The sequence below is a fragment of the Scardinius erythrophthalmus genome (genome assembly GCF_964197995.2).
Source record: "Scardinius erythrophthalmus genome assembly, chromosome: 5".
NCBI lineage: Eukaryota > Metazoa > Chordata > Actinopteri > Cypriniformes > Leuciscidae > Scardinius > Scardinius erythrophthalmus.
Window position 1 is genome coordinate 49913327 of NC_138225.1, and position 133701 is coordinate 50047027.

Sequence of the window (133701 nt, forward strand, 5' to 3'; positions counted from 1 at the left end):
CAAACCACTTCAGGAGGAGATCTGTGCCGCATTCCAGACGAAACTGGACAAGTGTAAATGCATCTGGTTGTTGAAACCATATGTAAATTGTAACCAAAAAAATGCTCAAATTGTAAATTGTAACCCAAAAATGCTAAAAAAATATTTGATATGACGACGCTACTGGAACACGCATCACCGCAGCTGAACATCTATTCCATCAAGCCAACGTGCAAACTATCGCAAATCAAAGTGAAAGTAAGTCGCAGACGCTTATCACACAATCATCATCATTAAAAGTAAAGAAATGAAGTGATCTTACCAGGGCTGTTACTGCTCTCTCTTATTGCGGTCTTTGATTTTGAAATTTTAGTTGATGATCAATAAAATGCAGCTCATTTCTGTTGCTTTCGGTGACGTGCACTCCATTAAATCCGCATATAGCGCGAGAATTGAAGATCGGATTTAAATCCGTTTCACAAAAACACATTTATGTGACCAGGTGTAAATGGAATCGTTTTGATAAATCTGATAGCTATCCGATCTGAGAAAACGCATGAAGTGGCCAGTAAATAAATCTCTTATTTGTAAACTTGTTTGCGTTCTATGTTTTATGTTGTTGTGTTTGCTTGTAGTATGTCATTTTTTTTTTCGATGCCGTTCATTCATCCATTGTTGATAATTAGACCAGTCCAATAATTTCCACATATGTCTTGCTAGCTTTCGATTATCACAGCTGTTAACAGACTTGCAAACACTCGTTTCTCTTACGTGTTTTTTGCGTTATGTTTTATTGCCTAGCTTGCCTCACAAACTAGTTTGCCAGCTGAACTCAGGTGTTGTGAGGTGTATTTATCACGTAGTCCTGAGGGATATCAGACGACGCTGTTGAAGTTGATTCCTGCGATTATCATGAGAACAGTTTTCAATATCTCACATAAATATCAGGACATAAATAAGCCTAACGTAGAGGTTGTAAATAAACGAGCACAATTTGCAAACTATTATGATAAATTGCAATAAATATGTCTTCGGAGTCTATGTGTGCCTGTTACACGCAGGTACCAGTGTACAGGGTGGAGGGTAGGGGGGTGGAGGCGACATTTATTTGGCGACTCTAGGGGTCGCTGTTTGACAAAAACACAAATTCTCCACAGTGTGCCTTTAATATAAAAACTGCCTTGTGTGCAATTAAATGTTTATATATAACCTTTATTTAAACAGGAAAAGTCCCACTGAGACACAGTCTCTTTTACAAGGGAGTCCTGTATAGCACAATTTATATATATATACTGCTCAATTTGACATTCTGTTTTTAATATGTCACATATTCTGTTTTTAATATGTCATGATGACTCACGAGTTGAGTATTTGTGCTAAATCTGCGCAGATTTGGCTTACACAAACTTCCCAAACATAATAAATAACACGCCAAATTGGCTAGTGATTTGACAGGGTTAAATTTTTACCCGCATTTGGCGGGGTTGGCGGGTGTTAATTTCAAACCCTGCTTGTAACCACTAGAAAAAATGACTCTAAACACCCTATCAATGTGTCAGTGACGTTTGCACAGATAAGCACCACTCACACTTCCTTCAGTAAATGTAAAATCTATGTAGATTATGATAGATAAGTGGAACGGATCGGCAAAAAAAGAAAGAAGAAAAGAAACAGAATAACTATATAAGCTGTGACGTACTTATTCTGGTTCTTTTCTTTTTTCTTTTTTTTTTTTGGCTAGTAGAAGTTCTAAATGGCCAGTAACTTAAACTAGCCAAATTGGCCAGTGAGTGAAAAAGTTCATTTCAAACCCTGGTTGTAAGGGTGTTGCTAGGCTAATTCCCTTATAAAAATCGGTAACATCTGAAATCCTTTCTCACTGCATCTCTCTACCTCTGGTTTGAGGTCTCGATGTACGACTCCAGCCTCGTGCATGTAGCTGACCGCTGACACCAGGCTCTTCATCAGCTGACTGGCCTCCCATTCTGCAAACATCTTCTTTTTCCTTATTCGCTCCAACAGCTCGCCACCACGCAACAGCTCCATGACCAGATACGTATGGTACTGGGAGAGATGGAACGGAGAAAATGGGAACGAAAAAATAACAGTAGTAACAAAAAGGGATGGGGTTAAAAAATAAAAAGCAATACAAGAGAACTAAAAAGTATTATATACGTGACCAGGTATGTACGCAAAGGCAAAAAAAGATTAAAAAAGTGCTCATTTTAATTAAAAAAAAATCAATGTTTTTTAAGGATATGGTTATGATTAATAATAATTATTAATAATGATTAATATGATTAATTAACAACGTTTTTGCATGCTGTGGTGCAAAAACATACCTGATCGGTATAGACCTCGTGGAGTGTGACGATGTTCGGGTGAGATTCACACTGGCGCAGTGCTGCGACCTCTCTCTGAGTCATGGCCTCCATCCTACAATGACAGAAAGACTCTGAGTAGGGAATCGTCAACGATAATATCGTAATTGTTGATTTAACGATGTGCGAACTGAGTATGTCACGCCTTTCACTGCATGATGTAGCCTATTAGAATCCAGTTAAAATGCCAACAGAAAATCTTTTGCGCATCTTAGAGCAACAAACACCAATGTTTGATTACTGAATTAATCACCTTTTTTAATGAATTATTTGAGTGAATGATTCATTAACCCATTAACAAAGGCACTTTAGTTTAGTTTCTGAATGAATAAGCCGTTCTGAACGAATCATTTGAATGAATGATTCAATGGCTCACTCATTAATACAGGGACTTACTGCCACCTACCGGTGGTTTTAGTTTCATATAGGGCCGGACAGCATAACAATATATATGGCATTACTACGGTATAAATTGTCTATTTTGTTAAAGATTTTACTATTCAAGTATCTCAACAGCTATACAACTACTGATATTTATACAATTTGTTTATATGAAAGATTTCAAACCTAAAATGATGCAATAGTATTTAGTTTAAAATTTTTTATTATTAAGACACCATTTTAAATAGTTTTCTTAGTCTGTTCATTTGTTCGGAGAGTTTCACTACCAGACATTTTGGAAGTTTAAGATAACAAAACATAAAATAATATGTATTATTTAGAGGTACTAAAAATAATTCAAACATAGGTTTTATAGAATAAAGTGATATATGTCATGAATTTATCAAATTGTTTAGTCAGGAAATAATGCACTAGGACACAAAAATAAGCACGCCATGTCATTGACCCTCATACAGTTAAAACTATGCAATATTTTATGTTTCCATTTAATTATTAAAGTTCTGTACTAATTCTAACTTCATGTTAAATAAACCTACTGTACCTGAAAAACTCATATTTTTGTTATATTATATTTGCCCTATTTTTTGTAATTAGCTTTTTTCTTATTTTTAAATGAGATATTGTGATATACATTGTTATCGTGAAATAAAATGTCATATCATGAAATAAGATCATATCGCCCACCCCTAATTTCATATTTAAAAACATTTTGTTTCAATATTCAAAATTGTACTTTTACAATTTAAAACTCATAGTATAATTTACGCAATTGTAATTGCAGTGCAAATGTGTATATGCCACCTCTGAGCCATATTAGATGCATAGATGAGCAAACGTACTAAATATGCAGCTTCTGTGCCACCTCTGCAGTGCAAAAATTATATTATTGGATTGGTAGCAGCCGTATAACGTTGTATTATTCTAATTGAATTTATTGATTAAATGTAAGAATTTGACAAAAGATGATTGATACATCATATAGTTTAGAAAAAAATTTTCATGAAAGGCCTAAATCAGCTAAGATACCAGCACAAAAACACACTCAGCAAAATATTATCGAATTATTGTTATCTACAAAACCCCAGAAAATACACAAATTTTCTCAATATCAAACTCCCCTAGTGCTAAAACCTTTTAGATAGTTTTTTACATTAAAGGGGGCTTATTTTTTTCAGTAGTTTTAAACAACTTTTCTACTAAACGAACAAATTTTTACAACATTGTGTTTGTTTTCTCATCTCTTTTTCTTTGTTAGTTCATTTGTAGGAAACCTCAAGTAATGACTTTAAAACCTCAAGTGATGATATAAAGTATGTGGTTTGGCAATGAACAAATCTGGTTTAATGTCTCTACCTTCGGCTGATGATTTTCACAGCGTATTCCTGGCCACTCTGCCTGTGTCTGCACTTCCTGCAGACAGAAAAACTGCCCTCGCCCAGTGGCGCCCCCTGCAGGCACAGCTCATAATGCTGAAAGAACTGAGAGTCCTGAAAAAAGACAGAAGAAACAATGATGTTTTAAATTTTTTCCCCACCCAATAAAAAAAATAATTTATAAATAATAATAATTTTTTTTTTTTTTAAACAGGTAGCTGTGTACCTTTAGCATAGAACTGCGCTGGACTATAGCAGAACCAGGTCGGTCAACATTCACATGAGCGTCCAGAACATCCGCCATAACCACATTCTTATTGAACAAGATAGAAGGAGCCACAAAGGAGTAGCCCTGAGAGAAAAGAAGAGACTGGATCACTACAGAGATTGATTTGGCAACAGTAAAATCCCTGCTGAGAAAAAAACTGGTTGAACCAGCCAAAGTGGCTTGTTGGTTTTAGATATTCTGGCAGAATATTTTATTCTTTAAAAAAAAGTTTTGCATAAGAAGATTTGGAATGACAAGTTGAGCAAGTAAATTTTTTGGGTGAATTATTTCTTTAAACTGGTTTAGCTGGTGTTTGGCTGGTTAGACTGGTCTGGTTTGGCTGGTTAGACTGGTCTGGTTTGGCCAGCTGAGGTTGGTCGAAGCTGTATGTTTCAGTAGTTAAAGCTGAATAAAAGAACATCACGGAACAGAGTATACATGGCAGAGAAGGTGTTGAAAAGTGTGTGTTGTGACTTGATCAAGGAGACTAGGTATTAAGTTACCGAGCTGTATGTGTACAGTTACACTATCTGTTGCTATTAATAATGGAGGGCTGTGGCAGGAAAGAAGATTTCATGTATTGTATGCATGTATGTATCTCCATGAAAGGGACACAGGGACGGGTGTGTTTGAGTGCACGCGAGTACCTGAAACAGACGGTCCGTACTAGGTGGTGTGCTGGCAGGGGAATAGACCGGATCCATTCCTGTAAACTCCTCGGCAAAGTTGCCCACATCCAACTCATTGCGTAGTTCTGGTCGGAATGGGCTCTGAACCTTTTTCTCTGCCAAGTCCGACCAGTTTAAGCCCTAGAGAGACCAACCAGTTGAGGTTTGTGACAATCTACAGTGACACCAAAAATATGTGGACACTTAAGCCACTTAAATATGTATGAAGGTCACTGTAGTAGATAACGAAGTATCAAGTTTGTTTGTTTGTTAAAAAAAAAAAAGATTTTAAACATTTCTGGTTAAACATTTTTATACCACAAGGTTTGTTTTACAGCTAATGAGTGGAAAAAACGGGACTTCGTTTTATCCATTGGTTGGTGACTGGATTGTAAAAAAGTGAGAGAAGCATACCAGAATGGAGGCAGATATGAATGTATATCCTAATATCTTAATACATACATATATAGAATATCTTAATCCAGATATGAATGCAGTACATCCTTGCATACGTCGGCAGGGACAAGTCATATCACAGGAAGAGCAAGTTGTGACATTTTGATTAAAGGTTACTTTAAGTGTGGATTGTGAAACAGTAAGGCTTTACAAAAAGGATGGAGCAATGAAACAGAAGCAATATTGAACAATATTAACTACTCAAAAAAAACAATAAACAAGCATTACAATTTCATACTGTTAGAAAAAGGGTTAGCCAATCATAAGAGTAGGCATTAACAGGTCATTTGTGCATCAGAGAAAGGACAAAAAGCAATGTAAAACTAAATTATGACCATTTTTGATGCAAAAATCTTGACAATTTAAGTGGGCCTCAGGGAAAAGAATACCGGTAAATAAAAAACTACCCCATAATGTTTACCTTTCTAATCATTAATCAAATCACCGAGCCCTGTTGTTTTTCAAGCCCTCCCTAAAACCACCTAAAATAACTACTATTCACGATCTAATCAATTCCTGATGAAAAAAAAGATATATATTATAAATAGACATGAACACAGTCAAACTGCGCTATCAGATAAGCGCTAAATAAATGTCACTGTTTCGGTCAATGATCTGGGCCCTCCAAAACTCTTTCGGACGAAACCGAACACTGATTTTCTCATTTTTGGTGCATCACTAATTAAGAGATTACAATCGCATTGAACACAGAGATCAAATGTGTGGAATAAAAAGCAAAAAAAAGAACCTTGAAGAAAGGATGACATTTGATGTCCTCGGCTCCTCGGGGACCAGAGCCCAATCTCTTATGAGGGTCTTTCACAAGTAACTTTCGCAGGAGATCCTGAGCCAAGGGCCCAATGATGGAGGGGAACGGAGGCTCACAGCGCAGGATGCGTCTGCCAGAGAGAGAAAGCTACTTTAATTCCGGAAAATAACTTAAGAGATGCAATCATAACAGTCTCACTGGGAGTTCAAACACTGTGTGTATGTGGACGTGTGGAGAAAATCATTGGGATCACTGGAGGTTTGCCTGTGTGTGGGCGAGACTCACTTGGACACCTCGCTCTGGGAATTTCTCTCTCCTTCCAGAGTAAACGGAGACGCTCCCGTCAACAGCTCAAACATCAGAATCCCCAAACTCCACCAATCCACTGACTACAGAAAGGGAAAGAAGGAATTATTACCACTATTTTATATGTCGTCAATCAAAATGTGGAGAATCTCTCGAAAGCCTGTCAATAGCCCTATTAAGATGGTAAATGTTTCTCATGGGCACGTTAGGGTCAATACAACATTTACAGGGGCTGGTGGGTGATTTTATTGACGTATAAATCCAGATTGTCTGTTTTTTTTCCCTCACACCACCCACATAAAAATTCCCAAGTTGAATTACAATGTTTTTGCCAAACACTAAGGTTGTGTGGTAATTTTGTCATCCGAATCCACATCTCTGAGTTTACAAGCGAGAAACTTTATACAGTTATTGAACCAAACTGAATCAACACTGAACTGACTGAATAATGACTGTTTACTATTGTCTTTTTAGAGCTGTTTTACAGCAGAATTGAATTCTTTTTGCATCATCATTTTCCTGTTTATCACTGTAAAGCTGCTTTGAAACAATCTATGTTGTATAAAGCGCTATATAAATAAAGATGACTTGACTTAAATCACCATCCGTGCAAATTTATTTTCAGACATTCCGAGAAACAATTACCGTCCGAATAAGGATAAAAACATGCCATATTTTTGTCCAAAATATATATATATATATATATAAACGCATAAATTTGCAAGAAATTTAAGACCATTAAGATGGACATTATGTAATAAAAAAGTAACTAATTTTAACCACAAATTCTCATTACAGAAATGCAAAAGTTATCATCACCAAAATTTGTAATACTTGATTTTATGCCTATAATATGGAAAGAGAGATATATTATTTAAAAGTTAATGTGTATATTTTTATTTAACATTCTTTAACAAATTTAACATTACAAATACATTCTTCCATCACACCTTAATGTGCAGAGGCTAAATATAATTCCGACATTTGTAGGAAGATAGCTTAAATTACAGTAAGGAGAATCATTTATGTAAATAATAGCAATGTTTCCATACACCTATTTCTATGAGCATTATGGGATATCGCATTAAAAAAATGTTTGATGGAAATGCCAAGAAGCACATCAATTCTAAAAATGCACATAAAAAATGTTTGTGCTCAAATGTGGTGGATACATTTTTATCCGATATGACAACATGCACATAAACTACAAAGGAAACACATTTATCAAATAAATCCCTCGATGCAAAACAAAAAAACTCACGTGACTTTGCCTTAACAGAGGATGTGATTGGACAACTGGACTAACCAGCGGATCAGTTTCAAAGTCTGTCATCAGAATGATTTGGTATAATAACCTCCCAGAAGTGTCTCTCATGAATGTATTTTCAAACACTAGGGTTTCATCTGCAAACTCGCCAGTCATTTACGATGTAGGAAAACAGAGCCACTTCCCCGACTGCAGCAACTTCCATTTAAATTACAGATATTTTGTACCAGTTTCCCAGGAGGTGACAATTTGAACACATGGATGGATGGAAACTGTGCTTTATTTGCACATGGTTTATGCCATATTCCAATTTTACGGATAAGTTAAATTCGCAACTTTGGATGGAAACATCCAATGAATCCAGTGAATGAGAAATACATCTCAAAAAGCCAAAAACAAACTGGTTACATTTCTAATATTTTGGTAGCACTTTATTTTACAGTCATGATCCCCATTTACACATATGTACTTATTATAGTATTTACAATAACTAGGGAATAACTAGGTACTAACCCTGAACCTAACCTTAACCCATGTAGTTACCTTAGATTACCCTTTACTTTCTTGATAAGTAAACTGTAAGTACATGTAGGTGCGCATTTGCTGCGTAACAAAAAAAGTGCAACAAATATGTTTATTTAGAAAATTGTAAAGAATTATAAAGAAAATTATTTCACCCCCTTTGTGCAATTATCTCTCTCTTTTTTTCCTTTGCGATTCTACATGTTACATGCTTTTGTGAGATTAGTCAGATAATTTTCTCTCACCTTGCCATGACCAGCTTTCCCTCTGATAATCTCTGGTGCCATGTACTCTATAGTGCCACAGAATGAGTACGTCCTCTCTTTCTACACATGAACAAAGCATATCAGCATGACAACTGCACACTGGATTACAAGACAATATGGATACAATGAGATAAAAATATAAACTACAGTTATTATTTAATCATTTTTATTTCCCCACCTCCTCTTCCAGAAACTCCTTGCTCAGCCCAAAGTCTGTCAGAACCACATGACCATCACTGTCCAACAAGATGTTCTCCAGCTTAATGTCCCGGTACACAATGCCAAGCTGGAAACACAAAACCAAATAAGGTTCTTAGAAAAACCTGATAATCTGTTAACAGCCTCAATAAAAAATATCACCATAATCTTTCACAATTTCAAAGTTTGATCTAAATTTTTGAGTTCAGCTTGCTAAAAATTGATAATAAAATATTATTGATAATTATAACTAATTATATTTCTCCCAAACAATTATCACAAATGAACAGTATTATTAAAATTGAATTAGTTGCATAAGTGATTTTAACTTCACCAGCTTGTATATCTGTAAGTGTGTATCTAATATTTATCAAATGAAAAAGTGGACAGAAGACACTACAGTAGCTAGTAGTACCTTGTGCAGGTGCTCCAGGGCCAGAATAATTTCCCCCACGTAGATCCTCACCTCGTCCTCGGAGAAATGATCTCTCTGATACAGGTGCGTAAACATCTCTCCTCCACTCACATAGTCTTGCGAAACAAACACACACTCACAAAACTGTCCAAACAACATCAACTTACTAACGGACAAATAGCTAGAAGTCAGAGGTGGGTGGAATGACCAATGTCTTAAATCACCGGGGATGAGTAATTTTACATCACAGTAACAGCATAACAACACATTTATTATTGCTGAAAACTTGAAGACTACACCATATATATATATATATATATATATATATATATATATATATATATATATATATATATATATATATATATATACACACAAATATATAAACCTAAAATTAATATATCTATACTTCTATGTGATTAATTGTAATTTGTGCTATCAAATCGATTAATCGTATCTAACAAAGTTTGTATATGTGTGTGTGTGTATATATATATATATATATATATATATATATATATATATATATATATATATATAAACTTAATATTCATTCATTTATAAACTTTTAGATTATAAATAGCTAGAAGTCAGAGATGGGTGTAGAATGACCAATGTCTTAAATCATTGGGGATGATTAATTTTACATCACAGTAACAGCATATATAACAACACTACCATATTATATTAATACTATATTAATATACTTATAAACTTTTATGCTAGATGTGATTAATCGATTTGAGAGCACAAATTTAACGCCATTGTAAAAAAAAACACACACAAAAAAAAAACAATACTGTGTGTGCACTGTAAAAAATAATTTTTCAAAGTTGTACATAAAACATGCATATTTTTGGAGTACGTTTTACAAGAATATACTAATTCAGTCTTTCTACTTAAAAAAAATTGTTATGTTAAATAAATTAATTGTGACATATGCCAGTCATTTCTAGGTAAAAAGTCAGTCAAATTGCATGTTAATGTTGAGTAAGGCGTTATTTCGATAGCACACCCCTGTGCTTACCTAGTATGAGATGCAGTTTGGTTTGCGTCTGAAAGGCGTAATGGAGGGTGACCAGAAAGGGTGACTGGCGAATGTGCTCCAGCACCTGTCGCTCTGTTCGAGTGTGCTCAGCAGTCTTTGCCTTCTGAACAATGGCCGCTTTCTTCAGAACCTAAAGATCATAAAATCATTTCATAATAAGAATGTGACAAATAACAGTTATAATACGTTTTTTATACTTTATTTTATTTCATGTAATACATTTTTTATATAGTTTTAGTTAATGATAATAAGCATATGAAGAACACAACAAAAAGATAGTGGTAAACTTTTTTTTAAATAAATGTTAACTTTAGTTAATGTATTATCTAACATGAACTAACAATGAGCAATACATTTGTTACAGTATTTATTAATCTTTGTTAATGTTTGTTAATAAAAATCCAGTTGTTCATGTTAGTTCACAGTGCATTAACTAATGTTAACAAATACAAATTTTGATTTTAGTAATGTATTAGTAAATGTTGAAATTAACATTAACTAAGATTAATTAATGCTGTAGAAGAATTGTTCATACTTGGTTCATGTTAACTAAAGTAATCTTATAGTAAAGTGTTACCAAAATGTTGATTTCATTCAAATCTGCTGTAACAGTAGACAAGTGAGAGCTGTATAAAACTAACATAATGGCCCATTATGTTCCAGCAGAGTATTTATTTCTATGACATGTTTGATTTATTTAAAGACATCTGTATTTTTAAAAATAATAAACCTATTGAGCACATTATAACTCTCAGAGCATATTTTTGTTTGTTTTTACTAATTGAAGGACAAGCAAAAATTCATGTGTGATAATAGACAGTACAAACCTTCATGGCGTAGAGTTTGTCTTTATCATGGCCACTGATTTTTCTGACCAGGAATACTTTCCCGTAAGCTGATAAAGAGAAGGAAAAGCATAGATGTAGCTATTTAAAGGGACAGCTCACCCAATGTGTATTAAACAAAACCTCGGCTTCTGAGTAATTTCTGCACTCGAACAAACAATTTTTGAAATGCCCCTAAGAGTCACTGCATCTGCCAATTAGACTGTGATAGAAAAATGTATTATGAATTATACAGAAATGACTTAAATGCTTCCTGTAATTCATTTGTTGTTAATAAGCCAGCATTAAAAATGCAGAATGTGTTTGGGCGTATGCTAGGTCTGATTACATGTCTGGAGTCTCTAGCTGATTATTACACTGAATGACTGAAAAAAAGAGTTTGGCTCATTTGCAGTGAAAAATAAATGTTGGAGATATAAAAGTGAACATTAACATATATTTTGCTGCTAATTTATGTATAAAATGTGTTAGATATACTCCATAATTACAACCTCATGGCCATCATTCATGTGATCACTTTCTTTCATAATCACTTAGTCTGAGTATAAACATTCCCAATGACCTTTACGGGATGGACAAACCAGTTACGGGATGGGATGGGACAGTGCAGCGCTCTCACCTCCGGTGCCAAGCACTTTGAGAAGTTCAAAGTTCTCCATGCCAACTTTCTCAGTGTATCCTGTGAGGTTTGCTGGGAAGGAACAAACAGCGTATTTACGCAACAAATCTTGCTCTCGACCCTTTAAATCCCCCCACATACATATTTGAATAAATATGTTATATAGCCTAATGCATGCAGACATCAGACCAATTTACATATGGCCGATAACCTATACCTATACACCTATAAACCTATAAAATAAATGACCTAAACTATTTAAAATTCTGTCATTAATTTCTCACAAACTTAACCTGTAAGACTTTTGTTCCTCTTTGTAACACAAATGAAGATATTTTTGAATCTGAAGATCTTCTGAAATCTGAGAGTTTCTGTCCCTCCATTGACAGCGACGCAACTACCACTTTGACGCTTCAAAAAGTAAAACTAATCCATATGAATTTAGCGGTTTGGTACAAATTTACTGAAGAGACACGACCGCTTAATATGATGAACAGATTTAATTATTTCACATTTTATTTACATTTAAATATTGATCAGCAAACATAAACAGAAGAATAAGAATGAACCTCATTGGTTCTCGAACGTCAAGTGAACATGCTTTTACCACAACTAATGTGTGCGTTGATAAATGTATAGGCTAAGTGGATCATATAAAGCGAGTCTCTTCAGAAAATTTGGACTAAACTGCTCAATACAGGCTATGGATTAGTTTTACTATCTTTTTATGAACTTTTTGAAGCAACAAAGTGGTAGTTGCGTATCTGTCAATGGAGGAACAGAAAGCTCTCCGATTTCATCAAAAAGATCTTTATTTGTGTTCTGAAGATGAACGAAAGTCTTAAAGGTTTGGAATGAAATGAGGGTGAGTAATTAATGACAAAATTTTCCTTTATGGGAGAACTATCCCTTTAAATGCCATGTTACACATCAAAGTACCGTGGTATTAGCATCAGCATGCTACCACCACTTGTTGTAAAGAAATCAAAACACACCAGGTTAAATGAATGCAGTCACCTACCATTAGTGATCTCGAGTTTAACGGTGCAAACTTTACGGCTGGTTTCCCGGTCGGAGTCTTCACCACTGCCACTACTGTCTCCTGACATGATGGCTCTGACTTTTACAATATTTGATCAGTAAAGTGATTTTGACAGCCCGCTCTTCCAATGCACAAACATCTATATTATGTACAGCAAAAGTCGACGGGTTTCTGTTATAAAGCGAAACTTTGCAATTTATGACAGGGTGAATGACATGTTTTTGTTTTTGTTATTATCTCAGCTCACAAATCCCTTTGACATCCTGCTGTGAACACTAATCTTCATGCACGACCTAAATATTAATCTCCACTTTTGATAGGCGCGGGGGCACAGCGATATAGTTTAATATCTTTCAAAACAAGGCGACGATACACGGTATATTCAACACTTAATATGCAGTTAATTGATTATTATGTGGGCCATAAATGGCTGTTATTTCCGTATTTCCAACTTCGACACAACTGTCGTGAGGTCGTCTGCAACCGCAGTGAAGATCGCTGTGCGAGTGTTTACATTACAGCTGATCTCGTTATCGCCTTTTTAGCTTAAACCCAATCAAATAAAGCGATATTTGCTCCGCTAACGAGTTATACTCTGGTAGCGTACGTGCTAACTATCAACGATGACAGATCACGTTAAAAATGTCCTTAACAGCGGATTGACTAAAGCTGAACAAACGTATTTAAGTCCTATGCACCTTCCTTTCGGGTGTAGTTATGCCCGACTCGCGTTAACGTATGCGTTTGTTGTGGAAAGGAAATTAATTGAACGATAAATTCCTGGAAGAAAGTGTAGTAAGGACCATTTCAGCTACGGAAGCCGAAGTAGTGCGGCTGTCTCATGATTCGCGAACCAATTGTTGTTATGAACCGGTTCTTTTTGTTGATTTGGTCGAACCAATTCAGCTCTTAAATCACTCGAATTGTGAACTTGACTGTGTTCGTTTTCATAAGGATGGAAACATAAGAAGAGAGGTGCTGCATTTTTTTATATTTATTTCGTTACAAAACATGACGTAAACGCAAAGGGAACCCTTCTGTGCTATGACTTGAAAGAATCACTTTCTGAACTGGTTCATTAAAATGACCTGTTTGAATGAACCGATTCGCTAAAATGATTCGGACTTTCCGATGGCAAGTGCCGCTATTGGAGTCGGTTTCAGAGATGTGTGGTTGGGTTGGGTGGGTTGGTTCTTCTGTGTAGGTGGTGAAAGAGAAAAGCTGGTGCAATCCAACTTGCCAACTCCCGTACTAAAGGACAGCCTCTCCCACTAACGACACTTTATCTTGCACACCCTTTTTGGATCTCAAGTTGTATACATTCTATGTCACGTGGAAGGGCGATTTTGAGCTGTTATCATTTAGATTGCATTTAGTTCAGATTAAGCTTGTTATTGCTGACAGACGAGAGAGGTTAATAAAAAAAAATGCTTGTATGCATAACACTTATAGCAAGGCATTTTGGCACACTAATATGGGTTAAGTTGTCACAAAGGAAACTTGACAGTAATAGGAATAGCTTACTTCAAACCTATCTAAAACTATCTAAAAAAAACTATCTTTAAATATATTATAGGCTATTTGAAAAATAAAATATGAAATACAAAACAATGTATTTGTATTATAATAGGCTATACTTAAAAGACATTATGTTTTGAATGATTCCTCAAACTGTTCCATTATGACAACTTACCCTTAAGTGTGCCAACATGTCTTGCTATTCACCTTATTTTTCAGGTAAGTGCGGGCGCGGCTTCCTGTGTCGTTCGTTTCCAGTTATTTTTAGCTGTACAAAACAGCTCGTTATGCTACCTGATATTGCAAACTGGTATTTCTTTCTACCTTAATTATAAACACGCTGGTTTTTGGCACAAATAGTTTTACAATTTACTGCACTTTGATATATTCTTGAATATATATTCTTATATATTCTTTGAAAGTCTTGCACATAAAACACTTTACTTCCATGTTGACAAATAAGGTGGATAAGAGGTTCATGCAGGGCCTTAAGTTAACTTTTTGCCAAATCTGCCAATGGCTGGAGACTTAAGAAAATGTATCAGCCATAAATATTTTTACCAGCCATGAAACATAGATTAATCCTTATTAAAGTTACAAAAGTTATTCAGTCAAGAGCAATGAGTGATTGTTCTTTGTCTTTTGTTGTTTGATTAAGAGAGAGCAGCAGGAATATAGGCTGCTGTCACTTTAAGAGCTAATACACAGATCCAATAAACTGTTACACACACACACGTTTTATTTACATTCACTTAAGAGATAACTGACCATGTTATTTTTACAATGATAGTTGCCAAGACAGGAATTTTGAATATGTCTGTTCAAGCGCAAGAAGACGTGAAAGAGAACTCAATTTAGTATTCATGCGCTGTCTGAGATCCAGATTTCTGGGCGCACGCGTTGGATATTTGCACAGTGCGCGTCTAACGAATAGAGTTCCCTTTCACATCTTCGTGCGCTTGAATATTTAAATTGGCCAGGCTTAAACTTTCATGACATCACAGCACTGGTGTAGGCTCGCGCTTGATCGGTCCAAAGTCCGGCATCCGACCAGCGTGGAAGGTCTCTACGTGTTAGGCCTACTGTCTTTTCTCGAGGCAAAGTATCTTTTGATTAAATGCAATACATTTGAATATGTATTCTCTCGTTATTTCATCTGACTCCATAAATGAAAAGGTTTTAATGATATCTGTGCATCATTAAATGTGAGCGACTATTCCTTTTAACTCTTTAATGAAAATAATGTCAAAGTCAGTTAGAATAATCAAATGTAACAATTTATTATGTCAGGTAAATGTATCAAGCCAATTTCATAATCAATTCAAAGATAATCGATACAAAACATCAAATGCTCTGGAATAAAGAGAAGAGATGCAAACCCAACATATGAGCTGAGAGTCTTACTCTCAGCCTCACGGCTAATCTGAAATACAGAAAGGCCCCGATCTTCTCGTTGCATTTCCCTATATAGACAGAAACTTCTTTCACATGGAAACATCTGCTAACAATGGGAATTTATATTCAGAGTTGACACCTTTTGGGGTTGGGAGACCATTTGTCAGGAGACCACCTTCCTTTGTCTGCCAGTTCTCTCTAAACTCTTAAAAACCTTATTACCTTTTGTTTTACTTATTTGGAAATTAGACATTTGTACCAGTCGCACTGAGACATTTCAAATTATACTAAATATGTGTAATACTCGATGATAATCATTCACATTAAACCATATATTTTCTTGGGTGAATTCAGGTGATCTGAGTATGAGAGACGGGCTGAGGGAATGAAATGTAGATTAGGATGACTCGTAGGTGAGACTTTTGTCTCAAATGGTGAGTTCAAATGGTAATTTCCTGCAAGATCCTGTCTTCTCAGGGTCTGGCCGCTCCTTAACCAGACTGTCTGGCATTTTCTAATTTCTCAAGTCTTACACCGGCCTGTCAACTGTCACGAGCATTGCTTGCGTTTGTTCATGTTCATGTTCTCACATATTTGCATTGTTAGAATTTATAAAAATGTTACCGGCCAACTGCCTATTGACCGTTTCATATACTCGCAAACACCGATTTTTGTTAATTTTAGGCCCTGGGTTCATGCATACACACATTTTTGTTGTTGTTTTAAATCTCTCTCTACCGTTTGGGGAAATTAAATTTTTTAAATCTTTAAAATAATTATCTTATGCATTTATTTGAGGACAAATTATTAAATATTTTTAAACTGTGTTTTTGAAAAGCAGTGAGCATATAAGAGACTTATTTCAAAAACAGTAAAAAACCCTAATTATTCTAAACTTGTAGTCGAATGCAAGTTAAAAAATTCTAACCCTCCCAAATCAAAAATTTCAAGTGACCGATAACATCTAAATTTTTAAATTGGCCCAGGTGAAAATCTGTAAATTTAATTTTATAGTTTACAGAATTTCACTTGGGCCAATTGAAAAATGTAGACGTTATCGGTCACTTGAAATTTTTGACTTGGGAGGGTTAGAATTTTTTTACAGTGTATACTGTATATAGGCTAAATGGATTGACATGAATTGGAGTTTGGACATCCATCTTCCCTCCTGGTGTTAGTTATAATCGGATGCAGTGTGTGTGAGTGCTGGTGCAGCAGTATGTGTATTAACAGATTAGGGCAGGTTAAAGGATAAAGGACGCAGACACACTAGGCTATCACTGTATACTGTCATCAACCATCATCTTTCATTATCCTGCACCTGCCTCAGACATCCAGCTATGTACATGAGAAAGTGGGTGCATATCTACCCGGCTCATGTGATTATGTGATCATGTGATTGCTTATTGTAGGCATAAATGCACCTCTATGTTAATGTGTACCTGTGAAAGTTTGAAAGAAAGAATCAATAAAAAGACAGAAGTATGAGGGTATGCATCTATTTCCACAAAATATCACTACTCAACAAAGCAGTTCAAAATGTCAGATTTTATTAGACCTGACAGTAGTTTTCTGCGAGTGCAGTACAGTGTTTCATAGCAGAGCATTGAGCATCATCTACACCATCTTTTAACACTTACAATGCATTTAATTCCATGCTGTATGCAAAACCAAAAATTATTTAATGACAATTAAGTATTTATGTTTACAACATGCAATTAACACTGAATGAGAAAAAATATGAAATTGTCTTCAGATTTTTGATAATAATTTAATTCACTTTTATTGTAATTTAATTAATCATTTCCAGTATCAAATAATTTGCTTATTCACATTGCAAGCAAAAATACAACACAATCAAAACCATCAGAACATATTTATTAGGGTACGTTTACACGACAACGATGTACTAAAAACAGAAACGTTTTTCCATCGCATTTTTCACGTACAGGCGACAAAGATGTCAAAAAAATCCCGTTCACACGGATCTGCGAAAACGATTAAAAACGTGTTAAACGATTAAACTGTTCTGCTGCTAGGCCAGTAGTTGGCGATGTCACTTTGTAAATAAACACTACGTCCCTAGAGACTGAACACGTAAAACGCATGCGCCAGTGACGTCAGTGTTTTCACAAATTCGCATATTTGTAGTTTAGAAACAGAAACGAATAGTATCGTTTTCAAAACTTGCACTTTGAATCCTGTTTTCAAAGGTTTGCGTTTCCAGGCCCTAAAACGCCATTGTCGTATAAATAAACGTTCAAAACGCATAAAAGGTTTCCCATTTATAGTTGAACATGGTGTCGTGTAAAGGCCCCTTAATCAGCAATGTGGAGATTCGTAGTGGTGCTCACTGCAGTGCCAAATGTTGTTAGCTCCTCCCCTCTGGACTTAATGGGTGGAGCTTGACCTCCAGCTCCGCCTCTGTGCACCTAATGGGTGGAGTTATGTTTAGTGATAGAGTTATGGGTAGGTTTAGGGTGTGGTTGGACTGTCTAGCTCCACCCATTACGTCCAGCTGGACTTCAAGCTCCAGCCATTGGCTTTGCAGTGAGCACCTCTCCAGATTTTAGGCCAGTGAGATTTCACTGTGGTTGTTGGCTGGTTATAACAAAATTTGTTTTGGAAGAGACAGCTTTATCGTGTCATGGGTAGTACACAGTGTAACTACTATTGTTAGAAGGAGCTTACCCTTGTAAAAAAGAAGTACTTTTATGCAAATTTCTAAAAGGAGTACTTATCAATTAAATAATATGATCAAGTGCAAGTTGAATTTAATGTTTTCAGATATTTGATTTCATGTTATACACAATTAAATACAAATGTATTTAGTTTAATTTTATGTTAAATATGAGTAGTTAAGAGTGCTTTTTCACCCATATAAGTAGGACTTACATCTTTATGTAATTTCATAATTACTTCTGTTATTTTTGAAAGTGTGCCGTCGAATGGTAAACTAAAATATGCTCATTCAATATGTAATTTTTAATTGAAATGTTTATGTCATGTATTTAGATATACAAGTTGCAATTTAGTATATTTAAAAATATTTATTTAAATGTAATATCGAATAACACAATAGTTAAAATTATAATAAAGTACTTCACATGTGATCTAGTATGTTAGTTAACACATCAAAATAAGTGTACTTTAATTTAATTAGGAATTTTGACAAATATAACTTAGTGTACTTGAAAGTGTACTCTCTTTAAGAAACTTAAGTGGCCTTTTATTTCATTAGTATTATATTACTTGCAAGTACATTTTTTAAAAATGAGCTTTTAAGATTTGAAGTACACTACAAGTGCACATTCATTACAATTAAGCACATTTCATTTTTCACAAGGGCATTGTTTTACATGTTTCGGTTTTTCCAGTTTACAATAATTTACAAACATCCATATGGTAGCAGTAGTATATTACTGAATCAGCCTCTTTAAGGTGTGTGATTTTGTAAATGGGAAAAGGATGTAATATAACTTTCAGTTAAGACAACTGCTCAGTCACACTTAATTATTCAACCATTCATGGTGGAAATTTAAGCACATTGCTAGTCATTTCCCAGGCAGAGCTGCACCAGGTTTCTCCTGACAGGAATGAACAGACGTTTACTCACCCCAAGGTAATAAATCATTAGAGTGCTGCAGAATTGGCAGTATAATCATTCATCATTCAAAAGACTTCTCACCAAATTGGGCGCAATTTTGATGCTGTTCATTTATTTCAGAAGCAACCATTTTAGAGTATTAATGAAGTATACAACTCTTTGAGATGTGTGTTTAGGTCAATAAAATGCATATATATATTTGTATATAAAAATACCAAAACATTAATTAATTGATTGATTAGCTGTCAGCACTCTCAGCCTCCAGCTGGACAGATTTCAGTGGTCAGATGAATCTGACTCTTTAGCTGGTGGTCGCTCCAGCCGCCCCTGCTTCGGCTTGGGCTTCATTAGGGGTTACCTGGTTCAGCAACAGGAGATTCAGCACAGGATCCAAATACTCCATGATGGTCTCCTTCACTCCTTTCTCAAGCAAGTAGCCCTCGGTGTCGATCTCCACATTCTCCTGTCCAGCGACGGCCTCCATAGACGTCTGCAGGAGGCGCACACTGGCCAACACTGAGCTCTGTAGACGAGATGCCATTGATATGGAAAATTGGGTAGAAATGGCAGGTTAGTAGGTATAGTAGAAGTCAAGATACATGTTATAAAATATTAACTTAAAAAGACATTTATTAACAAGAATTTATGGGTGTCATATTGTGTTCAATCTGAAATTATATATACTAACCTACCAACGCTGTATGTACTGAAATTTGCCTTTTTTTGTCACACTTGGTAGCCCAGTTTTCACAAATGCATTTCAGTTACTGTAATGAATGCGCTGCAATGAATTACTGTAAGACAGAACTTATTCATATCAACTGGGGGGATGTATGAATTCATGGTAACACTTTACAAAAAGGGCCCATTAGTTAATAAAAATACTGCTGTTCATTGTTAGGTCGTCTCAGTTACATTAAATAATATTAACAGATACCATTTTAATAATGCATTAGTAATTGTTGAAATTAACATTAACTAAGATTAACAAATGCTTTAGAACTTTTTCATTGTTGGTTTGTGTTAACTAGTGTAGTTAAAAAAAATTACACACTAACTAAAGTTTGAAACATGGGATCACGTAGAACGGGACCTTTAAGACCATATTTCTTTATCTTTTTTTTTTTTATCCTAAATTACTTGCATTGCATTCCATGTATACATTTAATCAGTTCAAACAGTACAAACAGAACCTTATTGTAAAGTGTTACCAGATTTAGTTTTTGTAGCATAGGCGTAGCTTACAAAGAAATTTAAGTAAACTAAACTGGGAAATGAAATTGGATGAACCTTGTTGTCCACAAACCAACTGATATTATTTAGGGTAGACAGCATATTTGATATTTAATGCGAATGAAAACGAAATGGTGATCTGTTCAATGTCCATTCAGTGGGTTACTGTGTTGAAGGTTTGATTTTCAAAACTCATGCAATATATGAGGGTTTTTTTGTTGTTGTTGTTGTTTTGTATCATGGAAATTTTTTGTAAAGATTCAATATTTCCTATTCTACCGTACATAACACTACAATCCATTGAATTCATTGGTATGTCCATCCCTCGGTATTCATTGGTATGTCCATCCCTATGTCTCAGCCTTAGATGTCATGCCCACGCACTGTTGGCTGGGCGTCTGATGCATATGGCACACAAAACTGGAAACACATCAGTTTCTGTCAAGTCGGTTGAATTCTACAGGATTTCCGGGAGACGTGTCTCGCATTCTTTAACGTTCCACCTGGAGACAAAGCCTTCGTGATGCCAAACCCCCTCATGGAAGAAGAAAACTGATGTGTTTACAACTGTGACAATGAGCGCTTATCAAAATCAGCTAAGTTGAAGGCATACTTCCAAGAGTTTTACACGGCGGTCTGTTATTGTTGGGACATCGACTTTATATTTTCACGACCTAAACATGGCCCTGAACAAAACGAACTGTGATGTTTACATGTCAGTCAGATGGCCTCTTGGTTGGTCCTTGGCCAATGAAAGCTGCAGACCTTCTGCCATCAAACTGAAGGTCTGGCTACGTGAGACTAATCCCTCTCATTTTAATTTATGTTTAAATAAATATGGTGTCTACCCTGATTAAGGTCCATTGCGTACATGCAAAGCTGTGACAATGTACCTGAATCATAAAGACAGACAGAACTGCAGCTCCAATGGTGTTCATCAGACCCATGTAATAGTTGACCAGGGCTTCTCTGCAACCACGAATGAAGAGGTTGAGTTCTTCGGTCTCATGCTCGTAGTTGTAGTGGGCAGAGTTGTTGGTGATTTTGTATTGGATACAGGGTCTGGGAGAACTAGGGTTACAGCAACTGAAGGGCACGCCATCAACCAAGTAACGGCCATCCACATTGCTCTTAATGCGGCTAGAGGATTGAAGATGAAAAAAATGGAAGAAAAGGGCATTGAATGATTGCAAACTGTTACGCCAGGTCATATGAGATAGTTCTAAACTGCTGCTCATAAAGTTACAAATAGTTCCCAAAAATATCTTAACTTGAATTTTCCTCAGTTGTACTTTATGCTTTTTATTTAATTGTGCCTTTGTGCATTGATACAGTGCGGTTACATTTAACATTTTCATTGGCGAAATGCAGTCATTTCAATAATAGTAATACATGCAATTGGGAATCTCCCACACAGATTTTGCAGTTCAATTTGGTCACATGGACCACATTGACCAATTGAAAGCTGATTGGTTTGAAATTTACTTTTCTGTGAACTACATCGCTACACTATTGACAATAAACAATGGACCTTTTTGCTGACAAATTTCGCTAATGCTTTGTCTTGATAGCTTGGCTATAACATGTCATATAGCCTATAATAACACGCTCTCATGCGTTTATTTTTTTAGCATTGTTGGGAGGAGTAAAATTTACATATGTGGTTTCAAGAACCAGATGCATTTACACTTGTATCAATGCGTCTCAGAACAACTCCTGAAGTGGTTTGAGTGATTGGATTCAAATCCGTCTCGAATGCGTTTCAGAGGATATTTACACCTGGTCTTTTCACGATCGGATAGCCATCTGATCTGAGAAAACGCATGAAGTGACCAGGAGTAAACAGGCCCTAAGGTAACTACATGGGTTAAGGTTAGCTTTAGGGGTAGGTTCAGGGTTAGTACCTAGTTATTATCCAGTTATTGTAATTACTATAAGTACATGTACTTGGGGAACAGGACTGTAAAATAAAGTGCTACCAATTTTTCTAAACTAATTTCACATTTCTAAGCCATTTTGGTCTCAAAGTGATTTTTGTGGAAGTTCAGTATAAAGTCTGAAGTTCGCCTCAAGTTTACATAGGTGTCCTAAGCAGAGTAAGTGCAGAAATAGTTTACCCAAAAATGCCCAATACCATTTACCCAATAACTAAATAAAGGGATAGTTTACCCAAAAATTGCATGTCGTTCCAAATCTGTATGACATTCTGTCTTCTGCAGAACACAAAACTAGAACATATTTTGAAGAATGTTTCAACTCTTTTTGTCCATGCAATGATTTTGGGGTCCAAAAAAAACAAACAGTGCACCTCATTGATTTTTATTGTATGATTATAGTCTATAATAACACGCTTTCACACGTTTATTTTTTTAGCATTGTTGGGAGAAGTAAAATTTACATATGTGGTTTCAACAACCAGATGTTATATAGGCTATATGACATTTTTGGGCAAACTATCTGTGCTTAAAAAAGAAAACTTCTGTCATCATTTGCCTACCTCCATATTCTAAACCTGTATGCAATTCTTTTTTCTGTGGAACACAAAGGAAGATTATTGGATAATGCCCATACAATAAAAATCAATGGGGTGCACTGTTGGACCCCAAAATCATTGCATGGACAAAAAGAGTTGAAACATTCTTCAAAATATGTTCTAGTTTTGTGTTCTGCAGAAGACAGAATGTCATACAGATTTAGAACGACGTGAAATTGTGTAAATCATGTCAGAATTTTCATTCTTGGATGAACTGCTGTATCCCTTTAACACTTTTAAGTGACATTTCCTTTGACTCACTCCTTAACCTCCTTAGAGCTGAAATCCAGGTAGCGGTTGCTGATCCACTGCACCTCAAACCAATCCCTGTAGTCGCTGTTTCCACAGCACTGGAACTCCATCTGAAGGCGATCGATGGTCTGCTTCTGGTAGCAGCGGCCAGGGGTGTCGGTGTCCTTGTAGAAGCGAATGCCATTCTTCAAGCCGATTTTCAGAGATTTTTCTAGGCTGCCCATCATGGCGTAACTCAAGATGACTGAAAACAGCATGAGGGTGGTGAAGAATAACGAGCATCCATAGAAGGGCTTCAGGAAGGTCTTCCATTGTGGGAAACGCCCCGCATCTAGGGCGTCCTGGCAGATTCGACTGGCAAAATAATTGATGCCCATTGAAGCCAGACCCACAATCAACAAGGTGTTGGGCACACAGTGGATGTCTGTGTTGTCCATTACCTAAAGGACAGGAGGATGTTGATGTCAGTCCATTTTGAGCTCAGATTGCATTGCGCTCACTGTGTATATTGAGTTTGCTTAAAGGGTTAGTTCACTCAAAAATCAAAGTTCTGTCATTAATTACTCACCCTCATGTCGTTCCAAACCCGTAAGGCTTTCGCTCATCTTCGGAAAAACAAATGAAGAGCTTTTAAATGAAATCGGAGAGCTTTCTGTCCCTCCATTGACAGTCTATGCAACTACCACTTTGACGCTTCAAAAAGCTCATAAAGAGATCGTAAAACTAATCCATAAAAATTGAGCCGTTTAGTCCAAATTTTCTGAAGAGATTCCATTGCTTTATATAATGAACAGATTGAAACGCAACACGTTTGAGCTTTCACAAGAACCAATGAGGTTTGTTATTGCGCATCAAGCCGGTTCGGTTGAGGTTCTATGTTCGCTGATCAATGTTTAAATGTGAAAAAAAGCTTAAAATCATATAAAGCGATCGAGTCTCTTCAGAAAATTTGGACTAAACCGCTCAATTCATATGGATTAGTTTTACGATCTCTTTATGAACTTTTTGAAGCGTCAAAGTGGTAGTTGCGTAGCTGTCAATGGAGGGACAGAAAGCTCTCAGATTTCATCAAAAAGATATTTATTTGTGTTCCGAAGATGAATGAAAGACTTACGGGTTTGGAACGACATGAGGGTGAATAATTAATTACATAAATTTCATTTTTGAGTGAACTGTCCCTTTAAACAATCTTTGGAGAGTGAGCAATTTTTTATTAGAGTATATAAATCAGTGTAGAATAACCCCTAAATTAGCCAAGTATGTTAAAAAAAAAATTGAGAATAAAAGAAAGCTTTTGGTTGATACATTAAAAGCACTAAGTTGTGGCTTTGTTTTCCATTATGTTTACAGAGAGAATCGAGTGAATTTGATAATCCATTGGGACTGTTGTAAACCAATTAGTTACTCCCTAAGCTTCATCAAAGGATTTTTCCTTGCTTTCTTTAAAGAAAGAAAATCTGAATTTCCTTTCTATTACACATAGTATTATCATTCTCATTTTTGGAGTGGTTATTTACTCAATATATAATAAAAAAACGTGCAAAAAATAATAATTTGTGTGTGTGTGTGTGTGTGTGTGTGTGTGTGTGTGTGTGTGTGTGTGTGTGTGTGTGTGTGTGTGTGTGTGTGTGTGTGTGTGTGTGTGTGTGTGTGTGTGTGTGTGTGTGTGTGTGTGTGTGTGTGAATAAAAATATTGGTGTGAGTAACTAGACAATCATGTATGGCCCTCTTCAGACAGATGTCACACTTTATCAGCAAGTTGAATTTGACCCATAGACGGTTGAAGAGCTCATTTGCAAAGGACAGTTCCTTAAGCCAATTATGACCAGCTTAGATAATATTTATATTCACTTGGGTTAATCCATGCCAGATTTTTCTGAATCGTTTGAGCCCTTAACATAGTTATTAATTAATTATTAAGATCTTTGTCAATTTACAATAGAGATTCTATAAACTTCCATAAACTAAATCAAGGCCACTACTAAAAAAACAACAACAAAAAACACCTTTGCACAAAAAAGTTCATTTGCTAACACTGAATGTGTCAATGGCAATTTTAAAGCTCAAAGCGAATTATTGCATAATACATGGAATTATTATCAAAGAAACATCAAGCAAATGAAAAATATGAGGGTTAAATGGATACCTCTGCCCTCCTTCGAAGCTCAGTCTTTAGGAAGCATCCTAAAGTGAAGGTAACCGCTCCACCCAGAGTCGACATCCATGAGAGCAGCCACAAACCCTGGGCCAACTTCACCCTTTTCTGAAAAGTGAACTTCATCTTACCCACAACCATTGTGAAAGAGTATGATGTAAACTTCAGAAAAAGGGAAGACTAGAAGAGTGTGAAAAAATACAAAACTGTTCAAACGTTGTCAATATGTGAACTCTTTGAAAGTCGTCCTGAGAATCAGGTTGGAACTGCTGGAGGCTCAAATTTTACGGGAAAGAAAAAGAAGAAAAGACAACTTTGTGCAATCCGTTACACTTCGTTTGTTAGAATATGAGATCAATTCAATTTCATCCAAACAACGCAGACGCTATTCTGTATGTCGGTGTCACTTAATCCGTTAGCAAATGTCAGTCCAGATTTTTATGTGGTGATCTCCCCGTAGCGATGCTAAAATGAGCCAGATGCCCACTCAGTGGTGACAGTGGTGCCCTTCCACCTCCATGCCCATGCTTGGGTGAGACACACTGGATTTGGCCAAAGTTAGAGGTCTTGTGCGTCTTACCTGTAATCCATAAACTATCCTATTACAATGGCCCTCTCCAATGGGAAACAAGGCCACTGTCTGCTCAGCAAAGCAAGCCGTGCATCGCTGCATTGCGTCACATATGTAGAGGATAAAGATGATGAATAACGACAAGGAAGAGATTGGAAGGGCTATGATAGCCAGCCGTGAAGAAAGGTGGCAGCCATTGTGCTTAAAGCTGTCTTTAAAGTTGATAGGTGTTAGATTTTGACTGCATGGTGCTGCATTTTGTAAACTGTAGAAATTAGGACCGTTGCCCTCCTTTAAAGTTCAGACTAGTTCTAGAGTGTCTCTCGCTTTAGAGGTGAAGATTCTGACTTCCCTGAGTATATGCGGCCATGAGAGCAACCAAATTGAAGATCCTGTTCTTGTGCTTAAATATGAAAACAAAAACACCCATTTAGATTGATAGGAAAAAAAGAACTGTAATTCACACTATACGTGATATATTAACGATCTTCATCAATTTTCTGCTCTGCCCAACCCATTTGTGGGAAGGATAGCAGGACGTTACGTATCAACAAACTTCACTTCTCTTAAAAAATTAAGGATTCAAAAACTTTTATGAGAACCAAATTTGTTTACAATAAAAAGTCTTTCAATCATGACAACTCTCTAAACAGTTTTAGGGCCAGATTTACCAAATAAGGCAAATTAGCGTGAGAGCGCAAAACCATAAAAGCGCAGATGGGAATGGAAAGTGCTGCGCGTGATCTACTGACGATGTGCAAATTAAAGAACACAGACGTAGCTGGATCTTTTCCATAATGACCAATGCAATCTATCAGTTAGCATCTGGTTTAAGACATGCTTTTTTGGGCAGTAAATAATGGTACAAACCTTAGTAAATCACCTTGTATGATTCATTTAAATACTCTCCTCCCATAAATTTAGCATCTGAAAGGGAAACTCCTACAAAAGTTGTGCCAGCAGCCATATCACCCTGTCGCCCAAGACTGGTTGCCAACTCAAGCTAAGCAGGGTTAGTACCTGGATGGGAGACCTCCTGGGAAAACTAGGTTTCTGCTGGAAGAGGTGTTAGTGAGGCCAGCAGGGGGCGCTCACCCTGTGGTCTGTGTGGGTCCTAACGCCCCGGTAAAGTGACAGGGACACTATACTGTCAAAGAGTTAAACCGAGGGCCTGACTCTCTGTGGTCATTAAAAATCCCAGGATGTCCTTCGGAAAAAGAGTGGAGGTTTAACCCCGGCATCCTGGCCAAATTTGCCCATTGGCCTCTGTCCATCATGGCCTCCGAATCATCCCCATATACTGATTGGCTTCATCACTGTCTCCTCTCCACCAGTAAGCTGGTGTGTGGTGGGCGTTCTGGTACAATATGGCTGCCGTCGAATCATCCAGGTGGTGCTGCACATTGGTGGTGGTTGAGGAGATTCCCCCTTCCATAGGTAACGCACTTTGAGTACCTATAAAAGCGCTATATAAATATAATAAATTATTAGTCAGCCGCAAAAAAAATCCTTTTTTGGCACATTTTTTTATGCCAAAAGAGGGTTTGCACTGGCACAATCTGGCCCTTAGCATGTTATTTAAAATATATGGCAATGTTAATGTATTTAATCTGGCTGGATCTGCTACTCTGCTGCTGCTACCATTGCAAGTATGGACTTGCTACTGCTAATAGATACACAGACACGCTGCTGTGAGCATGTAAGATATGCTGCTGCAGGATAAATAGACATACATAAATCCCGAGCAGATCTAGACAGGTGGAGCTGGGGGAGGTGGAGGGGTTCAGAGAAAGCAGGTCTAGCCTACTACAAACAATGAACCAGACTATTTAAATGCTGAGCAAGAAATGTCATTGACTGCAGGATCAGCAGAGGCCAATTAGCTTGTGCCATGCGGTAATATCAGCCTGCGCCCTCTAGAGTGTCAGGACTGAAATATAGTTTACAAGCGGGGAAACACCTTGGATGGGGGGGCCAGTCCATTCCAGGGCTCACACACCAGACCAGACACACTTCCATTCACACCTACAGGCAGTTTTTGTCTCTCCAATTCACCTATCCTGCATGTCTTTTGGTTTGTGGGGGGAAACCAGAGGACCCGGAGGACTCGCTCGATGACACGGCGAGAACATGCAAACTGCGGGCTCAGTCGGGACCCTTTTACCGTGAGGTGTCAGTGTTACCCACTGAGCCATGAACTGACAATACACAATACTTCAAAAGCATTTATTAATATTAGCTAGTGATAATTTCAAAAGTTTCTAATTCATTTTTAAAATCAAAAGTTTTATCTGTAAACATTAGGTAATGCACTGTGAACTTTCTCACTTAACATTAACAAAGGCTAATAAATGCTGTAAAAAATATACTCAGTGTTAGTTTATGTTAGGTAAAGCATTAACTAATGATAACAAATGAGAACTTATTGTAAAGTGTTACCATGATGTGCTTACATGAAAGTAAAATAACGTTCTTGGTCATTAGAGTTTGATTTTATTTCAGTTCTTTAATCCATATCTAATTCCAGCTTAATTCTTAAAATGATTACTAACTAGTCATTTAAATGACTAGTTGTGATGAAATACTTTGGGGAATTTTAATTATGCAATGTTTGGTGGTGTGACGTTACACTCCATGTACTGTAAGTTTATTCTTATTTTAAAACAAAATTCATATTAATTGGGAGACTACATGTTATATTTGTACACATTTTTTTACACTGAAGGGCAATATAAAATGAACTATTTTAAATTAGATTTAAAAAAAATAGTAACCAAAGACTACTCATATACAGTATATAATCATTTATAATATATATTTCAACTTTCTTTTCTATTATTTATGGATGTACCACTCACAGTGTCTTTATTGTCAGGTTTTTAGTTACAGGAATTCAGGTGCAATTGTAAGTAAATTATTTAATAAAACTGCAAACAATACACACTGAAATGAATATAAAAGGCTTCCAAATATTTGTTCTACTTTCATTTATTTATATCAGCATAGTTATAGACATTAATACAAACTGCAACAGCAAGGCAATATAGGATGATGCATTATAGTGATTATAGAAGCGGGTGCACAGTTACATACCCCTATTTAAACGAAATCAAAATGACATTCTACTGCAACATCCTAGGAGGGTTTTTTTTTTCTAAAAACAAACACAATGTTCTTATTCTTTAATGTTCTATTATATTGTCATACACACAAACAGCATGCATTACATTTAGAATTTATGTTTAATTTTTCTAATGGAAAAACATATGGAATGAAAAATATTTTAAACCTATTGCTTTTAAAAAAAACTGTATGTGAAGTGTAATCTTAAAGACACGACTCCCTTTACCTTAGTTTTTCACGCCTTATTCACTCCTTTAATCAATCAATGTTTTTTTTACTTATTTATACCTCGTCAAGTTGCTTCTATGGTTATCAGACACAAATAAAGCTTAAGAAGTAAGAGTATTACAATAATTACAAATGCATAAGCACATGCACTCAAACAAAACATTAAAAATGCAAATAAATATGAATAATATCTACTGAGCAGACTTTACAGCTTAAATTATTTCAGCTTAAAGAATTTTGTCTTTATAAATACCAAACCCAAGATCTATACGTCTGACTAGAATCAAGAAAACAATGTGAGATCATCTTGTGGCATCAAGATCTTTAGAGGATCAAGCGTTTTCTACAGGTGAATACGTCAACAACAGAGAAAATCAAGATGAAAAATCAGACCAATGCGGATCTTTCAGAGGTGAAATATCTTTCACTATGATCTAAAACTACAGAAACAATCTTAAAAGTCGTCATGAAATAGCATTCGCAACCCACTTCTCGAATGAGATATTATTGCTACTGAAATTGGATGTTCAGGGGGAAAAAGGCAGGGACTTGATTTTATCCATCATGAATTAATTAAAGAACGAAAAGAATGCAAGCAGACCTGAATGTGAGTGCACAGATGATCCTCATATTAATTTCAGCCTCCATCTGCTGGGAAGCGAGGCTGAAAGTCAAGTTCACCCATCTATTTTTCGTTACTCTTATTGCTGTCATCTTTATTACATTAATTAGCAATAAACATCTACCAGCATTAAATAGCTACATTAACTATTAGCAAAATGCTATATACAGTGGCCCAAAACAAAGACTTATTAATCACTCTTTTTTATTGCCAAGTGAACAGCTTGATGAGAAGTTGTATATGAAAGCATGCAGACTGATTTTTATGTAAAGCTAATTTAAAGGATGTAGCGTTTACGCGCGCTCCTGTGAGCCTCTCTTCCACTCAATGACACATGCAATGAATGCTTATTCAATGTTCAGGAAAATGATGAAAGAGCCATTCTGTACCAAAATATCAATGTGTCATGCAAAGAAAAGGGATTAATTCAAACTACAGTCTCACATAACCAGATCTATAAAGTCCGTAGTCTCTTTATAAACTTTATAATCAATCATAACCTTAAAGGTAAAAAAATTAATCATTACCTTATCTATCTGTGAAATGCTGAGCTATTGCAAACAGATCCACATTGCAATGATCAAATGCTTTCTTAACTGCTGTTTTGTCATTTTTGTTATTGAGAGGAAAGTGCGCAGCGCATTTTTACATATTCGTCTAAACGAATCAGCAGCATAGATGGTTGTTAACAGTATATCGCTGCAAAGGTATTTACAAGTTGTTTTTACTATTAAGCGAAGAATGAAAAAGAACTTCACTGTGAGTATATCACGTTCAGTCTCTTCTCACGTTACACGTGCACAAGCAATAAGTTGCTGGCTGCAGTTCACTTAACGGCCACCAGTGTCGCTATCGCTAATAACAACGGTTTCTGAATCCTACATATAGCCCCTTTTAAGGCCCTTGCACACTGAGTCCGAAATTCGCATCCGAAATTTTCACACGTTAAGAAAAAAAAACGACCTCCCATTATGTCAATCCCGCTTGCACATGCCTCCGAAACTTTCGTCCGCCATAAAAAAATTTGTATCAGGTTCGATTTTCTGCATTTTCTGCATCCGTAGCAAGCATTTTGAATGGTGTTTTGACATTAGAGCCACCAAATCACGAATACGAAAAAACGAATGCGAAAATTTCAGACTCAGTGTGCAAGGACCTTAAGACTTCACTAAATCTCATCCTAAATTCCAACTTCTTACAATTTAATAATTAGAATTTTTTTAATTAGTGATAAAATATGTTGCCAAAGTGACTTTGTCACAAATATTTTCCACCATAAGTACTATAATACTAAATGCATAATAAATATTCACCATTTTAAAATGTCCCTTTAATCACAAGTGTGTACTCTCTCCATCATGAATATAGTGGTTGAGCATTTTTTGAGCAGACTCCAGACCAACCATCCCATTTATATGCTCTCCAGCACCATGGCTGTTCGCTCTTCTCCAATCACATTCAATCTCATCCTCGTACAACACTTGCCTGGTGCAAACTTGTGATTGGTGGAGGTCCATCATGGATTTATGATGATCCTGCTGCTGCTCTTGCTGCTTCAGAATCCCTATGGAGTGGATCTCTTCCAGACTAGCAGAGAGTACACGAATGGGAGAGCCCAGATTACGTACATCTGTGATGTGGTAGCCGTCGCAATCTGGATCATCAGGACCCTGATTGAAGCAGGCCAGACTTACATCACCGATAGGAATCGGTGAGGTTTCGGGGTGAACGGTGAACTTGAGATGTGGTATCTGTAGGCCGTGAGGAGGTTGATGACATCTGCTCTCCTCACCCCCAGATTCGCTCTCCGTATCCACATTTCCCTTTGAATATTGGTTCACCCCCTCCCAACAGCCTTGCCTCTGCTGCCATTGGTAATACGATGCGTTTCCATGATTTCCCTGCGAACCCCTCAAGACGCAGATCTGTGCCTCCTCTCCCATTTCTGACCAATCAGATTCCTCCTCCTCTGGGAGTGTTCCCAGCGATTGGTCGTCGCCATGCATTGAGACTTTGTCATAACGGTCACTATCCATGAACTGAGCTGGAGGTGGTGCGACTGGAAGTGGAGTCATGGGATCGTCAGACTTCAAATGTTTCACCAGCGCATCCTGTAGGAGTGATGTCACCTATAGTATAATGGAAAGGTATAGGAACGTCATTAAATTAAGGAAAATAATTCTGATTAGAGGCATATTTGGAATAACCATGAACTAATTATTGTACATAAGAATTAATGTAATATAACAGTAGTGCTGGGAATCGATTTAAAAAATGCACACTACAATATATTCTGGCCAATTTTGGACCGATTTCTCCCTTTCGACAATCCTAGATAAAGTCCCGATTATCTTGATGGCTCCACAGATTATTTTATCAGATTTTCCTGAGGTGTGAGGTGTGTTAAGAGTGACTTAACCTGCTTGGAAGAACGTCGAAGCCGCCCCGATCTCAAATCGTAAATATCTAACATGTTGAATATTTATGATTAGAAATCCTGTTGTGTGGGGGAATCCTGAAGACAAACGTGCGCACGCTCTGGAGATTATCACGAGAAATGAAACAATATCCAATCAGAAAGCGAGCTGACGGAAGACTCACAGCTCGCGCTGTAACATGAAAAGTCCATGTTCACACCGTCTCCACGACTTCATCTAAACATCTGTCCCCCCCCCCCCCCCCACAAATTTTCAGAAAAAATACACTTACGCACCATACACTTTAAGCGCCATTTCTTCTTGCCAGTCTTCCGACATTTTTGTTTACTTTAAAGTCACATTTAATGAGAGATTTTGCGAGATTTGACTGTTTGTGAATGGATTCTGTTAGTGTGTGGTGTTATTTCCTGATCACTCCACACACTCGAGTAACAAAACGGTTAAATCAATGATTTCTTATCATCATGTTTGTGGTCTCACACATTTTGAAAATCTTATAAGATTTAAAAAATCTTTAAGTGTGGACCCAGTTTAAGGCGTTAGGAATCAAGAATCGATTCCAAAGTTTGGAACTGATTCCATCAAAGGTAATCAACTTTTAATAGCATTTTTCAGTTCAAAAGAGCTAATCATTCATTCACATCTTGGTCCCTAATGCTGGGGCCACACCACAAGATGTTTGAGCCGATTTCTCCCCTTCCGACAATCCTAAATGAAGTTCTGATTATCTTGACGGTTCTACAGATTATCTTATCAGATTTTCCTGTGGTGTGATGTGTGTAAAGAGTGACTGAATCTGCATCGGAAGAACACCGAGCCACGAATTGTCAATATAAACATTACTTATTATAAAAATAACAAAATCAAACTCTCACATTAATGGTCTCTAGACTTTGGATGGTCGTTTTTGCCACAGACAGTTGATCCGTGAGCTCGGAGATACGCTGGTTCAGTCGATCACGCTCTCCATCCATATTCTGTGCCTAAATTGAAGTAACAAGACAGATAGATGTAACAGTAAAGTCAAATTTAATACAAATACAAGTTGTTTTGAATTTGAAAGTGCTTTTGTAATTCAATGGTTTATTGATATTATGAGATTGTGAATTCATTCAAACCAATGTACTTAACTCCTTACGGTGGAACTACTAACTAAGATTGAAGAATTAAACTGGGCTTTACCACACAATGCAGTTTTTTCTCCAGAAGGTGGTTGGTTTGTTGTGTGCTAGAGTAGTTGTCCTGGAGTCTGATGAAAGAGAAAGACATTTCCTTACCCTAATACACTTTAACATAATAACAAGACACTTAAAGGTCCATTTTCAGACACTTAAAGGGTTAATTCACACAAAAATTAAAATTCTGTCAGTAATTACTCACCCTCATGTTGTTCCAACCCCATAAGACTTTCGTTCATCTTTGGAACACAAATTAAGATATTTTTGATTAAATCTGAGAGCTGGCTCACTCCTTCATAAGCTGCTAGGTAATCGATATCTGCCATCCCAGAAAAGTTAGTAAAGACATCGTTAAAATAGTCCCAGTGGCTCAACCTTAAGTTTATCAAGCGACGAGAATACTTTTTGTGCACAAAAAAAAACAAAAATAACGACTTTATTCAACTATTAATTTTCTTCTGTGTGGGCCTCTGACGAGAGTTCACGAGAGCACAAAGACGCATGCGCGAGAACTGAGATGATGAGATGGGTCTCGATGTAGTGTTTAAAATGGTTCTAAAGTGTCTAAAATGTCCGAATCGTGAGAAACCAACAAGAAAACGTAAAACTGCTTTACCAATGCCGCAAAATGAATGGCTTACTCTTCACACTTTCTCATCAAATGATCGTGAGCGTCATCTTCTCAGTTCTCGCATATGCGTCGTGTTGCTCTCGTGAACTCACTCAGAGGCCCACACAGAGGAAAATGAAGAGTTGAATAAAGTCGTTATTTTTGCACACACAAAGTATTCTAGTCGCTTGATAAACTTAAGGTTGAGCCACTGTAGTAACTTGGACTATTTTAACAATGTCTTGACTAACTTTTCTGGGCCGGCAGATACAATTACCTAGCAGCTTATGAAGGAGTGAGCCAGCACTCAGATTTCATCTAAAATATCTTAATTTGTGTTCTGAAGATGAACGAAAGTCTTACGGGGTTGGAACAACATGAGGGTGAGTAATTACTGACAGAATTTTCATTTTTGGGTGAACTAACCCTTTAATTGCATGTTAATTAATTATTTACTTAATTAAATAAAAATATGTATTATAGTTCAAAGTTATGTTAAATGCAATTAGTGGAACTTTAAAGTGTTTTTTCTGACCCACTTAAGTGGGACTTATGTTCATCTTTATATTGAAATATGGTTGAAGTGTACTGCCGAATGTATTGACAAGCATTTATGGTAAACATAATTAAAAAAATTATTTTATGCAATTTCTTGTAGAATCTTGTAAGTCATGTATTTAAATATATTTGTAGTTACACATTTGTAATGCTGAAATTGCAGTTGAAAATATATTTACTTTAAATGTATTTTTAAGTACCACACTACAATTTAAATTGTAATCAAGTACTTTACATGTGCTTTAGTCAACACATTAAAATAAGTGTACTTCTTTTGAATGACAAAAGATTATTAAAACATAATGATTTATAATATTGAAATCATGAAAGTGTATTATTTTTAAGTAGACTCAATTGGACTTTTAATTAATATTATATGAATTTCTTTTTTTGTAAATACATTTAAAATCTGAGGAACACACATTCAGTACAATTAAGCACACTTCTTTTTCACAAGGGTAGTTTGGGTTTCCTCATATGAAAATATTAGAGAAACCTGCAGGGCTGTTTCTCTTGTTGGAGCAAATCTTATAAAACTATCAAAAGCTAAAACAACACATTAATTGTTAAATGCCATAAAAATTCTTCTTTGTCATAAAAAGCCATGTCTCATATATCCTCTTATAAAAAATCTGTTGTGTATGAAAAAAAATTAGTGAATGCAAAATGAATAAATGTAATGATGTAGTGCATGTTGGAGGATGTGCACTGCCTGCCAGACCACAAACCCTGACTGAAAGTTTGAGCTCAAATCATGCTAAAAACAGCTTTTTTTGAACTGTTCCATTTTACGTGCATGCATTATACATTAATCCAAAAGAATAGAATAGAATAGAATAGAATAGAATAGAATAGAATAGAATAGAATAGAATGTGCTATATAGCACAGTAAAATTAAGTCTTGTGTCTCACCTTGTGAACCGCTCCAATAAGCTGTTTAGCTCTATGCGAGTTCTTTGTAACTCAGATTCAATGAGCTGGTGGCCAGTTTTGAATTCAGATCCCATACATTCCATTCGCACAGTGGTCTGCAGCAAGTTGTGGTGGAGAACCTCATTCTGCTCCTGCAGCATCCTAGATTGGATCGACAGACAGACACCTCCATGAATACAATCACATATAGCCTGTAAGAGACACTGCGCTTCTATGAGTAATGGCATGCCAGGAGAGGATAATTTACATCTGAGTGTGTCTTAAAGCAAATTGTTTCACTACCATCCAAACAAAGCTGAAAAGCAATTTCCAGACCCAAAGTTTTGCAGGCTGCATGCAAAAAAAGAATGCAAAAGTAAACAATGGACTCACATTAATCTCTCCAATTCTGAGTCCTTTTCCTATGCAAAGGTAAAATTGGTTGCAAATGTGGAAAACCCAACAACAAATGATATAAATTATGTATGTTTTCATTCTACTTTAACACTAAAGAAAAAAATACTCACTTTTAGGTATGAGGATGACTCTTGGTAACTCACTGTGGATTGGTCGTCCTGGATAATGGAGTTAGCGGATGAATCTGACTTGTTAGAATGAGGAGAAGTGGACCGCTGGCCAACTGGAGAGTGGCGAAGATGACTCTGGTGATCATCATTGTGATGATCTCGATAGTGGTTCGATTCAGAATGATGTTCTGTATTGGAATGCTGATTCTGCGATTCTGGGTTGTCATGGTAATGATGGTGATCTTGAGAATGATGATGGTGGGATTCTGGTTGGGAACGATGATGAGATTCTGAATGCTCATGATGTTGAGGATGGTTAGACTCTGGATTGGAATGGTGATGGGAATTTGAATGGGAATAATAGTGGGATTCTTGAGATTTGTGGTGATGGTAATGATCAGGTTCAACAGGCGGGTTTTCATGACTTCCTGAGGGGAAATGGTTTGGGTGAGATTCCGGAGGATCATGATCACTGTGGTGGTGGAGTTCTAAACGGGAAAGGTGTCCTTTAGGATGTGATGCGCAGTGATCTTGGGATTCTGAATGTGCGTTAGGATGATTTTCATAATGATGGGCTGAATTAGAGTGAGCAGGGCCTTTTGGATAACTGTCAGATAAGTGATGGTGATGTTGATGAGGACTATGGTGAGTATGAGAAGAATGATAATGGTGTTCCGGTGTTGGGGATGCATTACGAGAACGAGAGTGTTGGCGAGGTTCAGTGTGAGAATCAGAAGTGTGATGGTGTTGGATGGTGTTGGATGAGTTATTAGGATGGGAATGATGATGGTGATGGTGATGGTGAGATTTGGGATGAGAGGAATCATGGTCAGAATGATGGTGTTGCAATTTCACATCAGACTGGTGGTGAGTTTCTGAGTCAGTAGAAAGATGAGATGTACTACCATGCTCTCCATGGTGGTGGAGAGAAGGAGGAGGCGAATTATAGTGGTGAGATTTTGAACGGGAATGATGGTGGGAAGGTTCTGAAACTGAGGTGCTGTGACTTCCATGGTTGTGATGTGGCGGTGAAGGCGAATGTTGATGGTGGCTGTGGTGGTGTGATTCTTTGTGAGAAGGATGAGCTTCTGGATGGGAAAGATGATGGTGAGTCCCTGACTTAGAAGAGTGTGTTGAGCTGCGGTGAGCTCCATGATGGTATTGTGATGGAGAGGGTGAATGGTGATGGGAATCTGGAGGAGGATGATGGGAATCTGAAGGAGAATGATGGTGTGGTGATGGGCTATGATGAGTTCCATGGTGCTGATGAGATGGCGATGGTGAATGATGGTGATGAGATTCTGGATGGGCATGATGGTGATGAAGTTCTTGATGGGAATGATGGTGATGAGATTTTTGATGGGAATGATGGTGATGAGATTCTTGATGGGAATGATGGTGATGAGATTCTTGATGGGAATGATGGTGATGAGGTTCTTGATGGGAATGACGATGGTGGTTTTCTGATTCTGGAGAACAAGGACATGAAGGTGGGATATGATAATCTTCATTGTGATGGTGGTGTGATGGAGATGATTTATGGTGTGAATTTCGATCATTCGATGAATTGAAACGTTTCTCTTTGGGGGCAATTTGGTGCTGCTTCTGACCTTTGTGACCACGTTCAGTCCCAGATGAAAGACATTTTGAGGAAGAGCTAGAATTGCTTGTATCACTTCTTGCACTGTCATGACGACGCCTGGGAACAGCCTGATGCTGTTGTTGATTGATGAGATCCCTTTCAGAATGAGGATGCTTGTTGGAGCGGGAGGTCTTGCTTGAATGTGAGTGACGTTTGGAATGGGAGTGCTTACTGGAGTGCGAGCGTTTGCTAACATGGGAATGAGCAGTCGAAGTTATGGAGCTAGCACTGCTTCCCGGCCGGCTTCTAGTCATTTTTGACTTCTTTTCACTTTTATGTTCAGGCTTTGGGGACAATGGCTTTGGAGACGTTGAAGTCTGCCCAGGGCTCGAGGGTCTATGAACATCTGTTACCCCAAGGGAAGTAAGTCTTAATGGGCTAAGCACCTGCCTTGTGATTTCATTCAAAAAGGCAGAAAACTTTATCTTCTCCTTCACAAAGACCTTATGGGCCTCTTGTTTCCTTTTCTCCAGCTCTTTCTCATCCAAGTCTCCAGCACCAGCATGATCCACTCGCCTGGACAGAACCTCCATAGACTTGGTCTTTCTTATGTTTGCAGCCGCTTTAGCGTGATTCTGTTCTTGCCCCTTCTTTCCCTTTTCATTCTGTTCTCGAGAATACGTTGCCTTCTTGGCAGTCCCTCCACTTTTTTCTTTAACTGTCAAGTTCTTTTCCATGCTTGTAGACTTCTTATGTTGGCCATTAGCTTCCAATAAAGGCATTGTATCTGCATCATCCTCATCATCCTCATCATCCCCATCATCCTCAAAGGCTCTCCGTCCTCTGCTGATATCCATACATGATTGTGAGTGCTGTGGGCGTTTAATTGCTCGCTTGGACTCAGAAGCCAATGGGGCTTTTTCCAGACTGGTTTCAGATGACCAAGAAGAACCAGAGGAAGAGGAAGACGAAAAACTAGAATTGGAAAAATATGATTTGGAGGAAGAAGATGAAGAGGAATTGGAGGAGGAAGAGGAATCAGAAGAAGAGGAATCGGAACTGGAACTGGAACTGGATGAGCTTGATGAAGACTTTGAACTAGAGGAAGACCCAGAAGAGATTGAGGAAGTCACTGAAGCTTTAGAGTGAGTTTTCTTTTCTGGTGTGTGATGTTTATCTTGAGGTTGTTGATAATGACGATGGTGATGATGATGGCTTTTAGCTTGAGAGTGATGATGGTTATAATGCTCATGAATGAGATGACCACTGCTGCCATCTGAGGCACTATAGATGAAAGTGAAGAAAAATAATTAGTAGCTCTTACAAAGCCAGGAATCACTATTACTACTGCTTATTCAAAACTCATGACTTATTTATGTATAAACTCATCCCCTCCATTTTTGCTTTACACAATGATGCCTCAAAACCATGTTTCTTGAATAGCATAAAAGACTTGAGGGTGAGTTCTTTTGACATGGGCTAGACAGCAACTGCTTAGCAATGCTCATCAACAATTTAGGAGACAGTACTTGCATTTTGGCCCTGTTCACACCTGGTATTAAGATGTGTTTTGGTCAATCGTATTACAAGTAGACGAGGGAGAGACACCCGTTTACACCTTGTATTTTAATCCATCTCTTTTGTCCACTTTGAACCACTTTTGTCCTGATTTCTTCAAGGGAAGGGCCTATGGGTGGGTACATGTGTAGGGGTTTTCATTTAGATCTTTCGATCTGATAGACAAAATAAGCTTGTGAAATTTACATATGAACACGACCGGAGAAGACGGAAAAACATACGGAGAGCATCAGCTTTCGTTCCTGCTCTGACAGCCACAAGACCACGGTGAACGCTGTAAGAGTGTGTTACAAATCAGGAATGCTGAGAGAACATTGTGCTTGGTATGTTTTTTGTCTTCAAATCAAACCTGGGTCTTCAGCCAACAAAGCTGGCTAGCACGCTTCCCATAAGGTTTACACAGTAGATCAGTAGGCGGAGAGTAGGCAGTCTTCGGCCACATGAGCGTTTACAGTATGAAAGCAGTCCGGTCAAATGTGCTTTCAATGACCTCTGGAAGTGGTCGAAAGTGGAAAAGCTCAAAACATTTTAGTTTTAAGTTAAGTGACATGAAGGCCAAGTTTGGTAACCCATATTCAAAATTTGTCCTCTGCATTTAATCCATCCTAGTTAGTGCACAGCACACACACATTAGGAGCAGTGAGTAACGAACACTAGAGGTGAACACACACACTGCAAATCATGGACACACACAACCGGAGCAGTGTGCAGCCATTCACTGTGGCACCCAGGGAGTGATTGGGGGTTAGGTGTCTTGCTCAAGGGCAACTTGGTCATTTCCAGCCGGTACTGAGAATCGATCCCGCAACCTTCGGGTTACCAGTCTGACTCTCTAACCATTAGGCCACAACTGCCCCCACATTTAGCGTCATCCATTTGTGATCCGATCGACCAAAACGCATCTTAATGCCAGGTGTAAACATGGAATAAAATATTTTTTGTATTGTTTCTAATGTTGTATTTATCTGCATTTTTCATTAAAACAATGTTGTGCTTTAAGATAAATGCAACCCCCATGTGAGGGACCCCCATTATGCACATTTATATTTAAATATAAATGACTTTTTTTATTACATAAATGTACAAAAGTGCTTTTATTTCAAATACGTGTAAATGTATCACCTCTTATCTTCATGTTCCTCTGGATGGTGTCCACCATGGTGGTGACGATGAGATGAGTGCTGACTCTCATGGTGAGGATGCTGATGGTGTTGACTATGGCGATGTATCTGATGATGAGCCATTGCCTATGTTCTTGCTTTTTCTCAGAAAGATAATGGAACTGAATTGAATAGTTCTTGAGTTGTAAAACGGTTGCAATTTCCTTGATCCCAGAGCAACAAAGCGTCCTCTGCCTCTCAGTGTAATGGGAAGTACTGTGGGAATAGATATGTTAGAGGTATGATAGTGCTTGTAATTTAAAAAGTAAAAAAATAAATAAAAATCTGTAACAAAAAGACAAATGTTGTGCACATGGTAAAGCATGGCTGACAATTAAAACTACTAGAACATCTGAATAAATTACTGATGTTTTAAGCATTGACATTTAAATCATCTAAACAAAAGTGTTAATACAAAATATACTTGATTTAAGACAAATAAACAGGAATTAAAAAAATTCTTAAATACTTAAAAGAACCAAATGAACTGTACTACATATCTCGTTAATTTTATTACTCTACATAAAAAATGATAAAAAAGTTAGCTTGTTGAAATATCTTACCGTAAAATGGTTACAGAGAAACGAAGCCAGACTTCCTCAAGGGATCTAAGAAAAATAAGTATTGTGTAATACCAATTTAAAAGCACAATTGCAATACTTAATTCCAAAGGAAAAAAAAAAACAATGAAAATGCCTATTATAAGCCACACCAAACAAATGCTGCGTGTTTGAAGGGTTCGGGAGAGACGATGAGAGCTCTGCTATTTTCACAACCTTTCTATCTATGTCTGTCCGTCCCCTTTATTTGACATGGCTGATTTTCCAGCAGCCATCAGAACAGTGTGAGCACCAGATGTCAATAATTCCTATCACTGTCTGAAGTGCCCGTGGCAAATTTGTGCAACAATGGTAACAACATCAATTTTTAAGATAAAATAACTCTTGAAGGGGAGATTATTTTCCATTATATGCAATGGCTACTTTATTATTATTATTATTTGGGCATCAGATTAAATAAGATGCATGCATGATGTTATTCAATTATAATTTTTTTAAATTATTTATAATATATAGATTATTTGTAAATGTTTAAAAAAAAGAGAAGTTCATCTTTTGATTTGACCTTGTATATGGTTGTTAGGTCATATAAATAAAACTTTGATAAATTAGTAACCTGACGTAGTACTTTTTTCTTTTTTTTTGGTCTATGGTTCATAGTTTCCTTTGCTTCAGGCCTGGGCTTGTATCTGTCATCATTATTGATGCAAATGTTAATGCAACAGAGATGAGGATGGAATCATTGAGAATCAATTTAAATTTACAACATTAAACTTAACACACGTTCACAGGCACATGTTTTCCCTCACCATCCATGCCAAGATTTAACAATGTAAAACATCAGAAATGTCAAAAACATTGATGAAGCTAAATATGATTCAGAAAAAAAGATGAATGTATAACTTCACAAAAGTTCAGTGTGTATAACAAATAAAATCACAGATGGTACTACTTCATATTACTCACAGCCATTGTCATATAAATACAAATAATCAACCTTTAAAGTATATAGACTGAATGTTTTCTCACAGAAAAAAAAGCTACATGTAAATATCATCAAGATTTACAGTAAGCGACTTGCCCTAATGCATTGTGCATGAATTTTGTTGCGTATCAGGGACATGAACAAATCAAGTGTAAAAAAAGGACAAAATTCCACTGTTGCAAATCCCATTGATTTTCTTGGTTTTGTCTTTCCTGAGCAGTGGCTAAAATTTGGATACTTTCATCTCAGAGAAGTCCTCTAGCAAAAGTTTTTCTCAATACCTGACAATGTCTATTTAGAGGACCGGAGTGCAAATGCTTTGACCTGACAGGAACTTCAGTTTATTTATCAGAGCTGCTCTGGCACTTCCTAAAGTTTCATAAAACTGCATCATCAAAATTTTTTTTTAATGTAATTTATGATTCTACTAATTATTTGTTGCAAAACAATATAGAGACCATGCTAACAATGCCATTTATTTTAAGACTGTAATCCTAAAATTGTGCAACCTCTTGTACCTTTTTGCTTAAATAAGGCACATAAGGCTGTTTTAATGCTAATAAACACTGTAAAATCAATTTTTCAAAAGTTGTAAATACATTACTGGAAGACGTTTTACAAGAAAATACTGTTTCAGTCTTTCTACTTCAAAAAGTGATGTTTAATTTAATGCATTTCTTGGTGTTTCTTTGTAATTATTTGTGGAATTTATTGAAAATTGTTTCAAAGTCAATCCTAACTTTTTTCAGTGCAGTTTTGACAATATTAAAAACAATATTCAACTGTGATGACCATATTCATAAGAGACAAAAACACCTTTTTTTGCTTAAATATAAGCCAGCATCATCGGGAATTTTAAGCTCGTATTATAAGCGTATGAGCAGATCTCCAGTGTTTGCGGGTATGATGCGTTTCCTATTCGTTTATTCTATTCCGTGCTAGAGAGACAATCAATGAGAAATTGTGTAACACTGGTCAGGCACCCAATCATGATCAATGTCAAACTGCAATGAGATTTAACCTTCAGAAAAAACAAATGGACACAGACCCAAACACAGCTGAGCCCTGAATGAAGGCCAGACAAGGACGATCATTTCCCATCAACTTCCTCTTATTATATAATGCAGAATACAGAAGGACAATGACTTCATTGCCAGCATGTCTTCAGGAAATATTCACCTCTCACTGATTATTGTTGTACAGGCAAATTAGATTTAGCAGTCCAAACGAAATTCTGTAATGTTAAGTTACATTATTCTATTAAAATACACGCACACATATACATACACATATAAATACATACACACACACACACACACATATATATATACACACACATATATATATATACACATATATATATATATACATACACACGTCATATATATACATACACACGTCATATATATATATATATACACACACACATATATAGGCCTATATATATATATATATATATATATATACACACACATATATATATATATATATATATATATACACACACATATATATATATATATATATACACACACATATATATATATATATATATATATATATATATATATATATATATACACACACATACACATATACATACATATATTTTTTTTTTTTTTTCATTTTTATCAAGCTCATATATTTAAGCTCAGTAATTTCACTTAATGGCAATGAATATTACCTATTAATTGTCATTAAAGTGAAATTACTGAACTTAAATATACGAGCTTGATAAAAATTACCATTCTTGAAGAAAATTTCAGATGGCATTTAGAGGCTTTTGCATCTGAACTCGTGTGTGTGTGTGTGTGTGTGTGTGTGTGTGTGTATATATATACCTACACACACACTGTATATATATCTATATCAATATATAAACTTCATTGATAAGAATTCCCCCCATTATTGCTTAAAGGGCTATCCCTTTACCCAAAAATGAAAAATCTGTCAGCATTTACTCACCCTAGAGTTGTTCCAAACCTGTAAGAGTCTCTTTTCTCTGTTGAAGATGATATTTTGAAGAATATTGGTAACCAAACAGTAGTCTGGCCCCGTTGACTTCCATAGTATTTTTACTATGGAAGTCAATGGGGACCAGAAACTGTCTGGTTACCAGCATTCTTCACGATACCTTCTTTTGAGTTCAACAGAAGAAAGAAACTCATACAGGTTTCAATTTTCGATTTTGGGTGAACTATCCTTTTAACAGCCCAGGCTAGACAAAGTTTGCAATTAAAGAGATTCTCACACTGTGTGATTCACACTTTTGTGAAACCATTGCACAATAAAACTTTGGAAAACACCATTTCGACACTCTACTAGCTGTAAGTAACTTAGCAACTACATGTCAACTTATTCTAACCCGAACCTTACGGTCTACTAATAATCTACTGCAAGCTAGTTGACATATAACTGCAAATTAATGAAAGATAGTTGACATGTAGTTACTTATAGTTAATAGAATGTCTAAAGTGGAGTATCGAAATAAAGTGGAACCAAACTCTGTGATGGTCTCACAACTATTAGTCTCTTATTTCCCTCTCATTACATAAAAGATCAGACAACAAAAGCCCATGTTAAATAAGACAACATTTATTTTAAACAAGCATAGCTCGATCAGTATAACAATCGATTTCAGCATGCCAACAGATCTGTCTTCACACGGGCACTGATCCACCGCAGCTGCACGTTATGGAGCAGTCAGGTTCTGCTATTGATGGATGGATTGTGTTGACAGAGTGATTAATGTACAGAACCTCCGACATACCGCAAAACAAATGCCCTGAAATCATGTCAGAACATATTAACAATGGATGAACAAATGAATACATAGATGATCAAGTGCTCTCTAGTGGTGAGGCACAGGAAAACAGGACATGAAGCAAAGATGGCTCGCAGAACACAGCATTCTGTTTCCCACTGGCAATCGGTTCCTATGTACATCTAAAAACATTTAAAATATCTATAGCTCGACTAATCTTGAATTTAAAGTCTATTAAAGTTTCAAAGTAAATGAGGCTTTATGGAATTTATCCAGACATAATTTATGAATATAAATGTAATATGAGAAGAGTATGATAACGTACAAGTGATCATCCCTTCTGCTGCCAAAGGATCAGAGGAAAAAAATCTCAATCTCCTCTTTTACAATCTCAGCTCCACCAAAATGCTATAGAGAGCCTAAGTCCCGCCCCTCCGCTTCCGGCTCATGGGACCTTACTTCGGAAAAAATATGTATGGAAGTCAATGGCGAGAGATAACTTATCTTTTTATTCCGTCTGAACTGTGCCCTGAACTACACATATGATGTTTGTCAATTTAAAAGGTAATTATGAAAGTCAAGAAAGTCGCAGTTTGTCATAAAGCAGAAGAGTAACGTTTAGTTTTATGTGAAAATCGCTCAATAGGGTATATGTCGAACGTCGCATGACGAAACCGGAAACCTGGTCTCATCGCATCCGCTTGTCATAGAAAGTGTTAACAGCCGTATGAACTGATGCCGATATCTATGGATTTTTAAGGTAATCAGCTAACCTACCTATCTCACTTTGTTATTAGCTTTTTATTCTATTTAAATATCTAAACGTTAGTGTGAAGATTTTTTTTTTTTTTTACTTTTAAATATCGATCTTCACATGCGAGGGACATTGGTTATGATCATCTTTGCTCGCTCCTTTTAAGTTATCTTGAGTAAAACAGTAAAAAAATGCATGAAGCACATACAAAAGACCTGAACCGGAAGCGATGCGTTCTGTTTTCCGGTTTCGTAATGCGGCGTTCGACATATACCCTAATGAACTACATCTCTCGTCTCCCATTATGTACGTCACAAGATCCGTTGCTCGTATGTGTGTATTCTGGCTCAAAACACTCAGGCATGACAGCATAACGTTACGATTATAATGTAAGACTATAGAAAAAATGACAGACGTTAGCTTCAGTAAAGTTAGCTTCATTCATTGAGAGAAAAGGTATGACGTCGCATGTGCGCCTTCTGGGTTTGTAGTCTTTGTAATTACGTATTTTCACAGTCTTATACCTCAGCAGTTTTACATCAAGCTGCGACTTTCTTGACTTTAAAATGTATCTTTTAAATTGACAAACATCATATGTGTAAATCAGGGCACAATTCAAACGAGATCAAAATATTTGTTGTCTCTCGCCATTGACTACCATACAATATTTTTCCGAAATAAGGTCCTATAGAGACAGAGCGCAACGCGTCATAATCTGAAGACCACGCCCACCCAGGGGGAAAACAAACCAAGCGTCTCCATTGACTTTGCATTGCGAGCGGCTGCCTCCTTGTCATTTCTTGCTTCTAAGAAAAGACAAAATAATGCCTAAAAGCTGCTATGTGACAAGGTGTACAGCAAACAAGCTAAGAAACCCAGAAATAAGTTTTCGACCCCAAAAAACGAGCGTTTGAGGACATAAAAGTGGATACAGGCTGGAACGAATGGGTAAATTGTGGGATCCTGACACTCAGTATGCACTAAAAAACACTACATGATCTGCAGTAAGTTAAACATTTGGTCACTGGTGAGTCAAATATCCAAATGTCAGTTTTATATATTATATTTCTGTAAGATAAACTATCCTGTGTTGCCGATTACGGTCTCCTCCAGCGGGCGTACGTTAGTTCTCAGAGTAATGAGACACGTGACGCTCTGTCTCAACTGCCTGTATCCACTTTTATGTCCTAAACACTCGTTTTTTGGGGTCGAGAGCTAATAAAAACTTATTTCTGGGTTTTTTAGCTTGTTTGCTGTACACCTTGTCACACAGCAGCTTTTATGCTTTTTTCTGTCTTTTGTTAGAAGCAAGAAATGACAAGGAGGCAGCCTCTCGCAATGCAAAGTCAATGGGGACGGTTGGTTTGTTTTCCCCCTGGGTGTGGGCGTGGCCTAAATACGCTCTGTCTCTATGGTGGTCGACCGGAAGGGGAGGGACTTAGGCTCTCTATTTATTAAACCATTAGGCGACTACAGTTGTGTAGTGATGAAACACATTAACGCACATTTAAGGAGCGAGACAAAAAAGGCCTACAAAGGGCTAAATTATTTTAACCATCTAATATGAGAAAGTGAAATAAAGGCCACCTTCAACAATGTGTTTTTAATGGTGAAATCTCTGAATGATGACTGTAGCATTGAGAAATAATCAAATTATATAAGATCTTTTAAAACATGCTTTAATCCATCAAGATTTTGCAAGCAGGAACAAACAGATGACAATCAGCGTAATGAAAAATACTTAACCTAGAAGTTGTAAAATGTGACGTGTCCTGAAAATGTCCAGAGCGCGTGAAGCTCTTTGTGATATTTCATTCAACAAACAGATCAAAACTTTCCGCTTCCTCAAACTCTGCATTCAACTTTGCGGCAAGAAAATCCAACTCTGACATCTGAAAGAGCAGGAAGAACATTACAACAGATCAAAGGGAATAAATAAGAAGTGTTTAATAAGGGGAAAACTTAATTTGGTGAAGCAGAAATTACACAATTCACCACAATTCAAACTGTTTGAGATGTTTTATATCATACGAAAGCTTGTTTCTGCTACTGAATAAAAATATAAAAGTTTTTTCTTCTCACAATTGCAAGTTTAAATTTAACCTTTTTCTCAGAATTCTGAGACAACATCTTGCATTTCTTTTTCTTTTTTGCATTTCTTTGTTTGTTTCCGCCACATTTTATCTCACAATTGACCGTTCGCAAAGACCCGCCCCCCTTAGTTACTGAAATTGAAACAATAAATACCGTTTTGTGATTCTTTAATGTGTCGTGACAGATCGCTGTAGAGCATCAGTTAAAGCTGTTCGTGAACCGATCATCTCTTCCTTCTAGTTAATTTATAGCCTCAAATAAACATGAACAAACATAAGAAGGAATGTTGTTTTAACCACGGAAAGACATCAGTACACTCCGTTTTTCAAGTTCAAATCCTCCCATGTTAATCTACTAACTCTCCTGACTGCTTTGTCGGACAAAATGGCGGATGGCGAAGTATGATTGGTCAGATCACCTGTCAATCAAGCTCCCTGCGAAGGGTCAATTATGACTTTTTTTCTCAGAATCCAGAGATCAAATCTCACGTTTATAAACTCAGAATTGTGCGAGAAATCTCACAATTCTCAGTTTAAACAGGACAAAAAGTCACAACAACCTTCTTTATATTTTGATTCCATGGCAGAAATGCTTTCCCGACTCTCTCGCTCACCTTAATCTGTTGAACACGCTTCCTCCTGGTGGTCTTCTTCCCCAGACAAACACCAGGGATGTTTGGATCCACTTCGGGAGGGTGTGACGCACTGTCGTCAGCAGCGGAGACGTTAAAAGACCCCAGGGAGAAGGACGCAGAGCCTAAAGGAGCTATTCGAGATCTCTCAGTTTTACGCATCACCTCTGGTGTCTGCAGCCTCTCAAAACCAAACAGGGTCTCTCGGTCGTTGGGAGAAGAGGAAGGTGCAGGCTGGCCTTTGGGGCTTTCAAAGGACTTGTCCCCCACACTCAGGCGACTGTAGGAGCGCCGCACTTTTTGGGACCAGACGGGGTCCTGCTGTGGTTCTTTGGGCGATGAAGGAGGCAGGATGGGCGAGAGGACCACGGTCTTGAGAGCTGTTGCTACAGCTGGGGATGATGTCAGGACTTTGGAGAGCTTTGTTGGCACTTCAGATGAATGTTCCACATTCTCCTTGTTACTGTCAGACGGGGCCTTGAAGAACATTTCCATATGATAACATTAGGTATTGGTGGAACAGTTAAAAAGACAAAATCATAAGCATGATATTGGGCTTGTCAGAATTACCTGAGTTTTCCTGGGTGCAATCTTCCTGACAGTGATGGAGCGTTTCACAGCCACAGGTGGAGCCTTAAAAGTGAAAGACATAATATTACACATCTATTATAAAGAGCTAAATCACCAAGTTTACCGTTGCATGACTCAGTAACACTTTATAATAACTATAAAGTACTTATAAATAATTTACAAACTCTTAAATTATAAGTGTCATCTCTACAATAATAGGCTCTGTAAACTATAGAAATAGTTCTTTCTTCATTCACTGTCTTTGTTGTTTAAGTAGATAAAGCTTTCTATCGTAACTCTAAACTTGTGTATATTATGTAAAGTGTGGTTCCACCACACATTCATTTACTTGCATTTCAATAGACGTGAAAACAAACAATACTAATGTATTGATACAGCATCTAAAACGTAAATGATTAACTAGGTGTGGGGGAGAAAAAAAATCTATTCACATTTGAATCGCGATTCTATCTTATACCGATTCACAAATTTCAAATATTGATGTTCTGAAGTGTTACACTTCTTTAACTTCACTGTACTAAAAGTTATTGAAACGTTAGTCGTTAATTACAATAAGCCAGGAAAAAGGACTCGTCAGCTTATTAATAATGACTAGCAGTCAAACAGGAAAAGTAACAAAACAGTAATTCAGAATTAATATGTATATATTGTATACATGTATATATTAAATTATATATAATATTTTTGTCTTGACGACTATATGTGAATATCTTTTATCTAAAATATCTTATTCAGGACAGTACTAAATAAAAAAACATGCATTTTGTATGATCACTCTTATTTTGTTAAAATAATTAACATTTTGCAGATTCTGCAAGGTGTATGTAAACTTTTGAGCACGACTGTATGTGTATATCGTCTGTGGAAGGTGTAGGACCATAAAATGTTTGTTCAATCATTACTTTCGGATCGAATTATACCTGCCTGTCAACTTATGTATTTTCATACCTCCGAACACCTGCTAGCGCAGACATCACACGTCATCAGCGCATTTTATGCTATGCAGAGTTAGAGAGACGTCAGTCACCGACTGCCAAAAACAAACAGCAGCCGCCTTATACGGTTCCTCCTCCCGAGCCAAAACAACCAGCTCATGCTGTTCACACCATCACTACTGTCATTCGGAAAAGATGGAAACCCGTGACGTTATAATCAGAGCGGTTCGTGACTTGAATTTACGCGTTTCAATGGCAAAACCATCAACAGCTAAATGAATCTGCAGCTGTCAGGTGGTACAGGTCAGAGCTTTTTAAGTTCTTTATGTTTATAACTATGTGCTTTGAGATATGAGCTAGTTTAATGTCGTCTCTACTGACACATTCGTTTGCTCCCTGCTGCACGCGTTGTTTGTTTTGAAGGAGGCGTGGCTTTAGAGGCGCTCTGAAGGGAGGGTGGGATCGTATGCTTTCAAAGCTAGCTCGCTATTGCTAGACTCTCCAAAAATTGCCTACCCTACCTTTAAAGGGATAACATTACATAAGAAATATGAATTTCTTGCTTCTGTTGGAAGCTGATATTTTAAAGAATGTTGGAAAACCAGATAATTGATGGTCCCCATTGACTTCCATAGTATTTTCTTTTCTCCATACTATGGAAGTCAATGGGGTACATCAACTGTTTGGTTATCTATATTCTTCAGAATATATTCTTCTGTGTTCAGCAAAAGAAAAACTCATACAGCTTTGGAACAGCATGAGGATGAGCAAATGACAACTTTCATTTCTGTTCCATGTAACTTCTGGTGAGAAGACAATGTCAAATATTTCTAATATTTGACACAATATTACACATTTTTTGCATCCCTGTAGACGTTTAGCCTCAGTACTTTCTAGTGAACTCACATAGACTGTAAAATGTAATTGCAGTTCAAGTCACTTTCGTGTTGGTTTCAAGGAAGGTTGCCGCTTGTGAACTCACCACAACTTTAGAGGCCAGATTTTCATCATTTGCAGACAACCTGCAGGACCTCCTTCGTGCCGGACTCTTTCCATTTGACTCTGAGCACAAACAACAATATTTGTGTTTTAAAAAGACAGCAATATTTGCGTTTTACTAACACAAAGTAGAACATTTTAATATCATAAAGCCATTTCGCACCATTTCTCCCATTCGGTAGCATTAGAAGCAGCCTTGTTAAAAGACTAGGTTAAATGTCATGCTCGTACACAGTAATAAGTTAACACTCACTTCTGATTTCATCGCTGCTTTTCCTCGACGTTAATCGCGTAGTTTTGTTGCTCATCTTGCGGGACAATCCAGATCCAGACACTAAAGCCGTAACGTTAAGCTAACACTGAACACACGGGAAACTTACAAAAGCGACAATCACAACAACAGCAATGCTGCATGTATGCTAACAGAGCTGTGCCTGTGTTTTACACACACTACTCGATATCGGACTGTGTTGTATGGGATAATATCAAACAAAAACACGTAATAAAAAAATCCGTCTCTTTGGATATAAACGATTCCGCTCTTCTTTCAAATTCGCCCGCCTTCCCATGTAGTCGCAGGACATGGCGGGTGCAAGGGGGTGGGGCTAAACAACTACTTCCGGTGGGTTGAAACGCGTCTGTCTCACTGATCTATATAGAATGACAATAATAAAATAGTCATTATATAGATCAGTGGTCTGTCTTCCTTTGGGGGGCGCTTGGCACCATAAAACCGCAGTCAAATATCAGGATGTTTGTGGTGATACTGTTAGACTAAAAAGTATATTTTAAATGTAATTAATCGGAGTGTTAGTTCCTGGCATACATATGAAAACTTGCCAAAGTATTATCGCTGCAAAATGAAAAAAAGTAACAGGCAGATCGAGTAACAGAGAACATGTTTTCCTTTAAAATGAACATTTATTTATTGATTATGTCCCTTTGCTTTTTACAATTTTTACAATTTTACAATTATGTTTTTAAAATTGATTTTTAATCAAAATAATTCTCTTGACAAACCAATAAATTCCCAATTGACAAAATTAAGTCCCTCCCTACATTTTTCATCAGGATTATGTTGGATATACTTACTCCACAACACCTGTTAGAAAAACAACTTCTGTTTAATCCAGACTTTTCTTCCCTATTAAATAAATGTGGGACGGGTCTTGATTTTGTCTAGCGGGAAATAATTGGATTGTTGTTGTTTGCTTTTGCTGATAATTAAAGTATTTTTTGTTCAACAGTAAAATAATTCATATGCATCAATAAATGGGATTTTTTTCACTTGTTTTGACATTGTCAATTTATTCTGTGGGGGAAACGAGCTTCCATATATATTGTCAATGACTGATCTATGACAAGAAAAAAAAAAGTTTTATAGAATGAATTCTGAACTTGTTAGAACTTTGAATTATTAGTCAAATTTCATTTAAACCTAAAAAAAGAACATGTAATACATTCATCTCATAATTTTGTTCTTTGTAAAGATCAGCAAATACATACACACACACACACACACACACATATATATATATATATATATATATATATATATATTAGGGCTGTCAAAAGATTAATCGCGATTAATCACATCCAAAATAAAAGTTTGTTTACATATTTATATGTGTGTGTACTCTGTATAATTATTTTGTATATATAAATACACACACATGCATGTATATATTTAAGAAATATTTGCATACATATACTGTATATATTTATATATAATTTATATTATATATAAATATAATTTTTATATATATATAAATTACACATTTTTCTTAAATATATACAAGCATGTGTGTGTATTTATATATACACATTTAATTATACACAGTACACACACATATATTATTTAAACACAAACTTTTATTTTGGATGCGATTAATCGCGATTAATCTTTTGACAGTCCTAATATATATATATATATATATTAACAATATGACTTAAATATCAACGGTGTTGCTAAATGATTTTCAGTATAAGTATTATTCAGTAATGCAAGTTATAGTTGAGTGTCGATGAAGGGGTACTTGATCTTTACCGTGTGGCCAGTGAGGTACATAAAGAAAAAAATGTTTGGGAAAACTAGTTCATTCTTAAGATTGACAACATCAGACAATTGTATTTGAAAATGATGTTTATTGTGACTCACTGCTTCGTTTATCAGGCAGTTTCATTTTGGAAAAACATGTCTGGCTTTGAGAGGAGACAAATAGCCCTACGTTTTCTACAGACAGTTCAGGAAGTTCTTCAGGGCCATACACACATTTTTTAGAGCAGCACATTAGAATTAACATATAACATATAAAATATATTTTATGAAGTTTCTTTCCATAAGATTTTCCCCATTTGAACTTTATACAAATAAATGTCTCACAAACAACCAGGGAAACATGCTGTCTTTACTGAAAACAGTCCCCCCTTCATACATTCCAGATCTACACAACTCATAATAAAGTAACAAAAACAGTAAGATGATGGTTACTTGTTTTGTTTGTTTTTTCACAATTCTTTTTGGGCAAACGTTTTCCTAACAGTCATCCTGAAATATAACTCATTGAAACAGACACATTTACTCGTTTTTATGTTGAGAAATAAAGAAATTTTCACAATCCTAGAATAACTTATTATATTATTACTTCTCTTACAGTATCCAAACTCTGTGACGTGTGAAAGGCTGTTGAGAAGTCAAGCCTCCCTTCCACTAGAGGTCAGCACTGAAGTTCAAACACCTGAAACCAAAGACCTTTAAAGAGAGAACCGCAATTCCACATTTCCTGGCATTTACTACAAGGTACTTTTTCCTCCGAACAGTCATTCAGTGCAATAAAGGCAGGTAAAATTGCCACTGAGTAAACTATTGATGCTTGCTTTAAAGTGACTGAAAGGTTTAGGCTTATATGGTGGTAAACACACAAGTGAAAAACCACACACACACTCACAATAGTCTTTTGTGCACTGTTTGATTCAAGGCATAGTATTGCAAGTATAAATGCTGCGGGATCATGGTAGCAAAACCCTAGAAAGTTTGATCGTCGTTGCAGGAGTCTGTCCAGTGGCCGAAGACCTCACAGATGTCACAGTAAGGTCGTTCATCGCTGGGACTGCCGTGGTAGGTGGTGTGCGGGGGGGAATCTAGCATCTGGTCCTGCGTGGGACAGTCTTCGGTGTCGTGCTGGTCGAAGCAGTCGCATATGTCACAGAAGAGACGGGGAGGGGGTTTCTTTTTAATCGCCGTCTCAGCATGACTAGGTGGAAAAGACAAGCTCTTAGACAGTGCATAACATGATGAACTTATATAATAACCCAATATACTTGTGTAAAACAACATTTTATTTGCATATCAACATGATAAACTGAACAAGACGAAACATGGATAACCCAAGCTGAAATAATCCAATTCAAATCAATTTATGAGAATTAAGTAATAAACCTTGAAGTAACACTCTTTACATTTAGGAATACGCCTCTATAAATGTATGTGCACACAATGATCTTTCTGTTTGAAGAACTACAAAATCTTTGTGTTAGTCAACTAATATAAAACCAGTAATTAAGTTAACTGAGACGTTTGTGTTTGAAGATTGAAAATAAATGAGTGACTCTTGGGATTGTATGCTGGGATTTAAAGAAATAAAAAAGCACCTGTTATGAGTGTCTATTTCGGTTGCACCGTTTCCGTTGAGCGCTGCTTCAGCCATCTTCTCTAGTTTAGATTTTAGGTCTTCGTTCTTCCGCTGCAGATCCACAATAACCGTGTTCAGGAATTCAACCTTTCCCAAAGAAATCAGCAAAGTCAATTAACATGATTCAATAAGCCCAGAGAAGTTGCTTTTAGAGATTGAGACTCTATTGTGATACCATTTTAGGGCTGCACAATATATTGAAATTATCGAAATATCGCAAATGTATATATCGCGATATGAATATCGCAACGGCTTGCAATAACTGGAGTCATGAACAAAAGACAGAGAAAATCACTCATTGCTCTTGGCCGAATAACTTTTGTAGCTTTAATAAGAATCAGTATATATTTCATTCATACAGTGAAAACTAAGCCGTGTTTTATTTTTACATTTGATTATTCAGTTTCTGTTGTTAAATAAACCTAATGTAGGATAACTTGAAACCCTGAACCCCTGAGGTTTACACTGATGTTAAAATAACACTCATGTTTCAGTAAAACACTGATGTTCACTTTCAGAAGCTGTAGGGATGTTTTCTTGTCACGAAAAGAATGTGAAACACGTATATAGGTTATATAATTTGAAATATATTTCAAAGATAAGTTTATTTGACACACTTTAAGCATTATCGTATCGCATATCGAATATTGCATTATTTAATGAATGATCACATTTTTCTGAATGATCACATTACCACTGTTATGTAATATTGCAATGCCAACTTGTTAAAATTATATTTCTATTTGTAGGATTTTTTAGATATTTTTTAGATATAGATTGTAAATGATTAGTAATGTAAGTACCTAGTGTTTTTTTTTTATTACTTTTGATTTTTTTTTTTTTTTACTAAGCACAGAAAAATGTAACATCAGCCTGACAAATCCTTTTGAGAGTCAAAAAAAATAAATGACAAACGGATAACAAGATTCTGACAAGTTGAACGATGAAGTTTCGTGGTTTGATCCAAACTTTGATCCAGCAAAGTCCAGTCTGAGTCGTGTTCAACAATCACTATCACTAAAGTTTTGTAATGAAATCACTCTGCTTGTATGCTTTCTTTTTTTTATTCTTCATTTTATATTTCAGAAAACTGAATAGGGGAAACAGTATGGAAAAAAAAAAATAATTCCATTCAGTTTTAATTTTCCATACTTTTTTTCAGACCTGGAAATTACTCAAATCAAATTCCATGCTTTTCTAAACTGCGTAGGGACCCTGAATTTAATTGTGCAACTTTTAAATTAAGAATTAATAGATTATATTAATAATATTATACATGGTTAATGCAAAAAGTGTGTGAAACGCCTCCAAACAAACAAATCTTTATTACTAATTTCTAGGAACAGAACAACTTTTTTTTGTAAAATAAAGCATTTGCCTAAGCAATGCTCACTCTTGTAGGTCAGTGTGCCAAAAGAGCAGTATGTCAATATAATTATGCCTTTTATGAGTGATAGGAAAATGGTCCAGTCTGCATACCTGATGCTCAGCATTCTCCTTCGCCTCCCTCCATGTTTTCAAGACAGAATCATCTGGTTGGAATGTAAAACACACACATGCGAACCGGTCATGTAGATTAAACAAAATCTATAGTCTTACTGAATTTAATTTGACATTTAACCCATGATATTTATTTTTAACTGATTTAATAGAAACATGCTGGTTTAAAACAACTATGTGTTGAGTGGCACCTGAGCCGTCATCTCCCTTGCCGGTGACCTGAGCGTCAGCTAGACTCCTCTCGAGAGCCTTCAGTCGCTCCTGAAGCTGAGTGTTCTCACTCTTGTGGGATTTCAGATTGGACTGAAGCGCCTGTGTCGTGTCACGCAGACCTGCTATCTGCTTGCAAGAACCACACACACACACACACACAAAATTGAGCAAACCTGAAATTCGCACATACAAACTCTAAACCAAAAGCACGTTACCTCATTTCTAAGAGAGTCTAATTCTTTGTCCTTTTCTGAGACCAAGGCACTCTGTGTTTGGAGAGATTGCTGAAGTGCTTCCTTCTCCTTTTCTGTCTCTTTTGTTAAAGTGCTTTCCCTGTGCAGAAGACAGATTGTATGTGTGCATTCTGCATCCATTTAAACGGTATTATAGGGTCAGCATGTCTATATTAAAACAATGAAGCAAGGACTTCTATTTATAGTAGTCAAAACTACTGTACATTTCCTGTGCTTGCTTACCTCATTTTTATCTTCTTCAATTGACTGTTGAGGCTGTCACGCTCCTTTTTGAGCTGCATTAAGAGTGAACAGAATATAATACTTATGCAACATAAAAAGGCAAAATCGCTTTTTAATCCTTAGTAATATTTTCACTTTCTTTAAAAATAAATAAATAAACTCATTATAAAGTCTGGTGCACTTTTCAACTTTTTCCACCCAAGTACCACCCACAAAGACATGTAAACTAGTTTTGTTTTGCTTTTATGAGCAATTTAAGGGTGGATTTATCTGAAAATTAATCAAAATAAACTGGAATGGAAAAAGATTAACATCATATTTAAGCAATATTATAATTTGCCAAATCCTGTGCCTGTCTTTAATGCCTCAGTTGAAATCATGTGTAAGTAATAAAACTTGATTTCAGGTTTTTCTTTGTGCCTATTCATGGCATACATGAGCGGCAAGTTAAAACTTGCGCACTACTAAATATCTGAGATACCTAAAATGCTGTTACTTAAAATGTACGTATAAACCAAATATTTAAAGAAGATGAATAAATATGAATATGAATAAATAGGTGATACTCGTGATTTCCTTGTATCGTTCCAAATATTATGTGTTTTTACTGCAAAGTCAACTTGAATCTTGAATCTCCACTGATACTGAGAGTTAGGGTTTGATGAAAGATCTTACAAAAATACATGATAGTTCAAAAAGGAAATCATGAAATATTCAGCCATTTAAACTGATGGTAAAAATTATAGACCTAAAAAGATTTATTAGCCATCAACATTAGTATTACAGCCCTCATCTGTCACTCACAATTTGTGATATTTGGCATGTTTCCTCAGACTGTCCTGTTGGACATGTGCACCAAATTTTGTGAAGTTTGGACATTCACAAAATATATAATAGTAATTTATAATTAGTCACTATAGGTCACACCCACAAATATATCGGCCTAATTTGAAGAAACTTGACATGTCCTCAGCATCTCCTGATGTCTGACATTCTGCAGATATATGTAAATTAGCCTGGGAAAACCCAGACAACTTCAGAAAATTTAGATTTGCTCTGCAAGTAGTCTGGCAAAGAGCTCATTCAAGCCCATTTCTAATCCGTTGAAATCGCGGCACCAATCAGAAACGTTGAGGCGGGCTTTACACGATGACGATCGCTCTGATTGGTTTTAGGTCTATCCAATTGCGCCCAGAGGCATTTGAGCGACGTCTGTTGGTGACGCCCCTTTGGAAATGAGTTATTAATGAAGCTTTGCCAGACCATAACTCAGTTACTACTGAGAATGCTCTGGTTTTAACCAGGCTATACGTAAATTAGTAAAAATGGGCATCGCCTGACTATTTAATTTGCTCGCATCTTCACAACACTTTGACCAATCAAAATTCTTTTGATAACTTTCCATAACCCTCAGGTCATGGTTGTCATAACACACACTAAGTATAAATACACTCAAGTGTTTCAAAGATATAGAAGAAATGTCCATTTCAATGCGTTCTTCATCAAATTCATTTGCATGTTATTTGAGAATGGTTTTACTAATCAACTTTAATTCTATAACTGTTTGTCGACATGCTCTTAACATGATCTGATTTGATTATTGTTTTAAAAAGTAGGTTTTTCTGAAAATCAGAAGAAAGATGTGATTATATTGGCATTTGGTGGCGCTAGAGGTTTTGAGTTAGAGAAACCAAATTTGCTGTGGTCAATGTTCAGACTGTCCTCTAAATTTCATAACTTTCATGCAAGCGGTTCTATGGGCTGCTATAGACTCAATGGCGAGAGGAGGAGGAAACTAACAATAACAAGCCTTTGTTGCTTGGCTGCTATTAATAATAATAATAATAAATCTGAGCAAAAACAATAGGGTTTCATGGTTCATGCTCAAACCCCAAATACAGGAGAAACTTGAAAAATTTGAATATTTATAATATTTAATATAATCAAAAGTATTTCAGTAATTCAAATTAAAAGGTGAAACTAATATATTTAGAATATATATTACTATACACATATGCATGATTCTACTTTTTTTATACAGAGGGCCGACATTTCTGTATTTAAAATCCTTTTTTTTAATTGATTTCATGTAATATTCCAATTTTCTGAGATTTTGAATTTGGGGTATTCATAAGCTGTAAGCCATAATCATCAAAATGATAACTTTTGCATGATATTCTAATTTTTCGAGTTTCATCTGTAAGAAACCCCTACAAATACAATAGGATTCCAGCACTTTGTTCTTGGACCCCTTAATCATTTCTGTCCATTACATTAAAGCCAGCTCTTGATTGCATAAAGCCACCAAATTAATTGACTTTGGATGTTAAAATATGTTCTCAAACTGTGTAATGTGTGAAAATTCTTCTCGAATATCATAAAAAAAAAAAAGATTATGTAAACAGCCATAATACCTCATTTCTCAGAGAGTCTAATTCTTTGTCCTTTTCTGAGATCAAGGCACTCTGTGTTTGGAGAGATTGCTGAAGTGCTGCTTTCTCCTTTTCAGATTCACTTGTTAAAGTGCTTTCCCTGTGCAGAAGACAGATTGTATGATGTGTGAATTCTGCATTCATTTGGGGGTTGAAACAAAGTCCCTCTTAACATGACGCCATTACAAACAAGTTCTGTTTCCTTACCTCATTTTCATCTCCTTCAACTGATCATTGAGGTTGTCACACTCCTTTTTGAGCTGCATTAAGAGTGAATAACATTTAGGGCTTTCAGCTATCAAATTAGCACATTAATCATCACAACATAGTCTTACAATGATTTAAGGGATAAAGGGATAAAATATTTACATTAAACATGCACAACATCAGCATTAAAAGCGACCAAAAATGAATTCAGCTCAATTATCTGGACACTGAATATGATGCAAGTCAAAATCCAAACAATGAAATGACACACATTATACAGTGAACATACATTTAGTAGAATGCTACTGTCTTTGTGGCTGCTGGCAAGGTCCATGGTTAGCTTCTCCTTCTCATTTTTCAGAGCATCCACTGCCTGGGTTTTTTCAGCAGCTGCTTGTTTTAACTCCTCACTGAAACACAACCAGCATTTATTCAAACAACACAGAGACACATAAAACAGTGTGAAGGATTCTTACACCACTTCTAAAAACAACTATAAATAAAAGCACTTGTCAACGATTCTCTAACCTGTCCTAGAAAGCTGTAGGGCACATGTAAATGGGTCGACTGTATGGTCTGACACTGCTCAGTACGTCATGATTGTGCCATCTATGAATTAGGCTATATATGCTAACAAGAATAATGCAATACTACAGGTATGGTGACATGAATTTAGTCGAGGATTAGGTTTTCACACTGACCATTATAAAGGGGTGTAAATATTTGACCTGACAATTCTTTAAACTGTGAAATCTGGATAGGGGAAAAAATATGCATTAGAATATATTTCTAAAGCATCTGAAGCATCTGTGCTGGAGATAGATAAAAGTTTACCTTAAAATATCAGTGAGGAATTGTATTTATGTAATAATCAATGCAAGGACGTCCTTTTCCTCCCTTAGTTTTATACATAGTCGAATTAAAAGTAAATTAAATACCACTAAAAGATTGAGATAAGACTTTAAACTGAGTGAAAAGTGGTCATGAATATAAAAGATGATTATCAAAGATTATTAGTTTTGTTTATAATTTAGCATTACGCCACGTAGCACAGCTATATTTATGGTGAGAAAAATAGAAAAAGTAAATAATTAAATAATGGTAACATTTTAGTTAAGGGTTCAGTTCTCACTATTAACAAGTTGTTTATTAGCATGCATATTATACTAGAATATTGGCTGTTTATTAGTACTTATAAAACACAAATTAATGCCTTATTCTGCATGACCATATTATACATCCCTTAATCCTACCCAATACCTAAACTTAACAACTACCTTGCTAACTATTAATAAGCAGTTTTGGGGATTTTATTGAGGCAAAAGTTGTAGTTAATAGTGAGAATTGGACCCTAAACTAAAGTGTGACCTAAATTCTACATCTAAAAAAAGTTTTAAAAGTTTATCTTTGATTAAAAAAAATCTAAAACTCTAAAAAAATAACTTAAAAAAAGAGTCCTAGAGTTCAAAACATTACAGTCCAAAAATATGCTTAAAAAAATATGCTTCAGAGATATTAGACTCCTGCATAAAGGGAATAAAGAAGGATCTTCACCCATTAACTCAACTTTCACAATTCTACAAACAAAACAAAGATATGCAGTGAGGATAAATGGTAAAGACACTCACATCTCTTTACTGAGGCTGCTGATCTTCTGACTGTCTGAACTCACATTCTCTTGATACTCGGAGTTCTGCTTTGTTAAAGCATCCAGCTACACAAAAGTACAGAGAAAAACATTTAGAAATATCTTCTGATCATCTAAAATTATACACAACATAGAACAAGGACAACCTGAAGCAGGCACTAATAAATTATTAATCATTTTGCACACATCTTTACATAACATTGTCAGACAACACAGAAATAATATAGACTCCTCCCACAGTTTTCAAAAAAGAATGGAAATGGTGCATATTAGGAAAAGACATTCTGCAGGTTAAAAAGAAATATTTTTGTTAACACATTTACATGATAACAGTGTTAATTATTCAGTAACATTTGGTGTGTGCTATTTGGGGTGTAAACATGTCTACAAATCCTTGACTTGACTTGGTCATGCATTACTGACAATTTCTGTGTGTATTTGTACCCACGTAAACAGTCTGTTGCTAGTATCCTTACTTGTAGGGTTACTAGCTTTACATGGTTGAATGCATAATACTGCACATTTAAGATGAGTAACTATTTTATCACAACAGTCTCATGTAAACATGTATATAAACAGCCATAATACCTCATTTCTCAGAGAGTCTAATTCTTTGTCCTTTTCTGAGACCAAGGCACTCTGTGTTTGGAGAGATTGCTGAAGTGCTGCTTTCTCCTTTTCTGATTCACTTCTTGAAGTGCTTTCCCTGTACAGAAGAGAGGTTGTATAATGTGTGCATTCGGCATTCAAAGAAAAAAAAAATTAACATTTAACATCAACGGAACCTTTCCATTGCACAAAACGTTCTTTATATTCACAAATTTTGGAACCTTTATTTTTAAGAGTGTATGGACAACTTTTATGATGCTTTTTAAATTCTATTTAGGGTTTGAAAGTTCCTGTTCCCTGTATTATTTCACTGTATGAAAAAGAGCAGCTTGTCTGCTAAACATCCCCTTCTGTATTGTACACAAAAAACAAACAAGTTTGGCACGAGGGCGAGTAGATTATGACAATGCCTTTACGGCATTTCAGGGACTGTAGGACTGACTGGGATAAAAAAAAAAAAAAAAAAAAAAAAAAACTTTTGGCATGTCTATTAAGTGCTATAAATACAATAACTTGGGTATTACAGTATTTTAAAGTGCCTTAATTATGCTTTTTCGGATATTACCTTTCATGTAGTGTGTAATAGAGCTGTTGGTGAATGTAAAAGGTCTGCAAAGTTTCAAAGATCAAAGTGTAGATAATTGGAGTTAATGTCTCCCAAAAGAAAGAACCGATTCTGAACTGCCTGACATGAGTCATCAGTAATTCCAGCATTATTCCTGCTCGAACCTACATGCGTTTGTAACATATCTGCATAATGCCAGCCTACAGTCTTCATTGGCTGCCGCAAACAACGTCTACTTTGACCCTCAAACACTGTGGTTGTAGCTGAGACTGGAAGAGTTTGGTTCGTCTTGTTGACGTGTTGAGAAGACACTGTTTTCTGCACTGTAAAAAAAATCCACTCTGCATGCACTTCCAAAAGATGAGGCATTGATACGGTAAAACTGACACAATCGTTACTGTTCATGTCACTGTGTGTACAAATGCTGAGGAAGATACGGAGCTGAAATTCAGATATGCTAATGGACGTTTGGTTTCCTGTAAGCAGTACACCAATCATAAAAAGACTGGGTCATCTGACCAATCAGAGCAGAGAAAGCTCTCAGAAAAGGCGGGGTTTAGAGAAACTTGATCCTTGAACAAACCGTTTCAGACACTGTGAGAGAAGAGCTGATGCTGCAGAAGATTTTATGAGAAGATTGAAATGTTTTTGATCTTGGATGCAGTATGTGAACCTATTGTAAGAGACCTCCCGATGAAAACTAGGAACCTTTAAAATAACAACAGGGGCACTTTAACATAATACTACAATTAAACATTTCAAAACTTTTATTTCCTCTCTTAATGCTAAAGAATAAACAAGAAGCGGATCTCTTGCATGGACGGCTCTCTTTCACAAACAATGCTGGTGAATCGGTAGGAGAGATCAGATAATCTACTCTCACTGTCATGCAAACGAGCCAACAAACTTTTTCACGCGGATACATAAACTTGGTTTTGACAACTAGGAAAAGTTCCTTACCTCATTTTCATCTCCTTCAACTGATCGTTGAGACTGTCACACTCCTTTTTGAGCTGCATTAAGATGACAGTGAAGAGAATTCATTTACTTCTCACAAAATAGCACATAATAGTACATATAGCACAATAATAATAATAGTATATATTGGCTAGTGTATGAGCACAAAATGATATTCAAGTTATTGTAAGGTTAGGCATAAAAATACTTACCCAACAAACTACAAAGTTTACAATAAAATGTACATAAACTGCTGGTCATCATTTAATTTAACTGAACAACTTTTTTTGTCACTTAAATATGATTGACAAGCAAAATAAAAAAATTGGAAACGTATTTCCTAGTGCAATATTAGAGTAAAATATTACATGTAATTTGGTTAACATACATTTAGTAGAATGTTACTGTCTTTGTGGCTGCTGGCAAGGTCCATGGTTAGCTTTTCCTTCTCATTTTTCAGAGCATCCACTGCCTGGGTTTTTTCAGTGATTTCTTGTTTTAACTCCTCACTGAAACACAACCAGAATTTGTTTACGCAACAGAGACACACAAACTTATCTGGCTTATTATTATTAGAATTAATATCACACAGAAATTACTCAAACTACACAATTTCAACTGATAAAGAATTGCAGTGAGGATAAATGGTTAAGACACTCACATCTCTTTACTGAGGCTGCTGATCTTCTGACCGTCTGAACTCACATTCTCTTGATACTCGGAGTTCTGCTTTGTTAGAGCATCCAGCTACACAAAAGTACAGAGAAAACAATGAGCAACTTAAAACAAGCACTAGTAAATATCAATGATTTAAGCAGTGGCGTGTTACGCAGTCACTCCTCCTAGACACTTTGGTAGGTTCATTGAATTTTATATAGTCTTTTAAAAAGGCATCTGAAATCACAAACTAACTGCAATGTAGGGTTGTCAAAAGTATTGATTTTTCGATACTGAAATATCTAAAATGCTTCCAGTACTAATTTTGCACAGAATAGATACACGATACCAGCCGCGCTTTCTCACGCTCTTATCTCTCCGACAGCGGGTTACACACGAACCGCCTCCCTTCACTCACTCGTTTCATTTGCTATGGATGAATATGGTTGCTGTTACAGGACTTACAGGACTTCAGCGTGGGATTGCACGTATTTCGCATCCTTTTAGTCATTTCCGCAGATTTTATGCTCACACCCAAAGTGTGCGCACATAAAGCCACCTCTCAATATTCAAAACAATCAACTGCACACAAAATAGTCAAAATGCCAGTCTTGGCGAGTATTCACGTAAACACGGTCAGTTTTATTTTATTTTAAGTGAACAGTAAAGGCTCTGTGCATCAGGATTTAAAGTGACAGCAGCCTAATATCCCTGCTGTCAAATTATGAGATAATATTAAAAATATCTATATGGCCGTTTTTCCCCATGGTATCGATGTCAAAATTGTGGCAAGTGAAAATGCTGAGCGGTTAGTAACTTTGGAAAACCACTAGCCCTGTCAAGCCCTGGTCACAATCAATGACTAGAAAACTCACAAGGTGACAATTTACCCTTAACATAACAAAGGTGCTGAATGTAATAACGTTTGTAATGAGTCTTCCTGTCCTCGGCGAGCACTCACCTTGCCCTGCATTTCTTGCGTTACGCTTTTGAGTTGTGTCACCAGACCCTCAGTCTCAGACTTGTCTTTCTGAAGTTGAAGGTTCTCCTGGGTCAACTGCTCCAACGAGGCCTGTGCCGTCTGTTCTGCTTTCTCTGAGGCCTAAGTAAAAATTAGCAGTGGGGACAAAGTTACAGTAGCAGCTTTATTTCAATCAACAAAAATGTTTTTATAGTTTAAATCAATGTTAAAGTTTTTGAAAGCAGTGGGAGTGAAATGACTGCTACATAAGACTACAATATGTTTAAGAAGCATCATGAGACTCAGCTTATAGGAACGGAATAGAGTTGTTCAGACCTATATATTTACAACCCAGTGCATCAATAAAGAAGCAAAAATAGTCACATGGTCTTACCGCAGCTTTTTCTTTGAGGGTTATCAACTCTTCAGTCTGTTTCCTCAGCTCTAGGCTTTCATCCTGAGACACACGGAGCTCCTGTTGTACTTTTTCAAACTCGCTGCGCAATTTCTGCATTTCTTTTGAATGGTGTTCCACAGCATCTGCAAGCGCTTTCTCTCCCAATGCATCCATGTCTTTGGCTTTAACCTGATTGTCTTCAACACTCTTCTCCTGAGGAGTAACGGGGAAAAAAGCCAATTTTCAAGTATTAGAGACTCAGTGTCCAAAGAACAGTGAGAAAGGGGACTTTTATAATCTAAAAGTAATGATTTTTATAATGTTGAAAGTGTTAAATCATTACACTTAGGGCACATTTAGACGACAACGATTTTCCTTACACGAAAGTTTTTCCTTTGCATTTTTTTGCATGTATTAAAAACGCTGTATTATGCTGCCAGGCCAGTAGTTGGCGATGTCACGTTTTAAAAAAACAATACGTGCCTATAGGCTGAACATGTAATACGCATGTGCATGGCGTCACCATTTTCACAAATTCGTGTCTTTGTACAATAACGGTATCGTTTTCAAAAAACTCCACTTTAAAACCCATTTTCAGGAACCCAAAATGCCATTGTCATGTAAATAAACGGCCAAAACTCATAAAAAGGTTACCGTTTTTATTTGAAAACTCTGTCGTGTAAAATGGCCCCTTTAACACCAGAAGAAAACGATGCCTTTATTCCAATTGGTAGCAATACAGGTGAGATTGAAAGTTCAAAGGTTCTCACCAAAAGCTTAATCTTCTCCTGTAGGTTAGAAAGTTCTGCTTTGTGTCTCTGCGTGAGGACTTTGGCTTCCTTCTCAGCTTGGACTTGTGCTTGAGAACGACTCTCCTCAGCCTGAGCTGCCTTCTCCCGCTCCTCTGCAAGCTGGTTCTGAAGCTCCTCTAGTGTCCTGAAATTAAATATGATTTGTAAATTAGGTACGATTTCCTCAAATAGACCAATTTCGAGCCGACGTCACAGTTACGCCACGACGTTAGCTGGAGGTAAAACAAAGGGAAAACTGGAGGTGGCCAATACAAACCAGCACAGATTCGGCTACATAATAAGGAGTTTAAATTATTATTATTATTATTATTATTAAATGTCATCTTGTTGTGTTGTTGGGTGCAAGAACCGACGGAGTACAGGCTCCAAGGTTGAAAATTTTAATCGCATAATGTTTTCTAAATTATTGTGATTATTTGTGAATCATCTACAATTGTATACATAGTTTTGATTGATTGTGACTAGACTTTTTGAAGAACCTGGTAAGAAAGGGTAATCAAATACATAGTTAAAAAAATGAATATGCAGTATCTGGAATTTTTATTTCTAGAAAATATTCACATCATTAAAATTGCACCGTAATGTCACTCTTTACATTGTCGTCTTCTGGCCTTGGCGCTGGCTAGGCAGAACTGCAGATCGTACCACACAAGTCTTATACGTGACCATTTAGCACCGGATGTAGCATTAACTTTCATCCTGTCAGCCAATCTGGTTCCGTCCGTCAAAATTAACTTTTGCAAATAACAATCGCGGTCCTGGACAGTGAGTGACCTTGCACATTAAGATAAAATCGGATTTTCTCCTGTCATTGTAAAAAAAAAAAAAAAAAAAAGCAAACAAAGCTTGCAAACTAACGTTGGTGAAGCAACCCGAGGGAACGTTCTGCCACCACCTAAGCTCCGCCCACAAAAAAAACAATCACCATGTTTACTAACTGAAAAGGGGTCTATAAGGTTTGATGTGTGATTGTGCATTTTATTCCTCCAAAATATGATCAAATGTGGTGTAAATGTTAGGCCCTACAAACCAAATCAAGCTAATAATATAAACTGAGGTTAAAGTGCCCCTATTATGCAAATAATTTTGTTTTCATTTCTCAAAGAGTCGGTTCGTTCAAAGATTCAGTCTCTCTAAACCCCTTCTTTCCGTGAGCCAACTCCGCTCTGATTGGTCAGGTGGCCCAGTTTTTTTTTTTTTTTTGACGTACATTGTAGATGAGATGTTAGTTGGAGTTAAACTGATGTGGTATCATTGTTAGAAGAAATTTTAACCACTGACTCCTCACATCCTCATCCTTTTGGAGTGCATGGGTTTGCTTTCGCAGTGCAGAAAACGGCGTCTTCTCGACATGTCGCCAACACGAACCAAACTCTTTCAGTCTTTGCTACAACTACAGTGTTTGAGGGTCAAAATAGACGTTGTTCGCGGGCAGCCAATGAAGACCATAGGCTGGCATTATGCAAATGTGTTACAAATCTATGTGGGTTCATGCAAGTAAGACTGGAATTACTGATGAAACGTTTCAGGCAGTTCAGAATCAGTTCATTCTTTTGGGAGACATTAACTCCATTTATCTACACTTTGATCTTTGAAACTTTGCAGACCTTTTACATTCACAAACAGTTATATTGAAATAGCCTGGATGCCAGCCGAACTTAGACCCGCCCACAACATTTGAGGTCGGGAAGTTCGGTCTGGACTTGATCCGTTGTGGAGCAACTATGCTCAAACCAGAGCTGTTCGGACCAATCAAATTGTCAGTGCGGGCTTTATACGATGGACAGATGATCAACAGTAACGTAATCATCCACATCACAAAAGAGCGCTTGATTAGTTTACAACAAAGATGGCTGCCGCTGGAGAATTGAGATGTGTAGATTCCGCCATCGTCTCTGTTATAGAAGATATCGACAGCGCATTCATTTGAAAAGAGGAACAGAGAACCACGATCAAGGCATTTGTCGATCGGAAAGATGAATGAAGAACATACGTCACTTACTCCGCTGCTCTGATTTGTTGTAGGTCTATCCAATTGAGTGCAGAGTCATTTTCTTTCCTGGTTCGTTTGAAACACGCCCCTTAATCACAGCCCAATGGAGCAGTATTAGACTCACATTCTGACTAGAATCTGAGTATGACGACGTCAGGCTAATATTACACACACACTACATGAAAGGTAATATCCGAAAAAGCATAATAGGGGCACTTCAAAACTTAAAATGTTTACTTTCTACATGTTTTTTTTTCTAAGCAGTTTCATCAAATATATTTAAGCACACCTTTCTTTCCGGTTGATTTCCTCATTCAGCTTTGTTATCACAGCAGAACTGTCTCCCGATGACTTTGACATGTCCATAATGTCATTTTCAAGTTTAGTCTTGTCTTTGGTCAGCTGCAGACACCTTTCTTCGTTTGCTTTCAAATTTCTCTGTAAACCTTAAGACGAAACAAGATAGCAATCATACATAAATACATACCGTAAATAACAGAAATAAAAACATGACATTTTAATTAGTTCCTCCTTTGATTCATATATTGATTGATGAACTTGGTACTGACCAGCAAATTGACTCTTTACATCCTGTAATTCAGCAGAAAGAGATGTGCATTGTTCATCTTTATTCCTGAGCTCCTCGCGTAACTCTGAGATAGACAGTAATCATCACACTGAGTGTAAAGTTCATTGAGCTGTATAAAGTCTTACATATGTTAAGGTCTAACTTTGAACAATATAGTAATCTGTGCATAGACATACATACCTTGATTAGTCTGAGAAGATTTGGCTTGGTCATTAGATGTTTTTTCAAGATTCTGTTTCTAGAAAATTAAGAATGTGAATCGATTTGAGGACTATGGCTGAAACATTAATTATTTGTTATTTTGTGTGGTGTGGTGTATCAGAGGGCCATCATAGTTGGACATTCATTCACTGAATCAGTCAAGGTGGTTCCTGACATATACTCCTATATATGCTAATCATAGACTCCAAATCCCTGCCACTCAACCAGACTAAAACCAGCTGTGTCATTATGCCGTTCACATGCACCAGTGATCTTCAAAAATGAAAATTATGTCATCATTTGCTCACCCTAATGTTGTTCCAAATCTGTATGACTTGCTTTCTTCTGAAGATCATAAAAGATGACATTCTGAAATGTCCAATGTTGTTTGGACCCCACTGACTTTCATTGTGAATGATGAAAGAATATTCATTTTTGGATGAACTATACCTTAAAGTACTTTAATTTTCAGTTACTTTAGTGCTTTTGCTGAAATAATTTTTCTCATGAGATACTTTCAATTTCCATAGAGTTACTTACCAGCACACTAACTTCTTGCTCCAAAGTGCTCTTTTCCTGCAACAGGCCATTCAACTCTTGCTGTTTAACCTCTAGTTCTGAGTTCAACCCAATGACCTAAAATAAGGTGTACCACATAATGAAGGGAAATGATAGGGGACAAAACATGAGTAATGTTACACACAAAAACTCACAAAGACAAGTGCCAGTCATACAAAGTGGACTGTGACTATTATGGAAAATAAAATCTCAGAACACTGGTAATGTTAACATGATGTATTATGCACTAGGGCTGCACAGTTTTGGGATTTTTTTTCTGATAACAATTGTGTTGCGAACCGAGCAACTCGGAGAAGCTGCAAACCCCGGAGGATAATGAGCTGCTCACGTGTAAATGAACAAAGTGCTGCGCTTCACTCTGAAACACGCAGCGCGTATATTTACCTCCTTAAATTGCAATTAATGTAATAATTTGCGATTTAATCGCACTCAACCATATTGCGATTTCATTTTTATTTTGTTTAATCATGCAGCCCTATTATGCACAATGCTTTGATCTGACACATGAAATGATCAAACAATAAAAATGAATGAATGTATCGCACTTTTTACTACAGGACCAAGCAAAACCTGGTGTATTGCTAAACATGAAAAAAATAAATTGTCATTTGACAGTACTGATGTCCATTCTGACTCAATGCACCTTGAATGTGTGCAAACTGAAATTAAAATTTAAGAACTATGGCGGATGGAAATATTTCTGCATACGAGTCCTACGGAACTTCTTTTAATCACTAAGCTTGACAGCCCTAGTTTCCATGCGAAGATTTAACGTGTCAAAAGATAGAGAATATGATAAAGAACGATGATAAAGAGATGATGAATGAAAATTGAATGAATGAGAAAATGGAGAGCAGGATGTGCTTGATAGTAGCTAGCTAACCAGAATAATGTCTAGAAAACTAGCTAAATTCCACCTCGCACCCTGACCCCGTGAATGGAAGGTGAGAAGAGAATGACTTATCAAATGTATCCAATAACTGACCCTTAACTATTAGACAAGGTTAACAGAGGCAGATCGATTCCAAAGATATGTGAAGAAATCGGCCACCAGGGTTGCGATCACAACTTACATGGGGTGTAAATGATTGTATATTATGTGATGTTTCATTAATACACAATTTATTTTATATCTCCTCATTCTGAACAACTTTGCCTCAAGAACCACTGCTGCCAATCAAATTGTTTGTTAAATATTTGAGATTACTTTAAAAAATAATTTTAGAATCCAGTACTAGGTTTTTCGCACAAGCACAAATAGTACAAATCTCTGGACTCCCTAGACCGATAATTATCAAAAAAAAATGTTGAACTTTACTATTTGAACGGCTATAACAGGGCCATTTAAACTGTGGGCATGACCAAGTACTCAAAAACCTATCATTCCTAAATAAAATCCCAAACAAAACTGAAATTAAACAAAATAGTTTAGGTGAGAGGTTCAGTGGTCAAATTTTAAATTCCTTGTTATGCATGTTCTACACGCATACTGTGTATAATACGGTCCTGTAGTCGTGGGACAAATGGACATGAAGGCCTACCTTTTCTTCCTGAGATCTGGCTTTACTTTTTGCCTCTTCTATATTGGTCAATAACCTCTGCATCTCTTGGTTTCCTTGACTGTGCTGTGACTGCAGAGTCTGAAGGGCTGTGTTTTGCTCCAAAGCTTCTTGCTCCTTTTCATGTAACTGCTGGCCTAACTTAACTCCGGTGTCCTCTAGCTCTTTCACCCTGATCTCAGCATTGTGAAGTTTTCCCAAGACATCCTCCATTTCCACCAGGTGCTGCTCCTCCACCTTCTCCAGATTGGTGCGTAGCGTTTCTATCAGTCGTTCGTTCTCTTCAGTGACTCTCAGGAGTTGTGCCTTGTGTTCTTTGGCTTCACTCGTGCTCCCCACGGCTTCAGAAGCATGCTTGTTAGTGAGCTCCTCAAGCTCAAGTTTGTGTGTCGATTTCAACTGTTCCAGAGCATTACGTAGCTCGGTTTCACCTGCCTCATGGGAGGCTTTGAGCTCCTCCAAGACTTGCTGGTGTGAGGCCTCTGCTGATACTAGTTTAGCACGCCACTGCTCAATGATTTTTGAGTTCTCTTCCTCAGATTTTGCCAGCTGACCTAAAAGCTTCTCATTATCCTTCGACAAGTGACCTGAGGCTGACTGGAGCTGTGACAAGGACTCGCCATGTGCTTTCTCTCGAGACTCAAGCATCTCACGCAAGGATGACAGCTCTGCTTGGTGACTGTCGCTCTGAGCGGCCAGCTGTGTACGGAGGGAACAGAGCTCCTCCTGGAGAGAAGCCACGATAGAGTCTGGAAACCCATCCTGCCCTGGTACAGCTTCCAATGGCTTACGAAGAGCAGCAACCTCCTTATCCCTCAACGCAAGATCCCGCTCCAACTCCAAGATACGAGACTTCTCAGAGACTGTGGCCACCTAAAAGGAAAAATAGTTTTTTATTTAACGATACATGCTGTATGGATAATTGAGAACTTATATGACGGTATGAATATGATCATCTTTTCAGGTTTGAAGATGTGGATAATTAGAAATTTTCATAGAAATTAAGTTAACCTAAAGGCCATGACACACCAAACCGACATCAAAGAACTAGTGGCGATAAAAGCAAACTGTGTATGCATTGCGTCACCATTTCTGTGCCAAAAAGTTGCACTTGAACACACCGCAAAGACTACAGCCAACGGCCAACTAGCACGTGCTTTCTGCGCTTGCGTAAGAGGAACAAATGGTTTATACCAGCAGGAGGCAGTAGTCAGCATTCGTCATTCAAAAAAGAAAACCGAAACTAGGACTGCAGATATACAAACAACATTTGCTTACCATTTTGAACATGAATCATGTTGATTACGTTCTTCCTTCCAAACGGCAATGTCGTTGCGAACATTTTCCTGTATTAAAATGCTCAGATAAGCTGACCATGTAAAATTAGAAGAGCCTACTGTGTGTGCCCTCTTGACTTAATTTTTTGCTTGCTTTTTTTAATGCACTTTCGATAACTGAAGAGCCAAATCAGAGTGATATCTTCCACCGACTGCCAGACGCTGATTCAACATGCTCAATTGGCCAAAAAGCTTCCAACAGAGTCTGACCTGTGCCGACGGTGCAAAACACACCACAAAAGCTGAGCTGACAAACACTTAACAACAGCCCAACTTTGGCCTACCATCAGGCTTGGTGTGTCAAGGCCTTAAGCTGTAGTACTAAGTAAAAATCATTGAAACAAGAAATCTGGGATTGAATGGGATGGGATAAAGTCTTTACAAGAATGGGAACAATCATTAACCCCAAAATGAATAATCTAACAGGGTTCCCACACTTAAATTGATTTTCAGGAGCTTGTCAGTTGACACTTGATGGTTGCAGGATCAAGTTTTGATCATTGTTGGGCAGATTTCTATTTGTACGCCAGTTTTTATTTCTAAATAAAAAGCTTTAACTATTGGATCTACACAACCACTCCCTAATAGCAATATGAAACATTTTAGAGCAGAGAAAAAAAATACTAGCAAGTATATTCCCTATCCAACTTTCTAAGGTTGTGCTCATTTCCATGGGAGAATTTTTCTTGTTTTCTAAAACTGTGGGAACCCTGATATAAAAACAAATTTGTGTTCTCCTATACATGTAAGTATATTAAGACAGCACAATGAAACTGCAGCAATGGGAAATTTAGTGCGTGTTAGTAATCATTCATCAAATTAGTTATTAATTGGAATAATTGAACAACATGCAGTGAAGATCCCTGCAACACCCTGACATGAAGAAGAAAAAAAACTTCTTAGCTGGGGCACTCAAAATATATTTAGGCCTAAATTTAAGATTTATAATTTGAATTGCTTATAAAAATTCCCATCCATTTGGATTACACAGTTTTAGCAGTTTATTAAAATAATAAACTTATTGTGATAAATATATGTCAGTCAAACCTGAACAAGAAACAGGTAAGATTTCTGCACTCGAAAAATCAAGCCATAGTTTATTAACTATTTGCATCTAATTTTATGTATACAATTAATTTAAATTGATTAGAATCAGCATAAATACGTTCATTGTGAAAATAAATATTTTCAGTTAAAAAGTTTGAACATGGTTAAAATATGGCTAGCTGTGGAATAAGCAATATAAAATAATGCGAATGAAAATTTTGATCTACTGGCGATAAATATATAAATCTGGTTATTGTGCATTTAAAACACATTCAGATTAATTATGTTTAATTTATGTATGACTGACATATATGAATCAACATTAAGAGTATTAGTTAATAGATGTTTCCATCTATGTGTGTAGAGATGGACATTTTTTATGCAATTTAAATCCATACATCTTAAATTTAGGCCTAAATATTTTTTTCGAGTGAGCACTGCAGCTCCTGTGACATATCTTCAGTGATCCTTGACCCGTAGCCCAGGTGAAGCTCCATTACCCTAGAGTCTTCTAACTCCCTCTGAAGTTTGTCAGCTTTGGTCTTTTCAAAGAGAAGACTCTGTTCAAGCTCCTTAAGGAGGGCATGCTCCAGCTGCGTCTGCGTCTGTTAGTACAGAAAGGGGAGAGGAAGAAACACAACCAGTGCCACCATCACATGCCAGCCTGATGCAGAAAGATGAGGGGTGAGGAGGAAAGTTGTGGAAATGTAACGCAGAAAAAGAGAAGGATGGTGTTGTGATGAATGCAAGTCAGATCAATGCCACAGCTGAGGAAAGTGTGAGGAAACTTTGCAGCAGAGATCTGGTCAATGCTTAAGGACATGCTGATGATGGCCAAATTAATAAAAACACCAGAAACTTAATGCCATGCAGTATTATAGTGACTGAGGGTTAGGAACAGTAACAAAAATGGTACTTTGACCACAACAAAAAGCAAAGGAACAATGGGGGGAGGAAAATCTGATAACTTAGTTTGTCCAGTAATAACTAAGCACTAAATCAAATGAAACTTAATTATACTAATCTTAGAAGAAGAAGAAAAAAAAAAAAACACAACGAGACCTTCACCTAGGTTAGTGAGTGACTTATGGCATTTTACAGAATAATTCATAATTTATTTCCTTAAAAAAAAAAAAAAAAAAGACTAAAAAATAAAACAAAATAACACCATGTACATTGTGTGGGCTTGATAATGGACTTCAGAAAAGTTGGTAATTTTGCTTTATACTTAATTTTTTATATAAATTCACTTCTATAACAACTGACCTTTGTTAATTTAGAACAGTGAAACAATTTTACACATACTGTTAGTGTTGCTACAACTGTGTTTATATACAATACATTCAGAAAGTATTCAATCCCCTTCATTTTTTAGCATTGTGGTGTTGCAGCCTTATGCTAAAATGTCTTCATTTTTTTCACATTAATCTACACTCTAGTCACCATAGGCACTAAGCAAAGCCGGTTTTCCTCCAGACATGATGTTTAGAACTGAGGTTCATCAGATCACATGTACTTACAGTGTACTTACCTATGAAAGTACAGGGTAATATAAGGTAACTACATGGGATCAGGTTAGGTTTAGGGGTGGGCACACCTAGTTATTGCCCAGTTATTGCAATTACTATAATAAGTACAGTATGGGGAACAGGACTGTAAAATAAAGAGCTACTTTTTTTTTTTTTTTTTTGCTAATTCCCAGCAGGCTTTCTTGTATCTCTCCACAAGCTCCAAAGCTCAATCAGTATGACCATCAGGTTATTTTTAATGGCCTTCCTGAGATCTGTGCTGCAACAAAATCCAGGGTGTCGCAAAATAGTTCAAAAGGAAATATGAATGAACTATAACTAATTATAAATATTTAGATAATCTGTAGGAATTAACTCGTATGAAGCAGAATTAATACCACAAACAACTAACCAGGGCTGCGTTTCCCCAAAGCATCATAAGATAAGTTGACCGTAGAAACCATTAGTGACAATTGTTCCACGATCAATTTGCGCTTACAGCGCTTTTGGGAAACGCAGCCCTGTTCATTTTTTTTTGTGTGTGTAATTTTAAGAAATGTTCATTTCCGGGCCGGGATATGGGAAATAACTTCTTACTGTACAGTACTACTCAGAGCATGTAGCCAAAATCTGCATGATTAGGGACTCCAGTATACGAGCATGAACCACAAACAACTTTACATGTGACAAGAACACTTTATTAAATAACTAAACACTTTAACTAATCTAGCATACATACAAATTCATGCATACAGTTTAGCAATGGAAAGAGAGCTGAAGCAAAATACAGGAAGGCAAGAAGTTATCACAAATTCAGCAGATCAAAAGCCTTGAGCAAACCATCAGTTTCTTAGTTCTAACACACCCTTCATTCAAAGGGGTATGGGATACTTGATATATTAAGTTTGATACACATGTCGGAGTAAAAATTGAATAATGTGTCCTGTTGCAATCTACTCTGTTGAAGCTCCAGCTGATCTTTTCTGAAGTTGTCTTGATGAGAGAGAACCAAAATGAGGATCTCTGATGAATGAAAAGACAAGGCCGTAACCTGGCACAAACTTAGGGGTCCTTAAAAGACTTCTAGCTCAGCATCATCTTCACATCAGAATTTGACCACATGTGAGGATGTCACACACTCTAGTGAGCCAATTAGGAGTTGTATTTTACGAGCAAAACTTAAAGATCCTTTGTCTTCTAACAGGGTGTTTTCATAGATTGGGTGTTAAAAGTAGTAACTTTTAAGATTCTTATCATACTAATATGTAACAGAGTTAGCAAAATGTTAGGTAAATAAATATGAACATGCTAGACATGTACTTAATTAACATTAACAACAGTGTGCAATTCTGAATAATTCCTTAAAATTAGTTAGTATTGATGTATACGCAAAATTAGTTAGTTTTGATGTACACGTAAAACAATGTAAAAGGAAAATCCTGAGATAGGAAAACTGGATACATGTTTATACATCAAGTAATTTTATATATAGAATATAAAGAGTTAGAAAGGGTTTACTTGTCTTTCAAAGTGAAATGAGTGAAACTCTCTCTAAACTCCTTTAAGTTGTAAAACCATCTTATCTTGATGATTTGTCATTGCTGCAATGGTATCCAGAGGCCTGGTTTTCCATTTGCAGTTTTGGGAGTAGTTTAAAGAAACTCTACACATAGTTTATTTGTTGGGTGAGGGGTATTGTAGATTATTAGTTAAATATAACAAATAATTGCGTGTCTGATCTGTCTCAGTCACTACATTCCCCCTTTTCGCACATTGTTGTCTGACCTGTAGACAACAGCGAGCAATGGCGTCTGGTGGGCTCTCTGGTGATTCGTGCCTCCCACAGTCGTGGTTGATGCTGTTCTCAGGTTATGGCGTAGGCTGTCGCAAGGTTTAGGTGTCCAGGCTGTGCTACAGGTGTCGATGCAGCAGGTGTCGAGACATTGTCACCTGTCGTCCTGCCAGGATTCAGAAGTTCTTTCTTCCCAGTAGTCCTCAGGTGAGTTCTGTTCAAGGAGCTCTCATTACTATCAGCAGCTCCTGTAAGTCAGGAGGAGGCAGGACTGGCTGTCTTAATACAGCCTCCAATTTGTACCTGTTTGAAGAGTGTTGAGGTGGATGTTGCTGTCGACTGCTGCTGGATATCCAGTGAGATTTCTGGGGTATATTTCCAGAAGAATTTGGTCTCTCCCAGCGGTCGATCTGTACCATGGTGACGGTTCCATCCTCTGCTGACTGGAAGATCTTGTACGTTTTTACTGAAGGACTTTGCGTTGTAGAGATGCTTTGTGCCTTCTGGTGTCAGCTGGGAATTTTGGATGTTCCTCAGAACCTCTGACATCTTGGGATAAAGCAGACAGAATGTGTCTCGGGCGGTCAAATTGGCCATCATTTGCAGGTGGAAGTCAATGGTGCGTTTGTGGACATCATGGTCTCCTGCAGACGTTGGTGCAGAGTAGACTTTTCTAGCTAATTTGTTGAGGTCTTTGACGGACACTCCAAGTGCCATTTCAGGGTTCCTCTGAATTAATCCTTTTTCTCTGGTGGTTGTAGAGGCTTTCAGGAAACCCACCCCCCACCTTTGTGTCATGGTTGGGTGAGTTTGCTCTGCTGATCGCATGTGGGGGGATGAGATGTCTCTCCAGCTTTGAATCCTTTTGCAGCAGTTAAGAGTGTCTCAGTTCTCTTTGGACCATGTCAAGTTCATCTTCACTGTTGTCCAGCTGCTGCGTCAGAGCTTCAATTCTAGCTCTGGATGTTTTCAGGTGACTTTCACAGGCCCCAATTCTGGCGTCTTTGTCCAAAAGTTCAGAATTTGCTGTTTTTAACAGTGACTCTTTGTGAAAAAGTGATTTTTCCAGCTGATCTCGTTGTTCAGCAGTTGTCAGAGTCTTTTGAAGCATTTTGATTTCGTCAGGGTTTTTGTGTCTGGCCTGAGCCTCTATCTCTAGCTGGTCTGTGTGTCTTTGAGGAGGTGTCAGCTCCTTGCGGGACTCTCTGATCTGTTGCATGAGGTTGTTTACCCCCTGTTTCAGATCCATGAGGTTGTGGGCTAAGGAGATGATAACCTTGGTCAGCTCTGTGTGGTTGTAACCCTCGCTTGGGTCGTGTGTCATTAGTCCCCTTCCCTCGTTGTCCAGTTGCTTTTGGCTCTGGTGCTGTGGGTCGTCAGCACACCTGGGTAGAAGGATGTTCCTCATAAGGCCTTGCCAGGCCTCCAATTCTCCCATCTGGACAGTTAGGTTGAGCACCTGTGATATTCTGGCACACTTGTGGTGAGAGTAAGTGGAAAGAGACTAATGCAAGACCAAACAGACTTTGGAGCAAAAGGTGTAGTGGGGTAGCTAGGTGTATAACGCACAGCTAAGTTTTATCAGGTGTGGTTAACAAGTAAAGTGCGTACTCGAATATTAGTATCTTAGCTGTGGATAGCAGGATGCTAAGATTAGTGTGAATCTGAAAAGATTTGCTGAAAGAGGTGTAAGCAGGGGTTTAATTATTGACTTAAGACTGTTCTTATTGTCAAATTAAAACACAGAACTTACTGATGGTTCAACAAAGGCTTGGTCTCTGAAGAAACGAAGAGGAGAAAGCAAAAGGAAGTGGATAGCTTTCCTATTCAGATTGTTTATTAGTGGTGCTCAAAATTATAGTTATGCCTTAGCAATCATTTAGATTGCTTGTGTAGCAGGGTCATAAAATTAGAGCAACAGCTGCAAATAAACAAAATCAAGAAGGAAAGTATGTCAAGTTCCTTTTGAGGTTCAATAAGACAATGAAACCGTACTAGAACAAGAAAAAGCTAATAAAGATTTAAAAATTGCTGAATGCCACTAATAAAACAGGGGAATAATCTGAAATTGGGCATAATCAATAGTACTGGTTCTCAACTGTTAAGTTAATGATGGGCATCACTCCATGTTTGGTCAAGGCTGCTGCGTTTTCAGCTTCCATGACACATGTGTTCCCATCCTCAAAGTGGAGTAGACCAGGGTGCTATTAAACATCCTCAATAACAATGAAAATTCTTCTCCCGTTACACAGTTCAATTTAATTGAATGTATAATATAGTAACTAGCATTCAGGAAGGAATGCACCTAAAAAGGTTACAGTGAAAATTAGCTGAGAATAATTAAATATAAGAACAGAGAAAATCAGGAACCAGGGAGTAGGTTGAGAGGAGATGGGTATTCACTTCACACTGCATTCACACAAGCTGCATTTAAAGTTAAGCATACAATGCTAATTTGCAATGGTAATAGTTTGGCTTATGTCTTAGGACCACTAAGTAGCTTATCTTAAGTGAAGGGGTGCTTTCAAATAAGGCACACACAGTTCATTAACATGTGCCGCTTTCAATTTCAGAAATGCACCACTTTGTTCTTACATTCGTTAAAATCCAAATTTTACTAATGCTTTTGGTTTTCTGGTACTTGTTTAAGGAGCAGTTACAAGGCTTTACCATTATTTAACACTTGCTTAAGCATACACAGTTACGTGCCCTTACACACAAATAACGAGGCACAGTTTTACAAATTTAATTCCATTTGACAAGTGAAACAATCGTAATAACCAGGTAGATATGCAGTCAATTTAAATGAATGAATCGATCTAACCATAATTTAGAAGGCCTTTATTATGTAGAATGAGGAACATTGTTCAAATCTACCTTCTATATTACACTGTACTGAACAGATTAAAGGGGTCATATAATGCCATTTTTGTACAAGCTAATATGATTCTTTAGGGTCTAAATTAAAAGTTTGTAATATACTTTAATTAAAAATTCTCATTAGTATTGTAAGAAAACACTAATTTTACCTGGTCAAAAACAGTTCTGTTTTCAGCACGCCGTTTCAGTGCATGTGTCTTTAAATGATAATGAGCTTTGCTCACCCCGCCCCTCTGTTCTGTGCGTGCGTACACCGTTTCTAACACAATAACCACGCGTTGTTCATTATAAACGTGGGATTATGAATTATATTGAGAACGTCGTACATAGAAAACATGCCGTAATGTACCCTGAGTGTAAACCTTAGATGCATTCATCGTGAAGCCTGCAGCAAGGTTTGCAAATTTCGCAAAGATTAATATAAATACTAATATAAAGGTTAATAAAACATTACACTCACATCTTCTGGAGGTTCAGCAGGAACACGTTGGTACCGATCCGTTTTTTCTCGTTTGTAAAGCTGTCTGGTGTGAAATGATTCGCGCAAACATGAAAGCATGGACGATCGTGGGGAATCCCCGTGAGGGAATCCCCGCGTCAATCCTTTGGGCATATCGCTTCAAAAACAAAACTCAGCCACTGCATCTTCAACGGCTCGGATTTAGGAACATCCAAATGACTGCTGTGTTGTGTTCCCTATTACATCTAAGAACAGAACACCACAATCGCTTAGACGCCATTCTGCTCCAGCATATCAACAATGGCGGACTACTATGACGGCTGTCACAGCTCGCTCAGGGCGGGTCTTGTGTTGAAACACGGCTGTCAATCACAATAGCGGGAGGGGCGTTGGATATTATGACGTCACAATATCGAACAGCTTGATTTCAGAGAGGGTCAAACATATAAGGAGATTAAAACAAAACCACTGGATGGATTTTTATCATGATATGATGGTTGTGTACAGGCACTGCCAACAGACATTTCAGTGCAATCAACTTGTAAAAGTGCATGTACCATTATATGACCCCTTTAAGAAATTATGCAATAGGGATTTCATCAACCAAAGCAGAATAATTCATTCTGGTACAGTTTATACATGCAGCAGAGCTGAGATTACTTTGTCAGAACAGAATTGCGCTTTAACACTGATATTAGGGTTTATTCACTAAGATCAGATTAACCTTAACCACTGATACCATTTGAACATATGCTGAAATGCATTAAGACTCATTAATGGCCTGTTTACACCTGGTATTAAATGCATTTTGGTCGATCAGATCACAAGTGGACAATGCTAAATACAGGTGTAAACGGGGTCTAAAATGTTTTGAGCTTGTCCACTTTCGACCACTTCCAGAGGTAGTCAAAAATGCATTCAACTGGATTGCTTTTGTAGTGCAGATGCTCATGTGGTCGAATGTGTTCAAACAGCCACAATAGACGCGTAAACATTATGGGAGGCGTGCTAGCAAGACGGGATTTAAACTTTGTTGGCTGAAAACCTAAGTTTGGTTTGACTTTGAAGACGAAAAATGTACCAAGCACAATGTTCTCTCATCATTCCTGATTTCCAACACACACTCACAGCGTTCGGCGTGGTCTTGCGGCTGTCAGAGCAGAAACCAAAGCTGATGCTCTCCATATGTTTTTTCCGTTGCCTCCGGGCGTGTTCATATATAAATTGCATGAGCTTTTTTTGTCCATTAGATCAAACGATCTGATAAAAGTCAAATCACCTTCATTTATATAGCGCTTTTAACAATATGGATTGTTTCAAAGTAGCTTTACAGTGATAATAGGAAATTACCGTAACAGATTGTTTAGGCTTTACAACAGCTCTAGGATAAAGTTATTGTCCAGCTAAAGTTAGTTTTGATTGATTGATTGATTCACTTCCGTTGCGAAGACCATTAGTTATTAACTTAGGGGCTGCTAACACAACACCGTTCTAACAGGAAAACCCTTAATGCGCTCCGGCCGCCCATCCGCACAAAACAGTGGCTGGTGTCTCGGGAACACACTCCCTGAAATAGGTTCAAAGGTGCAAACGATTATCCGTTATTCTCTGCGCAAACCTCAAAAACGCAAACCTGCGAAAACGCAGACGTCGTGCACATGCGCATTACGTGCTCAGTCCATAGGTATGCGCGTTTGAATATATATGTGCGCAGGGGCTGTAGTCATTCTTTACAAATCAACCCTCAATAAACTACTTGTCTGGCCTTAAAAATGTATTATCCCGACAACATTTTACATTTTCATGCCTATAAACCCTCCCTTCAAAGTAATCAGGACAGAAGTGGTTGAAAGTGGACAAAAGAGACGGATTAAAACACCAGGTGTAAACATTTTGTCTCCCTCCTCTACTTGTGATCCGAATGACCAGAACACATCTTAATACCAGGTGTAAACAGGGCCTTAATTACATTAGAGGTGTCAATTCAAGCTATCGCTTTATCTGCATTTAGAAGCCAGCAACCTACATGCGTATTGCATGTTGCGTCCTACACTGACAGAAATTATCAAATGCACACTTTTAGGCTGACAGTGGTTTAAGCTCATAACCTTTGTTTAATCATGCACAAATTAGCCCAAAAGTGAAATATGATTAATTAATTATACACCAAGATATAATTAAGTATACATATTTAGATCAGCAGTAAGAATTAACTTGATGTAGAGAATTAATACCACACTCAACTAACCTGTTTGTCTAGCAAACATTGTTAATTGTTTATGAACTCTAAAAATGTTCATTTCCGAGTAATGGGATATAACCTTCTTACTGTTCAGTACTCGGAGCATGTAGCCAAAATCTGCATGATTAGTTATAGGAGCATGAACCACAAACAACCTTATGTGTGACAATGTACACAGTTTAACTAATCTAACATACACACACATTCATGCATACAGTTTAGCAATGGAAAGAGAGCTGAAGCAGAATACAGGAAAGCAAAAAAGTTATCACAAATTCAGCAGATCAAAAGCCTTGAGCAAACCATCAGTTTCTTAGTTCTAACACACCCTTCATTCAAAGGGGTATGGGATACTTAATATATCAAATAATGAGACTAAGTTTGATACTTGCATGTCTCGCTCATTTGAATCTGATGCAATTTGATGAAGCTCCAGCTGATCTTTGCTGAAGTTGTCTTGATGAGAAAGAACCAAAATGAGGATCTCTGATGAATGAAAAGACAAGGCCGTAACCTGGCACAAACTTAGGGGTCCTTAAAAGACTTCTAGCTCAGCATCATCTTCACATCAGAATTTCTCAGAATCCCCAGAATCCCCCTTGTGATCGGTGACCACATGTGAGGATGTCACACACTCTAGAGGTCAGTGAGCCGATAAGGAGTCGTATTTTCGGAGAGGAATTTTACGATCCTTTGTCTTCTAGCAGGGTGTTTTGCATATGAAATTGGATTGGGTGTTAAGAGAAGAAATTTTTAATATTCTTATCATACTAATAAGTAACAGAGTTAGCAAAATGTAATGTAAATTAATTAAAATTGCAGTTCATAGATACCCAACATCCTATACATGTGATCTTGGTTAACTACAGTGTGCAATACTGAATAATTCCTTCAAATGAGTTTGAATCGATACATACGCAAAACAATGTAAAACGAAAACCATGAGAAAGGAAAATTGGATGCATGTTTATACATCAAATCATTTTAATAGATAAGAGTTAGAAAGTCTTTACCTGTCTTTCAAAGTGAAGTGAGCAAAACTGTCTGAATTTCTTTAAGTTGTAAAACCATCTTATCTTGATGATTCTTCTTGATGAGGCCTGGTTCTCCATTTGCAGTCGTTTACAGAAACTCTACACATAGTTTGCTTGTTGGGTGAGGGCTTTTGTGGATTATTTGTTAAATATAAAAAGTAACTGCATGTCTGATCTGTCTCAGTCAGTAAAAGGGTGCGTCTCAATCAGCTCCCTAGTTCAGTAGTCAAGGCACTGATCAATGAGTCGGCCATTTTAAACTTAATCGCAAAATCCTGGTGCACTAAAACGTTAGCTTCCTAAATAGTCCCATAATGCACTGTGAAAACCAGGGAACATCGATGCTCATAATGTTCCCTTAACAGAACCTTTGAAGCGGGAAACAAATCACACGAGACAACTCAATAGTCAAGTCAAGATTCAATAGACGTTTTGAAAAGAATTTATATTAAATTTACAGCTGAAATGTTCTCTCCATGCAGTTCTTTTGACCCTTGTAGTATATACAGGTTTGTTTCTAAATCATGGCCAATCAATTGAAACTTGCCACAGGTGGACACCAATCAAAGTATAGAAACATCTTTGGCTTCCTTGGAGCTCAAACAGTAGAGCATGACGCTAGCAACCACAAGGTCATGGGTTCGATTCCCAGAAGAAGAACTGATAAAATGTTAAAAGCAGCCAAATGCATAAATGTAAATCTCAAAGATGATCCAGAGAAAAAGGATGCAGCTGAGCGGAAAAAAAGGAGGGGCATGAATACTTTTTGAATGCACTGTACATATGGATAGAAAAAAAAATTCAACTTGGATGACCAGAGCTAAAACTAGTCTTACAAGTTAGTCAAACTTTTTTTTTTAAGTCAGTTACATAAAAACGTACATTGGCCTAATTTGATACCGAAAAGTAAGACTAACCGTTCCTTGACTGCCGGCTAGTAGGTCATGCTATTAAGACACTGGCTTAACATAATGGCTAAGTTTATGCAACTGGCCCCTGGCTATGACGTAATAAAAAACACTACTATACAATAACTCACCCTATATGATTTCTTGCCTCCTGCAAATTCTACACTTGTCTTTCAATGTCACATTTCTGATTTTAAGGGACTCAAGAACAGATAAACGGTGAGGAATTTGTTCAAGTATGTAAAGCATCTGCACTAAAAGTCATTGTCTAGGTTGCTGATTTTGCATGTTGCTGTTGGTTTTTTATTAAAATCATTTGCCAAAGGTTTCCTGAATGGATTAAAAGTCCAAAAGCTATTTTTAAATAAGTAGGTCAGGACATGAAAACAACTCAAATGAATGATAATGAAGGCTGGAAACACATATCAAAAGAACATCCCAAACAGGACAAGAGAAAACAAGACCAGATCGTATGAACTAAAATACATGTTTTCTTTTTGCCATTTTGATAACAGTTTAGCTATTCACTTCATTTAGTATGTTGGGTATCATTCGCATGACATTTGTTATAAATAAACCACACATGACAAAACTGCAGATGAGGTGAGTGCTTGGTTATATTTTAGTGGTCTATCAGAACAATTTAAAGGGTTAATTCACTCAAACATTACTTACCCTCATGTCGTTCCAAACCCGTAAGACTTTTGTTCATCTTCAGAACACAAATGAAGATCTTTTTAATGAAATCTAAGAGCTTTCTGTCCCCTGATTGACAGCTTAAGCAACTAGAGAAATCTCTCATATTTCATCAAAAAGATCTTCATTTGTGATCCAAAGATGAACGAAAGACTAACGGGTTTGGAACGACATGAGGGTGAGCAATTAATGACAGAATTGTCATTTTTGGGTGAACCAACCCTTAAGAAGCATCAATTTAGACACTTTCATGACTGAAACCAACAATTTCGAAACCAAGTATTTCAAACATGGCAATGTGGTGCTTAAGTGTACGACTAAATGTTTAAATGCATGTATAAGTTAACTTGGGACAAAGCACTTTATCATCACAATACTCAAATTCAAGAACTTTCTTGTTATGGTAAAAGTGGACTCGTCTTAATGTGGCTCAAAATCCAAATCAGGGAATAGTTCTTTCTTCACATGACACATACACTACTATTCCTTTATGTTTTTGAAAGTCACCAAGGCTGCATTTACAGTATTTGATCAACAATACAGCAATTCAAATTACTAAAGAGTAAGTGTGAAATACTTACATTTTAAGATAACTTTACTATTTTAAAATGAAATTTATTCCTGATGTTAAAACTGAATTTTCAGCATCATTACTTCAGTCTTCAGTGTCTCATGATCCTTCAGAAATTATTGTTATATGCTGATTTGCTGTTCAATTATATATAGTCAATTATTATTGATGCTCAATTATTAATAATGGTTCTTATCATTATCAATGTTGAAAACAGTTTTTGACACTTAATATTTTTTGTGGAAACAGTGATAATTTTTTTCAGGGATTAAAATTCTGAACGATCATGTGACGAGGAGGAAATGGGTGGGGGGGGCACTTTGAACAAGATATGTCACACTCTAGGGTTTCTGTTGTCAAATGAATAATATATAAATAATATACATGAAAACATTTCAAAATGTGAAAAATATCTGTTTTCCCACAGCACGCAAACCTGCAGCTTTGAAGTTTGTGTTCTCTGAATTTAGCCAAGAATCATCTAAGACATGTAGAGCAAAAATCATAAATCTTAAAATACCTCCAAATCTCCTTTGGTAATGCAAGCTTCCTCCACCCGAAATTGCAGGTCCTCCACCTTCCTGTTTGGGAAAATAATTCTTTATCATTTTCAGCTTGTATTTCCATTTTAAGTTCTTACGCAAGTTGTATTTGTAAGATTTTTGTTTCATTGAAGGGCAAGAAAAAAAAAGTAAACAAATATGAGGGATAATAATACAGAGCGCATATACAAACTATAACCAAAGTAAAAGGGACCAGATGTCAGTAATAACCTTAAAATAACTTCTTGTATTGTCATAGTAAATGTCAGTTTATAAAGTTACCAGAGATTGTGAATATATGACCTTCTGTGGAGAACAATTAACAACAACAAACAAATTAAAGGGATAGTTAACCCAAAAATGAACATGTGGTCATCATTTTACAGTCATCAAATACAGTCCTTATTTACTGTCTTTAAAAAACATAAAACTTTTTTTTTTTTTTTAGAGGTCACCAAAACAGTTTGGTTGTCAACATTCCTCAAAATATCGTTTGTCTTCCACAGAAGAAAGAAATTCATGAGTTAAATAAAAAAATATATATATTTTTGGGTGAACTATCCCTTTAAAAATCGCTTGAAATTGCTGGCATTAAAAGGAGGGAGATTCTCATTCTATGCATTTTATTGGACAAAAATCAATATCAATGTTCTTTATCAATGAATATTGTGTCTATTAGCTCTAAGTACATCTGTATGCAAACATATATAAAAATCCCCAAAATTCTAATTGATATAATGGGGTGTTCTGACTAGATCTTCATAAGTGGGTTGAATAATACTACACCTCTTCTCCTCCTCCAGCTGGTTGAGCAGTTCCACCTTCTGTCTGTCTGCAGCCTCCACAAGCGCTCGCAGCTGGTCCATTTTGGCATCAACCTCCAACACATACTACATGAACAATTCAAAACAACTACATTAATCTAATTTTATAACTTGCATTCATTTTTTCTATAGCTGTAAAAGGAAGCGAGACTTATTAAAACTCCAGGAGTGCCCGTTCTTCCCTTTTCATTTGTTTATAACAGTTTTGTCTAATAACAGAAACCCAAAAGCTATGATACTTTTTTTTCCACACACCATCAGCATTCAGCACATACACATTAATTTAACTTAAATCAGTCTTTGAATATCTAATAAGCACTTAATTACACAAACTGCACAAAATCTGGCGAATTCTTCTGAATTGTGCATTAAAGCCTGGATAAAAACGTGTATTCTGTGCATGATGGTCCATCTGTGCGAAGGATTCAAGTTGTGTGAATTGTATGCAGAGAGAAGAGTTCTGCCGTCACTGGACATCCACAATCATTTCTAGGTTTCAAAGTATGCTATCCTGTTTGCCTCAATGTCGTATTCATGTCATACTCACTGTCTGTATGTAAAATGGTGTTACTTGGTCTTTTGATTCCCAGTGTGCACAGATTTACCAGAGTGCACTGTTGGACCCATAGAAATGTATATGTAGATGCCACATCCGACCGCGCCAACACCGCCGTCTTGGAGGGTCAGCGTGTCATCACTCACAGCAAGAATCAATGATTCCACAACATTACACATTTTCAGGTTGCGAAACCACCGAGATTTAAATTCCCGGAGAAATGGGATAACCTTTTACAGGTGAGAATGTGTTGGTGTTTTTATACATGTATTAACAGGTTTTTACTATGGTACTTTTTATTGTTTTTACTTTTACTGTGATAACGTTTTATCTTGTTAGCTGACGCCTATGAGGCATCTATGTATAGATATATCTACACATCCACTGCATTAAGACTGTGCCTTAAAAACTAGTTTGATTAAACAGCATTTAACCAAGTAATTAGTCTCACTTTTCAGATTAAAATTAACCCAACCTATGTTTTTATACAACTGACTTCAAGTTATGACCAGTCTTAAAGAAATGAGTTGGATGACTCACTTGTAAGACCAGTCTAAGCAGTTTCTGCACCCAGCCATTGGTTACAATGTTTACTTCTGTTTTATTCAAAATTTAGATTTTTTTTTTTTTTAAATGTCACATTTACATTTTCATATTTCAAAATGGAAATAGCAATTCTGGAAATAGCACTGAAGGCCTGAGATGGAATGCGTAATAAAATAACGTGTTTAAAATAAAGTGTTTTAAGGACAAAAGCTATTTTAAATAAAACACATAAAAATGTAATTGACAACCTGCTCTGCCTTGTGGCTGCATTACCACCTCAGGTTTGCATTATTTTCCACAACTCAATGGCCCGTCATCAATTATTTAATAAATTGATCAATATACAAATAAATAAAAAAGAAATCGCTGGGTCTAACCTGCTCCTGGCCTTCTCTCAGTAACGTAAGCTCCTGCTCCACTTCGCCCACATGGCTGGTTGCCTTGGCAACCTCAGCTCTCTCCAGGTCACGTTCTGCCATGAGTTGCTCGATGTGTTGCTGTTTCTCCTTCAGGGCCTCCTGTAGTGCCGTAGTGCCAGAGATCTTCCTCGCATACCTTGTGGACGTCTCTGTCAACTTCAGAGAGAAATCCAATCAAGATCTTGAAAACTACATCAGATACTGTATTTCCTACATTTACTTGTACAGTATCATATTGTCTCAGTAATGCAGTAACATCATGCCCATTGTTCAAGCATGACCTTCATTTGCGACAGTAAATGGACTAAAAATGGAAAAGGTTTTCCTTTGTGTTTTTCACGTACATACAACAAAATGATCCCTTTTCATGCGGATCCGCATGAAAACTAATAAGAAAAGAAAAAAAAAAGAAAACTAACAACACTGTATTCTGCTTGCTAAAAAGCAAGCCATTCGTATGTTGGTTTCCCAGTAAAGCTGCACACTAAAATAGTGAGATTGTTCAATGAATGCATTTTATAACAAATCTCATTTGGGTATAAAGCAAGCCATTTGTACGTTGGATTCCCTAAAATAATGAGATTGTTCAATGAATTTGATATCAAAACTTTGCTTTATTTGTTTAGGCGATTTGAATTGTCAACTGGCTCAATCGATTGAGTTTGTCAAACAATAAAAAAAAAAAAATTTGATGGCAAAACCCATTTTGGGAAATGATTTTTCAATTCCATTTTGGTGCTGTTAGTATCCCAAAAATTACACAGCTTTAGCATGCTTAACAGGGCCATAATAAGTAACCAAAAATAGGTTTGCATGTGAGGTGGCATTTGTAACTCACCAGTCCTGTACGGCTTGGCTTGCAACTAGCAGAAGAGGCCACAGAGCTCATGGAGCTGATGGAGGAGGCACTAGGGCTGCGTTTCAATGCTCCTGGTGTGGTCGCCGTCTTCCTCACTGTGGTCTTTGCCTTCGCTGGGGTAGTGGAGGGAAAGCCTATACGGGTCACCTTGTGCACTGGTGCAAAGAGGCCATACTTGGGCTGACACTGGAAATACCTGATGACACACAAACTAATCATACTAACGTTCTTTCAATACAATCTACCTTTGCTAATGTAAGAACAGGACACAGTACCTGGTTCCAGCCACAGCACCATCGTTCTTTCCCAAGGGCTCATCCAGCTCAACTCCACACCACTCACCCTTGGCAAAATCAGTTTCGCCTAAGAAACGCACTACGCCAGCTTTCGAGCCAGCAACCTAAAATATGTGAAGGAAAAAGGAACTTAACATACACAGGATTCCTAAACAGTGCTTATGGAATATTTATAACAGCAGCTTCACTTTATTTCATAAACACGTTATTAGCAAACAAAGATTTAATCTATACTTTTATTCACATTAACATTCATCAACTCACACATCAGTTGTGGTAAACAGAAGCTCAAGCATGTTCTCTTGATGTGGAACCAATGAGGTTCATTCTCGTGTTACGCATCACTTTTGAGCTTCAGCAAGAACCAATGAGGTATGTTCACGTGTTTGGTTGAGCTTCTGTGTATGTTCGCTGATCAAAGTTTAAATGTGAATAAAAGCCTGAATTAAATCGGTTCATCATATAAAGCGATCGAGTGTCTTAATTTTTGGACTAAACCGCTCAATTTAGATATTATTTTAACTCTTTATGAACTTTTTGAAGCGTAAAAAAGTGGTAGTTGCGTAGCTGTTAATTGAGGGACAGAAAGCTCTCAGATTTCATCAAAACATCTTCATTTGTATTCTGAAGATGAACGAAAGTCTTACGAGTTTGGAACGACATGAAGGAGAGTAAATGATGACAGAATGTTCATTTTTGGGTGAACCATCAACTTTAAGTGGATATAACATGGTGCTCATCTTGAGTTGTAAATCATAACGAACCTCACAAATGTGGACGGCGAAGACCAGCCGGCCGCCGCACAAATGCCCTGACGCCTATGAGGCATTGAAGGCCCATTGAGGCGTAGGCCAAAGAGATAGCATCTACTATCCAACGTGACAATCTTTGCTTCGTGACTGGGAGCCATTTGGTGCGGCCGCCAAAGCATACAAAGAGCTGTTCCGACTGCCTGAACGGGGCAGAATGCTCTATATAAACTCAGAGCCGTGACGGGGCAGAGTAGACTTAATTCTCTATCGTCTTCCGACAAAGTCTCGTCTTGCCATGTCTTGGTTTGAGGACGACTTTGGAGTCGTTGGGTCCAAACTCAAGGCAGGAAGCGTTCATGGAGAGCGCTTGCAAATCTCCCACTTGCTTGACCGATGCTAGGGCTAGCAGGAGTGCGGTCTTGAGCGAAAGTGGCTTTAACCCTCTGGGGACTAAGCCCTTTTTGGTCCGTTTTCCCTATTTTTACATTTGGGCTTATAAACCATATGTAATGGAGATGGAACAGCATGTGTTTGGTATCTATGGATTCAGAAGACCCTAAGCTAACATAAGAATGCATGTAATGTGTTTATAAAGGAAGTATGAGTACAAAATTTACAATTAACTAGAGAATTTCAAAAACGAAAATGTTATTTTAGTCATTTATTACTGAAAATCACACCTCACACAACAATAGTGAACAGTTTTTGAACAAAAAATATATTTTTCAAACCCTTTGCTAGACAGATATTTGTAATTGTTCAATCAAAAAGTGTAAAGAACAATGAAATAATGAACTTTATATACAGCGTTTTTTCAAAAAGCTGTCAGCTTCGGATTTCTCCTCGTCACTTTCCAGTAATTGCTCCAGAGCTTGTTCTGAGGTAAATCTTTTACTGCTTGCCTTCATACAAGTGCTAAAACTATAAAATAATAATGCTATAATTGCTAATATGCTATAAATATTAAATATTGCTAATATATATAAATATTATAATCGTTCTGTCTCTCTCTCATATAAATCTCTGTGTAATACACTGCTCCGTTCGCTCTCTGTCTCCTCCACTCGACGCGGCTGTTTGCATCACATCACTTACTATAGTACCACCCCTTGAAGGCTACAGAGTCCTCTGATTAGCTAGAATAAGTCATGGTAACCTTCTTCTGATTGGGTAAGAAAAATATTCCTCCCAGCGGCAATTTTTCCATTGGTCTTTGCGTGTGGAATATTCCTAACAACATCGATTTCATTGGCCTTATACGCAGTGGTATTACGCAACAAGGAAGTGTGTATACCATATACCATTGTTTTCAGCGGAATCTGAGGAGGACGGCAAAAAAGACCGCATCTCTCTATCATTAATAGTTTTTAAGATAATTACACATTTGTAAAAGGATGCCATTTTGGGCGGTACCGCCCAATCCGTCTCAAGAGGGTTAAGTCAGCCGGCTGAAGCGGCTCGAAAGGGGGTCCCCTAAGGGCCCTGAGGACCATGGATAGGTCCCATTAGGGTATAGAGGGAGGACGAGGCGGGTTCAGTCTTCTGGCCCCCTTGAGGAAGCGTACAATCAGGTCGTTCCTTTCTAAGGATTGGCCGGCCACAGGAGCATGGAAGACTGCTATGGCCACCACCAGTGTTGGGGAAAGTTACTTTTAAAAGTAATGCATTACAATATTGCGTTACTCCCCAAAAAAGTAACTAATTACATTACTTAGTTACTTTTTATGAAAAGTAATGTGTTACGTTACTTTTACGTTACTTTTTCTTCTCACCTGGGCTGGGCTTGCTTTTTTTTTTTTTAATAACAAGACCAACAAAAAAGTTGTAAAAAAAAGTATTTTGGCAAATGTTAAGTCCCTTTCACACCAAACGTGAACTGAATAAGCCTCAGGCTGAAGGAAATGTATATTTACGCTTGTACAGTAAAGGGTGCCGCTCAAACTAACCTTTCAGCTGCGCTGCTGTTCTGGATTAAAGAACAATAATATACAGGAGAAGGAAGTTCAACACTCTTATTTCTAAATCTTATAAAGTAATTTTTGCTTATTAGTATGGTTGAATTAGATCATTGAAGGTCAGCAGCAAAGACATTAATAAAGTGAGATTAAATTCACAAAAGTATATTTGTGTAATTTAATAGTTAATTATAAAAGTTGAGTAAAATTCTGAGATTGCATTTTACTGTTTTTATTTATTTTGAGCAGTGAGTTCACATTTACTCTAGAACTACAATAACCATCATGTTTACACAGCGCACACACCACCACCTCACTTTGTTTCCTTCAACATGGGGACAGGAGAGCTGTCAGTCAAGAAATGTGAAAAAGTAACTAGCGTTACTTATTTGGAAAAGTAACTTAGATATTTTATTGCATATTGAAAAAGTAATGCATTACTTTACTAGTTACTTGAAAAAGTAATCTGATTACGTAACTCAAGTTACTTGTAATGAGTTACCCCAAACACTGGCCGCCACACATTCTTTGAGTGTGGAGGGGGTACGACCCGCGTCCAGTAGCTCTTGTAGAAATTAAAGTACCAGTGGTACTTCACATGAGTAGGGGTCTAGGTGCCGAGCTGAGCACCAGCTGGTGAACACTGACCACTTGAGGGCATAGAGGCGTCTCGTGGACGGAGCTCTAGCCTCAGCGATAGTGCTTAGGACTCCTTCCGGGTACCTGTTAAAGAGGCAAAACATGGAGGGCCCTCAACTCGGGGAACCATGTCTGGGTCCGCCAGAGAGGGGCTATTAGGAGGACTGCACATTTGTTCTCCCTGATCCGTTCGATGACCTGAGGGAGCATCGAAACCGGAAGAAATACATAAAGAGGGCGACTGGGTCATTCGTGGGCCAGCGCATCCCTGTTCTTTGCAAAGAATGTTGGGCAGTGAGTTGTCTTCTGAGGCCCCCTCTCCTAATGCCTCAGAAAATCCGATCTGCCTGTTTACATGACAGTCGCATTGGCACATATCTGATTTATTTCCACATATGAACGAGGCCTGAAAATATCTAAATATCCGAATGCATTTGTTTTTTCCTGTTTACACGGTCATAGAACACATCCGATCTGTGTCACACATGAGCAAAAAATCGGAATTGGGTCACAGTGTAACCGAGGCCTATGTGAGGTAATTTCTAAGCATCTAAAAACTCTTGAAGAAAAATTCTCTTATTATTTTCCCTCAACTTCATCCGAAGCCTTTGACTAGGTGCGAGACCCATTTAGCTCAGCTCAGGGGCGGATCTAGAAACATATTTATAGGGTGGCGAGAGGGGGGCAGGAATTTTTGAGGGGTGGCAACATATGGCAGACGTATATACTGAATTTAATCACAGTTAAATTGGCCATAACTTTTAATTCGATGCTGCCAATAGGGATGGGTATCGTTCCTTATTACTACTCTTACCAATACTCCTTATCGATCCGGTACTTTAACGGTATTATTATCGGTTCTTTTTGTTATATAAAAAAAGGGGGAAAAATAATTTAGAACACAATTAATATTGCTTTATATTTTGAAATGTAAAATAAATATCTATATTAAACGAAAAAGCAATGCTTTAACAAAACAAATAAAACATGTATGTTATGCAGAAGGGTGCAGGCTTTTGTGTTTTATATACAGAAGACATAGGACACCAAAAACAAGTATACAAAAACAAAAGTATGCAATTAAACAAATATACAAATTATATATCCAGTGCTTTAATTTCAGTAATGTTTACTGATTACTGTTCAGGAGTAATATGGGGTAAAAAGACATCTAATAAAGTCAGATTTAAAATAACACTGCATAGTTTATCATAGATAGATTAAAGCTTGTATCATTCAAGAGCTGCGACTGATTTTCTCTTTGCCTTTTGTTGTTTGATTCACATTAATGGAGCAATCGTCAGCAGAATTATTAGACTGCTGCCTCTTTAAGACCAAATGCAGATCTAATCATTATTACACATCATATTTTCTCCCAACTATTAACGCCCATACTTAATCCTATTGTATTTGTTATTTCCCCAGTTGTAACCTGGTTTCATTGCTGTGATATCTGAGAGGAATTGGATTTAATAGGACTGCTTAGCTAATCAAATGATCGATCTCCTAACCAGGCCCGGCGCCACAAGGGGGCAAAAGGGGGCATTGCCCCCTCAGATCTGATTTGTGCCCCCTCAGTTTCATTTTTGTATTCATGGTTACAAATGAAATGTTTAACCTTTTGAGCGGTACAGTCCCATATATGGGATTTTTTTATTTCTGTGCCCCTGAGAGTACGGTCCCACATATGGGATTTAGAATGTTCAGTGACGTGACATAATTCTGTCAGATTCCTGCCAGATCCAAATTGTGCTTTCGCGCGTTGGTTGGCCGCCGCTGAGCCAGAGACGGACGCGCTCAGCGCTGTCATATATCACAATAATGCAGTGTTTTCAACCTCACAATGTTTATTTTAGGTTTCAGACATTTAAATACACATGAGCACTAGTAAAACAATACATTTGGAGTTTGTAAAATACACACTGATGTCTGTGGAAGCAGCAATAATAATCTATTAAAATATAATTTGCCGACGTGTGTTATTCACATAAGACAAACACAGTGGAAGTAACTATAAAGTAGTTTACTCTATTCTTCTATTCCACTTCCTTGCATGTATTTCGGGATAAATTGATGACTCACAGGATTCTCTGAACTGCGGCGCAAAAAAACAGCCATCTCACGTTATAGATCAAGAAGATCAAGATTATTTATGAAGGTTTTTAAATGACCAAACACACTCACATACACATTTTTGAGAATCGGAATATCAGATAGTTGATGACATGGTAAGCAAGTTTGTAAATATATTGAATAAAAAAAGGGAAAAGGAAATAAAACTGATACATCTGCGGTGTGTCACGTGACAAATATGACGCGTCGGGGGAACGTTCTAAATTCTAAAATAACAGTCGCCTTGAAAAAACTCACTATGGGGAGTCAGTTAGAATATCAAAATTAAGCGTGAAAGGGTTAATATATGCATAATAAATGACGCTGGCTTATCTTTTTTACCAAGCAAGTTATCAGTGTGTTCGCCGTAACGGCGACCATCAATAAACGTTATGGATACAAACAATGTTTTATATTTTTATTAAGCTGTTCTTGTCTTTACTAAAATCAAAATTAGGCTAATCAAAGGGAAGAGTGCTCTTACAAATCACGAGGGAGCGATTTGACTGCTGATTTTGGCTAACGTAATAGACTCGCTGTTTTTGCTGATGGTGAATCGTCTTTAGCATACAATACATTCATTACAAATGTAACTTTAAGTTAAACGTGTGTTTAAACTACACCTGGGCATGGGTGGATCTACATGGGGGCAAGGGGGGGCAGGCTATGGGGCAGCTCAGTCTCTCCAGTCGGGTTGCAGGGCCACCGCACCGCAGCAGACTCGCAGTATGTGTGCCAGACTGAACGAACGCCGCTCTGCACGCAGGGGGGAGGGGCTAATAATTAAAATTAAAATTAAAATTAAAAATGAAATTGTTCACTTTTGGTAGATGTACTGTTTAGTTCACTGTTTTGAGAAGCTTGTGGACATAGTAGGGATGCGCCGATCCGATATTCAGTATCGGTATCGGCTCCGATACTGCCATTTTGGCCGGATCGGGTATCGATCAGATGAAGCCGATCCAAATCCGATATTGTGCGTATTACTATTCTGTCATTGTTAGGCCCCACAAAAGGCACAAATGTATAATAAAGCACTATAAAGTTTTCGTGCACTATATTATAAGTGTTCAGAAGCCATTTAATAGTCTAATATGAGATAGAAATGAATATTTAAGTCGTTAAATTCAAGTTCACGTAAACTCTTTCCTCCGCTGCAGCCAGCATTCAAACAGCGCGTTCGGTTACGTCAGTCTACGCGATGAAACTCTCAACAAGATGATTCAATGTTAATATTATTGTACTTGATCTGTAGATAAAGTTCTATGGTTTCACATGAAATGACTATCTTGCTGGTCTGTATTGCTGTACCTTAATCATGTTACTTTCTACCGGGTGTCTGTTGGATCTCAATGGAGTAACGTTAGAGCACTATGACTGTTCTTCACGCGCACAGTAACTGAAATTTAAAACTGTTAAAAGAAAAGGCTGAATAAACTATTGCAAAGATAGATACTGTATAATACACTACGCATCAATATGTATTTCCTCAGTGGTGCTTTGAACTGTGTTTAATGTGGACTTGACGCGCTGCGCGCTGTGACTCGTGTTGCTTCGAGCGCATCATTCTGCACACGGGTTGTGCATAAGCGCTGTGTGCCGCACTGTATTGGAGCCTTTCGTATCATAATACTTTTGCGCAATGAAAGATTATTAATAGACTTTCTTGTTCTGCCCTATCTTTTATGTTGCTGCTTCAGCTGCGCTATAAAAAAAAATCTTAATTTTATAGTAGGCTAGCCTACATTTTTAAAATCTTTTTGATCTTGTTTTTCATGAATGTATTTTACAACAATACAAATTGCAATGTCTAAAGTTTTACCAGATTTATTACTACACTTGTGATTTTTCTAGAATAAATTTTACTGATGAATTATCCACTAATCTAGTTTATAATAGCATGTTTGTCATAGATTATGATCATACATTTTTATTTGTTTTTCTTTATAACTAAGTTGTCTAGTCTGTATTAAATAGATTGTGTTTAACACAAAATAGTGATTGTCAGTTCAACACACAGAGTCACAGAAATTCTACTTGATTTAAAAAAAAACTGCACTGGTATCGGATCGGTATTGGTATCGGTCGATACTCAGAATTTTTGGTATCGGATCGGTTCTGAAAAAACTGGTATCGGAGCATCCCTAGGACATAGTGGCGGGTTGTTTTTACAAGTACAGTTTTTGGATCATCAAAGTTAGGGGGGCAGCTGGGGGGGCAAGGCTCTAGAGTGGGGGGGCACCTGCCCCCCTTTGCCCCCCTGTAGATCCGCCCATGGCTCAGCTGCAATGGACAACGCAAATAGACTGTCATTGCAGCAACAAGAGCAACTTGCCGAAATGAGACAGGACCGTGGTTTAAAAATTACATTCAGTGACCTGTCTTTGGACAGTTTCTGGTTGACTGCGGCCAAAGAGTATCGAGTCATCGCGGACAGTGCAATCTCAGTCTTGCTATCATTTTCCATAACTTACTTATGTGAGCTCAGCTTTTCTAGTCTGACTTAAGTTAAGAACAAAACCAGAAAGATTAAGAGCAGTTGACCAAGAGCTCCATGTGTCGTTGTCATCAATTCCAGCCAGGATATCATATTTGTGTTCATCAAAACAAGCTCAAGTTTCACATTAAATGTGAGTACAGTCTACTTTAAATATTAAACATTTTAACATGCCATTTGAACCATTACAATGCACGTTTGTGCAATTTTGTTATATTTTAGTGCTTAATGCGATAGTGGTGTGCTGTTGGATTTTTTTACATATCAAAAGTGTGCCGTGACAGAAAAAAGGTCAGGAAACACTGGTGTAGAGCCCTTTGAAGCTGCATTGAAACTGCAATTTGGACCTTCAAACCATTGATCTTCGTTGAAGTCCACTATATGGAGAACAATCCTGGAATGTTTTCCTAAAACCTCAATTTCTTTTCAACTGAAGAAAGAAAGACATAAACATCTTGGATGTCGTTGGGGTGAGTAAATTATCAGGAAATCCTAATTCTACTCCTTTAAATAAGGTTGTGTGTCCACCTAAACGTTTTTAGCCAGCTGAAAACGCCTAGCTGTGGGCACTTGAGAGCGTTTTGGCAGGGCAGCATTTTTTTTCAGTTGAGACGTTTTGCTCGTTATGAAACGGAATATCCACGAAAGTGTTACTAGTATCTCATTTCACACATATTTTGTTTCTGTGTACTATATTAAAATGTCGGGACAATGAAATGTATTTTCTCTGGCTCTTGTTTTAAATTATTTTGTTCCGTTATTATGCTTGTTGTTGTCATCTGTTGACGTTGTACAATCAGAATGTGGCGGTTGGTCGGTGAGGTATTAGTCCCGCCCCTCCTCCACTGTGATTGGTCAGTTGGGTAAAAAGTGAGTGATGAGCGCTGCGTTTTACCCAAAGTTGAACATTCTTCGTCTCTCGGCGACCTATTAAAAAACGCAGAGCGCTCAGCACTTCAGCGTGAAAAAGTGCTCAGCGCCTCATTACGCTCAGGGCGTTTTAAAAACGCTGCGCTCCCATTGAAAAGAATTGAAAAAAAATACGCCAGCCGCGTGAAAAAAACGCTTTGGCCTAAGGGTAGTTTTCAGATCTTGGCATGTCCGCTTACATTCCTCATTCCAAATACATGCAATCAGTGTAATACCCAACAATTTACAGTCACTATTATGGAGAAGCCAATAATGCTTTGACTGAGTCGGACCATCTTGAGAACCTTGAATTATCTTAACTTGACACACAATAATGCTCATCACAACACTCACCAGAACTCGATCATTGATCTTCAGCTCCCGATCACCTTTCTTGACCGAACCAGACTCCGACAGATTTGACACCGATTCACTTTTGGACCGCACCAGATCTGAGGTAGGTGCAGCTGTTTTAGTGGGTGAGGCTGGTTTCTTGGCTGAAGCAGATACTGATGCATTAGAGGGAGTGGGTGACCCGGCACGAGACGGAGGGGCCGTCGTTGTGTCATCCGCCTCACCTTCAGTGCGTGAAAGCTTCGAGGGACGTGTGAAAATACCCTTTAATGCTTCGCACTCAAAATAGCGCACACCAGACACCGAACCATCATTTTTCCCAATTGGCTCATCAAGCACAATGCCAGCCCATTGGCCCGGAGCAAACTGAGTCTCTCCTAAAAACTGAACGACGCCTGGTTTGTTGCCATTAACCCAGACACGATCCCCGATCTTGTATTGCTCGCCTGCATCTTGGGCTTCGGCTGAGGATTTGTCATTTTGAGTTGGTTTAGAAGCACCTGTTCCAAAGGGAGAAAATAAATAGGCTTTGTTCAGAATACAGCATGCAGTATTTACACGGTGCTATACACATTGATTTTTATCAAATTTGAATTCATTTGATAAATAACTATCGTCATATACATACAAGCTGCATCCGAAATCGCATACTTCCTTACTCTATAGTAGGTGAAAAAACGTATGTGACAAGAGTAGTATGTCTGAATTTACAGTACTCATAAAAGAGAAGGGAAAAAGTGTGCAGACAATTTACTACTTCCGGAGACATTCTGAAGTGGCCATACTATCCCATGAGGCCACGGGAGAATGTATGAATGACAGTGAAGCGACACAACCGATGCTGGTCACATGATAATGACAGCATGGCGAATGTAGTGCGTCCGGATTAGTGGTAGTAGTAGTAGTTTATTGATCCCAGTTGGGAAATTAAAGAAGAATTACACTCTTACTATAGAGAAGGCCCTTTATTAGTGGTCGCAAAAGTAATTACGTATTCAAAATAAGCACCTACTGAAGAAATTGTGAATTTGGATGCATCCACAAAAACTTGAAGGTCTTCGCAACAACCGGTCAAAATAAAAAGTCTTGTTTAACTTGAAGAAATTGTGACAAAATTTATCCTAATATATATATATATATATATATATATATATATCAGGGTTTCCCATACATTCATTAATTTGTGGCGGCCCGCCACATATCAACGCTGACCGCCACGGATTGATTCAGATTTTTTAACTATTTAATATGGGTAAAATTGTATTTTATTTGCGCTGCTTGCTCCCCCTCTCTCTCACAAACTGACAATGGAGGCACGACTAGCCCCTCCTTCTCTTACCGCACGATCTGAATCAAAACATGAGCATGTAGAGGGCGGATTGTTGCCGGTGCTTAATGCTTATTCCCCCAGCGAAGATTCCAGAATCAATCCGGAGTTGAATGGTTAGTATAATGAACACTGTTGCTCAACATAACTCTGAGAAGTTGTCTAGATGTTAAGCGCGGTCGCGTTTCATTACAGATTCGCGCAAAACTTTTGCGATTTTTTTTTTTTTCTAAATATCAATTAACGTTACAACTATTGCGAAATGACGGCGTTTCCATTAACCGATGTTATGCGACTAAAACGTAATTTGTTCCTCTCGCGATCAGTCATTCCAAAAATCATTGCAACGGACGTTGGTAGGTTCATATCACAGCCACCAGACTAGACATTATATTATTATTATCTCCAGGTTCAGGTTGGTGTGTGTTGGTTTTTGTCCACCTCAATCTCCAGATGTGCGTGTGTCTGAGTCTGTGTGTGTCCACCTCCAGGTCCAGTTTGGTGTGTGTGTGTGTGTGTGTGTGTGTGTGAGCCTGTGTGTGTCTGAGTCTGTGTTTGGGTCTGAGTGTGTGTCTGTGTTTGAATCTGTGTGTGTGAGTCTTTTTGAATGTGTGAGTGTGTGTGAGCCTGCGTTTGAGTGTGTCAGTAAGTTTGTGAGTGTGTGTGTCCAGTTCCAGGTTTGTGTGTGAGCAAAATTTGCAACAAAAAGTCTGTGGAGCAGTCATAGCATAGAAATGTAGCAATGGCAAAGTCTTTAAGTTATCTGACACTAAGTGTTGGCAATGGGAATGTGTACTTGTCAATAAAAAAAAAAAATTAAAAAAAAAAAAAATATATATATATATATTTTTTTTTTTTACTTAATCACCCCCCCCCCCCCCCCCGGTCCCCAAACACCACACCACCGCAAATAGAATCTAATTCTGTGGGAAACACTGTATATATATATATATATATATATATATATATATTCACAATTTCTTCAGTAGGTGCTTATTTTGAATACGTAATTATTTTTGCGACCACTAATAAGGGGCCTTCTCTATAGTAAGAATGTAATTCTTCTTTAATATATATATATAAAAAAGATTAAATTGTGAATGTGTCATGCCTACATTTGATTACCACCGTTTTTGATAATACATTTGTATTAAATTATAAATCCGGAAAAGTAGACAGCAAAGAATGTCTGAAAAAATAAAACATTTCACAGGGCCCTATTATTGTAAAAAGTAAAATGAATAAATTAGTAAAGTGTTAAAGTTTCATGAATTCAATTGTTTTAGACATGCTTTTTGATTATTAAAATTTAATTAAACCATTAAATTATAATCCATAAAAGTTCAAATGGGGGAAAATTTCATCCAATTTAGGAAAAAAAAATTGCCTAAACATTTAACAGGGCCGTATGTTTACTCAAATAGCCCTTTAAACAATTGAGCCTTAATTTTATTTGAAAGAAAATTAGAAAATTAGTATTTTTATACATTAAATTTAAAATTACACCAATATAAGTGAGTAAAGTGAATCTTAAAGTGGTGCACATTATAAACAAACTGGACGACGGACTAAATGCAAGTGGCATTGCCTGTTCTTGTTGATGCTTTTCTTATGATCTTTCTGTAAATAACCACAGCATAGGGCATACACAACACACTGCACTTTGGAGTAATGACATTTACATGTGTTAATTTAGCAGACGCTTTTTTCCCCATTCTTTCTCCAATTGTAAGTATTACATAGTAAGCAGAATATTCCATTCCTTATCCAAACATAGTCATTCACTACTAGGCTACATTAGAAAGTTCACAAAAATATTATTTATATTGTTATATTGTATACAATTTCATATATGATAAAATGGGATGGCCCTTACCAGCAGAAGGAGTCGTCTTCGCGACGCCCGCATTGGCTGGTCTACCAATTTTGCTGGGCGCTTTGAGTCCACTGGGTTTTGATGTGCTCATTGTAGGTCTGAAATTTCCGTCTGTCTAAACTTGGACTTTTCCGCTCCAACAAACATTGAAAATTAAATAAAAAAAAATTGAGGAAGAAAGGGGTGCAGCAATGTCTCTGGAAAGAAAGAAAAGAGAAACATATCAGCCTGTTTAAACAGTCTTGCTTTTTGCCATTTCAGAAACTGTGTGTTCATGCAACACATTTTGTTCCAGTGGTATGTTGGTATAGTTGAAAGTGTAAAGCCTATTTCACACTGCACACATAAGCAATATGTAACAGAAGGCTTCCGTTTTTGTTTATTGCTGTGTAACAGGGCTGTTACTCTATACAGATTTGTTACAGCGAGTATTTCTTTCAAATGAAGGCCATTATATCTATAAATGTCGGGCTGGGTATCCATTCAGATGTTCCGATTCGATTTCGATTCGACTCAATGAATATAGATTTAATCCAAATCCTATATTTCTAAAAAAAAAAGGAACAGTGAACATAAGTTTACAAGTTAATTAATAAAAAGAAATTAAGAGCCACAAACCTGTATATTAAACTTTATTTTAATTACACTTGGGTCCATAAAAACAGAACCCAACTCTATTTCAAATGCATACAATGAATAGACAGGATTTTGATGCAAGATGAAAAATTGATGCTGAAAACAAGTCAGAACAGTCGCATGCCTGATCAAACAGGATCAGGTTATTTTATGTTTAAGATACAACCAATGTAAAATCTCACCGCATTCGCTGTAACACGGAGACCGCAAGCCTATGAACAGTGTAGGAAAACTAATACTGGCTTTTTTGGGTGATAGATAAATAAATATGGAAAATCGAGTCATGGCCTTTGAGAATCAATTTTGAATTGACCACATTTAAAAAAAACGATTAATCGAAAAATCAATTTTTTTGCCCAGCCCTAATAAAAAGGTTATCAGGAATTACCCATTAAAAACAAAACTCATTCAGTGAGCTTGTACTGAAATAAAGTGAGTGGTTCTTTGCTCACTTTCTGTATATAATATTCCCAGTTTAAATAAGTCTGTTTTTTATGCTGCAACAGCCATGTTTAAACTGCAAAGTTTCGGGAGTGACAAACATTTAAATGCAGGAGTAGATCTGCTAAATTATTACAATTATCATGCATGTATATTACTCATATCATGAAATAAGATTTTGGTTATCCCACCCCATCCCAAGCTGTTCAGAATTGTGAAAGGTTAGCAAATGTTAACGTGATTGATAATAATGTGATTGTTGCAAACATCTCGGTAATTATGTAATTATTATTTTATTTATTTATTTTTAAATAAAGAGGAGGGAATTGGCAAAAAGCAGGGAAGGCTTTTTTTTTATTAATTTATAAAACAATAAATTCTGTAAATTCTGTCATATTGTTCAGTTAAATTTACTGTTTTAGTTTTTTGCCGTGGTATCGATTCAGTGTCTGTATCGAGGTATTTAAGTCAGGTATTGTATCGAAATCATAATTTTGGTATCGTGACAACACTAGTACGATGATTATACAGATCACATTTTCATGTAAAGCAGTTATTTTTTCACGTTATGAAAACGTCAGCAAATTTAAAAGCACTTGTTAAGTGAAGGTCATATTCCCTAAATTCACATCTTGCACTTAAATGTATTTTCATTATCAAAGTGATTCCAGAATAACTGCAAGCTTTCAAAGCCATAGGCTAGTTTCACTTTAGTTCTTTGTTTCAGTCGCATGACTTCTTCCACTCGTCCACCATATTTATCACCATCAAAGCGGCAAAGTAATGGATTACAGTTATTGTAAAGTAATTGGATTTGATCCGTTACAAGAACCAGAAATGACTTTTTCTCAGATCTCTAACATTCACAGACATGCATTTAATCCTAATCCATCTAATCCATTTACTGGCAGAAGTCCACCTGTGTGATTATTAGACTCTCGCTGGTATAAGATGGATTGTGGATGTGTAAAAATGTTTTCTGGGACCTATGATCTCTGTGTGCCTGTTTTTGTATTTCAGCACCACCATTATTTTTATTTTTTGCTCCACTGTTGGTCATAAACAAAGGCAGATGAGAGGCACAAATGAAACCCAAAAAAGGTTTTCATTCAAACAAAGACAAATGTTACACTTTGTTTAACTACTTCAACTGACTATGTTTGTTAAGAAAGGTGCGGGAATGGAAAAAGAACAGGTTTCAGATTTATCAAAGGCTCTCAATCAGTAAACAGGTGCGAGTCCAAACCACTACATTTCAGTAATATAACAAGACAGTAGTTCAGACAAATATACTCAATTCGGGACTCACACCGTGAACATATTGGTATCTGGCATGAAAAATTGCCTCATATTTTGGTGAGCAGATAATATTTTTTTTTTTTTTACCCTAACTCTGACACTTTAACACTGGGTTTTAAAATACAATATTCACTAACATTACCGATTAAACTGCACTGAGACTATTGGATGAGAACATAAATTTAACTGAATTGAGATGATACACTAACTTGGCAAGATCAACACAGCTTTACAGCTAAAATTGAATTTGTTGCATAATTGATTAATTTTACAACATTAATATTGTTATTTTCCTGTTTTGTACTGTGAAGCGGCTTTGAAACAATCTGTATTGTATAAAGTGCTATATAAATAAATGTGACTCTACACTGTTTATTGTCCACTGTATCTGACTCAAACTCAAGGAGATACGAGAAATAATGGGTTGTTCAGTGCACTTCAAAAACAGAGGCTTGCTTTACTTGATGAGATGAGGCAATATCAAATTCCTCCACCGATACTGATAGCCGATTCCCGATAGTTAGATTTTTTTCCAACTAATGCTGTAAACTGGGATTCCTCTCATTTGGTTTTGAACGCTTATATCTTCAATATGCAAAGTTTGTCATTACTTTGGAGCACACTAGCTTATAGATAACAGTAATAAAATATGCAAACAAAAGGCCAAAAAACTTCCATTTTGATTTCATGGGGACTTTAAGTTCAAGTTCAAAATGTATTTGTATAACACATTTAAAAACAGCCATAGTTAACCAAATTGCTTAATGTCAGGATACACAAAAATATAAACAAAACAAACACAGTAGAGAATGTCACAGTATCAAAACTCAACTCAAAATGAAAGCTAAGGAATACAGGTGAGTCTTGACAGGCAACGACTTGAAAATGTCAGCACTCCAAGCTGTTCTTATATGAACCGGTAGACTATTCCAGAGATTAGGAGCAGCCACTGAGAAGGATCGGTCCCCTTTCTTTTTTAACCTGGGTCTCGCAACATCGTGAAGCATAAGAAGGTGCCAACCCATTTAAAATCTTAAAAACAAGAAATAAAATCTTAAAATCAATCTTGAAGCGTACAGGACGCCAGTGGAGCGAGGCTAAAACTGGGGCAATGTGCTCACGCTTTTTAGTCCCAGTTAGGAGCCGAGCTGCTGCATTCTGGACTAACTGTAAGCGATGAAGAGATGACTGATCCAATCCAACATATAAAGAGTTACAGTAGTCTAGTCTAGACGCATGAATTACTCATTCAAAATTCTTGCGTGCCAGGTAGGGCTTGACTTCAGCCAACAGTCTCAGCTTGCTTTTACAAAAGAACTAATTTGATTTTTAAAATTTAAAAGCACTGTCAAATATCACACCGAGATTATTGGTAAATGGACAAATATGCGATCCTAAAGAACCAAGAGCATCTACACAGGACTACCAAACACAACAACCTCAGAAAGAAAGTTCTGATCCAACCATATTTTTAAAGCAATGGCTGGATTGAGTCTTTGTCCTTTGTTTTGATGGGCAAATAGATTTGTACATCATCCGCATAACAATGGAAGGAAATATTTTGCTTTATGAAAATTATTCAACCCAACCATATTACCAAACAATATATCCCATCTCAACAGCAGCACAAGTGTTTTGCACATCACGAGAACTGTATTACTATTATTTCTTAAAGCCAAATAGTTAAAGAAACCCAAACTTTTATAAAACCTACAAACTTATATAAAAGACAATAGACAACTGTGAATTCAAATGTGCTTGACTCTCTCACTATCTGGCTCTTCAATCAAAACAAGCAAACACTGGACACTGAAAACAACGACAAACAAGACAAACAGTTCCCAACTTCAGTCTTATACATGTTGACATGCTGCACAGTTTACAAAATTCTATCAAAAACTAGATTTGATTTATAAAATCTAGTGCTGCATGAAATCATTCAGGCGCCACATCTGGGGCTTCACAACAATCCGAGCCGATTTACGCCAGAGCTTGACAAGTTACCAAATCTGCTTTAGGATTTCAACCAAAACAACGACCCAATATGAAGAACAGAATATCATTTATATAAGCTATTGGTTAACGACGGATACTTAAAATTTCCCACCGTAAAGCCCAAATGAGTAGCTTTAACGAGTCAGTTTTCCATGATAATTAAAAAAAGTAAAATTTCAACACGACGTAACACAGATTAACATGATATATTTTGGCGTCGTATGACTTTCCCCCTTCAAGTAACTTACACGCAAGTTTCAATACGCAATGAACATGGAGAAAGTTCACTAGTCCTCATGACGACTTTCCGCAATGTCACATCTTGACTAATCGGACCGAAATAGAGAACCGCGTTCACTAACACCGCAGTGCTAGCCAGCGCTCATCTACGACCAACGCGTTTTAACAACAGGTTCTGTTTACAACGAACAGCTGATAGCAAACAAGGATAATGTTACGGAGGGCCGAGGAGCAACCTGTATTAGATGGGAAATTCTGACTTAGCAACTTCCGATGGAAAATGCGACCTCCTCGAGATCCACGACACCCACTGAACAAGCACTTAACCCAGGAATGGCGTTACTCACCTGCTGTTTCCCGGCTGCGTAGCGCTATCAAAAATCAATCGCGCTGAATTCTCTTCAATCTACTTAGCTTGACGCCTGCGTTGGTTAAGGATTTAACCTGGTGCGTTCAAGCACCCACTTCAGCAGTGACACGAGTAGCGTAATGACGTGTCTCTCTAGGCCCCGCCCACTCGCGGCCGACGGGAGGCGGACTAAGCAAATGCGGTCATTCGGCGGTAGGATTAAACACGCAGAAAATGAAGTATTAGCTATGGCAAGCCGTTTTGCAGAGCTCTTTAATTCAACTACAGAGCTCTGAAATTATACATATCTTTAATTCGTTTTTTTACTAGTAAAAATTCAATTAGAGAGCTCCGTAATTAAAAATGAATGGAAGTCAATGGAGACATGACCAGTAAAAATTCATTTGTAGAGCTCTCTAATATGGCAAGCCGTTTTAGCTTAAATTGTACCCAGCGTTACTCGTCGTAAATGCATTTTTACTAGTAAGAATTGAATTAGAGAGCTCTACAATTCAATTGTTACTAGTAAGAATTACAATTAGAGAGCTCTACAATTTAATTGTTACTAGTAAAAATACGAATTAAAGATATGTATAATTGAAGAGCTCTGTAATTGAATTCTTACTAGTAACAACTGAATTAGAGAGCTCTCCAATTGGAATTCTTACTAGTAAGAATTGAATTAAAGAGCTCTGCAATTGCATTCTTACTAGTAACAATCCAATTGTACAGCTCCGTAATTAAAAATGAATGGAAGTCAATGGAGACATATGACAAGTAAAAATTCATTTGTAGAGCTCTCTAATTGGAATTGTTACTAGTAATAATTGAATTAGAGAGCTCTGCAATTGTAATAGCTACTAGTAAGAATTGAATTGTAGAGCTCTCTAATTTAATTCTTACTAGTAAAAATGCAATTACGACGAGTAAAGCCCAATTTATACTTCTGCATCGAACTTACGCCGTATAGCTACATCGTAGGCTGTGTGTAGCGCGCGTACCCTGACGTGCACCTCTACAAAAATGTAACAACGCGTCAACTCAACGCGGACGCAAGCGCTGTGATTGGTCTGCTAGGACCGCTCCCTCAGGTTTCACATGCTCCCTCTGCGCGCGTCAACGCGGACAACGACGCAGAAGTATAAATGAAAACCAACGCGTTGCCCACAGCGTAGAGGCTCTGGTGTAGGTCCGACGCAGAAGTCTAAATCAGCCTTAACGCTGGGTACAATTTAAGATAAAACGGCTTGCCATAATTAGCAACATCGTACATGCTGTTCAAAAGCAGTGTACATACATCCACACTCTCTGTCTGTCCACCTAGACCTGAACATAATTCTGTCGGCACTATCTGTTTCTCTGGGTTAAAGCCTAACAATTATAAAATTAGATCCTAGTTTTTAAGAGAGATTATTTCTACACCTTTCTACTGGAACAGTTTCTTTAATAATGTAAATTGGACTCAAGTTTGGTCATTACCTCAAAAAATCCTCCTTACAAATAAGGTTAAGGAAATCTCATAGAAATTAATTCATAGAGTTTATCCTACAAAAATTTTAAATTGATATTGATTTAAAATGTTCTTTCTGTGAATGCTCAACCACTGAAACAATTTCTCATTTGTTTTGGTATTGCCAATATACCCAGTATTTTTGGAATAATGTGGAGGTTTTCATTGCTGATAATATTTTAAAAACATTTTCTTTATCTTATAAACATGTGATTTTGGGTTATCAAGGATCGCTCTTTAAAGGATGTTGTTTTTATTACACATTTTATTTTATTTTTATGTAAATTTCACATTCATAAATGCAAGTTTACAAAAGGCAAACCTCTTTTTATGGTGCTTGAAAAAGAGATTAAAATGTATGTAGATGTGATGTCAAAATCTAAAAATAGTAAAGCAATTAAAACGATTAATATATGCTCCTCCTTAAACATTTTCACATAATATAAAAAAAAATAAAAAATGAATGGTGCTGACCTGCAAAGTATATTTTCTGTATTTAAATTGCATTGTAATATCCAATGGAATTTTTATATATAGTGTATATCTGTTTGTAAACTGATGCTTATGTACCCTCTCGTCTTTTTATTTATTTATTTATTTTTGTATTTATTATTATTTGTTTATTTGTTTCTCTCCCTTGTTCCTTCTTGTTGAGGCATGTGAAATATTTTCTGTTATATGAGATATGGCACTGTACATGCTACCAGCTGTTGACAATAAAGCATTAAAAAAGTAAGAAAAAAGTATTAGTAACATCAAATAATTATGTAATTTAAAACTACACATAATGTGTACAAAGTCTGTGCAATCAATCAAAGACTAAAATAAGTTGAAAGATGCCACACAACAAAGTAAGGTCTATTTAATTAAATGGGGGAAAGGTTTTATCTAGAGATATTTTTTTAATAAAATCTGCTTTTAATTTAAAGTTTTAGTTGGCCAAATTTTGTTTTTGTAATTTTATTTATTTTCTGTATATTTTAGATTTAGTTACTTTATATAAACTAAAATGAGAAACGTTGCCTTGGCAAACGTAGCTGAAATAAAATTAATTTAACTTTGTTAAAGTTTTGTTATCTCAATAAATGAAATGTTTATGGTTTTAGTAACATTAATAACCCTGATCTCTATAGGCTACTGAAAAGTCATACTTGTATTTTCAGTGCTTTATACAATATAGCCTAGTAAATAGGCCATCAGTGTGAGTTTCTCAAAATTCAATTAGCTAAAACTCAGAGGATATTGACAGTGAATTAAATTTCTTATAGGAAAAGCAGTTTTACAAACATTCTATAAATCATAAACATCTTAAAAACATTTCCTAACTATTTCTCTAACGTCTGAAAGGAACATTATTGCAGATGAGCGAACACTTGCAGATGTAAATGCAGACATCAAGAAGTCTCTGTGATGTAGCCTATACGTGTGCTATCCGGGAAAAGTCATTGGAATCTGAAAGCAGGATAACATTAGAAGCAGGGCTCCAGACTAACTTTTTGCCTTGGTTGCACTGGTGCGCCTAACTTTTTTATTTAGGTGCACCAGCACAAAATTTGGGTGCACCCAAATTTTTCCTACGCTGTATCACCTTTAACGCCACAATTTTAAGGTCACCTTTTTATCACGCTCTATACACATTCATATATATTATGTAAATGAATTTAAACAAGAAGGTGTAGGTAAAAACTTTTATTTATTTTTTGAAGCACAATTATTAACGGTATTCCTACTCTTACCGATACTGCTCATCGATACAGTACTTTAACTGTATTCTTATGGTTCTTTTTGTTTTATATATAATAAACAAAGATAAACAAAAGATAAATAATTAAACAAAGATATACTTTATATAGGCCTACACAGTGCTTTAATTTCAGGAAGGCCTACTACTGTTCAGGCATGGTCTAAAAAGAAATCTAATAAAGTAATAAAATGTAAAATAACACTGTAAAATTTATCATAAATAGATTAATGCTTATTAAAGCTGAAGTTATTCTTTCAAGAGCTGTGAGTGATTTTTCTCTTGTTGTTTGATTTGCAGTAATGGCGCAATCGTCAGCATGTTTATTAGACTGCGGCCCCTTTAAGACCGGGTGCAGATCTAATAGGCTGATGCACCATATTCTCCCAACTATTTCCATAACTACGTCCATTTAAGACATAAACTGTTTTTAGTGAATCTCAAAGCCGGTAATTTTGACACGCTTTTGAGATCGTTTAGACGCGCACAATCTGCACATGAAACCGAAAGTATAATTTGCTTGTCTCGGTCTGTTTCGGAGCGCGCGCCGCCATGCGAACAACATCTCTGCGCAGATTTTTGTGTTTTTAATAGCTCTTTCAATTATTAAACGCGTCCCGCAATTTAGCAACAGCTAGACTGCATTTACAACAATCACCGATCGTGCTGATTCTGATTCTGTAATGCTGCGTAGGGAAGAAGTTGCGCGTAGTTAGATAGTTTTTAATGGTTTTACCTCAATATATTATTTTTATTATTATAATCTTTGGAAGCCGAAATTTAAAATAAAATCAGACTAATATAACAGACCTTAAGTGTAACCAAGGCTACGTTTGAATGTTTAATTCTGTCCTCCGTCGTCACTCATTAAGCAGGGCTGTCGTGTTGTGCGAACTGTGGCATCGCGTGAGAGAAGAGTGTGAGTTCCGTCAAAGGAGAACGCCAACAAACGTTCGTGGAGAGGCAGCGGATGCGAGGACGTTAGGTGCACCGGTGCGACCTAGGAAAAATGTTAGTCGCACACTTACAAAATTTGGTCGCATATGCGACCAAATTGGTCGCACTCTAGAGCCCTGAGAAGTGATCAAAAATATAAGTAGGCCTATGAACAATTTGTCGGTGGCCTAAAGCAAGAGCAAATGCTCTAATAAAGATGGATACAGCATTTTGCTCCACAAGGTGGCGATATGGCACTCTCCCAATGTAAATCGCCTTTGTCAAAAAATACTGTGTAAAATATATCTCAGAGTAGTAAAATGGAGTGGAAAAAATTAACAATGGCGCGGCAGTTTCTGTAAATGATTGTACAGAAGACACCAGAAAATAGTGCCTGTATTTGTGTCTGTCTAAAAGTAATGAGTAGGCTACAGAGTATTTCAAAGACATAACTGCAAACGATATACAGTTCTGGTATCTAGCAAACTAGTCAGAAGTACTCACATCAACCCCGATATCTTTAAAACAGGATTTTTTCCCCCAGGGTTTAAGATTTGGTTGGTTAATTTCAGCCAAGGAGCTCTAAATTGGTTAGGGTTAGTGTGAGCTAGTTCCAGCTAGCTGGTGTAACTAACATTAGCCTATGCAGGCCAAAGCATCTTTTTTCTATTGACGACCAGGGCTGGAAATCAGGAAATCACTGGGGGTTCAGTTGGGAATTTTATATATTTTTATTCATATTTTTTTATCACTTTCAATGACTTTTCATTTTCAGATGTATTAAATATAAAATATTCTATAATTTTATTAATGATAACAACAAACAACTTTTTTTTTTTCTTGAGTATCAAGATCAGTGGCAGCTGGTGAAAAATATCTTAGCCATATTCAGTCAGTTTTAATAGTCTGGTAATCATAGGAGCCATCAGGTCTTTTAGCGTTGTGGCTCTTCCTCGTCCGTCAAGCATCCACCCTTCTCTCATTCAAAAACACATTTTTTTCTCTCTGAATATTACTCTTCAGCTCACAGTCTGTAAATTCTACCATATTATATGTTGTTTGTTTGAATCCCTCTTTGTTTGTATCTTTAACCTAACTTTGTAAGTGACCTCTATATTACTTTCTGCCTTTGGTATGTGTATTGTGCTTTTGATGTTGATTTTGTTCTATTCCTTAACCTATGGCAAGCCGTTTTAGCTTAAATTGTACCCAGCGTTACTCGTCGTAATTGCATTTTTACTAGTAAGAATTCAATTATAATTCTCTATAGAGAGTTCTACAATTAATTCTTACAAGAAGCAATTACAGTTAGAGAGCTCTCTTATTCAATTATTATTAGTAAAATAATAATTGAATTAGAGAGCTCTCTAATTGTAATTTTTACTAGTAATAATTGAATAAGAGAGCTCTCTAATTGTAATTGCTACTAGTAAGAATTGAATTGTAGAGCTCTCTAATTGAATTCTTACTAGTAAAAATGCAATTACGACGAGTATAACGCTGGGTACAATTTAAGCTAAAACGGCTTGCCATAGAAACTGTCCATGCTGGATCTATCCCCGTTGTTTTAAAAAGCAAGAATGGAAAGCAAATTAAGGCATTAGCATGACCGCATCCAGCTAGCCAGTGTACCAGCTCCGAGAGCAGCCTCGCACCGCCTCGCACGCACTGCTTCCCTTTATCGCTAACCTATGCTGTTTGATAGAGACGGGCGTGCGCTTGGGCCGCTAAAATACTGTGAAGCTGCTTTGATACAATCTGTATTGTGAAAAGCGCTATACAAATACACTTGACTTGACTTGACTTGACTTGACTTGACTTAAAAGAATCGCCCATAGCGGACTAGATTTGAGCTCGCTGATTGGCTACAGTTTATGCCAAACATTTATTTATTTAATCAGCAATTGGCTAAGCGGGGCCCTCTATTGGCCTCTAGCGCCCTCTATTGGCCAGCCGCCCCTGATCAATATGGGAACATGAAAGGTCAATGAACAACATTTATGAATTGTTAGCTAAATTAAAGATACGCTCTGTAAGAATCTGCAAATGTGGTGCATGCGAAATTTAACAGGCCACACAAACAAACTTTTTACAAATATTTGTCCTCAGGTTAAAGAAAACTGTAATATGTTTTGGATGACGACCTTTAGTGTCAGTTTAGTGCTTTGAAAATCAACAATTACTTAACATTGAAGGTGAATCCAGTTTTGAGGGACGGGGAAGCTAATATGCATTCTAAAAATCACAACAATTTGGATAATAATGTGTTTAGAATATATAATAATATTGTCTCGTCCATTTTCTTAAATAATGGTTAAAAGGGTTGAAATGTGATGTTTAGCCTATTATTTTATATGCTTTTTTGTTTTGAGGACTGCTGATTCTATTAAAAATAAAAATAATGTTTCCAATAAACATTTTATTATTAAACAGTCGTTGGGCATTTTATATCCACTTTTCAAATATTTTCTTCATTTTTATTGAAAATAAATGCCTTTCCAATCAGATATGTGATGGGTAAAAGGCGATTTCAAACTCTGGTCGAATGTGTCAAAGGCTTCATGCAGATGCCACACTCCCTACGGCCTCCTCCACAGCAGACGTTAAGTGGACTGTGTCTTTTAGCCAAAAAATCAGGTTATTTACACTTAGAGCCACTCCATTATCAGAAATGTAAAAATGTTTTCTTCCCCCTGTTTGGGCCCCAAGTGCGCATTGGCCCCTGGCCCCGTGCCCATAGGATAATCCGGCCCAGACTCTCAGTGGCGGGAGTGTGGGGCTCGCTCCAATCCCCTCGAACTCCACTGGGACTCCCACGACGATGGATGGTACAACAGGATCGCACACCTGGTCAAACGGACTTGATGATTAGCATCAAACAAACAATATAGTTATTATTCACAGTAATTAAAGATTATTAAAATAAAACACTATTACAACCACCAAATAGGTGGCGATATATTTACCAAGTATGTAAATCGGCATTAAACAAAAGAAGAAGAAAGTAGAATGGCGCGCTTTTTCTTAACCTCCGTTTCCATGGTGACTCATCGTTTCATAGTTAACCGTGAACATACTATCAAGGTTGGCTGATGTTACTCCCGGACGAGTACCCCAGTCAGCAAATTTCCAAAAAAAGATGTTGGCCAGATAAACAGCTGTGGCCCAGATTAGTTTGTGTTTGCCGGCCCAGATATGGCCCACATCTCCTTTGCCAGAACTGAACCAAAGGACTGCCATAACTCCACCAAGCATGAGCCAAATACTACAATTTCATGAGGCCCATATGTGAGCCTGCAACTTGAGTTCTGTTAAAATCTAACGGCCCTTATGTGGCCCACATGCAGCTGACAGTATTTAAAGTCTTACTAACTCACAGGTAAATTAAACACTCAACAACAAATGCACTCAAAACTATTTATTTTGACAAGCATTTAAATAATTACAGCTAAAGTGTTGTACTTAATTACAGTAGTATTCAGTTGAAAACATTTAAGAATACATAGAATTACAGCTACTCAGTTGTACTTATTTTAAGTAGAATTCAGTTGAAAACATTTAAAAATACAAATTAATAATATAAATAGCATTCAAAGTAAATTGTTTACACCAAAGTTCAAAACACTCGATCAAAGCGTGTATTAATGTTATGTTCAATTAGTCTAATGAGAGTAATAAATCACAGTAACTTGGTAAAGAGAACTTTAAAGAGAAATTGAGAAAGTTAAAGCAAACTTGAAAGGTAAAGAGTTGAGAAGTGTGTTGATGTGCAGAGAAGTCTCCAATGAGGGTCGGCAATGTGTTGACCTTTTCCAGTAAGGGGATTCTGCCTGACTGCACCTGCAATAAAGAAGAATTTAAATAATGTTAGCAGCAATACAACCTGGAAGCTAGAGCGGCAGGATAATGAAAAAAAATCATTAATGTAAAATTTCCTTTAATTTTTAAATTAAAGGAAATTATTAACAAATTAAACACCTCTGAATCACCACTCTATGAAAGTTTTTTTTCCAGTAAATTATCAAAAGGAATTGCAAATTGTATTTTTCAATATGTGGGCCAGAATTATACCATCATTTTTAGATTTTTAGAATACTTTTGCACCAACCGGTTAAAATTTACAGCACTGCATGTATTCTGCTTTTTTTTTAAAGACGTGCACACTCTAATATAAATCATGATAATGTAATGTAAATGTGTTTGGCTCGATCTCATGGTGCAAATGACCCTATAGGTTGATTTTACTCTGAAACCATTCCTTTAAGCTCTGAACCATGAATTAGTGACTATTACTATTACTGAGATAACAGAAATAAAGATACAATGTTCTGTAAAGTAAGTTGTGTATTGTGCAAAGTGCTATACAAATAAAAGTGACTTCTAAAAAAGGTCTCACCAATGACAACTTCCTTTACGACCAGATGTTGGACACCAATCTGCCCACTGACTTCTCTCCAATTCATAACATGCCACAGCAGTTGTAAAAGTGGCTTTCAGCACTCTCCACACAGTGTTATTCAGGTCAAAGCCACCAACCAAACCCAGATAGGTAATCTGATAGGAAAAAACAAAACAAAACAAAAACCATTGTGTAAGTGGTTGAAATATGCATTTAAATAGACCACCCTAAAATGAAAGTGCTTTTATATTCAAAAATGAACTATAAACTATTACTTACTCCATCTGAAACATCTAGGTTTTAAATTATTGTCATTGCCCCACCCATACCGCACATTAGGGCTGGGCGGTATGACAGTATACCAGCATGGTATATAATCTCTATCGTTAGAAATCAGAGTAATTATAAAAATGTCCTGCCTCTTCCAAGCTTTATAATGGCAGTGAATGGACGTTCAATTAATTGATAGTTAACAGAAATACAGCAATTCATTGTTTGTTCATGTTAGTTCACACAGTGCATACTAAAGTTAACAAGTAGCCTACAATTTTTTATTTGAATGTGTTAGTAAATGTTGAAATTAACATTAACACATATTAATGCATGCTGTAGAAGTGCAGTTCAATATTAGTTCATGTTAACAAGGTATTTTAATCAGGTACTGTATCGAAAGTCATAATTTTGGTATTGTGACTTGACACTAGCCTAACGCTACAACTTTAATTTTAAAGAGGGAAAAGTCATGAGAAAAAGTCTTGGTTGAATATCATTTCAGAGTTAAATAAAAAGATACATACAATAATGCACACGTATTAATGTGTTTATTCTTGGAATTTTATATTATTATGATTAGTTGAATGATTGTGAACACAAATTAGGAACAGTAACACCGACATTGGACCGCGTCGCCTTAATTCACAAATAGGCTAACACATGACAAACTATAGCCTACTATTTTATGTGTATGACAGTGTGATGATGTTGATTTATAAACAAAAACATCTTAATTTAAAACGGCAAACCAGCGAACTGGTAGCCTATAGCCTATTAACTTTATTGTAAGTTAAAGCAGTAAACTGAGGAAAATATTAGCTAGTTCAACTCCTTCCTCGATGAAACGAATAACTAAACTCATAATAACATGCAATATTGACACATAATGGTGCATATTTCAATTATATAACTTTAAAATGCCACCAATTGGAGGGATGATGCAGAGCAACCTGAGGTGCGCGACGGCACATGTTTGCCGCACTTGATTTCAGGATTCCTGTGTTTTTCCACGTATAGGCCAAATGTTTACCACAAGTCGGTGTTTCTCACTGTGTGTCATAGCTCAACCACATATGGTTCTCATGTGTTCGTTGTTATATAGCCTACCTCAAAATCAGTTGTGAACCAAGAGAGCATTTCCCGCAGATTTTAAAATTATGGCAAAACAAATATGGCTACAATTTGGCCCATATCTGTTCAGCCATGCCACATCTTTTAATGATCAACTTAATCGTGCTGCTGCTATACAATATGTGCCTCAGTCACTTTTCAGGCTAGACATCATTATTAAAAATAGTTTACATTAAATCCGATTAAACCTGGGTAATTTCAGATAGGCTACGCTACGTAAACGCAGTTTAAACCATATCAAATTTTCAGTTACGCAGAAGCCCCGCCCACAGAGTGAAGCTAATCAGTGACGCGCAGCCTGAGCCTGCATCGAAATGCGTCATAGACGGATTCTGTTAATTACTTTGACAGTTTTTTGACTACAGGCATTTCTTGTAGCGCCGTTATTTAGCATTTGAAAATGGGTTCAAAATTGTCTTGTATTAAATGTGTTGATGATTCTGACCGTGAGGACAATTTACACAAGAAAAAGAAAGTCAAGAGAAAGGCAAAAACCAATAAGACCAGCTCAAGACAAGGTAAGAAAGAGGACCAGAATGTGAACTAGCGAATAAGAACTAACTAAAGTCTAATAAATAATAATTATGCTCAACCATGAATTGAAAAACTACTAGAGAATTCAGTAACATAATATACTTGACATATATTGATGAAAGATGTGTAAATGCCTTTAAAATGTATTACCTCAGATTTTTATTGAAGTTTTTATGCTGTCTTTACAACTTAAGTCCTAACAAGGTGAAATTGCTCAAGAATAATAATTATGCTGCGTGATGTTTGCCCAGTGGGCCGAATTCAAGTCTGAAAATGAAAATGTTGTGCTAATCAGATGGCAAATTAATTAATTCTGCATTTGAGCATGTAACTGTTATGGTTCCTAAAGGGTTACCAAGCAACATCTGGATTGCCCCATTGATATTCACACACACAAATGAATGGAACTTAATGTAAAACTAACTTAATGAATGTAAACTTAACTTAACAAAACTTATTTGGGGTATGTTTTGAAAAGTTGAACTATTTTTAAATTGACACTTAAACAGAGAACAGAACATTCCTGTCTGAAAGCCCCAAAAACTCGCTTCATAATTTACAGCAAGCTTAGCTGCAGCAATATTAGTGTCTAGTAATGTATACGGTTATCAATCTTTTATTAATAGTATTTCATTAAAACCATCTTTTGGTTATATATTATTTCCCTCTTTAGATCAGACTTCTCAGCATGTCACCAGTACCAGTGAGGCCAAAGTCCTCAGCGTTGCAGAGGAACCTGTTGATGATGAAGTCGATGACGAGTGGAGTGATGACGCCTTCCTGGACTTAGTCGGAGATTCGTCAGAATGGGGTGCCGACGTCCTCAACTCTTTGAGCTGTATCTTTTCGGACTTTAATGTCAATAATCTCCAAACTCCAGTCTGTGTTGCGACTGACTTGAGTGTTGACGTCCTCCAAGCTACAGTCTGTGCTACATCCGACAATAGAGTTCCAGTCCGAGATGTGGCCTACTATAGAGCAAATATCCCTCGAGTTCCAGTCCGTGAAGTGGCCTACGATAGAGCCAGTGTCCTTCGAGTTCCAGTCTGTGAAGTGGCCTACGATGGAGCCAGTGTCCCTCGAGTTCCAGTCTGTGAAGTGGCCTACGATGGAGCCAGTGTCCCTCGAGTTCCAGTCTGTGAAGTGGCCTACGATGGAGCCAGTGTCCCTCGAGTTCCAGTCTGTGAAGTGGCCTACGATGGAGCCAGTGTCTCTCGAGTTCCAGTCTATGAAGTGGCCTACGATGGAGCCAGTGTCCCTCCAGTTCCAGTCTGTGAAGTGGCCTACGATGGAGCCAGTGTCCCTCCAGTTCCAGTCTGTGAAGTGGCCTACGATGGAGCCAGTGTCCCTCCAGTTCCAGTCTGTGAAGTGGCCTACGATGGAGCCAGTGTCCCTCGAGTTCCAGTCTGTGAAGTGGCCTACGATAGAGCCAGTGTCCCTCCAGTTCCAGTCTGTGAAGTGGCCTACGATAGAGCCAGTGTCCCTCCAGTTCCAGTCCGTGAAGTGGTCTACGATAGAGCCAGTGTCCCTCCAGTTCCAGTCTGTGAAGTGGCCTACGATGGAGCCAGTGTCCCTCGAGCTCCAGTCTATGAAGTGGCCTACGATGGAGCCAGTGTCCCTCCAGTTCCAGTCTGTGAAGTGGCCTACGATGGAGCCAGTGTCTCTCGAGTTCCAGTCTGTGAAGTGGCCTATGATGGAGCCAGTGTCCCTCCAGTTCCAGTCTGTGAAGTGGCCTACGATGGAGCCAGTGTCTCTCAAGTTCCAGTCTGTGAAGTGGCCTACGATGGAGCCAGTGTCCCTCCAGTTCCAGTCCGTGAAGTGGCCTACGATGGAGCCAGTGTCCCTCCAGTTCCAGTCCGTGAAGTGGCCTACGATAGAGCCAGTGTCCCTCCAGTTCCAGTCTGTGAAGTGGCCTACGATAGAGCCAGTGTCCCTCGGGTTCCAGTCTGTGAAGTGGCCTACGATGGAGCCAGTGTCCCTCCAGTTCCAGTCTGTGAAGTGGCCTACAATGGAGCCAGTGTCCCTCCAGTTCCAGTCTGTGAAGTGGCCTACAATGGAGCCAGTGTCCCTCCAGTTCCAGTCCGAGATGTGGCAGACTGCAGTGTGGACATCCTCCAAGTCCCAGTCAGTACCACATCAGCTCCAGGCTTGAATGTGGCTGACTTCTTTGTTGATGTCCCTCAAGTTCCAGTCTGTGCCACGTCAGACTGTAATGTCAATGTCCCCCATGTCGGACCGACAGGGGATGCTGTATCACCTCAGTTGAAGCAACTGGAGAGTAATATGATTATTGGTAAGTTGACTGTCATGACTCCAACATAACACAATACAGACAAACTTTTGATATATCTGTCTTTACTAAAGTCAACTCCTATTTTTCTTTTAACAGACATCGGTTTCTACACCTATGCAATCGTCAGGAAGCTCGGTGAAGGAGGCTTTGGAAGCGTTTATGCAGGGATTCGCTTGATAGATGGCCTTGAGGTATTACTTATTTTACATGCATTATTTATCTATCAAAGTGTTCTTGCCCTATCTTATACTCGAATCACTCTCTTCTTTTCTCGCATTCTCAGTGTATCTTATGTTCACTACTCAGAGCACTTGACCTCTCAGACCTGTTTAAATTGTTAGACATGCTCTACATGATTAGAATTTAAATTCATGAAATTGAACATGTCTGTTCAAGGTTAATGTCTGAAATGAAATGAACTCTGCACACACATTGTAAACAATTCTAACACAAATCCATTTTTTGTTTTGTTGATCAGGTGGCGCTGAAATTCGCTGACAAAGTGGGGACAGAATGGATCGACATTGTAAGTACTCTGTTTCTCTCAGTCTATTTTTCAATAGACAAACTGCTATTGTCTGTAGTTTAGTAGTGGTCTATATCCTTTCTCCATGTAAGATCATAACATTTGTCTTTCTTCTAGGAGGGTCATCCTGAACCCGTTCCACAGGAGATCGGTCTGCTGATTCTTGCCAACAAAGGCCCCTGGGTTCCCCAGATCATCCAGCTTCTGGACTGGGTCGAAGAGCCAGAACAATACATCATGGTTCTAGAGCTGCCTACACCCTGTGAGAACTTGTTTGAATTTCTAGGACGCCACAAAGGCACCATCGCAGAGAACGTAGCAAAGGCTATCATGAAGCAGGCAACACTCGCAGCTCAAGCATGCTGCCAACGTGGAGTGCTGCACCGCGACATAAAGCTGGAAAACCTGCTGATTAACCCGGACACCTTGGAAGTCAAACTGATTGACTTTGGGTGCGGTGAAATCCTGACCAATGCAGGATACACGTCCTTTGCTGGTATGTATTATTCCTCAGAGCTGTAAGGTGGGTCTCAAACTTAGATGACGAGTTTGAGACCGTTCGACTTGAATGAGTCAAGGTCTTACAAAGCATCATGTAATGGAATCCACCATTGTGAATCAATAGCATTAAATAATTTCTTCCATGCTAATGAATACCTAGTCAAAATGTTGCTTTAAAACAAGTTTATAAATCAGACAAAATCTCTTTCTTCCAGGCACAGAAAGGTACCGCCCCCCTGAGTATGATTTATACGGCGAGTATCACGGGAAACCAGCGACAGTTTGGTCACTCGGGATAGTCTTGTTTGCGCTGATGTGTGGGCAATTTCCAGAGTCTAAAGACTTGGACGAGCTCAGTGATAACATCTGGACCAAAGATGGCTTGTCACAAGGTAAGATCTTAATTTCAGCAAAGGACACTTGTAATTATAATTCATACAAAATAAAAACAAAGTAATGCAAATGGTGTTGTGGGTAATGCAGAAATATTTAGATCTTTTAGCTTAATCAAAGAGAGCGAGTGTGAAGTTTAAGATAATAATAGGACTTCTCTTCTCTTTCGTCACAGAATGCTGCAAATTACTTTGCTCTCTCCTGCAAAGAAACCCAGAGAAGCGGCTCGAATTGGACAATGTCGATCTCCACAACTGGTTTAAATATTTTATTTGTCAGCCTGAAGTAAAGATAATTGGTAAGTTTAATGTCATAACTCTGACTAGGGATGGGAATTGATAAGAATTTAACGATTCCGATTCCATTATCGATATTGCTTATCGATCCGATTCCTTATCGATTCTCTTATCGATTCTTATTGGGTGAGGAACTAAAAACAAATTTGTTTGTATTAACTCGCTTTAATATCTGATCAAATTGATAATTTTCACATTAATTGGTCCGGACAAAAAAATAAATAAAACTGCCATTTATGTGCCATAAAAACTAAAAACACAGACTGAAAACAGTAAAGGAAAAGCTTGTGCCTTTTGGAATGTTAACAGTGCTCATTGGGATTAGGCTATTGAGTTACTTAAACAATCTTTGTCAAATAATACACGGGTTTTCTTCACATTTTGAACGTTTTTGTTTCCATTTGTTTAATTTCAAGATATGATGTGACTTATCCATTGTTGTTTTTACAGCTACAAAGCTGGGAGCAGTAAATGATATTCAGTCACATTATACACGCTTTTAACATTAAATAAAGCACATAAATAGTACCTGGTATTATCATTGACACTTTCGCGACGTCGCAGTAAAATAGGATCCGTTTCAAATAGAATCATCGCGTGTCGCGGCTGGTTAAACTTTGATTATGAAAAATGATACTTTTTATCGCGTGTCGCGCTGTCGCGTCGCATGTAGTTAGGACGCGGTCAGAGCGCTTCTGCCTCGATGCCATGTTTACTCATAGTGTTTGCTACATTCCGAACCAAAACAACGCAGCACGTGTGTGACGTCGTGTCACATTTCGACGAGCGGAACCAATAAGCGGAATCGTTAAGCAGGCACGCTAACGGTTCCAAGGAATCGATTCACTGGGCACCGGTTCTGAAGAAGAACCGGTTCTCGGTTCCCATCCCTAACTCTGACATAACACAAGACAAACACACATTTTAAACAATATATGTCTTTACTCAGGCACAAAGCAATTTTCATGTCAACTCTTCTTCTTTGTCTTTTAACAGACGTCGGTTTCTACAGCTATGCCATCGGCAGGAAGCTCGGTGAAGGAGGCTTTGGAAGCGTTTATGCAGGAATTCGCTTGATAGATGGCCTTGAGGTATCACTTATTTTACTTGCATTATTTATCTATCAAAGTGTTCTTGCCCTATCTTATACTCGAATCACTCTCTTCTTTTCACACATTCTCAGTGTATCTTATGTTTACTACTTAGAGCACTTGACCTCTCAGATCTGTTTCAATTGTTAGACATGCTCTACATGATAAGAATTAAAAATTCATGAAATTGAACATGTCTGTTCAAGGTTAATGACTGAAATATGAACTCTGCACACACATTGTAAACAATTCTAACACAAATCCATTTTTTGTTTTGTTGATCAGGTGGCGCTGAAATTCGCTGACAAAGTGGGGACAGAATGGATCGACATTGTAAGTACTCTGTTTCTCTCAGTCTATTTTTCAATTGACAAACTGCTATTGTCAGTAGTTTAGTAGTGGTCTACATCCTTTCTCCATGTAAGATCATAACATTTGACTTTCTTCTAGGAGGGTCATCCTGAACCCGTTCCACAGGAGATCGGTCTGCTAATTCTTGCCAATAAAGGCCCCTGGGTTCCCCAGATCATCCAGCTTCTGGACTGGGTCGAAGAGCCAGAACAATACATCATGGTTCTAGAGCTGCCTACACTCTGTGAGAACTTGTTCGAATTTCTAGACCGCAACAAAGGCACCATCACAGAGAACGTAGCAAAGGCTATCATGAAGCAGGCAACACTCGCAGCTCAAGCATGCTGCCAACGTGGAGTGCTGCACCGAGACATAAAGCTGGAAAACCTGCTGATTAACCCGGACACCTTGGAAGTCAAACTGATTGACTTTGGGTGCGGCGAAATCCTGACCAATGCAGGATACACGTCCTTTACTGGTATGTATTATTCCTCAGAGCTGTAAGGTGGGTCTCAAACTTTGATGACGAGTTTGAGACCGTTCGACTTGAATGAGTCAAGGTCTTACAAAGCATCATGTAATGGAATCCACCATTGTGAATCAATAGCATCAAATAATTTCATCCATGCTAATGAATACCTAGTCAAAATGTTGCTTTAATACAAGTTTATAAATCAGACAAAATCTCTTTCTTCCAGGCACAGAATTGTACTGCCCCCCTGAGTATGATTTATACGGCGAGTATCACGGGAAACCAGCGACAGTTTGGTCACTCGGGATAGTCTTGTTTGAGCTGCTGTGTGGGCAACTTCCAAAGTCAGAAGACTTGCATGAGCTCAATGATAACATCTGGACCAAAGATGACTTGTCACAAGGTGAGATCTTAATTTCAGCAAAGGACACTTATAATTATAAATCATACAAAATAGAACAAAGTAATACAAGTGGTTGTGTGGGTAATGCAGTAATATTTAGATCTTTCAGCTTAATCAAAGAGAGCAAGTGTGAAGTTTAAGACAGTAATAAGACTTCTCTTCTCTTTCTTCACAGAATGCTGCAAATTACTTTGCTCTCTCCTGCAAAGAAACCCAGAGAAGCGGCTCGAATTGGACAATGTCGATCTCCACAACTGGTTTAAATATTTTATTTGTCAGCCGGAAGATAATGAGATTATTGGTAAGGAGACGACCCTTCAGGAGGCCAGGGAGGAGACGACCCTTCAGGAGGCCAGGGAGGAGACGACCCTTCAGGAGACCAGGGAGGAGACGACCCTTCAGGTGGCCAGGGAGGAGACGACCCTTCAGGAGGCCAGGGAGGAGAGGCCAGAAAGGAGACGACCCTTCAGGAGGCCAGGGAGGAGACGACCCTTCAGGAGGCCAGGGAGGAGACGACCCTTCAGGAGGCCAGGGAGGAGACGAACCTTCAGGAGGCCAGGGAGGAGACGACCCTTCAGGTGGCCAGGGAGGAGACGACCCTTCAGGAGACCAGGGAGGAGACGACCCCTCAGGTGGCCAGGGAGGAGACGACCCTTCAGGAGGCCAGGGAGGAGACGACCCTTCAGGAGGCCAGGGAGGAGAGGCCAGGGAGGAGACGACCCTTCAGGAGGCCAGGGAGGAGACGACCCTTCAGGAGGCCCGGGAGGAGACGACCCTTCAGGAGGCCAGGGCAGAGCAGACAGTTCAGGCGGCCAGGGAGGAGACGACCCTTCAGGAGGCCCGGGAGGAGACGACCCTTCAGGAGGCCAGGGAGGAGACGACCCTTCAGGAGGCCAGGGCGGAGACGACCCTTCAGGAGGCCAGGGTGGAGACGACCCTTCAGGAGGCCAGGGCGGAGCAGACAGTTCAGGCGCCCAGGGAGTAGACGACCCTTCAGGCGGCCGGGGCAGAGCAGACAGTTCAGGCGGCCAGGGAGGAGACGACCCTTCAGGAGGCCCGGGAGGAGACGACCCTTCAGGAGGCCAGGGAGGAGACGACCCTTCAGGAGGCCCGGGAGGAGACGACCCTTCAGGAGGCAAGGGAGGAGACGACCCTTCAGGAGGCAAGGGAGGAGACGACCCTTCAGGAGGCCAGGGTGGAGACGACCCTTCAGGAGGCCAGGGCGGAGACGACCCTTCAGGAGGCCAGGGTGGAGACGACCCTTCAGGAGGCCAGGGCGGAGCAGACAGTTCAGGCGCCCAGGGAGTAGACGACCCTTCAGGCGGCCGGGGCAGAGCAGACAGTTCAGGATACCATGGCGGCACGGCCTCCAAGGTCCTTTCAGGGACAAGGACAAGATAGGGGAACAGTAATAAGACTTCTCTTCTCTTTCTTCACAGAATGCTGCAAATTACTTTGCTCTCTCCTGCAAAGAAACCCAGAGAAGCGGCTCGAATTGGACAATGTCGATCTCCACAACTGGTTTAAATATTTTATTTGTCAGCCTGCCTGAAGATAATGAGATTATTGGTAAGGAGACGACCCTTCAGGAGGCCAGGGAGGAGACGACCCTTCAGGAGGCCAGGGAGGAGACGACCCTTCAGGAGACCAGGGAGGAGACGACCCTTCAGGAGGCCAGGGTGGAGACGACCCTTCAGGAGGCCAGGGCGGAGCAGACAGTTCAGGCGCCCAGGGAGGAGACGACCCTTCAGGCGGCCGGGGCAGAGCAGACAGTTCAGGATACCATGGCGGCATGGCCTCCAAGGTCCTATCAGGGACAAGGACAAGATAGGGGAACACAGACATGAATCATGACAGACAAGCTCAATGATAACATCTGGACCAAAGATGGCTTGTCACAAGGTGAGATCTTAATTTCAGCAAAGGACACTTGTAATTATAAATCATACAAAATAGAACAAAGTAATACTAAGTAATAATAACACAGTAATGATAGAAAAAAGGTTGTGTGGGTAATGCAGTAATATTTAGATCTTTCAGCTTAATCAAAGAGAGCGAGTGTGAAGTTTAAGATAGTAATAAGACTTCTCTTTTCTTTCTTCACAGAATGCTGCAAATTACTTTGCTCTCTCCTGCAAAGAAACCCAGAGAAGCGGCTTGAATTGGACATTGTCTGTCTCCACAACTGGTTTAAATATTTTATTTGTCAGCCTGAAGATAATGAGATTATTGGTAAGTCTACAGTCAAAACTCCGACATAACACAAGACAAACACACGTTTGATACAATATATGTCTTTACTCAGGCACAAAGCAATTTTCATATCAACTCTCCTTATTTTTCTTTTAACAGACGTCGGTTTCTACAGCTATGAAATCATCTGGAAGCTCGGTGAAGGAGGCTTTGGATTTATTCAGGGATTCGCCCGAAATATGGCCTTGAGGTATTACTTATTTTACTTGCATGATTTATCTATCAAAGTGTTCTTGCCCTATCTCATACTCGAATCAGTCTCTTCTTTTCAGGCATTCTCAGTGTATCTTGTGTTCACTATTTAGAGCACTTGACCTTTCAGACCTATTTAAATTGTTAGACATGCTCTACATGATTAGAATTTAAATTTGTGACATTGAACATGTCTGATCAAGGTGAATGACTGAAATGATATGATGAACTCTCCACACACATTGTAAATAATTAACACAAATCCATTTTTTGTTTTGTTGATCAGGTGGTCCTGAAATTCGCTGATACTCTTGTTTGCGCTGCTTTGTGGGCAATTTCCAGACTCAGAAGACTTGGACGAGGTCAATGATAACATCAGGACCAAAGATGGCTTGTCACAAGGTGAGATCTTAATTTCAGCAAAGGAAACTTGTAATTCTAAATCATACAAAATAGAACAAAGTAATACAAATGGTTTTGTGGGTAATGCAGTTATATTTAGATCTTTCAGCTTAATCAAAGAAAGTGAGTGTGAAGTTTAAGATAGTAATAGGACTTCTCTTTTGTTTCTTCTCAGAATGCTGCAAATCAATTTGCTCTCTCCTGCAAAGAAACCCAGAGAAGCGTCTTGAATTGGACATTGTTTGTCTCCACAACTGGTTTAAGTACTATTTTTATTCATTTAATTAAGTAAAAATTAGCAGCCAAGGACCGGGCGGGCCGCCCCAGCTCCAGAACTCCCTGTCCCCACACACCAATGCACACCCTGTTTCAGGCAACATTACAGGTCAGAAGTCAGATTGGATCAGAACATTCAGAATATTTATTAGGGGTAAGACCAGCCACCATAGTCACATGTTTGCCTGACATCAAAGCAAATTTAAAAGTGCTGGCTAATGCTAATCGTAAATTCTCTAATATTATTATTCACGTCGGCACTAATGATGTTAGACTCCGCCAGTCGAAGATCACCAAAATTAATATTAAAGAGGTGTGTGAACTCGCAAGTACGATGTCAGGCACTGTAATTTGCTCTGGCCCCCTTCCTGTTCGCAGGAGTGATGAGATAGTCAGTAGATTATGTTCACTCAAAGGCTGGTTGTCTAAGTCGTGTCCGCAAAATAATATAGAATTCATAGACAATTGGAAAAGTTTTTGGGGCAGACCTGACCTGTTGAAATGAGATGGTATTCATCCCCTTCTGGGATGGTGCTGCTCTTCTCTCTAGTAATATGGCACATAGTCTTAGAGCTCAAACATGAAAATGTGGTTTTGGCCATGGGACTTACTGAGGCAGGTTGGTAATTTTGAAGAGCATGACGAAATTCTGTAAGAGTTTCTTGAAGTGTTGGTTGCTGTGCGACGGCTGCATTAACAGTGGAGTGTACTGTGGTATCCATAAGCGCCGGTGATGCGGTGGCACCCAGGGAGGCATCGGTGGATGTAGCGGAGATCTCAGAAGCCGAGGGAGCTTGCATGGTGTGTGGTCCGGTCTTCTATCACACTAATACAAGGATGAAGACTCAGAGAATGACGTTAACAGAGTTTATTTAGACACGTATGCAACTCCTGAATACAGGAAACAGCTTCGAGGTCCTCCCAGGGAAACACAGAGAGAATACTGGAAACTCGTGCAGCCACGAAGATACTTGGAATAGATGAACAGAGAGAATCATAATAGTGAACCGGGATTTCACTGGAGAACTCAGGGAGACGGACTGTAGAGTCTTGGGGAACCACTGCACACCAATGCTGCTTTGAATAACACACAGAGACGTTAGTGTAAAACTTGGATATACTTGCGGCGAATCTCGGGAATATCCTGGAACCAGACAGAAACGTTAGGAACCAGGGAGTCACAGGCGTCGAAAGACGAGACCAGACAGTGAGCTGTGGAATGACTGGGGTTTAAATACAGAGCCGGCGTGGTAAGTGAAGTGATGAGGCGCAGGTGCTGTGAATCAGAATTCCGGTGATTGTGATCGGGACCAGGTGTGCTGAGTTGACGCTGGCTGGGGTGTGTCGTTGAGTGAATCCGTGACACCCATCACATAGAGCCTCTTTCACCTAGATATCATCATATAGAGACTGTGTCTGTTCCCCGAATTAGGACATACAAAAAACTTCCAAACCCATCTAAGGGTAACATTTTTATTGATGTTCAACAAATAAAAAAATGATATAATGAGCAAATGATAAAGCTTGGGTTATTGAATATTAGATCCCTTACTTCAAAAGCACTTATTGTTAATGATATGATTACAGACTATAATCTAGATGGGCTGTGTTTGACAGAAACATGGCTAAAACCAAACGATTACATTACTTTAAATGAGACCACCCCGCAAGATTACTGTTGTAAACATGAACCTCGTCTGAAAGGCAAGGGAGGTGTTGCTGTAATTTATAGTAATATTTTTAGAATTACAAAGAAGTCTAGTTTCAAATGTAATTATTTTGAAGTGTTGGTGCTTAATATAGCAATATATAGTGTAAATGATAAATCACGTTTGAGATTTGTGCTGGCTACTGTATACAGGCCACCAGGGCACCATACAGACTTTATCAAAGAATTTGCTGACTTTCTATCAGAGTTAGTACAGGTTGCAGATAAAGTCATAATTGTTGGTGATTTTAATATACATGTAGATAACGAAAAAGATGCACTGGGATTGGCATTTAAAGACATTCTTAACTCTATTGGAGTCAGACAACATGTGTCAGGACCTACTCATTGTCATAATCATACCCTAGATCTAATATTATCACACAGAATCAATGTTGATGCCATTGAAATTCTGCAGCAGAGCGATGACATCTCAGATCATTATCTAGTGTTGTGTAAACTTCATTTAGCCAAGGCTGCAAAGTCAACTCCGTGTTACAAATATGTTAGAGCTATCACTTCTGCCACTAAAGATTGCTTTATTAATAATCTTCCTGATCAGTTTCATCATCTCAGCATCCCAGATAGCTTAGAAGAACTCGATATTGCGACAGAAACTTTTAACTCTGGCTTTTCCAGCACTTTAGACACAGTTGCTTCGTTGCGCTTAAAGCTACACTGTGTAGGATTTTCTCCCATCTAGCGGTGAAATTTTTTATGACTACCAACTGAATATTACTTTCTAGCCCCTCCCATTCCGAGGGCGTTTTAACTCTTACGGTGGCCGTATTATTTCAAATCTGCCGGCAGTCACGAGTAATCTCCCCCTTACATTCGTCACGGTGTCACTGAGTGTAAAAACGCGAAAGGCGAAGCTTGAATTTCCAGGTATGTCCCTCTTTGGATAATGTATTTTCAAGATGTAGGCGCAACATGGCTGCCTTCATTCGAGCGACTCGCTCGTATGTATTCTAAATGGCAGATTCTACGCTTACGAGAATATTTGATTAGTTGGTACAAGCAATTACACATTATTGAGCACATATATTTTTGAAAGAACAAAGTGTTTTTTGCTAAGAATCAACTTAAAAAATTACACAGTGTAGCTTTAAAGATGAAAGAAAATAGTCCAACGCCGTGGTACAATGAGCACACTGGGGCCCTTAAGAGAGCAGCCAGAAAAATGGAGCGCAACTGGAAGAAAACAAAACTAGAGGTATTTCACATTTCCTGGAAAGAGAGCTCGATTGCATACAGAGAGGCCTTAAAAGCTGCTAGATCTGCTTATTTTTCAACCCTATTAGAAGAAAATAAACAAAACCCTAGGTATTTATTTGAAACAGTGGCTAAACTAACGAAAAATAAAGCTTCAAGCCCAGAAGTTTCCAAGCAGCACAGCAGTAATGACTTTATGAACTTTTTCACTTACAAGATTGATAATAGCAGGGAGAAAATTATAACTATGTCTACTACAGTATCGCATCAGGCAGTGCATTGTAGTGTCCCTAAGGAAAAAATGTATTCATCCATTGCTATAGAAGAGGAAGAATTCGTTAAACTCGTTAAATCATCTAAATCGACAACATGTATGTTAGACCCTATACCGACTAAGCTACTGAAAGAGATGCTTCCAGAGGTCAAAGATCCTCTTCTTAATATCATTAATTCATCTCTGTCATTAGGATACGTACGAAAAACTTTTAAGCTGGCTATGATTTTCAGTGAGGATTTAGACCGTAACATAGTACCAAGACAGCTCTCGTTAGAGTCACAAATGATTTGCTCTTATCATACGATCGTGGTTGTATCTCTCTATTAGTGTTACTCGATCTTAGTGCTGCATTTGATACCACAACATTCTTTTAAATAGACCCAAAAATTATGTTGGCATTAGTGGGATTGCATTAACATGGTTTAAATCATACTTATCTGACCGTTATCAATTTGTAGCAGTAAATGAAGAGATGTCTTATCGATCACAAGTTCAGTATGGATTACCACAAGGCTCCGTACTTGGACCGTTGCTTTTCACTCTGTACATGCTACCATTAGGAGATATCATTAGGAAGCGTGGAATTAGTTTTCACTGTTATGACGATGATACTCAGCTCTATATTTCTTCACGCCCTGATGAAACACACCGATTCACTAAATTAACGGAATGTATAGGTAATATAAAAATTGGATGACTAGTAATTTCCTACTACTTAATTCTGAAAAAACAGATTCTAATTATTGGACAAAAAAAATTCCTCACGTAATAATCTAGAATACTGTCTAACATTTGATGGCTGCTCTGTCAAGTCTTCGTCGTTGGTTAGGAACTTGGGTGTGCTCTTTGATACCAATCTTTCATTTGAAAGTCACGTGTCTAGTATCTGTAAAACCGCATTTTTCCATCTTAAAAATATATCTAAATTACGCCATATGCTCTCATTGACAAATGCAGAACAATTAGTTCATGCGTTCATGACCTCAAGGCTAGATTATTGTAATGCTACAACCCCAAATCAGAAAAAGTTGGGACACTGTACAAATTGTGAGTAAAAAAGGAATGGAATAATTTACAAATCTCAGAAACTTATATTTTATTAAAAATAGAATATAGATAACATATCAAATGTTGAAAGTGAGACATTTTGAAATGTCATGCCAAATATTGGCTCATTTTGGATTTCATGAGAGCTACACATTCCAAAAAAGTTGGGACAGGTAGCAATAAGAGGCCGGAAAAGTTAAATGTACATATAAGGAACAGCTGGAGGACCAATTTGCAACTTATTAGGTCAATTGGCAACATGATTGGGTATAAAAAGAGCCTCTCAGAGTGGCAGTGTCTCTCAGAAGTCAAGATGGGCCGAGGATCACCAATTCCCCCAATGCTGTGGCGAAAAATAGTGGAGCAATATCAGAAAGGAGTTTCTCAGAGAAAAATTGCAAAGAGTTTGAAGTTATCATCATCTACAGTGCATAATATCATCCAAAGATTCAGAGAATCTGGAACAATCTCTGTGCGTAAGGGTCAAGGCCGGAAAACCATACTGGATGCCTGTGATCTTTGGGTCCTTAGACTGCACTGCATCACATACAGGAATGCTACTGTAATGGAAATCACAACATGGGCTCAGGAATACTTCCAGAAAACATGTCGGTGAACACAATCCACCGTGCCATTCGCCGTTGCCAGCTAAAACTATAGGTCAAAAAAGAAGCCATATCTAAACAGGATCTAGAAGCGCAGGCGTTTTCTCTGGGCCAAGGCTCATTAAAAATGGACTGTGGCAAAGTGGAAAACTGTTCTGTGGTCAGACGAATCAAAATTTGAAGTTCTTTTTGGAAAACTGGGACATCATGTCATCCAGACTAAAGAGGACAAGGACAACCCAAGTTGTTAGCAGCGCTCAGTTCAGAGGCGTGCATCTCTGATGGTATGGGGTTGCATGAGTGCGTGTGGCATGGGCAGCTTACACATCTGAAAAGGCACCATCAATGCTGAAAGGTATATCCAAGTTCTAGAACAACATATGCTCCCATCCAGGCGTCGTCTCTTTCAGGGAAGACCTTGCCTTTTTTCAACATGACAATGCCAGACCATATACTGCATCAATTACAATATCATGGCTGCGTAGAGGAAGGATCCGGGTACTGAAATGGCCTGCCTACAGTCCAGATCTTTCACCCATAGAAAACATTTGGTGCATCATAAAGAGGAAGATGCAACAAAGAAGACCTAAGACAGTTGAGCAACTAGCCTGTATTAGACAAGAATGGGACAACATTCCTATTCCTAAACTTGGGCAACTTGTCTCCTCAGTCCCCAGACGTTTGCAGACTGTTATAAAAAGAAGAGGGGATGCCACACAGTGGTAAACATGGCCTTGTCCCAACTTTTTTGAGATGTGTTGATGCCATGAAATTTAAAATCAACTTATTTTTCCCTTAAAATGATCCATTTTCTCAGTTCAAACATTTGATATGTCATCTATGTTGTATTTTGAATAAAATATTGAAATTTGAAACTTCCACATAATTGCATTCTGTTTTTATTCACAATTTGTACAGTGTCCCAACTTGTTCTGCTTTGGGGTTGTATTATGGGTGGTTGCCCTGCACGCTTAATAAACAAATTACAGCTGGTCCAAAACGCAGCAGCTCGAGTTCTTACCAGAACCAGAAAGTATGACCATATTAGCCCAGTTCTGTCAACACTGCACTGGCTCCCTATTAAACATCATATAAATTTTAAAATATTGCTGATTACTTACAAAGCACTAAATGGTTTAGTTCCACAGTACTTGAGTGAGCTCTTAATGCATTATAGTCCTTAATGTTTATTGCGATCTCAAAATTCTGGCCAGTTAATAATACCTAGAATATCAAAATCGACTGCTGGCGGTAGATCCTTTTCCTATTTATCACCAAAACTTTGGAACAGTCTTCTTTACATTGTCTGGGAAGCAGACACACTCTGTCAGTTCAAAGCTAGACTAAAAACACATCTCTTTGACCTAGCATACACATAACACATTACAGACTTTTATAATTCAATGTTAGTCTGTATAGATTAGGTCAGCCGGAACCGGGAACACTTCCCATAAATTCTGATGTACTCGTTACATCATAAGAAGAATGGCGTCTACGCTAATATTAGTCTCTCTGTTTATCCCAAGGTTTACCGCAGTCCGCCGGATCCAGGCTGTATCCAGATCTGATGAAGGACGTGTGCCTGGACCAGCCGCGACGCTACCATTGGTCCGGGCCCACCTATTTTCTACTATGGTTTTGTACGTTTCTTCATTCAGATCTATTTGCGATCCATTCCATTCTAAACAAACAACGCAGTTTACATCCTTCGTCCTTGTTACATTATTCATTAAGATAATAATTAATAAATGCACGCATAATTATCAGTGAACTTGATAAATGTTGCAGATATGTTTTACATGCATGCACAAACAAATGCCTTTCAACTTATGTGTGCAAAATTCAGAATAAAATGAATGTGAAGCAATTTGTACAAATAGAGTCTGTAGGCCTACTGTGTTGTTACCATTAAATAAGCGCATTTAGTTTCATATTTGTTCAAATATTATAATGTTATTTTTTCATCTATGTTGATTATGAAAAGTGAACCGCACGAGTAAGATAGGATGAGCAA

At 37.6% G+C, this 133701-nt stretch overlaps 4 protein-coding genes across 5 annotated transcripts in view; all 4 read right to left on the reverse strand.

The window, feature by feature from the left end:
- rps6ka4 (ribosomal protein S6 kinase, polypeptide 4) overlaps nt 1-13656 on the reverse strand; it is a 20581-nt gene extending 6925 nt beyond the window's left edge. Inside the window, exons 1-14 of the mRNA XM_081367261.1 lie at nt 12804-13656; nt 11783-11854; nt 11146-11213; nt 10298-10448; nt 9271-9386; nt 8836-8943; nt 8637-8717; nt 6582-6685; nt 6276-6426; nt 5051-5212; nt 4362-4487; nt 4116-4249; nt 2322-2415; nt 1873-2043 (exon numbers count right to left, since the gene is read on the reverse strand). Coding sequence (XP_081223387.1) covers nt 1873-2043; nt 2322-2415; nt 4116-4249; nt 4362-4487; nt 5051-5212; nt 6276-6426; nt 6582-6685; nt 8637-8717; nt 8836-8943; nt 9271-9386; nt 10298-10448; nt 11146-11213; nt 11783-11854; nt 12804-12891 — 1626 coding nt within the window. The 5' untranslated portion in view covers nt 12892-13656. The remainder of the gene's footprint in view (nt 1-1872; nt 2044-2321; nt 2416-4115; nt 4250-4361; nt 4488-5050; nt 5213-6275; nt 6427-6581; nt 6686-8636; nt 8718-8835; nt 8944-9270; nt 9387-10297; nt 10449-11145; nt 11214-11782; nt 11855-12803) is intronic.
- A 5989-nt stretch (nt 13657-19645) lies between these two features.
- On the reverse strand, nt 19646-25658 carry rom1a (retinal outer segment membrane protein 1a; the record flags this gene model as incomplete). The annotated part of the gene is made up of 4 exons (XM_081364601.1): nt 19646-19867; nt 21471-21717; nt 23372-23802; nt 25509-25658. 4 exons carry the CDS (start codon nt 25656-25658, stop codon nt 19646-19648), a joined length of 1050 nt encoding a protein of 349 aa, XP_081220727.1.
- Nucleotides 25659-47257: 21599 nt separating this feature from the next.
- cdca5 (cell division cycle associated 5) lies at nt 47258-51574 on the reverse strand. The gene is made up of 5 exons (XM_081365714.1): nt 51171-51574; nt 50901-50980; nt 48963-49025; nt 48375-48869; nt 47258-47559 (listed from the first exon to the last, which is right to left on the reverse strand). Exons 1-5 carry the CDS (start codon nt 51223-51225, stop codon nt 47479-47481), a joined length of 774 nt encoding a protein of 257 aa, XP_081221840.1. The 5' UTR covers nt 51226-51574; the 3' UTR covers nt 47258-47478.
- Nucleotides 51575-53042: 1468 nt separating this feature from the next.
- On the reverse strand, nt 53043-107028 carry clip1a (CAP-GLY domain containing linker protein 1a). Of its 2 annotated transcripts, XM_081365958.1 has the most exons (31): nt 106861-107028; nt 101903-102099; nt 98700-99199; nt 89461-89585; nt 89165-89381; nt 88285-88482; nt 86768-86871; nt 85960-86020; nt 73849-73953; nt 70947-71837; nt 69367-69462; nt 68806-68863; nt 68606-68689; nt 68326-68482; nt 66002-66167; nt 65229-65444; nt 64835-64975; nt 63878-63963; nt 63605-63725; nt 63220-63272; nt 61674-61791; nt 61066-61151; nt 59727-59847; nt 59438-59490; nt 59213-59330; nt 56799-56851; nt 56538-56655; nt 56301-56448; nt 56089-56141; nt 54569-54696; nt 53043-54171 (listed from the first exon to the last, which is right to left on the reverse strand). In XM_081365958.1, the coding sequence occupies exons 2-31, from the start codon at nt 101991-101993 to the stop codon at nt 53943-53945; spliced, it is 4695 nt and encodes a 1564-aa protein (XP_081222084.1). In that variant the 5' UTR covers nt 101994-102099; nt 106861-107028; the 3' UTR covers nt 53043-53942. The 2 variants fall into 2 exon arrangements, with proteins under 2 accessions (XP_081222084.1, XP_081222085.1); XM_081365959.1 differs by lacking the exon at nt 73849-73953.
- Between the last annotated feature and the right edge of the window lie 26673 nt (nt 107029-133701).

Bases quoted from the DNA above. Each gene is read 5' to 3' on its own strand.
- cdca5 (XM_081365714.1), bottom strand. From the start codon at position 51,225: ATGAGCAACAAAACTACGCGATTAACGTCGAGGAAAAGCAGCGATGAA. The intron at 49,026-50,900 runs GTGAGTTCACAA...TTCACTTTTAAG, and splicing joins ATCTGGCCTCTAAAGTTGTG to GCTCCACCTGTGGCTGTGAA. The intron at 47,560-48,374 runs GTGAGCGAGAGA...CTGCTCTTTCAG, and splicing joins AGCGTGTTCAACAGATTAAG to ATGTCAGAGTTGGATTTTCT.
- clip1a (XM_081365958.1), bottom strand. From the start codon at position 101,993: ATGAGCACATCAAAACCCAGTGGACTCAAAGCGCCCAGCAAAATTGGT. The intron at 88,483-89,164 runs GTGAGTTACAAA...TTCTCTCTGAAG, and splicing joins AGCCAAGCCGTACAGGACTG to TTGACAGAGACGTCCACAAG. The intron at 63,726-63,877 runs GTGAGTGTCTTA...GTTGTGTTTCAG, and splicing joins AGCAGCCTCAGTAAAGAGAT to TGAGGAGTTAAAACAAGAAA.